The sequence below is a fragment of the Numenius arquata genome, chromosome 6 (assembly GCF_964106895.1).
Source record: "Numenius arquata chromosome 6, bNumArq3.hap1.1, whole genome shotgun sequence".
Classification (NCBI taxonomy): domain Eukaryota; kingdom Metazoa; phylum Chordata; class Aves; order Charadriiformes; family Scolopacidae; genus Numenius; species Numenius arquata.
In genome coordinates this window covers 66,204,934-66,347,040 of record NC_133581.1, presented here as the reverse complement: position 1 = coordinate 66,347,040, position 142,107 = coordinate 66,204,934, and the positions used below count along the sequence as shown (strand labels likewise).

Genomic DNA, 142,107 nt, shown 5'->3' with positions numbered 1-142,107 from the left:
GGGTGTAGAACTTAACGCTGGGTCATTGTGCACCCCCAGGAGACTCCAGGGAAGTCCCCCATCCTCTTTCAGATGTCGGTTTGGGATTGGTGTTTGGGGTCCGAAGGGAGGCAGAGGGTTTGCCAGCGTGACCCCTTGTGTAACGTGGGGCTGGAGATCTCCGCTCGGCATTTCCCGAGCCGTGTCCCCTGCTTGTTTGAACTGGGCCATCTGCACCTAATTAGGGCAGAGTTTTCTTCCAAGAAGCTCGTTCTTGAATGAACGCTGTTGAAAGGTGTGTTCGTTCTATAAGTGCTTGTCGTAGGTCCTCCCAGGCTGTCCGCGGGAGGACCCTCGAATAAGAGATGCCCCATCGCCCATCCAATTATTTAATTTTTATTCAGTTGCTTATCCGGTGGGCCACACCTGCTTTCCCAGACCCCTTCGTTAAACGCCAAAAGAATTAAAATGTCAGATATGCCTCCCCCCCCCCTCCCTTCCCTTTACCCCCAGCCCGATTTCCGTTGCCGTGCGTTATAACTGGATAGCGGTGATGCACCCTCGAAGGAATGCCGGGAACCGCTGCCGTTCGGGATCTTCTCCCGGCCCACGGAAACTCCGCATTCTTCGGCCAGCTTGCGGCACGCCAGCGCATTCCTGCTCCATGAGGTGGAAGCAATACTGGTAGTGTGAGCTGTGATTTCAGCGGCCGGGGTGGGGAAGAGCCGCTTTAAAAAGCCTCTTAATTATATTCTTTCTCGGCAACGCATCAGCGCTGTTTTTAGCCCATTACGAACGCTGCGATTTTTCTCTTAAATCATGTCTATTAGCTGATTGACCTAGTTCTTTTTATATATATATATTTTTTTTTTTTTTTTTCCCATCACAAAATGTTCTATTTTCAGGCACTTTACAGCCCTTGAAGAAGAAGGGAGGGGGAGAAAAGAAGGAGCCCAGCTCTGTTTCTCACCCGGCTCCTCGCTCGCCTGCCGATGGCGGCGGTCGGTTCTTCACCTGGAAGCGCAGATACAGCAAAAGTCCTTGCGCAGCCTGGTCGTGGCTGCTGCTTTGGACTTTTCCCTAATCCCATCATTTCCTCAGGAGGTGATGCTGCCGGCAGGACTTGTCCCTAACTGTTCCGTTGCTGCATCCATCCCTTACTGGTGCCTGGCCCCGTGGTTGTGCTACAAACCAGCCTCGTCACTCACTCCCAGCTGGGAGTCAAAGGGTGCAGCTCCCATCACCCACCGTGAAGGAAAAAGGATGGGGAGGAGATCTGGGGATGCTCATAGGGGTTGCGAGGGGCGACGCAAAACCCTCCACTGATGGAGAAGAGTGTAATTCAATTTGCCATGTAAGTGTGGAGGTGGGAGCGAGGTTCTCAGCTCTCTTTGGCGAGATCCTTCGCAAGCAAAGGTGAGGCTCCTCCACCCCATTCCACCCCGTGGTGCTGCTGTGGGTCCAATCTCCCATGGGATGACAAGTGCTAGGGTTGCACTGGGGTTGTGTGCCTCGAAGAGGGAAGGATGGGAGAGCTCTTCCCTCCCAGTCTCCTAATAAATTCCCTTGCAGCAAAACCAGGCTTTGGGAAGGTGTGCTGGCTGCCGGCTAGGAGAAAACCAGCTGCTGGAGACACTAATCTGGCATCAGACACTATTGGGGTGATGGACCCGATGGGTTTGTGATCAATACAAGGACAAGAGGACAAGAGGAAGTGGGCACCAACTTGAATATAAGAAGTTCCACCTAAACATGAGGAGGAACTTCTTGACTTTGAGGGTGGCAGAGCCCTGGAAGAGGCTGCCCAGAGAGGTGGTGGAGTCTCCATCTCTGGAGACATTCAAAACCCACCTGGACATGTTCCTGTGCAACCTGCTCTGGGTGGACCTGCTTTGGCAGGGGGTTGGACTAGATGATCTCCAGAGGTCCCTTCCAACCCCATAGCATTCTGTGATTCTGTAATACGAGGGGTGTATTTATTGTAATTCCTCCCCTTGTCCTTAGACCTGGTGAGTCGGAGCCTCGCTCCACGCCAGCAGCGACCTGCCCTCGTTTAAACACTGATGAACTTGAAGGGAAAGTTGATTTGTTCGATTTGCATATTAAGCAGCGGTTCCTTCGAGGAAGGTGTTGAATGCGATCGTTACCGGCGATGCGGGAGGTCGGGGCCTCTTCGGCCAGGGATAAAGGGATGAATAAAAGATGGGCTGCCTGGGGGATAAATCTCTGCGTTAGTCCCATGTCAGCAGATAGTGCACCTGGGAGAAGTATTTGTGGCAGCCAGCGTTCCGGGGAACGATTAAGGAAAATCAGTCTATTTAGTTTATCCAGGAGGACACAAAGAATTGATCCATCCGTGTATAAATACGGACACGGGTGGTTTCAGCGGTGGTTGGTAACTGGTTTTGAAAACATGAAGGGTTGCAAGTGGATGCTGGAGACATTCAGGCTGGAGATAGGGTTTGGGTTTTTAGCTCGTCGTCTAATTAAGCTTTGCACCAGCTTACCTGGGGCTCGGCTGGATTCTGCACGGGGTTTGAGTCGGGGGTGTCAGCTTCCCGCGGGGTACCTGGTGTAGGTGCTGCAGATCAGAGCGCGGGGCTCCCCGGGTCTGCAATTCTCTTTACTCTCTTAATTAAGCAAATTGGAGTAAATGACCACGGTACAGCCCTTCCTGACCCCCACATCGACCAGCTCGTGAATCTGTGAATAGTCTCATCGTGTGGGTTTTTTGGTGGGTTTGTTTTGTTTTGCCGGTGTGGGAGGCGTCTTTCCCCAGACCTGCTGCGTTTCTTGCCTGGGCTCCAGCCCTGTCTCAAAATGCATGTTCTGAAAATGTTGACGTCTTTTTGGGGAGAAAATGGGATGTTACAGCCTCGTGGCAGGCCCTTAGGTTACCCAGCGGTGACTGTGATCTCTCTTTACCTCTTCCCTATGAAGTTGCCTTTATGCAGCGCCTGGCAGGACCTTTCTTCACGCTCTGCGTTCAGATGTGCGTGTTCTAGACAAGTTGTACCTTTTTTCCCTCCCCTTGCTGGGACGAGCAGATCAATAACTCTTTGTTTTCAGTAGGGTTTTTGATCCCTTCAGCTGGTGAAGATGCTGGCTCGTGCTCTTACAAGCGAGCTCCTCTCCCCGTGGGGAGCCCGGTGTCACAAGAAGCCTTCCAGCTACAGCCACCGCGCTCGTTTTTCTTACAAAAGATGTCAAAATGAGTCCAAGGCAGTGATGCCTGTCCTCCTGCTGGCTTCCCAGGTACTGGTGCAACTGGGGGAAGAGGCAAAGCTTGCTGCTGGCATCACCTAGCCATTCCCTAGGGGTGGATGTTGCGGGGAGCCAAGCACGTAGATTCACCTCGCAGGGCTGGTCTTTCGCAGTTGCAGCCTTCGGAAGGTGTCAAAAGATAAAACAAAGAAAATCCTGTTGCAACAGCTTCACCCATCGCCTCCCACTGGGTCTATTCTCGGCCTGCCGTGATACTGCAAGCGTATTTTTAGATCTGTGGTCATGTGTTTGCTGTATCTCATGTGCTGCCCTGCCTCCTGCCCGGCCGGTCACAGGGATGCCGGCATCCCTGAGAGGTTGCCACTCCTGGGGGACCTTTCCCTGATCACGGATGGCTGGTTAAATTAAAAAAAAAAAATCAAAAAATAAAGCCTTAAAAAGGCTCCTAGTAACCTGTTGGGTTTTTTTAATTGACCTGTGAAGACAAAAAAATCCTATTTGTAATAATGCATCCTATACTAATGCATTGTAAGAACACATTGCAATACAAATGGGCTCTGTCTTTAGATGTTCGGAATGATTTTTTCTTGGGAAACCTGCCTAATTGTCCAAATACATACTTAGATTATATATATAGTAGTTGGGACTGGCACATATCAAACCTTTTTGGTTAACATCCTTTAATTGTGGTGGTCTTGCATATTTATCCTAGCTATTCGCAGATAACTGCCTGCCTGAAAACTGTTTATCTGATAGAAATGAAATTTTCAAGTTATTGGTTTCCTTTTCCTCCTTGTGCCCTGGAAACAGGTGGTTTCTTTTGAAGGATGCTAATGATGGGAGCTCTGATTCCTTTCCTGTTGAATACATGGAATCCACTCGGATGGACATCCTTTTCCCCATGTAGAGACTTTTCTGTGAGCCGCTGTCTTACCTGTGCAGACATGAAGATCTTAAGGGAAAGGGCAGCATGATACAAAGAGCACGTCAATAAGATAGCTATAAACCAGAATATGTCCACTCGGAGTGATGGAAAATCATTCATAAATCACTGGGGGATCACACATACTCCAGAGGAGCCGCTCTAGACGGGCTTCGTACATGCCAGACAGATAGATGGGAGTATCACGTTTGCTCAGGAATAAGAAATGGAAAAACCTCACCCCAACCTTTTCATACAAACTCTTCTAAATCACATTTTTATTGACTTGTTTAAAATACGATGCAGGCAAAAATCTGTTTCTCAAGAGTGACTTATGCTGGAGTTAAAAAACAGAAAGCCAATCTTGTCTGCCAGCCAAGTAAAACTTGGACTGGCTATTAAAACCGGGATTTTGTTGGCTAGCGTTGTATCTGATTACATGAAAGTGTGGGAGCTAATGCTTTCTAAAGCTATTTTTCCAGCCTCTCAGATGTTCAGTCGTATCACCTACCGTAGCTGATCAGCAAGACTTCCCTCCTCACCAGCCCTACGCCTTCTAATCAAACCCGCGTGCCTCAGGAAGCTCAGGAAAAGCACTTTTTGTTCTCCATTTTTATTTTTAAGTAAACATAGCTGTCATTCTAGACAAAGGATCTTAAAAACAATTTTGCTGAACTGCAAAGGAGGTGGAGACACTTGTTGATTGTGAGTGTCCGACTGGCTGCGTGGTTTCAACTGCCGGAGATGAGAAACTGTCTCACAGCGGGTGTAAATCACCCCGTTTACTGTTGAATGATCCGGAGCCGACAGTCCGGCTCAGCCGAGGAGGATCTCTGCACCCCCTGTGTGGAGCGGAGTTTGACTTCACCTCTGCAGAAGGTGCGTGGGAAGATGTCGAGTCCTCCCTTGCTTTGTGGAGGGAGCGTCAGCTGACGTGCGCGGGATCCTCGAGAAGAACAAGCAGAGCAGCCGCCCCTTGAGCTGCTTAACTTTCAATCTTCTGAATGAATCTTTTTATCTTTAGATTGTATATGAAGTTACTGAAGGTAACTCCTATATAGACTATTGGAAAGAGCATCGTGATGACTTACCTGTCCTTCTGCACTGGTAGCGTTGGGCCATTTTGGATACACTTGTCTTCTTTGCCCTTAAAACTCTTCCTATGAAGAAGATTGTCCGAGCTCCTTGGTCTGGTGCTTTGGTGCCCTTGTTGCAAACAAATTTTGCCTGATGCTTAAACTAGTGCTCCTTCCAGCACATTGCACCGAGTCCTCTCTGCTACTTGGAAGCTCATCTTTCATTACATGATGAGGATGAATCTCTGGGAGCTGTGGTTTCTGCAGGACGCCTGGGGCTGTGGGTGGGAGACTGAGGGAGTTGGACTTCTCTGTCTTAACTGGAAATAATTCTGTGGAATCTCTGAATTTTGCTATTATAGGTGCTGGTCAATAGAGATGGTGTTTCCCAGTGCTGCTCCTCAGGGTTATGAAGAGCTCTTCTGTGAAGTGTATGTCTTTGGGGCTGGAGTTTTCTTTCTATCCTGTGTGATAACACCCTTAAGCAAGGGGGGCTCTTGGCTGAAGCAAAGGTTTTGGGTTGCTACAGTAATGCAGTGAGGATGACAAAGATGGCATGACACACTTTGCTGGAGGAGACCAGCACTCAAATGGCTGAGATGATGATAGCTGGGGAGGATGAGCAAAGTTTGGGTTGATACTGTGAACATGCTGTTTATTTTGGGAAATTCAATAGGAAGCAGAAATGTTTGATTACCCTCTTTGTCCCCTGGGCTAGATTTTGTTTATGAAAGACAAGTTTCATCAAAGAGATGCTACAGGCATAACCTGAGATCAAAAGCAAGTTTCCGAGTGCTGGTCGCTGAGGGTTTATGTGATTTCATACAGCAATGGGGGTGTTTGCTGCCTTCTTCACTGCCTGTTCCTCTGCTGGCGCCGAGGGTTTTCTTCAGCTCTGCATGTGTGGGAGATGCAATTCTCTGAGATGGAGCGAGGTTGGTGGCAGGTTTCTCTTGGTGTGACCTGTGTGGCCAATATTGCACCTGAGTCTGGTTTTGGGCAATGCAAGACAGCATTGCCCAGGTCCAGATCTCCAGTGCTCTGCAGGGTTGTGACCAAGGTTGGGGACCACGTGTTCTGCCCTAAAAGGGGAACACTGACTACCTGGTGGGCTTGGCTTGGACATTCCTAAACTAGTGGTCTCTCAGATGGGTCCTGTCTTCCCACGTTGGCTCATTGGGCACAGCACCATCACAAGAGGAATGTTTCTCAGGAGTATACAGCATCAGGGCTCTGCTTCAAGTGTGCAGCAAGGTTGACTTTCCTGTTGTTGGCTCTTGGGTGAGGTCTTCTTGCCTGTTGGTATTGAAGTTTCAAGGGAGTTGGTGCCCACAGCTTTGATCTCTGTACCTGGCTGCAATCACGTTGCCAGAGAGCTTTTTATTTTTTTCCCTTTAAGGCCTCACCCCACGTGCTGTGAAGGTGCCCGGGGCATGACAGTAGCCACAAAGCTTGTGAAATAGGCTGGGAAGAAATGACAAACATGTCCTTACTCAAAGTCATGCATTGCCTGATCAGATGCTACTTCTTACGTGGGCAGCTTTAGCTTCTCGTAGAAGTTTGGGGGAACTTGCCTGGCAAGATACCCGGAGAGTCCCCAGCTTCAGACTGTAGCAAAGAAGGTACCACAGGAGTGAGAGCTCCTGAGGACAGCCCAGCACCCATGTCACTTGGATCTCAAGAGGTCTTCACTGTGTGAGGTGGAGAGGTGTTTTGCCCTGGAAGGTCCAAATCATTCAGGGTTTTCTGGGTCACATCGATCCATGGTCAGAAGAGGACCAGGAGCCAGCCTGCGGTGTTGCAACCCAGTGGACGGCCAGTTGCAAAGCTGAATTGCATCCATCAGACATATTTGTCATCACCAGCATCAGCTTGACCTCCTTCATGGTTTTGCCCAGAAAATTCCTTCAGGGGGAGGCTGGAAGATAAACCTCCATTGCAAAAAGCTAGGAGACCTCTGGGGTGAAATGGTGTAGAGAAGTCCTAGTCCTATTCAGCTGCAGAATCCCAGAGGACTTAAACTGTCCTGTTTGGGAGAAGAAGGTGGGTCTGGGTCTCCTCGTCCAACCAAGAGCAGCCCACTGTGGAGGGCACTGCTAAGGGAAAGCTGTTACCAGAGTGCCCTGATGTTACAGATGAATAATGCAGAAACGCTGAACAAGCAATACGTCTATAGGAGGTATTTGGAAAGATGTTTTATCTTTAGAAGCAAAGATGCTTCATTAATCTCCCTGAGTAATGCCAAGCCATAAATTATATTCATAATAGACGTATTTACATAATGAAAAGTAACTTCGCTTGGTATTTACATGGGTAGAGATTAGAAGCAACTGTATTTTCAAGCAACTCCATCAGTCTGTTAGAAATGGTGTGCTGAGGGGTCGGACGATGGAAGGACCCAGCCGTGCCCCAGAGCCATCTTTGTCTCCTCCCACACCACGGCTGCATCTCTTCCGCAGCTTCATGGAAGGTTAAAGGGTTAAAGAAAATCGCTGGGACTTGCAGTGAGCTTTGCCTTGCTTTCAGCATCCGAAAATATTAAAACCAGCAGCCGGTGCAGTCCAGACCACAACAGAATTTGGGGGCCGTCGTGCAAGTCTCCAGGAAACTGGTTTCGTATCTGTAACCCAGTAATCCCCGGCGCTGGGAGAGCTGGAAGTGCGTTGCGTTTCAGTGCAGTGAAGTTGTTTTGCCAGCCTGGAGAAACCGACTGGCGAGGGGGAAGAAAAAGCTCATTTAATGCCAGCGTTGCACAGCATCTGAGGGGGTTCGGGTACCTCTGGTTTCATGGGTTTACCCAGAAAATGCCTCAGAAAAAAGAAAATGGTAGAAGTGTTCTCAGGGGTTGGGTTGTTTTTTATTCCCCCCACCATTTTAATGTTATTTTCCTCTCTCGAAGCCCAAACCTCCCACATCCCCTTGCCACATTTGGGGTTCCTCTCCTCCAGTGGGCGGGGGGGTGGTTTTAGGTCCCCGGCTGGAGGGGGGTGATTTGCCACAGGAGCAGTTTTGGCTGATGGGCACCCTTGTTAACCCAGCAGGGAGCCTGGGTCCCGGTCCCATCAGCCACGCAGAGCCCTGTGAAACAGCAGCCGTGGGTCACATCATGACCAGCGATGTGCGGGTCCCCCTGGACATGACCCACCCAGAGGCAGGTTTGAGTCACAGGGAGATGATTGTGTCCCTGCCCATGGCAGGGGGATTGGAACTCGATGATCTTTAAGGTCCCTTCCGACTCTAACCATTCTGTGATTCTCTACCACCTCGTCAGGCTGTTGTTGCACCAGAAAATGAGGTGGTTGAGGATGGGGGAGTGGTTTTTAAGCCAATTCTGCATTCGTTTGGCGTAGTGGGAAATCATTGTGATACGGAGCAGTCGGAAATGACAACCCGGATGTCGAGGAGGACAGCAGGGGTTGAAGAGCTCTGACTTTGCCACTCGTCTTCCATTGACAGGGTGTCCTGCCACATCTCCTGTGCCACCACTCAAAGGAGCAGGAACCTTTAAACCCCTGTCAAAGGACTTGAAAGAGAGGAGAGGCCGGGTTTAAGATGAAGGACATGCTGGGGAGCTCCATCTTTGCAGCTCTGCCACTTTTGCAGGTAGTTTGCTGAGTGCTAACGAAGCCGCGAGATCAGTCTGTCCATGTCAACCCCTGCGAGCCGGAGAGCTCGCTGCTTGTGCTGGGATCTCAGCATGGCAGAGCGGAAAGGACATTAGGAAGACATGCAGGGGGTGAAATCCCTCTGAGATCCTGGGAGAATCTTGATGATCCGATGGCTGGAGCCCCTCTGCTGTGAGGACAGGCTGAGAGAGTTGGGGGTGTTCAGCCTGGAGAAGAGAAGGCTCCAGGGAGACCTTATAGGAGCCGCCTTGTATCTGAAGGGGCTACAGGAAAGATGGGGAGGGAACTTTTTACAGGGGCATGTAGAGATAGGACGAGGAGCAATGGCTTCCAACTGGAAGAAGGTAGATTGAGATGAGATCTCAGGAAGAAATTGTTGACTGTGAGGGTGGTGAGACACTGGCCCAGGTTGCCCAGAGAAGCTGTAGCTGCCCCATCCCTGGAGGGGTTCAAGGCCAGGTTGGAGGGGGCTTTGAGCAACCTGGTCTGATGGGAGGTGTCCCTGCTCATGGCAGGGGGTTGGAACGAGATGATCTTTAAGGTCCTTTCCAACCCAAACCATTCTGTGATTCTATGATAAGATAAATAATATTCTATTCTATTCTATTCTATTCTATTCTATTCTATTCTATTCTATTCTATTCTATTCTATTCTATTCTATGCTATGCTATGCTATGCTATGCTATTCTATCTTGTGTTCAGCAGCCTGTTCCTGTCCAGGTTGTCATCAGCGACATGGGGGGTGTAAGAGAGGGGTGACTGTCCCAGGTCAGGTTGTGGTGACGCTGGGATTCGGGCAGGTCCCTGGCAGCTGTGTCCCAGGGAGAGCAGCGAGGGACTTCTCCCAGCCTTTGTGCCGGCTGCCCCGAGAGCTGATCACATTTCACCCCGAAATAACTTTTCTTCTGCAAACAGTGGTGGCCGTTATAAGGTCTGAAACCTGAGCGTGGCCTCGCATTGGTCGCTTTATCAAGCCAGGAATTGAGTGCGTCTATCATCTCTCCCCCAAAACTGGTTTCCAGCAGTTCTCCCAGTGGTATTTGGTGGGACTGGGAGACCAGGGCTTCTCACCACCTTCCCCAGCTCCTCCCGGAGCTGCTGTGGGCTGGTCCTGCTGGTCCTGCTGCGCTTTCATGCTCTGAACCGATCGCCAGCATCTGATGGAGCAGCATCTCTGGGAATAACATTGCCCCCTGCTGCGTTTCTATATAAAACTTCTTGCTGTTTATTTTGCAGCTTCTCTTGTCACGCTGCTTCACGTGGAGAATTGCAATTTGTTGTCCGGTGACCGTATGTGCGTCTTGCACGGCAGCAAAGGGACTGTGGGAAGTGGCAGCTCAGGGGATTTGCTCCCGGTGTCTAGTTTTCTGCCTTTAACAAGTCTCTTGCTGTGTTGCTGTTTGTGAAGAAGCCCGGAAGAGGAGCGGGGGGGCTTTGCAAGCGTTATTCGTGTGAGTGCTCTTCTCTATGGGATTGCCAGCGTGCGGGAGGAGAGCTGCAGCCTCCAGTTCCCCTCCACTTAAGGCATTTCTCCTCAAGGACTGAACCTGGAGTAGCTGGTGGAAGAGTGTTGTCCGCAGGCTTTAGTGAAAGGCTGCTGACTGCAAAAGCAACCCTCTGCGTGAAAAACTGTGCGGGGTTTACATTAGCTAAGAAATAAGAAATAACGTCTCTTCCTAACACCAGGAGGAGACACGGTGGAAAGGCAGAGAAGGGAGATGATAACTCAGAGTTGTATAAATCCCTTCCCGAAGTTTCCCTTCACACCACACAATGACAGTTGGAGACCTGGAGGACCTGAGCAGTTGTAGGAATCCCTTTGAGCTGGGAGGTGCTGGAGCTTTGCTCTCCCCATGGAGAAATGGGATGTAGAACCAGATCTCCCGCTGAGCTGGAGGCTGCAGACATAGCGCTGAGCGGGACGATGCTATTGCTGTATCGCGACGCAGCAAAGCCTTTCTCTGGTTCTTCCACGCAAGAGTTCGAATGGCTGGAGGTATTGGGCAATGAGGTCCTTCTGCAGGGTGGACTTGCCTGCAGCAGAGCCCAACTGCATGGGATAGCATGGGAATAGAAGAATAGAATAGAATAGAATAGAATAGAATAGAATAGAATAGAATAGAATAGAATAGAATAGAATAGAATAGAATAGAATAGAATCATAGAATCATCCAGGTTGGAAGAGACCCTTGGGATCATCAAGTCCAACCATCTACCCTACACTACAAAGTTCTTCCCTATATCATATCCCCCAACACCACATCTAAACGCCTCTTAAACACATCCAGGGATGGTGACTCAACCCGCTCCCTGGGCAGCCTGTTCCAATGCCCGGCCACTCTTTCTGTGAAAATAGAATAGAATAGAATAGAATAGAATAGAATAGAATAGAATAGAATAGAATAGAATAGAATAGAATCATTTCAGTTGGAACGGACCTACAATGATCATCTAATCCAACTGCCTGACCAATTCAGGGGTGACCAAGTGTTAAAGCATGTTATTAAGGGCATTGCCCAAATGCCTCTTAAACGCTGATGGGTTTGGGGCATTGGCCACCTCTCTAGGAAGCCTGTTCCAGTGTTTGACCACCATCTCAGTAGAGAAGTGCTTCCTGATGTCTAAACCTCCCCGGCGCGGCTTTGAACCAGGTTGTAGCACCTTGACCTTCCCCATGGTCCCTTTTCCAACTTTGCTTCTAGCCAAGAAAAGCTTCCAGCCCCGTTTCTGAGGATCCAGCTCGATCCTACACGTTGTTTGTGGGGACGCAATTAGGGCTTGAGGCATCACGGGGACAACTTAGAGTGACAGCCAGGAGTGGTGAGGTGGGATTTACCCGGTGCAGAATCCCAGAGAGCGTTGCGTAGCTCTCCTAATTTACTAGATTTCTGCATGTTTACCACGGTGTCGCTGTCAATCAGCTCGGAGCCGCTTGAGGAGCGCGGTTGCTGATCGGCTGTAATCAATAGCCCTCAGGGCAAGAGAGGGGCCAGCGGCTTCCAGGAACCCTGTCGCTTCTCCTGGGCATCACTTCTGACTAGTGTAGGTTGAATCTTTCCGTGTGGTTTATTGCAACGTGTTGTGGCTCTTCAGAGGGAAAAAACCAGGATGCACAGGAGGGGATTTTTTCCTCTGCAGGAAAATCCATTCTTCCCTCCACAAAAATACCTGGTTTCCATTTTGCTGAAAATTTATATCCAAAATATTACGGAATTTGGCCAAGAAAATTAAATCTCAAATCCTTCTTGTGTTTTTTGGCAGTTGGAAATGGACATTTTAGGGATGGAGGAGGAAGGATTTTGGTTTGACCTGAAAATTTGCAGTAACTGGTGATGGCTTTTCAGGTTTCAGGCTCTAAGAAGCTGGGAAGTCGTCATTGCTAGGATCTGGGAGAGCGGTTGGTTTTCTCCATCAGTCTTAAGGCTCAAACACGTCGTGTTACATGGAGATTTTACAATCGAACAGAAAACGTTGTCCCACTTAAGCCATGCGATATTTCACCAGGTGTTTAAGGAGGATCTTTGCTTTCGCTCCACTTCTGCCGTCTGCCCTAACGCTGGTGGTCAGGGTCGATAACACCAGCCCTTGGACCACCGGTAGCTGTTGGAGCTACGTCAGCCGCTGCCAAACGTCCCCAACACCCGTTAGTATATAAACTGTGGCAGAACGGGGCCGTAGGATTTTTCTGGGCTCCTCAACGTAATTTTGGGGACTTCTATGGGCAGCAGTGCAGTGGGAACATGTAATTCCAAGGATTCACTTTTCTTCTTCGTTCTTTACGTTAAATGTCCACGTTGACCCGTGTCATGTTGTGTCCATGGTGGAAACCGCATCATGGAGACCTTCCCAGTGGAATAGTTGTGACTGTGGCACTGTCAGATAGTTTTAGCCCCATCTGCAACCGAAGCCTTGCAGCTCCTGGGATGTTTTCATGAAATATAAAGAAAAATTGGGCGAACAGCAGTTTTATTCTGAAGGAACAATGTCGCTCTTTGTTTTGAGCTCCTGCAGCATTTTTGCGGGTATAGGAGAAGCAAACTGGGAGGCTGGTTATAAAGGAAAGACAAGCCGGTTGCCTTTACGTGCCAGCCGCGGGCAGCGCTGAGACGCGGTGAATTCCCTGGTGAAAGGTGCTTTTTAATCCGGTGTTTTCTGCCTCGTGAGCGCTTGTTACAGCTGGCAAAGATACAGGGAGTCAGCCCAGCGCTGGTACCGCCGCTCCGGTACAAGCTGTTAACTGGTGGGAGTCAGCTCTTCCAGCCCACTTGGGGTTTTGGTTTTCTGGGGGTTTTTTTGGGGGGGGGGTTTCTTTTTTGGTTTGTAGAAAAAAAAAAAAAAAAAGGAGAAAAAAAAAAAGAGGAGTTTCACTTTGCTTTGAATGTCTCTGTTAGAGATGCACAGATTTTTCCCGTCCTCCTTGACTCAGCCCCCAGCTCTCCCCTCCCTCCTCTTTGACGTTGACGCTTCAGAGCGGGATCAAAGCGGGTGAAATTAGAAAGTCTCCTCCTCAGGGTGACTCATCGCTGGCTTTGGTCAAGTGCTTTGCACCGGGTGATGTGAATAGCAGGAAGGGGAAGGAAGGGATGGATGTCTTCATCGCCCAGCTCCTCCCGGGGCCTCTGCACCCAGAGCGTGCAGCGTTGGGGTGGGGTGGGGGGTGTCTGCTTACTTTGCACCCAAACCATCATAGATATCTCTTCGTTGTACTTTAAAGCCAAACCAAAATATGTCAGTTTTTACCCAGGGAGGAAATCTTGTCAAATCTGGGATCTGATCAGATCTATTAAATTGTCGTTGGTTTTTTTTCTTTTATTCGCTGCAGAGGGTTTGAAGCGATGAGCAGCCAGGTGTTTCCCCGGGCTCCCTCGGGGCAGAGAGCTGTGGCCAGCCAAAGCCAGGGCTTGGTTTTCACACCTCAAGTATTGCACAGAAATTTTCTTTTTTTAAGTCCTGGGTACATTTTCCCCGTGAGGAGCTTGGCAGCATAACAGGCTCTTGCTCTTCAGTGTGTAGGGCGCATGCAGCAAGAGGGGCTCCCCCATACAGATGTTCTCTGTTGTCCAACGCTGATTTCCAGCAGTAGACTCCTTGCCCCTGTAGCTCCAGAGGTTCCCAAGAGAGCTGAGAACCGGGCCAAAGTCCAGACCGAACCACAACCTTTCTCATCTTTTAAAAAATAAAAAGCCTTGGGAGAGCCGCACAAGCTTTGTGCAACCTGGATTTGGGCAAGAAGCCAATTTGTCATGGAAGGGATTACCTGGGGGGCAAGGGCGTGCTTCCCACACGCCCCAAACGCTTGTGAAAATCTTAACAAAGAAGGGAGAATAATCATTTTGTGGCTGGCGGATGCACAGATTCAGCCCGTTAGCCCACGCTGCCTCCTGAGTCCTCCTTGAGTGGTCCAGGGCGCCCTTGGCTGGGACATGGAGGAGGATCTGATGTTCATCCTGAGGGGTGGTCTGAGCCCCCAGCACGGTGGGGGTCCCCATGTCGTGTCTGTGATCTCAGGGCTTGTCCCTGTGCAGCTACATCTGGAGGGGTCCATACAGTGACCCCAACCAGGAGCGTGTAGTGGCACGCTCAGATCCACCTGAAGAAGCCAACCCGGGGCCACTGAGGAAGTTCTCCCCTCCTGGCTCATTTTTGCTCCAGGGTAGAAGCTTTGTTGAGCGGTGGAGGCATCTGCTCCAGGTTCACGATGCAGAGATTTGAAAGCCCAGTGCCAGCAGCCAGGGACATGACATTGCACACAACCTTCTCCCTCCAGCTCCTGGCCTCCTCTTTCTGTAGGGCTCGGTGGTGCCCGGCAGGACACCAGAGGCAGCTCGGGCACGAGGGGGTTTTTGCAGCATTTTTCTGCAGCATTTTGCTAAGAGCAGCAGCAGATGATGACAGTGACTTTCATTCATAGCAAAACTTTCCTTAAAACTCCTCTCCTTTTTCTCCAGGCTTTGCGTTTCCTCTCAATACGTGGAAATTGTATTCTTGGCCAGTGCGGTTCCAGCTTTTATTTTTATTTTTAACATTTCCACGTCTGCTCGTGGGACAGGAAGCAAGGGTAGCGGTCCCCAACATCCAAAGATAGGAACCAGTTTGTTTTATCTTTATTTTGGACGTGTTGAATTTTGCTGAGCGCGTCCTGGCCGAGCTCCAGGATGCTGGACCAAGCCCACCGCATTCAGAGAGAAGTGAATAATTACTACTTTGGGGTGGTAGCACGGGGAGGAACGAAAAAGTGTTTGCAAAACGCTTTGAAGATAATGACACACACACACACACACACACACCAATTTTATGAGCGGCTGCGTTACAGAGCACGCTGTACATGGCTCGTTAATGCTCGGTGATTAGAGGACCAGACAAGAAACACCATTTCAACGATGCCCGATTTGGACTTCCTTTAAGAAGGGAGTGGTGAAAGGGAGGGCTTAGCCAAAAATAAACGAGCATCTCAAAGGCAGATGGTCCTATTCACAGACCTAAAATTACAGCAGCGAGGGCCAGGCAGGATGAAAGGAATTAGCATCTGGTGGCTCGGGGAGGGCAGTGGCACCGTGCAGGGTGGGTGACCAGATGGCCTGGGCTCTGTCGGATGTCCTTCTGCAGGCGGTTTCAACCTTTCCCCGCTTGCAGACCTCTATATATTTAATTTCCTTTTTTTTTTTTTTTTCTTTTTCTTCCCCCCCCCCACCTCCGCCCCGGGGAGGTGCAGATTCCTCTGGAGCAAATGTAGGCTCGCTGGCAGGAGGCTCGCGTCTCCCAGTTCCCTTTTATGGACCTGTTAACACCCAGCTTCTGCAGCCGGAGCGAGCGGGCGCCCAGGAGCCCTCGGCTCCGGCTGGGACCGTTCGCTTAATCCCCAGGGATAGGCACCCCAACCCCGGCAGGGGGAAAGCCCCCCTAAAGGCTCAAGCACCCGGTTTCTCAATAAATGTGCAGCCGGTCACCTCGTTTCTGTGGACTCTTTGCATTATCCCAGCTGAAATTAGGTGCAATGAGCCGCTGGCTGCAGATGCTTGGGACACTGTCCTCCTGCATCCCGGAGGGATGCTCGCCTGGCTGTTCCCCGGAGCAGTGTTTTAGGGTGCAGAGGGGCCAACGCTTGCTTAAAGGATTGCTTTCCCTTCTCAGCAGCAAAAGCCTGTCTCGGACCTGTGCTGTGAATCCCATCAGCAGCCCGATCTAGGTTAAAATGACCTTTTTTAGTTTATTCCCCCACTCCTGGGGTTATTTTTAGCCTGGAGGAGGCCGGTGACCTGGTTCATGGTGCAAACCCCACGAATGTTGGAGGGGTAAGGACGTGGAGCCCGGTGCAGGTGCTGGCGTACCCCGTGCACCCCATTGCCTGGGAACCCCTTGCACCCCAGTGCCTGGGAACCCCTTGCACCCCATTCCTGCCTCAACCTGTGGGTCGCTGCAAGTGCATTTCTATGGTGTGGCTTCAGACGGTGTTTGAAAACTCCTAAGGTTTAAACGCAAGAGAAAAACCTAAGAACTAAGATTTAAATCCCTCTCCCCTTCCTTGCGTATATGGGGGATTTGGGGAGGGGCTGGATTTGGTCCAGGGTTTGTAAATGTTAATTATACAATATATCATACCATTCTGCAAAGGGCAGGGCAGAAATCTCTGGAAGAAGTGGCTGCCTGGTGGGGGGGAGGTTGGGGGGGAGTTTGCCTTCCTACGTAGCCGCATTTATTTTTATTTTAACTTTTGAGCCTAGTATTCCAGGAAAGCCCATTAAAAGCTGGCAGCCGCCTGCTAGCGAGCAGCTTGCCGGAGCCGAGCGCCGACGTGTGATGCCGGAGGAGCCGCGCCGACGGTTGGGGATGACTGATGGCACGAGGTGTCGGTGGAAAGGAGGGGAAAAGGGGGATGTTCTCACTCCGCTGAACTTCCTTCCTTTGTGTTTCCTATTAAGCGGAGGGAACCGCGCTGATGCGGCTGCTTTTGCAAGCCTTCCAAGCTCCGATTTAATTGTGGATGATTTCATCCTGGCCTTTTTATGCCGAAGCCAGTGGCCTGCGTCATGCAGCAGTGAATTTAGGCAGATTTTATTTGCATGTGAGTCATTGAGCTTTTCCAGCTGAATGTCACCAACTTGGAATTTTTGTCTGATTTTGTTGTTGTTTTTGTCTCTTGGTGTTTTTCCACCGGGCTTTTTCCCTACCCCTCGCTGCCTCCACCCTCTCAATCCCTCCACAAGTCCCCCTCCCGCCCCCCCCCCCCCCCCAAAAAAAAAATAGGAAAAGGCTAAATATGCGTTTGAGTTGGCAGTGCGAAAGGACGGGATTATGAATGTTCAGGGAGCCGGGATTGACGGGCGGGGGGGAAAGGATGCTTTATGTCGCTGGGAGGGAAGGACCGGAGCCAAGTCAAATTGAGGGCTCTAATTTGGGAGCGGTGTTATTACAGGTCAGAGGGAGTCAGTTACTGGCTAAATTGGGAGAGCTGTCACATGCAGGAGCTGTAAATGCTGCTCACATGGCTGGGGCACACGGGCTCTTGGACAACTCCGTTTGGTTGTGTTGACAACGCTTAAAAAAAAAAAATATATATTTTTTAAAAAAAAAAAAAAATCTGTTTATTTTCCCTCAAAATATAGGCTCCGTAGCAGTGGCTCGTCCCGGCCCTCGCCTGCCCTTTGCACAGAGAAGTTTATAAATAGAGCAACTCCTCCATTATGTGCAGCTTCAGTCTCTTTTATTTTTATACTGGAATCTGTTCAATGATTAACAGTTTAAACCATGTGCTGTATATCAATACCTTACATACCCTTCATAACTTATTTTTAGTATTATTTTTCCCCCCTTCTAAATCCTTTATCCATGTTAGGCAACATAGTTACGACATTCAGATAATTTTCTTTCTTTTTTAGCCTTTGAAGAAACTTATCTGCATTTCAATTGAGCTTTTGCTAAAAGGCTTTTTGCAATTACAATTAAGAAGTCAGAGGAGTATTTCCTCCGTGCCTGTGGTTGTGCCTGTAGTCTCCTCGCTGAAAGCAAGGAAGATTTGGGCTTTTTTATGGATTAGGCTCAAAGAAGAGATACATAAATCGCATATTTTATTTCTTTGGCTTCCTGCGTCCTAGGAAATTCCACTGAAAATGTGGATTTGAGGGCGTGCGGCAGCATATGAGCAATATAACCCCAGCATAAGTGAAAGCAGGCAGTGAACTCATTTCCCACCTGGACGCCCGTGTCCCAGCAGCAGCAAAACCAGCAGCGTTTTGCCGTTGCTGAGCTCACGAGCTCCAAGAAGTGATGGGACTTCTGGAAGCAATCTGCAGCCCCCTGTTTAATTAGGTTTTTAATCCTGGCTGACCCGTCCCGTTGCCGTGGGGCGGGCTGCCTCTGCAGGCCGGCTAAGCTCAGCTAACTTTGCATGGCAGCCAACAAAAACCACTTGACCCAGGACCTCGTTGGGATATCTTTGTCCATCAGACCTGGCACGGCTGCTCTGATATTTCTGTCTCCTCGTTGCGTGCACAAGGGCTGATGGATTCCCCTCTGCTCGGCTGTCCAAAAAGGACAGCATTTTGGTGTCATTTCTGCTGTGATAGCTTTCTTCTGCATGTACGGATGGTGCTCTTGCCTTCTGCTGCTCTCCTGCACCAGTGGGTAGAGGTGGAGAAACACCTCACCTCATGGCGTCCACGCTGTTGATGGTGCTTTTGCAGTTTTGCACGCTCTCTGTTGTCAGGCGCTATTTTCCTGCACTTTCAAAAGACCATCTTCCACCTCTGAGGTTTGGGAGCATGATGCCCCTGATGCCCAAGAGCTTGTGTGCTCCAGTGAGTAAAGAGAAACTGGGACTGTGAGTCCTTGTCCGTTGTCAGACTGGCTTCACTCTTCAGGACACCTTTTGTAGGAGGTTGGTTGGTTTGTCCACCAAGCATCTATCCTCCTTCTGGCCTTTGGGTGAGAAGTGAGGAGGTGGTACCTTATCCTTGCTGATGCCCCATCTGGCTCTGAGCTCTTATATCTGACACCGAACCATTTCCCATGTTTTTGTGTCCAAGCGCTGACCACTTGGAGAGAACTTCTGGGATTTTCACTCTTGTTTCTTACCCGTTGGCACCACTGTCATCAATGTAGCCGTCACTACAAGACCAGGCTGGACGGGGCTTTGAGCAACCTGGTGTAGTGGGAGGTGTCCCTGCCCACGGCAGGGGGGTTGGAACTGGAGGATCTTTAAGATCCCTTCCAACTCAAACCATTCTGTGGTTCTATGATCACTCCATGAGATGGAAGGGAATTCATCTTTCCCAAGGTGTTCTTCACACCAGTGGCAGCCACGTCGCGTTGAGGAGCTCAAACGCCGTTGTACATGCGGTGTAGGTTCTCTTGACACCTGTGGGGCTTTCGATAAGGTTTCCCAGCGTGTCGTCTTTGCTCTGAGTCGGTGAGATGCTCTCAACGTCGCAAAGCTCTGCACTAAATTAAAAGTCACGTTGCTAGGGAGTGTTGTGATAATACATGGTATTAAGCCCCATGTAATAGCAAAAGTGTGCAACAGATACAGCCTAGGAAACAAATCCATAAAACCTCCCGTCGGATGCACGGCATGAAAATGGAGTGTACTTCAGCTTGGTATTAAGTGTGTCATGGAAAAAGACTCCCGCTCCTTCTGAATTTCCTGAAAGTCTGCTTTGGGCTGAAAAACCGTAGTGGCTGCAGCCAATTTAGAGGAGGAAAAAAATCCCTGCTCTTGTTGCTGTCTGCAGAAGCACGCTTAATGATCGTGCCGTGCGATTCTCCGGTGCTAAAAATATATTGCTTCTGGGTTTGTACAAACAGCCTCCTAATAACTGGAGCTCTGGCAGGCTCGCGAGGTAGAGGGGAAAAAGAGTGGCAAAAATGTGAACGTCTTTTTTTCTTCTCACTCTGCAGCGCGGTAGAGCAGAGCTCGTCTGTCCTTGTGGCTCTCGGCATGAATTAAGGGGTGTTTTGTTGAGGGATCTCCCAGTTTGTTCTATGTCTGACCAAAATAATGGGTGCTCTGCTCCCTTCTGAGTTTACAACTTGGACGGAGAGCGCTGAGCTCCCTGTCCTCCTGCTGGAGCTGCTGGGGTGGATTCATCAGCCAGTTTGGGATGGTGGGACGAGAAGGTCTGAAGCGAGGGTTGTCTTTGAGGCTGGCGTCAGTGCCGAAATTCCTGACTCTTGCTAACGCTGTCCCTGCTGTCAGATCAAGAAAGGCAGTCCGAGGTTGAGATGCTCAGGCTGGGGGCAGCACTGGTTGCAGCAGTGAAATTTGCACCGTTACATTTAACAAGTCAAAGGGATATTGCGTAATTAATTTACACGGAGCTTCATAAGCTCCGTCATTAAAGATGGAGATAGGTGCTCCTTCCTGAAGTCCTCCGTGCTCCTGTCAGTGCTGAATCCTGCAGTATAACCAGAAGTGCTTTGCTTTTGATGGCTGTATGGCTCTTGCCCTTGTTTTTCCAAGGAAGCGGTATTGTCTGCAGCGGGGATGGCATCCCTTCCCTTCATCCACACTGGTCTGTTCACCTCCCCTCCTGCTCGGAGCTTCTCTGCAGCAGCCGCTCGGGTGGAAAAGAAACATCAGGAAAGTGCTTAATGTATTTTTAGCCTCTTAGAATGTGATGTAGCTGCTGGAAACACGGAGGAGAGCCAGCACCATGTGAACCGGTAGGTTGCAGCCCATCACCGGCAAATTTTCCATCGAGCTGCCGGTGTTCCTTGGCACCCATGGGGAGCTGGGGTGCAAGGTGTGTTGTGGGTGATGGGGAAGGGAAGGTTATGCACGTGCCTGGCATGATACGAGGCTCAGGTTGCTGTCTGTCTGTCCCTTCCCTATGGGTGTTGATGAACAAAAGGTCTTTCTGTCCTTCAAAGAGGACTTAAATCTGCACAGAATCTGCACTTAAATCTGCACTTAAATCTGCACAGAAGTCGACTAGGGAAAGAGGGAATTGAGTGATTGCCTTTTTATATCTCTTTATAGACCGAAGATGCTGGGGTAGGTCTGAGCTGTGCAGCCACCTCGGACCCAGAGGTTCATATCTGTCGGGGTGGTTGCTCTGGGAGGGAAAGCACAGAGCCCCAATTGCCACGAGTAGCAGTCCCCAAGCCCTCCTGGTGTCCCGGGCTGGTTTGCAGACCTTCTGGCTTTTCCCTGCTCTATCCAAGGCTTGTTACAAGGAAAGAGCTTGGCCACTACCCCCCAAATTTCTCCCCAGGTTGGGCTGACCTGCACGGGAGGGAGCGAAAGCAAAAAGCCAGATGAGAGGTTTTCTTGGATTTTTCATCTATGAAATCCTGCGTTATCCACCGGGATGAACGGTTTCAGGTCCCTGGGAGGAAGCGGTCCCTGGGATGCAGAGCTGGCCTCTCCGGCCGCTGCAGCACGGAGACGCAGGAGGTGCCAGGAGGCCACGGGTGCCGGATCCAGCAGGCGCTGATGCCGTTTGGCACGGCTCCCGTTGCCTCCAGACGTATAGGATTAGGTCCTCCCGCTCCACGCTGAGGTCAGCTCTAGCACAGGCATAAATTCAAGCCCGTTTGAACGTAACAGGGGGAGGCTGATGAGGTTTACACACCGTGCTGCAGCCTCCCGGGCCGTAGACGTGCTTAGAGACGTCACCGGTGTCTTCTTGGCTGTGTCAGCCGCGGTTTTGCATCGATTTGGGTGAGACGAGGAGCAGGATTCAGGTTCTCCCACGTTTCAGTATCAGCTTGCGTCTCCGTCCTGTGCGATTGGCAGGTCTGCAATAACCTTTTATCGTCGAGATTTCTTTCTATTAATTAGCCTCGGTTGCAATAACGAAAAGGCACGCGCTGAAATCCCTATTACTTGGCCCCTCGTGGAGAGAGAAGGCTGCCAGGTTTAACTGCGCGGGTATTGATGTGCTCTGGATGGGGTACAGAGAGGGTTTCCAACGGGGTTCTCGCTTTGTTTTCTTTAGTGTTGGTCTTTTGAGTGAGGATGATGGAGGAAGAGAATGATGTAAATTCGCCCAAACAAAGTGCTGTGAATAGGTCGGCGTGCAGGTGCTAATTACTGCAAATAATAATTGAAATCCCTTCATCTGGAAACGCACTGCAATTCACCTTCAGTGGAGCTGCTGTGGCAGGAGCCAGGGTAGAGGTTCGCGTCCGTAGCAGCGGAGAGGAGGTTTGTGTGATGGGTGGTGGGGAGCTGGACCATCTCACAGACCAGTAAATCCAGTTGCAGGAAGGCTGGGATTGGTAGCAGCCTGCCCTTGGTTGATAAGCTCGATGCAAATTCAGACTTGAGGTTGAAATATCTTCTTTTTTTGCTCTTCTGCTTTAACTTTGCTGCAAACCACCCTGTGTGAGGTGGGGTATGGTCTCTCCACCCCACTCATGCTTTTCACCAAGCCAAATAAGACCTGATTCGCATGGATGCTGGAAACCGTAAGGCCAGCAGAAGTCTTACTGTGGGCTCAGGATTAGTGAGCATAGAGCCACAACCTGCTAGAGACAGGACATTTAGCTTCTAAACTTAGCAGAAACGAGAGTAGAAGGTGACTCGAGTGCAGAGTCCCGAGTACCTTCACTTGAGAAAATGCAGGTCATCAGGGAGCTCTTTAATTCAGACCAGAATTTATCCCGAAGCCACATAAATTCAAGCTTAAACCAGATAAATTCAACTGGAAATGAAGACAAACTGAAGTGTTTGGGAGACATTGGAACAAATAGCCAGTAGATGTAGGATTGGGGTTGGTGCATCCTTAGGATGACTTGGTTGCCGGCCAGGAGCACTCGGTTCTTCCTTCTAGTCCCTAATGCTGCATCATGTCACTCTGCAAGATGAGGGATCCCAACCTAAATTTTTGGTACAAACTCTTGTTTTTTTCTCCCCGTAGACAGCTGAGAGTGCCAGTCTATTCAGCCCTGCTGCGAAGGTGCTCTGTTTGGTAGGTGCCCTTCAGATGCGTGCATCTAACTCTCAGTCATTTCTGGCTTGGACAGATTATTTGAATGGACTTTTGAGAACTTTTTATGGAAAATGTTGTTAAACTGAAAACGAGGGTATAATAAAACAGTAGTTTAAGAGCAATTTGCTGACAACTGGAGCCCTTAAATGCACTGACTTACGATTGTGGAGTGATGACACCAAGCCTACTATTTGAACGTACTCTTTGTCACTCGGAAAATCCTCGGGCAGTTTTTAAAGCATTTCCAGTCTCTAATTGTTATCCTGTTTGCTCATGATAAGCTGTTGTTTAGCTCATAAATCACACCTCATTCATCTTCCCCACTTCATCAAAGCCCCAGTCAACATATTTGTCATCCTCATTTGTGAAATGTGATAAGTCGTACATGACAACAGGAGGATAATCCAATTTCTGCTTTCAAAATGAAAAGTTTAACTTGGTTGGGGTTGGTTGTTTCGGGGTTTGTTTTAAGCACTTGAGAGGTACCACGCTTTGCCGTGGTTCCTTGGAGGCATCTCACCTGGTGAGACACTCTCATTCATGTGCCTGTTCAGGCTGCCTTGGGCCATCCCTCTGGGCAGGGCCTGTGTTTTCGAGGTGGAGACCAGAGTTCGATTTGCAAAAAATCAAAAATAAGAGAAAACCCCAAGCAGTTAGGTCCTTCAAGGTCTCTAAATGCAGGCACCAGCGTGCCGCCTGCATGGGTTTCTGCAGGTGTCCACAGGGACTGTATGTATCCCTGCCTTTGTCCATCCAGGCTGGCTTTACCTTCGGACAACTGTGACTGTTCCCAGCCCGTCATTAACAGCTTCAGGAGCTCCATGTGCCGCGCTGGTGGTTGAGATAACCCAGCCATCTATCAAGAGGCAGGTTCAAAGTTAAAGCCAGAAGGTCCTTCAGGCAGTGCAGCGTTAGAGGTGGGTCCGTCTCCACTGGGCATGAAGGCAATCAACAGTTCGCAAGGATCCAGAAGCGATTAAGCAGATTTGCGACAGAGAAATCCGATGGGCGCTTATTAAATTGACAAACATCACCTCTTTCTCAAGCCAGAAAGCCCCGGTTTCGGGGACAGCGTTGGACCTATTCATAGCACAGGTTTCAGCCTTGGAAGCAGGACCTGGCTATATTTGGTGCTATATTGATAGGCGGGGACTCGGCACATCCATCAGCTGTGCTGTCTACAGCAAAATCGTACTGGTTGAATGATCCTATGTTAGAAAGTAGTTTCACATCCCACCTTCATTCAGCTGCTCACCTGAGAAGAGGAGTCCCATAATGAAAATTGGGGTTTTCTGCTCTGGGGGCACCGGCAGATCCCATCCCTTCCCAGTACGGGGGTCACAGAGCTGGGGTGGGAGCTGGCTCCTTGGAGTGCTCATGGTCAGTTGTTATTTCATCTCATCTCCAAAAGGAGATGTTGGTGCATTGACAGCAATGGGCAGGACAGGGAATTTGGGGAGTTTTGGAGCAGCGAGGTGGAGTTTCTAACTTTCTAACTTTCTCTGTGCTCAGATTTGCCTGCTGCATAGTCTCGCCATCCCTTAGACCAGCGAAAGCCTTGTGATGGAAAGCATCGGGCACCCTTGAAGCAGCACCCAGGGGAACTAACGAGGCTGTAATGTCGTTAGTGGCTGTGACCCCGTACACCACCGCAGGAGAGGGTGGAGAGGGGCTTCGGGAGGGGTCACTGGTCCCTCTGCCCCTGCCCAGAGGCAGCTCTGCTTTCCTCCTCCCACGCCGCCCTCTCCAGATCCCTCTGCTTTCTGGCAGATGGGATTAAGCCTGACCTTCCACCCCATCTCGGAGAGAGCTAAACCTCTTTCGGATCTAATTATTTTCCATTTCTGTTTAATTGTGCACATCCTGGTGTTGGCTGAGAAGGAAAGTGGCTCCTGCCCGGGCCGGGGCAGGGATGCTCCATTCAGATCAATGATCCATCTCTTTGGGGGCTGTGATTTCAATCCCTCAAATCTCTTGGAGGTCTGACGCAAGTTTCCCAAGAAGCAGCTGTGGCACCATCCTGTGTTTCTCCAGTGGTGACCTTCACGCTTGGGATCCCACCGTGTGAGGAAGAGGAGCCCGGCCACGGCCACCTGCCTCCCCCATCCTCCTCCTCCTTCCCTGCACCCAGTTTGCACCGGGCTCCGCTTTTTCTGCATGTATTTTGCAACATAATTCCTACGTGCAAGCGGCACCAACTTCTTTTAGCAGTGCATTACATGCACTTTTTTTAAGCATCTTTTGATTTCTCAGTTTATCTGAGCTGCTCCAAAATCCCTCTCCCCACAGACGGTGCCGGGCTGGGATTTGGCTGTGCTGGGTCGAAAGCGATGCCGAATCGCCCCAGTCGTGACGATAAAACACAGGGGTGATGAGGGAAGGGGTGAAATCCCTCTGCGGGAGGAGGGGAGAAAATAAGAGGGGTTTTTACCTCCCAGGCAACCGGCCGAGAAGCAGGGGAGAGAGGGGACAGATAAATCAGATGAAGCATGACAGAAAGCTTTGCCTGCAGCAGAATGACGTCTGCGTATGGAAAATGGGGAGATGCTCTGGTGGGCAAACGCTCAGGCTTCACTTGGTGCCAGGGAGAGGTCTGGAAAGTGTCCCCCGGGTGCAGGAGGTGTTGTGTGCAACCAGCAGCCTTTCAAAATCAGGCAACCCGGCCAAGCAGTTTGTCCACAGTAGGTGCTAAACGGCATCGTGCTGCATCCGTGTCTGGCATCCTGGAGCTGGTGGTCCCCACGTCGAGGCTCGGAGGAGAGGTCGCAGGAGAGGTGGTGGACAGTGATTTGTGTGGAGCCTCAGCTGGTGCCGTTCACAGTCACACAATCTGCCTCTGTCACCTTTACAAAGGAATGATCCGGACTCACGTTGACTTCTAAACTCTCTGGACTTAGAGAAAAAATAGTGAAAGCAATGAGAAATAGTAACGAGACGGGTCTGTGGCCAAGACCACGTGTTTCAGGGGAAGGCAAAGCTGTATAGGCTGTTCTCACAGAGAAGGCGTTACCCCTAATTCCCACTGGCAAGGGAGGATGGGGAAAGCAGGGATGGGAACCCACCCACTGCAGAGAAAAATGAAGGATTTGGGGCTTATTTCTCCCTGCCTGCAGCTTTGTCTCTGTGCCAGGTTCCTCCCACCCGGTGGGGTACGTAGTGAAAGGCAGGTGCCATACGGACAGCCCAGTGATGAAAACCATCCACAGGATTCAGATGCAATGTCCCACCTAAAAGCAAAGAACCTTTTAAGACTTCCCTCCTGCTTTCTCGGCCAGTACCTATGTTTAATTATTCTGTGCAAAGCAGCAGAGCTGCTCCAAAGTGTTTTGAGGTTGCTGCTGCCCTGAATTACCCTACACTCAGTGGGCAGAGCCTGGCTCAGGGTGGAGATGTTGTGTTTGGAACCCCCAAAGAGTGGCTTCAGTCCCGCTGTGCTTTTGGCAAAAAAACGTTGGCGAGCTGGAAGGGCTCAGGATGGTGAATTCTGGCGCAAGATAAAAGTTGGTGTGCACTGCATCAGAAGGTGTGTGTCACATACCTGCTGTGGAGCAGACCTTGCATGCTGCTACACTCGTGTATTTCTTGCAACTTCGCGTCGGTTGAGCGCTGCTTTTCCAAATCCCATTCTTTAGCACCCAAACAACCTCACAGCATCTCTGCGGGAACGGAAGGACACCCAGAGTGCTGAAACTCCCTTCTGCTGCAGATGAAGTGGTTCCTTCTCTACCAAACCTGTCCCACACCGTGTCCCTTGTGCCTCTCGGTGCAGCGGCACGAGACGCCTCAGACACTCCAGTGGTCGGGTCCGGAAGCAGCTCTGGAGGAGGGATGGGTCTGCCGAGAAGTAAATACAGCTGCAGAAGGTTCCAGCGAGAGCCGTCGGCGTTTCCAGCAAGCCATCTAGTGGCTTCCTATTAAAACGGTTGCACGTCTTCAAGCTGGGAAGGCGAAGCTGGAGGGGTGAGTGCTACTCACCACTGCAGTTGTGTCGAGGAACCAACGTGCAGGGTTTGGCCCGAATTAGGAAATAGCACTACTGTAAGAGCCTTCTTCTGGGTCACAGGGTGGTGGAAAGGTTGGGTTAGAGGCTGGACGGCAGCGTGGGTCTTCCGAGACCAAACCTGGTGGGTGATCCTACGGATGGACAGACATCCAGATCTTCATTTCACTGGTGTGGGTTTGGTTACCCTAGCTCAAAAATACATGAAGGATATAGGGATAATCAGTGACTTAGAGCAGCTTCCTCTCCAGTGTGGAGACAGCAGACAGAGAGGGAGAACATGAAGTTTTAGGGTTTTTTAATAACATGAGAACTCAGGGCATTTCAATTGGTGAAGTTTTGGACAGCGGGTTGAAAGCAAAGAGAAGAAAGTACTTTTTCACCGGCCAGTTCAGTTGTGACACCTTTGGGCACAACCTGCTGCGGGAACTGGAAGTTTGAAGGCTTCATAGAAGCGTTTGGTAAACGCTGGAGGAGAAGCTGATGGGCTGGGAAGCGTCAGTCGGGTTGTCTAGGTAGATCCTGAGTTATCCTTGACTGGTATTTGTATGAGCTGTTCCAAAAAATCTCTGGTGATGGAGATGTTACAATGTCTGTAGGCAATCTCTCCCTGCGCATCACTGTCCCTACCTGTAGGACGTAGTTTCTTCATGTCTGACCTCATTCGCCTCTGCTGCAATTCAAACCTATTACTACAACCCCCGGGAGACACGGAGAACAGCTTGTCCGCGTCCGTCTTCCACCTCTCAGGCAGATGACAGGCTGGCTGGTGCAGTTTTTCTGTGCAACATGACATTCTGAGTGATATTCAACCTGCGATGCTTCCCAACCCCAGGCTCTTCCCCTCCTGGTGCTGCACAGCGGTTTGTTCCCACCTGCATCCAGATGTTTGCACCTCCTTAATGCAGCTGTATTTTTCTGACTCTTCTAACACGGGCACAAGCTGGAACATAGGAAGTTCCATTTAAATATGAGGAGAAACTTCTTTCCGGTGAGGGTGACAGAGCACTGGAACAGGCTGCCCAGGGAGGTCGTGGAGTCCCCATCTCTGGAGACTTTCAAGACCCACCTTGATGCAGTCCCGAGTAATGTGCTATAGGAAATCCTGCTTTAGCAGGGGAGTTGGACTAGATGATCTCTAGAGGTCCCTTCCAACTCTGAGAATTCCGTGATTCCGTGATTCTCCAGGTCTCAGCATTGTTTGAATCGTAGAATGGTTAGAGTTGGAAGGGACCTTAAAGATCATCAAGTTCCAACCACCCTGCCCTGGGCAGGGACACCTCCCACTAGACCAGGTTGACTTCTAACCCAGTTTTCTGGAGCATTTTCGCTTCTCCTAGGGCGATACCTGCACCCTGAATAGGTTTATCACATCACCCCTATCGCCCATGACGCGCTGGGTAGTGTCACGGCCGGGACAAGTCCTCCTGGCTCAGCACATCCTCCCAGTCTGGCGGTGAATCACCAGTAACGACTCTCTCCATATGGTTCTCTGATGAGTTGTGTGCCCACATTAGAGTAGTTTCGCCTGAGCGTGTTTCTCTGGTGTGCTGCTGAGGAAGCCGTCTGCGGCAGCACCTAATGAATATCAAGATATACAGCTCTGACTGCTGCTCCAGCTATTCACAGGCCAGTTACTCTGTCGCAGAAGAAAATTAAATTGTTCTTGACAAATCGGTGTCGGCAGTCACTTATCATCTTGTTATCTTCTAAGTGCTTCCAAATAGGTTGTTTCATTATTTGTTCCATCAGTTTTCCAGGAGCTGGAGTTAAGTGACCAGTCTGTAATTCCCTGGCTTTTCCTTTTGCATATTTTTAAAGCTAAACCCTGTGTTTGCCTTTTTCCTGGTCTTCTAAAAGCTCTCCTATCTGCCGTGAGCTAACAGAGGAACAATAGCTCCGTGGCTGCTTCGGCTGAGCCCTTGCCTCCATCCCTTTGGGGCAGGTTATCACGCCGGGCTGGCGGATGGACCAACACCCTGGTTTGGTTGACTGTCCTCCTGCTGGGATGCTTCTTCCCTTTGCCCTCCGTGGCTCTTGCCTGTGTCAGTTCATTTGAATCTTGACCTTTTCCCTTTTCCAACCAGTGCTTTTAAAAGGTTAGGTTTATCCGCGAAGGGCTTCTGTGTCGTATTTTGCGTGATCTGCAACGACACGGAAAATTTGGGCCAAACCGTGACTTTGATTAACATTAGGACAACAGCAGTGGAGATACGTGGCCGTAGAGGTGGGTGTAATTCGGCCTTTTGAGTGATTATCAGGGGTGTCTGGTAATTCTCGGTGTCTAATTCAGCGCACCTGGCTGTGACTGGGGTTTTCAGAGCGCGGTGATCCTGGAGATGCTCACACATGCAGGCATTCCTCCGGCTTGTCATATTTACCCTCCCAGGGTCTCTTTATTTCTTTATTAGCTCTGTTTGCCGATTTCTCAATTCTCTTCTTATTTTTTTTTTTTTCTCCCTATTCCTTCAACAGGAATCATTAACCAATGGCAACAGGAATCCAAGGATAAAGTGATTTCCCTATTGTTAACCCACCTGCCTTTACTGAAGCCCGGAAACATCGAGGCAAAAGTCGAATACATGAAACTCTTGCCGAAAATCTTGGCCCACTCGATCGAACACAACCAACACATCGAGGAGAGCAGGCAGCTGCTGTCCTACGCCTTGATACACCCTGCCACCTCCTTAGAGGACAGGAGCGCCCTGGCCATGTGGCTCAACCACCTGGAGGACCGCACGTCGGGTGGCTTCGGCAGCCAGGGCAGAGGTCGGTCGGATTCGGTGGACTACGGGCAGACGCACTACTATCACCAAAGACAAAACTCCGACGACAAACTCAACGGATGGCAAAACTCTCGAGACTCGGGCATAAGCGTCAGCGCTTCCAGCTGGCAGGACAAAAACCTGGCCTGCGAGAACGGCCATCTGCCCCTCTACTCCTCCTCCTCCGTCCCCACAACCATCAACACCATCGGCACTAGCACAAGCACCAGTAAGTACCCACAGGAGGTGCTGGGGACGGCCACCCTTCACAGCATGGTCCCCCTCCATCCCGCTAGAAAACGTTGCTTTGCCGTGGTTAGCAGAAGGGCTAGGGTTCATCTGGGCCATAGAAAACTCTTTTTTTTTCCTTTTTTTTTTTTTTTTTTCTTTTCCCTACCTGCTTTTTTATTTCCTGCCTGCCTTTTTTTCATTTTTTTCTCTAGTCCTGTGGGATTTTAAAGACCTGACGGCTGGAGAGGAGGGAAAAACAGCCAGGCTGTAAGAGCAAAAAATGTGCGTTATTGAAGGGAGCCCCTTTTATTTCGTGTAGCTCCATCATAGATTTGCAGTTCGCGTTTCAAGAGTTTCTAAAGCAAGTGGGGAGCTGATGCTTCACGTCCAAAAGTGAGCTGGGAGGCTTGAGGCAAGTCCAGAAACGACCTGGGGACTTACTGGGAGGAAATGGGATTGGGGCCCCGAAGCGCAGGCGTCGTTTTTGGAAGCAGGGCTGGGATCCACCATCTTTAGGGTGTATCTGGAAAGGTTACCTTTTATCTCCAGTGCATAGAGGTGTGAAGCTGGTGGTGGTCAGGGGGGTTAGATGCAAAGTTCTCAGTGTTTTCCAGGAGAGTTAGGTAGCTCTTCCCCCATGGAGGCCCTGCCAGGCTTTGATGGGAGCGGTGGATGGTGCAGAGCCCAGCCCAAGCCTTGGACACTTGGAAATGCTGCAGAGCACCGTGGCTGGAGGTTTATCACTGGTTTTGTGTGGAAATGTAGTGCGGCTAGAACTGCTTTTTAAGCAGCCACTGATGCCTGCGAGCCCTCCTTGGGAGAGGAGGAACAAACCATGTTCTCGGTGGGGTTCAGGAGCTCCTCTGCCCACCCATTCCCTCTGCGGAGGGCTGTCACGCCTGCCTTGCTCTCACCTTGGGTGACAGCCACCATCTCACCTGCAAGGCTGGACATCTTCCTTTGCTTTGGGGCATTCAGAAGGTCTCTCTCCAAGACGCTTGGCATCTCCCTAGATGTAAGGGATGCAGAGAGCACTTCAGGAAGGAGAGGCTTCTTGCGGTGAGGGCGCTGTCTTCTCTATCAGCATGTGGAAAGCCACAATTAAATAGCTGAAAGCTTTAAAATGGTCACTTAAGGATTCTGGGTTTTTCCCTCTCCTGTAATAAGCGCTTTTTTTAGGTGGTGTTTCAAACTGACAACGATATGAAACGCGGTTTATTGCTGTAGCACCCCGGTCCCTGCCTCTCCAGTGTCCACCCCTGCAGGCAGCACTGCTGATTCTGCCACACGGGGATTCAGCAGAAGGGTCTCAGCTTAGAATTACAGAATCATAGAATGGTTTAGGTTGGAAGGGACCTTTAAAGCCCATCTAGTCCAACCTTCCCTGCGAAGAGCAGGGACATCTTCAACTAGATCAGGTTGCTCAGAGCCTCATCCAATCTCACCTTCAACGTTTCCAGGGATGGGGCATCTCCCACCTCTCTGGGCAACCTGGCCACCACCCTCAGCATAAAAAATTTCTCCCTTATATCTAGTCTGAATCTTCCTTTTTTTTTTGTTTAAAACCATTACCCCTTGTTGTATCGCTCCACTCTCTGCTAAAAAGTCTGTCCCCGTCTTTCCTGTAGCCCCTTCAGGGACTGGAAGGGGCTCTAAGGTCTCCCCAGAGCCAGACAACAGCCAAAATACTCAGCAGTGCCCAGGCAGCTGCACTGATGAGGCTTTTTCCTCAGTTCTCTGGAATTTAGCAGCACTGGGACAGGAGCAGTTGTGGGTCTGCCAGCAGCCCTACACTTCACCCTGGTCTTTTGCTGGAAGACCACGTCCCTTCTCCATCCCTGCCACTCACTTTGCTGGGGCATCCCCTGCCGTAAGTCCCAGCACGACACCCCTTGCGGGTTGAGCTGGAAACGACCCGACCACGCTTGATGTGTTAGTTCATGAGCTTCCTTAACGCAATATTTGCTCAGACACAAACACAGTAAGTCCACAGAGAGATGCTAAAAAATAAACACGGCTGTCAGCCTTTGTCCCAGCCCCTTGAGTCAATCAATATGTCCGTTAATCTTTTATTCCAAAGCAAAGCCCTCAAACTGTTACTGTTTGTTTAAGTTTTAGTGTTATTATTTTTAAATTCTCCCTCGTACTTGGAGGTGTTTATCCAGGCAGGGGCTTAATCCAGCAGCACCCTGCAGGGCACAGCATTCCCCAACCCGTCCCCACAAAGGTGCTTTGTTCCTGATGCCAAAATGGGGCAAAGTCTTTCCTGGAGGAGTAACGTGGTGATCTTGTCCAAGGCACTTTCATCTGGTGTTGTGGCATAATTAAGTGTAGCGGTATTACGGTGTACAGTTTAAATATGGGTGGCTGAAGCTCATGTGACAGTTTGCTTTGTGCTGCCCTTGCCTTTGATTTGACCTAGACCCAGTCTTTGAGACTTGGTTCAGGCTTGGTTCCTCTCCAGCTCCCTCTTAACGGTGCTGGGTAGCATTAGCCAAGGTTTGAGGAGATGTTGCTGGAGTTCTCCAGCCTTTGCAAGGCATGTCTGGAGTGCTCTGAAGGAGTTGCTCTGGATTTACACCAGTGATAGTGATCCAGGAGTGGGACCAGCCTCATAAGTGATGGGTTTGGGTCTGGAGCGATCTGAGGGAATGGACTCTCCTGAAGTCCATTGGAAGTTCATGTGCTCCTTCCCATCTGCCTCATCACCATAACTGCTTCCTCAGCCTGTCTCACAGAGCTTGACCTGCAACTTTAAATCAAGTTTTAGTGTGCTGGGAGTAAAGGAAGACTCGGAGTGTGCTTGGGAGTGCAGGAGGCCAGAGCCGCTCCAGGCATGGTGGGACAGGGTGAACCTCAGAGCCATGACTCCATGGCCGAGTCAGGCAGCTGTTGCAAAACACCCAGGTTGCACAACGCCTTTGCAGTGGAGACGGGGCCTGGAAACTCTGAAAGGACAGAAAACAGCATCTGGCTTTCAAAGCTGCAGACCAAGAACTCCTTGGATGGAGGCTCCACCTCCTTCCTTTCCCCTGTGTAATTGGTTCCACCTGAGTAGCATCTGATGGGCAGGCCGGGTTTTGGTTGTCAGATGGAAGTACAGCGTGGCTTAACCCTGTGGTTTCTGCCTGCTCAGAAGGGAATACGTGCAGAGGAGAAGGAGGGTCTGCTGTTAGATATGCTTGTCCAGCGCTGAGAAGGTGGGGTGTAGGTCTGAATTGGACCTACAAGCAAGAAAAAAGGAAAGCACAAGGTTTGGAGGAAGCAATAGCAGCTCCAGCTGGCAATAGTGAGCCTGATGAACCACAGCTGGAGGTAGGGATTCAGTTCCTGGCTCTGACATGCATCTGCTGAATGAGCGTCTTGGTCCTCTGCTCCCAGTATAAAACCTGGGCATAAGAGTGTTACTTATTTTATCAATGGATGGTGAGATGTTCCTGTGCTCTCGTCTCTGGTGCAGTGCCAGGACACTTAAACTCCTCGTGGAGAGCAGGTTCCCAAGGGCAAATCAACCTCCTACCTCTGCACAGAGGCAGAAGGTCTTGGTTTTACTGCAGGAGCAACAGTAATTTGCCCCAACAATTTGAATTAAGAACAAGTTCTTTCTGGCAGAGGAGTGAGGAACCTCTTATGCCAGTACCTACGCAGAAGAAGGGGTGGCTCAGTGCCAATCGCAGGCAGCACTTCATCCAGGGTGAGTGTCTCCGGTTGTCACCCTGCCTGGGGGACAGGAGTTCTGCCGGCTTCTGTATGGGCTATAGTGCTGCCGTAAAGCAATGGCACGTTGAATTCCTTGGTGGGAGATGGCCATGGAGAAGGTAGGCAGCACTTGGACTTGCTGGAGCCTTGTGTGTCAAGGAGTCCACCTCTTGTCTGGCCTTCCAAAAAGAGGAGGAGGTCCCTGGACTGGTAATGGTGGTATCTGAGTGCGTGGCTGGTGCTGCCCCACAGTCCCGTCCTTGGGTGAGCACCAGGGACAAATGTCCCTGGTGTGTGCATCCTGGGTCCCTTGAAGTGGCGCCGGTGCCTGGAAGCATGGTGTGGGTGGCACCAGGGGACAGGGTGATGGTGTGCATCACAGGTCAGTGATGGATAGATACGGTCAGAGACCTCGCAGAGCAGAAATCCTTAGCATTGGGGCTGTGCTCATACAGGAGAGATGCTGCAAACTTTTTGGGATTTCAGCATCACCGTGCTGCCCGGGTTCCCCTGCCACTGAACAGAGAGGTCCTTGGACCAGCAAAGCTGTTTGCCAGTCTGCGGCCACCCTTCCGCTTCTGAAGAAATGGGAAAGATGCCGGGTACTCAGCCCTGCTACACCCTTCCCATGGGACTCTCTGCCAGAAAACTGAGATCATTTGCCCATGAGGAGAGAGAAGGAGAGAGAGCAGTGCAATGCAGGAGAAATACTCACCCGTATAACCTTGTCCTGAAAAGGACAAATCTCTTATCTTATCCTAAAGCTGAAGAGAAGGATGTGGTTGGCTTAATTTTGCCTACATTTGCCCCACTTATGGATTCCCTGGTAAAAGAGCAGGTACACAAGATGGTGGAGCTCTTCCCCAGGTCATCAGGGAACTGAGGTGGAAGAAGCAACACCAAGAAATCACTTGTCGTGAACGGAGAGTGAGTTTCCTGACTCTTCCTTCCCTACGCTGTTGTGCAATAGCTCAGTGCCCACCACTGGAGATGACCTGCTTGTACCCGGTGTCCAAACTGAGCTTGATAATGGGATAATTGCATGTTCTAACCTGCAGGACCACCCTGATTTGTGCTGGGTTGATGAGCAGCTTGTGAGTACAAGCTCTCCTCTTGTGTAGATTTGCAACAACACCTAAAGGGGATCGTGTGTCCTCGGCATATGTTTGACTTAGGCAGGGAGACACGTTGCCTCCCGTGCAAAGTTAGCCAAATGTGCTGTTTTACTGGCTCCAAAAGAAAAGAGTGCAAAAGTCTTTATAAGGTTACAACAGTGAAGCAAACAAATGTGGTGTTCTTGCTCAGGGGGGAAGCGGGGATGGATTAGTTCTGTACTTGGGAGTTGCCTTCAGAAACTTGTTCCTCAGTTGGCCGTGCTGTGTACTGAGGCTTGGCACCATGGCACTCAACAGCCAGGTGGAGACACCTCTAGTATTTGCTTTTTTTCTCTTTTACTGATGGACTTCGAAAAAGTTCGTTGGCCTTTATTACCCTCAAGCTTTTCAGTGGTAGTAGACACGGGCATCTGTTGTCTTGCTCATGCCCTCTAGTGTTGCATGTAACTGCGGGAGAACATTTCTAGGAGTCACCCGCTTTGCCAGGGTCTCATCACTAAAATATCTTGCTAATTCTGTAGCTTAAAAACAGAATCGTTGTACAAAAAGATAACGTGTGAGCAGAGTTGTTTTCTCAAATCCATGCAGAATATGCACAAATACAACAGCAAAACGGGACTGAGAGCAGAGACAGCATTTTCTACTCCACCTTTGAACAGCAGATACAGATTTCCTGGCCCCTCTATAAATTTAAAGCACTTAGTCCCTGGGAGATAATGGTCTGCAGACCATCACTCAGCAAGGAAGGAGATGAAGGGTCACCTGCCCTCAGCCTGGAAGCCATCAAATGTTGGAGATGGTAGCAGCGGTAGAGGACAAGAGCAATGGCCTTTTGGGGCATCAGCAGTGATGGGAGGAATCTGCTGCTGCTCTTGAAGGGTTACTGCAGAGCTGTGTTTTATAGCCAACATCCCTTCCTGCTGTTGAGGCCGCCCCATTTGCCGTGTCCCTCGCCCTCTGGTTAGCAGGGAGGTGTCCAAATCAAAATAGAGCAAGCTGTGCCCAGTCTCCATGAGCTGGTCTGCTGGCCAGGATGTTTTGAGTTGATGGGCCGGCTACGTGTGCTCATCCTGCCATCAGCCCAGCTCCCACGCTGCCCAGGCCTGGTCTCCAAGCAGGGCGGCCAGGTGAGCCGTCCCACCCTGGGACCACTGAAACTGCTCCCCCCGGGTCTGTGGGGTCTGAGCTGCAGCAGCAAGATATGGGCTGAGAAAACAGGTTTATCTAAATGGAATAGGGGGTAGCCCCATCATACAGTCCAAGTAACAAGTGATGAGAGGAAATGGCCTCAAGTTGCACCAGGCAAGGGTTAGCTTGAATGTTAGGAAAAATTTCTTCACCAATGGTTATCAAACATTGGAACAGACTGCCCAGGGAAGTGGTGGAATAACCATCCTTGGAGGTATTTAAAAGACATGTAAACATGGTGTTTAGGGACATGGTTTAGTGGTGGACTTGGCAGTGTTGGGATTATGGTTGGACTTTGTGATCTTAAAGGCCTTTTCCAACCTAAATAATTCTTATGATCTCTGCTGTACACTTGCCTGCAAGGGCTCAAGGTGAAGACGCTTGAAGACACTTTGGGCAGGGAACTGGTCTGGCCCTACCTTCTGGTCTGTCACCTTTCATTATCTATGTCGCTGTGTTCAGTGTTTCCAAACCCAGTGTATTGACGTGTCTTGATGGACTCTTGTACTTGAGCAACAGTTCAGAACCTGTTCTACTGTCTACCTGTTCTACCTTCACTTTAGTTGCCCCAGCGCTTTCTCCTCCTTTGGGCCTGTTTTGGCATGTTCCCTTCACCTATTTACTCCCAAAGGGTCTCTCTTTTCTCTGTGTCTATGGCCAAAAAGGAGGGTGGCTGACAAAGGGCACCATGGTGCTGAGGTCCCACCTTCAGTGCATCTCCATGGGGGTCTTAGACTGACATCAAAGCTAATCAGCCTACCTGTTATCTTCACAAACATCGTGCTCTGCACAGGAAGGAGAAAAAAAAAAGAGGGGATTCACATGGTGGCATGGAGTAACCTATTGACCCTTGCTGCACGCTTGGCTTTAGACATTGTCCCCAGGCCAGCATCTGGGAGGGTGGCTCTCCTGTTCCCGTTCATCTGGGACTTGCTGCTGACAGGTAGCATCACTCGTAGGGGATGCACAGCCTTTGGGGCAGAAGAGGAAGTTTCTTGCCAGCAGCAGTTGGCTTTGGGAAGTTGAGGTTAGTGAAGCAGCAGTGTGCCCATCCTAATGTCACTGAAAGGCAGAAGGATCCTCAAGGGGACCTCGAGGCCGGGCTCAGTGGTGACTTGCACCAGGTGACGCTGTGGGTGGCACGTAAGCATGGATGGATGTCACCGGTTGCTTTTGGCTGCTGGTAGGTACAGACCCATGTGGGTGTTCCTAAACCAGCCCTTTCACCCCAAACAATGTTTTTAGGCACTTAAATAATCCACGTGATCTGGTTTGCCACAGCCCCATCATTAGGGAAGCAGTGAAGGGGGTGGTGTTTGGTCTGGGTGACTGGTGAAGAGGATGGGGCACACTGGGCCATCCTTCCCTGAAGAGGACATGTCACACCTGCATCCTCTGGGACCACTCCATTGCTTCCTCCAAACCTGGTATAGGCAAAGTTTAGTCTCCTCACAAGGCACCGCTCCCAAATTCACGTTACCCTACACACAGAGTGATGGCTCCACAGCTTCCTGGCTGGAATGAGGCCACCTAATTTGGGAACCTCTGTTCCAGCAGCACCCGGGGATGCTCCCACTCTCTCGGCTTGTGACGTCTCGGTGCCATCACTGACCGTAGGTGCTCAGGGCAGGGACTGCATGCCCTGGTTTTGCATGGCCATTAGCGTGTTGCTTGTCCATTGGCGGTGGGGGGTAGGACACCGTCCTCGACCTGCAAGTCGGGGTGGGGGGAACCTGAAGTTTGTGGCTCCACTGCTGCCTCCTCTTTCCTTACAACAGCCTGGGTGTCTCAGGGAAGGGTATGAAGCAGCAGCAGTGATGGGTTTATGTGTTATCCTATGGTCCTTGGGATTCCTGTCGCCAATGAATCACGCTTCTGACCTGGAAGCGTCGCAGAAGCTGCCAGCGCAGCTGATTGATGCTCTCCGGGCTGTGGAGCAAAGTCAGACATCCCCAGTAATTCTCTCAGACCCCTCGGCAGTCTCCCGTGTCGGTTGACCGGGAGGTCTTGTTGATGGATGGACCCTCCTAGAGCCAGGTGTATTTTACCAGCTGCCCTGGTGCCTGTCGGATAGTGGCACAGACGACAGTATGCTGTGGTTGCTCATTGTGTAGGAGCTTGTTGCTCTCCCGAGGGAAGCTTTCCTTTTCCCATTGCCCCATGAGCGTCTGTGGGTCCCCGTCTGTGGTTTGCATCATGGCTGGAGCCACCATGGACATGGAGCCAGGGCTCTGGCTGGGAGCTGGGTATCGTGGGATGCTCCTCAGCTCCTCCACTATTCATCTATGTCCACGAAGTGCCTGATGAGCGATGCCTCCAGCTAGCCTGCAGGTAGGGATTGCTCTCACCAACTCACCCCTGGGCTCCTAGTTGCCACTTTTGGGTTGCCCAGCAGGCAGCCGCAGAAGGGGAGGAAGGCTCCATGCAGGCAGAGGCATGCAAACCCCTCCTAAATCCCTTTTTGGTCCTCCAGGACAGCCTCCCGACACCACCTTTCCCCAGCCTTCCCTCGCACCATGAGGAAAATCAGATTTGTGATGTTTTCCTGAGCATCTTCATGGGGCGAGAAACCCCTGGAGAGAATCGCCTCTCCATTGCTCATCCTTTGAAACTGTGGCGCTCCGGGCTTTGGCAAGTAAAGAAATGGAGACGGATGAGCTCTCCTTCCCCCCGCCATCAGCCGGCAGCTGCAGGGAAACGGCAGGAGGGCAGCGGGGAGAGAAGGGAAGGGAGTGCTGGGGTTTGGATCCACCCGAAGCAACTCCAGGCTCCTTCCCGACTGCACGGGGACTTGCTGTGCTCTCCCGACTCAGTAACATGCTGCTATTTAATTAACTTTTGACTTCTGGTTTAAAGGAGCAGTGCACAAAATAGTTATTTACTTCATTTGGAAATTCTTTCAATCGTTACCATAATTATAGCTTCCTCCGTTGTTTTTTTGTTGTGTTTTTTTTTTTTTTATATTTTTCTTAGCAGGGGGAAGGGAGGGAGGGAGGGGGAATATTTGCCGCTCTCCTTGTGGTTATCACATCCTTCAAATTACTAAAAGAGGCTGGGATAATAGGTCTGGTGATTATATATAGGCACCATCTGCTCTGTGGCTGCTTCCTATCAAAGTGCAGTTAGGAGAGTGCAAGAAGGATATTTTCTCTCCAGCTATATTAAGACTCTGTTTCCATCTCGGCTCCAAAGCAAAGCTCTCTGCATGCAAATGGATCTCAAATGTGCTGTAATCAATGGCTTGATTTTTGGCAGCCTTGAAGCCGGAATTTTTTTAATTTACTTTATTTTCCCCTCAAGTTTGCTGTTCCCGTTCCTTATGCGATTTTATTCCAGGCTGGTTGCTCTGCATTCGATGTTTTCTCGTAACCATAGCCCCCTCACCCCCCCCCACCCCGTTTGCTGAGCAACCTCGTCTCGTGTTAACCGGCGGCAGAGATCTGTGTCATAACTCGGATGCAAGGCAATACCCGAGCCATCGGGAATGTTTCGGAGGATGGTGAGGGCAGATTTTCAGGATGCGCATGCCGTCGGTATGTAGAGGAGGTGGAAAACTGAGCCGAGTTAATTTGGAGCAATAATGGGAAAGAATTAATACGTGTTGGAGGATGGCAGCCCTGGCTGTCCCGTTGCGGCTGGGGACTCTTGGGGACCATTGCAGAGCTAGGTGTCGGGGGCAATCTGGGGAGTCAGGGGGTGTCCCAGCATCTTCTCATGCCCCTTGACGGCCTCAGAAATCCAACGGACTTTTCTTCTCTCCTGGAGCTGGTAAGATTTTCTGCTCTTGGAAGAAGAGGACAGAGGAGAAGGAATAAGACATCCCCAGCCCAGAGGGAGGTTGCTCGGGACGAGGCTGGAGGCTGGAGGAAGCCGATAAGGCTGAAATGCAGAGGAATTTGTCTTGTGAAATCCACGCCATGGTGCCTACAAGAGGGAAGGGCTAAATGGCTTTTTTGAATGAGTGGAAGTGGGCAAAAAGGGACAAGGGAGGAGAAAATCCCAAATAAATCAGTGAGGATGGAAAAGGCTAGAAGTGCTGTAGCAAAGTCCTGTTTCCGGGTGAAATTTCCCTGATGATGGTGGGGTGATGACTGTGGGACGTACATCATGTAAGACATGCGTTGTCCTCCTGTATTTTGTCACACCTAAAGGCACGCTGTCTCCCTGGACTAACTCCACAGATTTTTAATGACTCTGGGGATTATCAGATCCCAATTTCTTGGGGCAATTCCAGAGGTTTTGCATTCACCGCTTCCACTAGACTGGTTTGAGACCCTTCTTCTCTCACTCCCAGTTTCCCACAGGTTGTATAGTGCTACGTAAAGGATGTTCACCTTCCAGCTTGGCCTCCTGAAATGCTTGTAAGTGGTAGAGGGGTTTCTCCATCTGAAACGTAACATCTAGTAGAAGCTGATACTGTCGGCGGTCTCAGCAGGCAGATGCTCCTCGGACCAGGGATCTTATCAGCAGCTGGTGGAGGCAGTGAGGAGCACTGGCTGCTGCTTGATGCTCCCGGACATCTCCTCTGGGTGGAAAAGGACTGTAGAAAGGAGAGTTTCTGCATCCCAGCGCCGTTTATCTGGCTTGATCTGTGAGCAGGGAAGGAATTTCCCCTGGGAGCCCCTAGCAAAAAATCAACAAATTCTGGGATAATTGCGGAGTCTTGGTTCAGCATAGCAGCGTTGTTATCAGCAGACCGGGATTCCCCAGGGGTGAACCCTGTTTTTTCTGTGGTTTCTGTATAAATGTTTGGAAGAAACCACATTTATTAGCCTGGAGATCAGGGGGTTGCATTTACCCAGGGAGCAGCGTGGTTTAGGGCAGGGCCTTCTTGCGACGTGCCTCTAACTCTCCATCCCCGCCACTGATTCCCACCTCCCGACGTGGATGCCGGTTTGTGGGTCCTCTTGTCTGTGAGTTAAATCATGATCGGGATCCACACCTGGTCTGTCTTGCTCCCACGTTGCCGGATGCTCTGGTGGGGAGCTCCATGCAAGGACCTTGGAAGGAGCTCCCGATCCCTTGCTCCTCGGCCAGGTGAGCCGAGCATCCTTCCAGAAATGCATCCCATGGGATTGCTGAGGCCACCAAGAGCTGTGTTTACCCGTCTTTAGATGCAGCCCCGCTCCTGCTGCCACACAAAGGAGTAAATAACAATAACAGCAATTCCTGCCGGAGCCAAACAGTGAGTCCACGTGTGCGGGTGCCACACAGGGGCTCTGCAGTCACCAGAGATGTCCCCTTCCCCGGCTGAACCTGGATGGGGCCTCACGTGCCCTGCTTGGAGAGAGCGGCAACAAACGGGTTATTGTTTCTCTTTCCAGTTTCTTGAACAGGAAACTGTGTTTAAAAACGTCTTTTTTTTTTTTTTTTTTTAAAAAAAAAAAAAGTTTGTTTAACAGGCTTTTCTGCAGTCTGTGCTTCTTCCTTGAGGCAGCACTCTGCATAGATCTTTAATTTTTTTTCTCCTAATACACACACCCACCTGGTGGCTGCTTGCATTTAGCACCCTTGTTTTCACCCCCCCCATGGCTTATTCCAGCCCCTGATTCAGAGGCAAGGACATGGTTTATCCGGCACCGTACGAACACAGTTAAAGTCACAGCCACAAAAAAAAAAAAAAAGGAGGAAAAAACAAAAACAAACCCCAACCAGAGAAAAAGGCACAAAGAAAAGGCTCCAAGGGTTAGGGGATGTTGAGCCGAAAAATGTTCCATCAGGGTCTGCTTCGGCCATGCTGGAGCTGCCTGCGGCGGCGTGGGCAGCGGGTGAATGAGGTGCCCAGGAAGGAGGCAGGGTGCCAGCCAGGCAGCGTGACCCACCGCCGGCTGTTTCCAAGGGTCCCCGGCACAGAAACGCTGGAAAAGCCGGGAGCGGGGGTCTGCCAGTGCGGGGGAGCCTTCCTGGAGGGGACGGTGCTTCGTGAGCTGGGTAGCAAGGAGCGGAGGAGAGGATGGAGTTGAACTTGGCGGATGCTTTGCGAGGGGGGATCGCGGGAGCTGCTCGGTGTTCCCTCTCTGGGCTGTGCCCTGGCCTCGGTGGATTAAAAACGTCCCTGTTCCATATAGCAAATTGGGGTCAAGCTGTTGCTCCAGGTACCTACAGACCAGAAAAGGGGTTGTACGTGATGGGACACTGCCCGAGGATGCACCACAACCAGCTTTGCAGCGAAGAGGTGCCATTTTTAGACTAAAAACAACAAAAAAACTGCAAAAGAGTTCAACACACGCCTTGCAGAGCTTTTACCTCTCTCCAGCCATGGGGAGGACATTATTGGCCATAGAATAGTTTGAGTGGGAAGGGACCTTTAAAGAGTATCTAGTCCAACCTCCCCTGCCATAAGGAGGAACATCTTCAACCAGATCAGGTTGCTCAGAGACCCGTCCAACCTGGCCTGGAATGTTTCCAGGAACAGGGCATCTTCCCAGCTCTCTGGGCAACCTGGGCCAGTGTCTCGCCACCGTCATAAAAAATTTCTTCCTTCTATCTAGTCTAAATCTATCCTGTTTTAGTTTATTCTGATTTTCAGTTTATTCCGAATTGTAATCTGCTGTACGGACCGTGTGCTGGTATAAAGGGTTGTGAGGTTGTTGTAAAGGTCCTCTGGGTGTCAGGGACCCAGTGGGGACCATGAGGTGGCAGAGGGCACTCCGGGACAGCAGACGGTGTGAACACTCCTCTGTACCCAGCAGTGGGTCTGGTGGAAACACTCACATCAGCCCACACGCCGCTTGGAGGAAGGTCTGCCTGCAGAGCCCAATTCCTCGGCTCTAATTACAGGAATGGGTGGCTTTTCCCTTCACAGGCTGAAAAATTGGCCCGAAACCCTGAGAAACCACAACACAAACGTCTGACGCTGTTCCACATGGGCTTCAGCGAACAAAAACCCTCTTGAAATTAGCCCTTGCCTACCAAAATAGGCAACACCACTTCAAAAGGGAAGAGAGAGGAGGAGAAAAAAAAAAAAAAAGCACCGAAACCCAGGGCTTCGCGGGGAAAGCACTTGCAGCCTCCGAGTTTCTCCGAGCATGTTGCTGTTCCTGCCAGCCCAGCCAGTGTCTGATCCTTGATAAAGCTGGTTTTGCCCGTGGAGGTGGTGGCCCCATAGGGATGCTCCTTGCTGCTCCATCCCTGCAGCAGTGTGGTCTGCAGCCATCTTCTGTGATGCGAGCCAGGACAGTTGCATCGTCACCATCGCTCCTTCTCCATCCTCTTAATGTTGGTTTATTTTTTTTTTCCCCTTGGAAATATTAAGCCAAGCTTTGTTTGAAGCCTGAGAGCTCTTCAGCAACACCTCATCCATCTTGGTGCTGTTGGCTCTGGGTTATGCATCCCATTTTTCCCTAGGAAAACACCCCAAGCTCATCTCAAAGGCATTGGATTTAGCAGCATCTGCTGGGTTGCAGCTGACCCTGATCTGGAGGCCCCGAGGAGCTTTCTTGCAAGGGAACATGGTCTGATGTGGGCTGAACGCAACCCCTGTGACCATTCAGAGCCGCAGTGATGGAGCAAAGAGGTGATACCAGCCTGCTCATCGTGGGGAGAACCCTGATCTGCTCCGGTCTCCATCCCATGGGATGCCCAGGTGGAAGGAGCTGGACCAAGCAGCGCCTTTGCAGGGCGACTGGTGGGTCCCTGGGCAGCAGATGGCTCTTCCCCGCCTAAATGAGCCTGCAGCGAGCAGGAAAACACTTCTAAACCAGAAGTGGGACACGCTTACAAGTGGTAGGGGATCCGTGTGCCAGCGTGGCTTGCACTTCAGAGCGGTGGCTTCCTCTCTTTGTTCGCCCGGCTCGCACCGCCGCAGTGCTCAGAAAGGCAGGCGTGCCTCTGGCCGCCTTCAGAAGGTTTATCTTACCCCAGAAGAATATATTAGACTTCCTTTTTAAATTAAAGGTTAGTATTTTTGTAATAAAAAGAAGAAAAAAAAGTAGAGGCTGGAGTGTAAGGTTATTTAAGTAAGCAAGCAAACCACTCACGCTTGGCTTTCTTCTGCTGAAGTTCAAGCGCACGTGGACCATTTATTTTAGCAAGAGACTGAATAAGTGACTTATCCTGACGGGAAGTCCCAGCTCGGCAGCCCCAGATTCACCTCGGACCATCCAAAACCCAGACAGGATTGTCAAAAGCAGGGAAGGACCTACCCAAAACTGATAAGTTGAAAATCCTCTACATCCTCTGTTCCAGGAAACTGAGGGCAGGCACACAAGCAGCAGCATTAATAAATATGCACATTTATTAATGCCCTTTCTCAGGATTACAGATTAAAAGAGGGAGAGGTGTGTGCACGTCAGGCAGGTCCAGCTCGGTGGTAAAAGCTCTTAAATAATCCACGGCTGGTACCAAGAGCAGCGGGGGTTGGTTTCAAAGACCTGGGGACTTTTTCTGCTTGTAGCATCCTCGGCAGAGGAATTATCCCCACCGCATCTCGTGAAGTTGTGTAGAGTCGACTCGTGGTTTAGTAAAGCATGGTCTGTTGGCCTCCAGCGTTGCGTTATCTCAGGGAAAGAAGTGGAACTAATTTTTATAGGTTGCCCTGGATGATTTCTAATTGTTCCTGGCCATCCTGCGGAGTTCATTATTTCTCCTCCAGCCGACACCGGCTTCTAATTAGGGGACGTAAAATTAAGATGGAAGAGCTGCAGCAGTTTGCAAGGGTGTTGCTGCTCGGGAAGGAATTTGGGCTGGATTTAAGCTAAAAATCTCCTCTTGTTTGCAAGATTTTGGTGGGGAAAGGATGGCTTTAAACGCTGCAGGGCACCAGCTGCTGCGTACACCCTGCGGGAGGGAGCACTAACGGAGCAGCCCTTCACCTCCTAAAGGGGGACAATTAGCTCCTCTCCTCTTTAGCTGTTCCCCTGCATCTCTCCTTCATCTGAAGGGCACAAATATTCCCTAAACCAGAGTTTTTCCAAACTCGGGGTGGCTTCTATCCAGCCCGTTGTGCGACCGCAGCCAGAGACAGCGGGCACAGAGGGGGCTCTAGGCAGTGCCGCTGCAATGCTCAACTGATTTAGCAGGGTTTTTTCCCATATTTCTCCCCATATTTTATTCTTTTTTAATGCTAAGTACTTATTTCTTCTGGGAGGGTGATGTGACATCTACAGACCCCCATTAGGGTGCTGCTTTTGGGGTACAACTGCAAAGCCAAGGGCTGAAATAGCTTGGCCAAGACCTTCTTAAACCCATCCATTTCCCCATCGGGATGCATCACAACTTGAGGAAACATAACACTGCCCTGAAAACAGTCCCGGGTCCTCATTGGCATCTTCTTCTGCCAGGAGACTTCTGGAAGATGTTTCTATGGGTATTTAATGGGAAGGGAACAAATTCTTCACCATAAGCCATCCCCTTGCTTCCCAGCGCAGCGTGGTCCTAGTGTTACATGCTGGTAGGAGAAAACACTTTGAGGAATAGGAACAATTTAGATGTTGCAGAAATCCGCAGGTTTTTGGCCTCATCCATCAGCTGCGTGTGGCACCGGCTGGTTTTTACAGGTGCTTAATAAATGCAAACGAGCTCTGGTGTTTTCCCTCTCCCCTCCTTTTATAACCCTGCTACTTGCTCATTTTCATTGCACTTCTGGTCAGCAGGCATGGCTTTGATGGCAGGTTTTCCCCTAGCCTTTAGCTGGGAATTAAACCCGGCTTAACTTTTCCAGCACAGCACACTGGGCTGGGGGTTTTCCGCCAAGACTCGTTTATATTGGGAAATAACACGTGGAGGAGCCATGAGTGGTTTTGATGAAGTCCTAACGATGGGAGAAAAAAAAAGGGGGTTGGGGAGCTTCAGGGCTTTGGTGCTTTAGGAGGAAAAGCAAAGAGAACGATGAATTTCCCCCAGGTTTTGTCCAGGGTTAAGAAATTTGATTTTGAAAGAAAAATTGAAAAGTTTTGATTTCTGTTTCATATGGGCTGAAAGGTCATTTTAACCCCTTTGGCCTCAAGTTTCCCTGCAGCAGAAAATCTGCTTTTCATTTCATCTCCCCCACAATGAAGCTTAACGGCTGCTAATTTTGAGAAGTTGGTGTATTTTTGCAGAATTTGCTCTTGTCTCTAGAAATGAGTCCTGGTTAACAGAGCCGTGCAGATGTTTCGTCAGCCATCACGATGTGCACCCCACATCTGTACCCAGGGCCACATCATTGAAAACAAGCAACTTTGGCTTGGGATTGATGCAAACCAGAAAGGACCTTCCCGTAGCGCTGGATCCAGCACTTGTCCCGGTTATCCCAGTGGGAGATGAGACACAGCTCGGCTGAGCGACGGCTAAATCCAGAGATTTTTTTTCCTTTGGTCTCACTTATCAGGAAACAGCCCCCGTGAAGTTGAGCTAATTTCATTGAGAGTGACTGCAATAAAACATTAAACAAGTGTTTTACATCCTAAGCCTGTACATTAAAATACGTTAACCGCATTTATGGTTTAACCAGCAGTTTAGTGACTTTGGAATTTGAATGGATGGTGATGGAATTTGAATTTTGTTAAGCCAGCAGACCGATCTTTTCATAGTTTTCGTTACAGGAAACAAAGGTAGTTCATCCATAGCTGTCTTTTTCTCTAAATATCACATGTTACCCCTGCTAACCAACAGACCTGAGGAAAAGATATCTAAATCTTTAAGGAGATAAGTAAAAATGAATGAGACAGTATGGAAGAAGAACAGCGAAAACGAGAGACCGTTTAGTAAAGACTATATTTAAAAATCTATTCAAGTTACAACACTTCTACCAGAAAGTGTCAGAAAATCTATTATTTGGGGTTTTTTAAGACTTTAGCCTACGTAAGGCATATTTCTGTACTTGACTGAAAGGCAGTTAAATACCTGCCCGTTGTAGAGCCTTTCTCGAGGAATAACTCCAGATCACAGGAGCTGGCGCATCGCTCTTTCCCGAGCGGTGTTAAAAGTGATTTGTTAAAAACAAATTGATCTTGGTGGTAGCAGAGTTTCAGCCAGGAAATACGAACCCCTGTACAACTGGGAAGGAAAAACAAATCCAAAGGTTTCCAAAGGTCTTTTTTTTTTTTTGGGGGGGGGGGGGGGGGGGAGGGATTCAGCCTCACCTCTTTCTCATGGGTGTATTTTCACCGATGCTTTGGGTGTTTGCTTTTGCGGAGAGTTAAAAGGGATGTGCGTGGGAGCTCACCTGATGGGTGGCTGAGCTGGGATGCTCTCGTCACTGGTGATAGCTCGATTAAATGCAAGATCTTAGTAGGACACAACAAGGCTTAGACATTTCCATGGATGATAAGTACCCCCGCGATGGCATTAGGCAGATGTGTAAATGCTCGTGCTTTGGGGTGTAAGCCAAGTCCTAACCCAAAGGGAGAGACACAGGAGCTTTCCCTGGGTCTGCGTGAGGACATTCCCATCTTGGGGATTTTTATGCCTTTCCCGGAAAGATACAGGTCCGGGTGATTTTAGCAGGGTGAGTTTCATGGCCTCAGTGTCGTCGCTTGAAAATTCCCATTACGCCTGCAATAGCAGCGATGCCTTCCCTGCAAGGCCTCCAGGGCTGGCGAGAGGCAGCATCCAAGCACCCAGCATGGTCCTGTTCCTCAGGTTTGCTGTCGATACATGAAAACCTCCGGAGCTGCTCCATCATTTTTTTTTCCTAAAGATGCAATCCACACAACACCTTTCCTTAAGCAACCCGGCGTAGCTCGTGTAACCCCGTCTCCCTGCAGGTGCTCCCGTCCCCTTTGCTTCCCGGGAGACAAAGCGGAGAGCTCAGGGTAGGGTTCAGGTAGCTGTGGGCACCATGAAGCCATCAGCGAGGCACCGTGGCCAACCACCACCCATTTTATGATTTCATTGAATTTTTAATTTTTTTTTTTTCGGGGGACTCTGCTGCATCCCGGGCCGCGAGGGGGGAATAACCTCTTTGATTTTATTTTTTTTTCAGTTCTCTCAGGCCAGACACACCACAGCCCTTTGAAACGCTCTGTGTCCCTTACCCCACCCATGAATGTGCCAAACCAACCTCTAGGACATGGATGGATGTCTCATGAGGACTTACGAGCTAGAGGACCCCAGTGCATCCCTTCCGATCATGCCCCCCTGTCTCCACAAAGCAGTGTAGCCTCTTCGGGAAGTGGTGGGAGTGAACATTTAGAAGATCAGCCTTCCGCTCGTAACACATTCCAGGAGGAAGGGAGTGGGATGAAAGGTGAGTGAAAAACCAGACGCCTTCCCCCCGCCCCTCCCCGGTCCCCATCCCCGTCCCAGCACCCAGAGGCAGGAGGGGAAAAGCCATTTTCCCGGCAGCGTGGAGCTCGGTTGGTGGTTTTGGGCGAGAATCCTCGTAACCAAACGGGGCCTTGCGGCGTTTCTTCCCGGCTCAAGGAATTTAGCTTTAGGGGAATAAGTTAGATTTTCTTTCAAGCAGCGGTCGGTACGGATCTGATGTCTTACAGTTGGGTGCCGGTGGGATGGTTTTGCCCCAGAATCCTGCAAGCTGCCAGCTTTCCAAAAAAACTGGCTTTTTTCCGTAGCCTGTGGCTTTTGGCTGTGAGTGGTGCTCTTTTATCTTTTTTTGTTTTTTTCTAATTACAGTGAAAAATAGCTTAGCATAGGTGTAGCAAGCCACGTGCGATTTACCGTTGCGGTGTTTGATACCCACCATGTGTTTGGGGAAGTTTTGGCTTGGGATGCTTCTTCACGGTAAATTTATCCCGAGTCCTTCGGCTGTTTTTCCCATTACATGTGCATTTCGCAGAGATTTTAGCAATAAAGACAGGTGATCCTGTTGGTAAACAAGGCAGAAACGAAACCCTGTTGCTGCAGTCAAAGATGGAGAGCAAAACTCAGGCTGTAGAGGAATAAATAGATAAAACCTGGGCGAACACGTAGGCTGTGTATCCCTGTGAACAAACAAAATGACTGAAAACGAACCCGCAGAAATCAGAGACTGATTTAAACAACGGCAGTTTTCATTAATGCAGAGCAACTCTGTTGTGTAAAGACCGATGATGTACGAACATAAGGAAATAATCGTATTTTTTTAAATAGTCAGAGGGTCTGATTTTATTCTACTTACAGACTTACATACCTTCTACTTAGGTATGTATAAATCTCTGTAATGTGGGACGGCGTTTGACTTGGCTCTGTTTGATGAAATAAATGCATGAAAAAAACCCCTCACGGTTCCCCCCTGAGACGGATGCTGGGGGCTCAGCCCTCTCCCTGGCTGGACTCTGCACCGTGGCATTGCTCTGGGGTGGGGACCATGGGCTCCAGATGTGGCTTGACAGCTTCTCAGGGCCAGGCATTGCTTCTCAGCACCTCCGCTTGCTAACGAGCACCCAATGAGGTAGTTCAGGGAGCGTTTCATCTCTGGCAGTGCTGTAGGCTCCGTGCCTACCTGTGGCTCTGGCTGCCTGCGTGACCTGATGGTGGACCTGCAGGCTGGCTTGGAAGGGTCACCATGAGCATGGTGAAGACTAGACTGTGATCAGCATGATGGATCCCCAAGGCTTTCCATGCCTGGGGCTGGATCCTGCAGTCTGTCAGATCAAGGAGACCATTCTTAGGAGCTGGTGGAGTCTTTTTAATGTTACCTTTCTCTGGGTTTCTGCTGGTGGAGCTGGGGAGGAGATGCAGGGAGCTCGGCTCCCTGTCATCCACAGCTGCAGCTCCAGGACCTGTGTGGGTAGAAACTTTCCCAGAGTCAACCTGTACGGCCAAATCTGCAAAACCCAAGGGTGCTCTTGCCCAGGCAGTCTACCAGCAATAATCAATTAAATAAACTCCACAGATGAAGACAGCCTGTTGGCTGCGGCATCTCCCCCGGGGGAGATGGCTGTCCTTCCTCAAGCCATCCCTTCCTGAGCATCCTCCGTCTCTGGGGGAAGGTCTGGAAACATCTAAACCTGATTCCCCCCATTGCTGAGTCAGCCAAATTGCTTTTGTCCCGCTGTCCAGGGACGTGCGAAACAGATGTCTACAGCCTTTGGTGGCTATGACTGTCTTGTCCTCCCCCCTCCGCGATATTTTCTTCAGGCTGAACCAATCCAGCTTCTTCCCAGAGGGTGTTTTCTAAACTTGGGGTTGTTCTTGCTTCTGTCCGCTGGGGTTTTTTTCCAGAAAATCCATATTTTATTGAAGGTGTGTTGCCCAAAACCGGACTCGGGAGCAGAGCAGAGTCTTGGTTGCCGTACAGACGGCGTTCCTGTGGCTGTATCGTCCTCAAATAACACACGGCCGCGGGCTGCGTGTGACCCGTTGTATCCCCACAGCTTTCCTGCAAAGGAAAAAAAAAAAAAAAAAAGGACTGCCCGTTCCCTGCCCTCGGTTCGTGCCGTTTCTTGTTCCTCCAGAAACACACAACTTTGTGCATTTTTATTGGGTTGCCTCTTATTTCATCCAGGCCGGTTGCTCAGTTTGCCAAGTCCCTTCTCTGAATTGCAGCCACGTCTCCCCGAGCGCCTGCGGGCTCTTGTGGCTTAGTGTCACCCGTGTCTTCGGTCACCTTGCTTCTTCTTTAACACCCTCCTGGGCATGCAGGAGGGTAGTGGGGAAACCAGACCCACCACAGACCCCCATCCGACATGGCTTAACAGCTCCTCTTCCCTGATGTCACCTATTTCTGTCCTTTCCATCTATCTTCATGCTGAAGGAAAAGCACCCTTTGGCTTTTTCCCAGCCCCTGGTTTCTCCAGGGGAAGATACAGACACTTTGCTCCCTGCAGAGCCTGTCCGTCTGTCCATCCATCCCTTCCCAGGGCACATCTTGGGGTGCAACGGGAGGAGGGTTGCCAGAAGGGCACTTCTGAAGATGTCCTGTCTATACGTTGGCCTGTGTGTGTATTTATATATATCTATATGGCAGGGTGGATTGTTTTCCTTCTAAATTTCCATATCAGCACCCAGATCTACACGTGCCGGCTGAACTCCGGTGCTTAATGCCTGCAGGGGACAGTGCAGGTGAGCAGCTTGGGAAGTCCTCCCTTTGCTGCTCACATCAGTCGCAGCGTTTTCTGACAGCCGTGCCATGACTTCGCAATTAGCTCCTGGTAATTGGTGATTAAAGAGTCGCTCCGCGGGTGGACGGCTCGCTGCTCCATGGAGATCATTAGGAAGTTTGACTTTCCAAGGACTATGAAAATGTCCTTAGATGACCTTAGATGAGCGGAGAATGGCTGGAGAGCAGCCCTGAGGAGAAGGACTTGGGGGTGTTGGTGAATGAGAAGCTCAACATGAGCCGGCACCGTGCACTGGCAGCCCAGAAAGCCAACCGGATTCTGGGCTGCATCAAGAGAAGCGTGGCCAGCAGGTTGCAGGAGGTGATTCTACCCCTCTACTCTGCACTCATGAGACTCCACCTGGAATACTGTGTCCAGCTTTGGAGTCCTCAACACAGGAAGGACATGGACCTATTGGAACGGGTCCAGTGGAGGGCCACGAAGATGATCAGAGGGATGGAGCACCTCCCCTGTGAAGACAGGCTGAGAGAGCTGGGGTTGTTCAGCCTGGAGAAGAGAAGGCTCCGGGGAGACCTCACAGCAGCCTTCCAATATCTGAAGGGAGCCGACAGGAGAGCCGGAGAGGGACTCTTTGTCAGGAGATGTAGTGACAGGACAAGGGGTAATGGTTTTAAATTGGAAGAGGGGAGATTTAGATTAGATATTAGGAGGAAATTCTTTCCTGTGAGGGTGGTGAGACACTGGAACAGGTTGCCCAGGGACGTTGTGGATGCCCCATCCCTGGCAGTGCTTAAGGCCAGGCTGGCTGGGGCTTTGAGCAACCTGCTCTAGTGGAGGTGTCCCTGCCCATGGCAGGGGGGTTGGAACTCGATGATCTTTAAGGTCCCTTCCAACTCTAACCATTCTATGATTCTGTGATTCTATGACCTCGCACCTCCTGGTTGCCTCTTCCCTAAGGGAAGGGGGAAAGCCCCACCACCGTCTCTCTGTGCTGGGGTGGCTCCTTCTCCCCAGTCTGCTCCTGGGATTGCCATCCCCTCTGGCAAGGGTGCCCCAGGACCATCATAGCTCCCCAAAATTAGGAGGTGGTCCAGAGAGGTTGATGTAAAGGGAGAGAAGAGCTACTTCTGCTCTCTGACCCTCTGCAAAGGTTGGCGATGATCTCGATTTACCCAGAGAAGCTGTGAATGCCCCATCTCTGGAGGGGTTCAAGGCCAGGCTGGACAGGGCTTTGAGGAACCTGGTCTGGTGGGAGGTGTCCCTGCCCATGGGAGGGGGGGTTGGAACTAGATGAACTTTAAGGTCCCTTCTAACCCAAACCATTCTATGATTCTACGAAATGGGTTTTCTACAAGATTTAATGTCTGTGTGAAGTGGCACCTTTCTTCTGAAAGTATCCCCATGGGCTTTGCCATCGGCATGGACGTGCAACAAAGGCAGATGTCCTCAGGGGACACAAAATCAGGCAGATTTAAACATGTCATCGCTGAAACGGGGTGGGTTTGTGTTAAATTGAAGTTTAGTTCAAGGCTGTTGGTCCCTGCACTTCTCACCTGCGCTGGAGACAGAGGGCTTTCTGCTAACAGCTCTTAATTGGCTTTCTGCTAATAGCTTTTAATTTTTTTGACCAGATCGATTTAAGAGGCCTCTGATAGTGGGTTTTAGGACTGTTTAGGACTGTCGCGTGTCGGGACTTTCAGAAAACAGCAAAGTTCAGCCTGTCCGTGCTCGGTAACGACTTTGCCCCCGTGTTTGGTGTGAGGTTGATCTTTCTGTGCAGCGTTTCAGGAACTTCACTGAAACGCAAATCCTGACCTGTGTCAGAGGGTGGAGAGTGTGAGCAAAAAGAACCATTTGGGGGTCACTTTCATCACCTCTGCTTGGATGCAAGTGTGGTTTGGGGTCAGCCCGGGCAGCAGGCAGCAGGAGACTTCTGGCAGATGTAAGAATTGCCATGGGGGACCAGACCAATGGTCTATCTTGCCCTGTCCCTTCCAGTGATGAGGTGCTGGTTTGGGAAAAGGTCTGCAGTGATCCTTGACTTGCATCTGGCGCTCAGCAGTGTGGGGCTTTCTGGACTGATACCACCCATGCTGCAGGATGTCCCAGCACTGGGTCTGTCCTCCTTGTGTCATCTTATCCCTTTCTGAAGCAATTCTGGAAAACCTTTGAGGTTGGCCACATTAGCGAAGGTTATTGGAGGTGTCCATGAAGGTTGTCCTCACGCTAGTGGTGAGCAGAGCACCAACACCCACAGCAGCCCCAGCCAGGCAGCAGAAGCACATAGTGGGTAGAAAGCCCTCCCAAAACCAGTGCAAGCCCCCACTTCTTCCCCCTTGGTGGGCACATTGGGCAGAGGAACCCCATTGGGGCAGCCTCACCCAGCCATCACTCCTTCCCCTTGGGCTCTCCGGCACCATCAGGAGGTGGGGAGTCCATCACCTGCTCGACACATACCCCTTACATCAACTCAGGAATGGTCAAAGAGAGGGGAAGTGTTGCTGTTAATTTGTATTTAGCCCCAAAAGAGATATTTCCTGAGCCTCCAGCTGCTCTCTCCATTCAAGGTGTGGGGTTTGGTGCTGTTTGGTGCTGAAACACTGGTTTTTCATTGTTACTGCACCCATTGTTGGTTGAGACGGGGCTCCTGGGCGTCTTGCTGGTGGGGAAGAGGACAAGGACTAATGGACAAGGGTATTGCCGGGACCGGAGCGCGTGAGCTCGGGAGGCTACAGCAGAGCTATTGTTGGGTTGTAGGTGCTAAATAAAGCAGGTCCCGATTTGGCACAGCATTTGACGCCTTTAGGATGCAAAGCAAAAGCATCATCATGGGCACGGTGTTGTGCTGCAGCACAGATATCCGCAGGGACCCTCTCCTCCCTTGCGGGGTGTCACCACGGGCCCCCCAAACCTGTGAAACCCCGAGTAGCTGCTGAGCAGGCTGGAGCTGGGGAGGCTCATATCGCATTGCCTTCTCTGTGGAGGACACCCCATCATGGTGTCTGGTGGGGTTTTGCATGTTGCAGAGGAAGGATTCCCCTCCCAGGTACCTCCCTGTGAAACCACGTTGATATCAGGAGGGTAAAAGTATTTTTGGGTACCCATCCAGCCAGGCACAGTGGTGCTACGCTGCAGATAATCACTGGGAAGGAAGAGGTCATTTCAATTGGTGCATTTTGAGGCTCCAAGTCACCCTTCTGAAACAGATTGTGGGACCATCTTTGATGGCACACATCATTTTCCCATGCTCAAAAAAAAAAAAAAAATCCCTTTATTCCTCTTAAGGAGCCATTTAAATTAAACAACATACCATCTTCCCTCATGCCATAAATCAGTGTCTGCCATCTGCAAAACAGCCATTTGCTCGTCCTAAGCTCAACCACGCCGTTAGCTTCGGCAGTTCCCATGTTCCTGGGAAAAGGCCAGCATAGAGCTTGGCGTGCAGTGGCGTGACGCCACCTCCCCGTGGGCTAATTCCCAGTGGTTTAACCACAGAAACTTCTGAGGACGTGTCCTCATCTTGGGGCTGGTTCCTCTTACCATCAGCATGCATAGCACTATGTCCTCGTCCACGGGCTGGTTCCTCCTACCATCCATATCCATAGCACTATGTCCTCCAGAAGGTTCTATGAAGTTCAGTGTCTGAAGCACCACGGGGATGGTGGATGGCACCTAATCAACTCCTCGTGTTGCTGTTGATGCTATTGGGCATGATTAAGTGTTGTCATGGACTCAACGGGAGCTCTCTTCTCCTTACCTTTGTGCTGCAGATGTCCCAGCCTGGCTGAAGAGCCTCCGGCTGCACAAGTACGCCGCCCTCTTCTCGCAGATGACGTACGAGGAGATGATGGCCCTCACCGAATGCCAGCTCGAGGCACAAGTATGTCCCACGTTGGTCGTGAAGGGGATCAGCCGTGGTCCCAACTCTTGTGCAGTCGGTAGATGAGACATCTCCAATGCCTCTTTTTGTCTCTTCACATGGAAGGCGTTTTGGCTGCAGGTGGTTGGGAAGCAAGCAGAAAAAGGGAAATTGAGTCTTAGCAAGTGAAAAAAACCCACATTGTACCTGAAAAAGGCCATGTCCTAGATTTCTTACTGGAGTCCCAGCATAAAAGTCCCATCAATGGGAGACGTGCTTGGGTTTTTTTCCAATTGGGATTAAGTTGACGAGTTTCAGGGGCACAGACCGCAGTACCCAACTCCTTTAAAGTCAGTGGGGCTTTGGTGGCCGATTGCCTTGTGAACCTTTTAAAATGTCCCCACTTTCAGATTTACCTCTGCATTATCCTAGGGATGAAGAGAGCCAGTCCACACCTTGCCTTCCCTGTGTGAGATGTACTGGGGAGGGACAGACTAGCTGGAAATCTCTTTCTTCAGCAAGTCTCTAAGTGATTTTTCTATGTCCCCTGCTAATCTCTGCACTCAGAAGCTTGATTAATTTATAGCAGCCCTTTTTGTTTAGGGGAGGAAGGATTTGGGCTCACCCAGGCTGTCCTGCGGAAAAGTTAACGCCAAGTTTTTGTGCTGTTTTTTGCAGAACGTTACCAAAGGCGCAAGACACAAAATAGTCATCAGTATCCAAAAGCTAAAAGAAAGACAAAACCTGCTCAAATCTTTAGAAAGGGTAAGTAATCACAACCATTTTGGTATTTCCTCCTTTTCAAGAAGCCAGGAATTAATTCTGGAGTGAAACACTCTTTGGTTACACATGTTGGGATCTGTTGCAGAGAAATCTGTTGCTGGCTTTGCAGCATCTGAGTGGTGTCTCAAACACTTCAGTACCAGATGCAGATTTTATCTGGGGCTGTATTTTGGGTCCTAACCCATCTCTGGCACTCATGCTGGAGTGATATACCCTGGGATGGATATACCCTGCAGCCCTGGTACAAGTCCCGCCCAGCTCCAGGGTGCCCATAAACACCTGAGCTCCGGGTGATGGAGGGCACCATCCCAGCGATGCTGATGGGAAGGTGGTCACCCATCCGCTGAACCGGGCTACAGGACCACCACTAGCCATCGTGGTCCTCTTTCTCCACTGGAGAACCAGCTGGGCTGAGCCTTTAACCCCTAATTATCCCTTGGCCACTCGGTTAACTCTCCCATCTCGATGCCACTGTCCTTCTCAAGAGACCCCTCCATGCAGAGCAGTCCTCACGGGGACCCCCGAGTCCTGCCCCTATCTCCATCCCCCAAAAACAGATGTGATTTCCCAGTGTCCATCAGGTCCACTGCGCTTTTCTGGAGCATCATATAGGCAGTCTGTCCCCAAATAAAAAGCCAGACACAAAGGTCAGTGCCTGAACAACAGCGTGGATTTCCAAGGAGAAGAAACAGAAACTTCTTTGTCCCTTCAACAAAAGCTCAAACTCCGCAGAAATGGCTTTTAGGGAAGGACTAGCACCACAGACTGGCTGGGAGCAGCTCACCCGACCTCTCACTATTTAGTGTCGCAATATTATATTATATTTAATTGCACTGTCTTCAAACAGCAGCCTGCAGAGCCTCCCGCTAGGGGCTTTTAAATACTTATGTGGTGTATTGCTATTTATTGGTGTTTTCGTTAGCTCACTGCTCCACTATTTATTCATAATATGGGATTGTACTCGGAGTGTGGCAGGAGCTAATAAAGCCGTATTTACCTCCGTATATTAATAATAACTACTAAATCCAAGAGACAGCCCGCTGGATGGAGCTTGCTTGGGCGATGTGTTTTCCAGGCGATTGCCCAGCCTCTTCCCCCGCTTCTCCACCCGGGTTTTGAAATATGGTATTGATTGACTGTGGCAGTGCGGGGGGGCGAGCCCAGTTCAGCTGACACAACCAGCCACGCACGCCGTAAAATAAGGGAGAAAAGTGTCAGGGGCTGCTCTTGAGCCCTCCTGGGGTGGGTTTGGGCTGTGGGGCTGCGACCGGGTCCCGCTTTGCTGGGGCTCAGAGCTGCCTGTGAGCTGCTTGACTTGGGAGGGGATGTCTCTGGTTTTCCAGGCTTCCCATCCAATTTTTTTTTTATTTTTTTAACTAAACAAGAGCATGTGTGGGACTTGATTTGTTTTTTGGGCAGCGTCTCGCTGCTAAAGATTGCTGCTTTCTTGGGAAGAGCAGCTCCATCCCCCTCCGCCGGTTAGCAGAGTAGGATTTTTTTTTCCCCAAAAAAGTACTGCCCAGCAGACTGACGCCAGGTTTTCGAGAAAAGTGGAGCTAAGACATCTAAGAGCGAGCTGGGGGTGCAGCAGGAATGAGGGTGAACAACCATTTCAGGGCTTCAGCTGACTCGCTCGCAGCCTCTGCACCCACTTTGTGTTTCTTCCCTAGAACTCACCCCAAAAACTGCCTCTTTCCAAGCAGCGTCCCAGGAGCCAGACCCTGCAGGAGCCTGCGATGAGCTGTTCTGGTCCAGGCTACATTAAAACCAAAAATACAATTATTTCCCATCAGTGGGAGGAGAATATGGCCCTAGAAAGGGAGTTGTTGATCCACGCTATAACCAAGAGCAAGGCTGGAGATGTACCCAAATCCTCTCCCCACAGGATCTCCAAGCTGAATATTTTTGCTATGGGGATATGTTTACCTGCAGCCTCGTGGTGTCTTCTTCTGTGTCCGACCACAGCCCACCCTGCTCCCCTTGAAACCCTCCCTTCCCCTCTGCATCCGCTCCCGCAGCCCATCCCAGTGTGGATGGGGACATCTCAGCTTCGCTCCTGCATCTCAGCGTGATCCTGGGCTCTGCGGTGGTCCCAGGGCATAAGGATGCTATGGTGAGCTCTTTGGGGCAGAGCAGTTAATGGAGAGCCAGGCTGGAAGGCAGTGCTGGAAGCTTAGAGGCAAGCTCACATTAAAAAATATAATTCCAATTAAATAGGGCTGAAATGTCACAATTATTGCTGGGGAAGGAGCAAGATACCCGCTGGTCTGGGCATTGAAATCTCACGGGATGAGTCGCTCTCGTGGGGTTTGCATCTTCCTGGTGGAAATTTGGAAAGGCTGAAGCTGGATTGTTGCTGGTTTTGGGTCCCAGTGGTTGACGGGGCACGTTCATCTCTGGGGATTCAGGTCTGAGCACATCCATGGATGTGGCACAGTCCCTGCAGCAGCTCCACAGTCCCCGGCTCTAAGCAAAGACCTCCTGGAGCAGGAGGGAGGCCGTCGGCTTTGCTGGGGATTTTCTGGGGCGTAATGGTAGGGGTTTGGTTCGTAGCCGATGTCTCCTGTTGTCCCTGCAGAGACAAACCCTCTTCTCTCCACTTGAATCCGCAGGACATCCTGGAAGGTGGCAACTTGCGTGTCCCGCTGCAGGAGCTACACCAAATGATCCTCACCCCCATCAAAGCCTACTCTTCCCAAAACTCGAGCACGGAGGAGCACAGCCGGGACACGGACTCGCATCACCCCTCCTCCCTGCTGGGCTCGGACAGCCAAGGCTCCGACTGCAAGGACTCTGCCGCAGGGGGGATACAGCAGCACCACTTACCGGGATGCGAGGGCGAGTCGGGGGGGGGCCCTTTGCCCGAAGGTGACCTGCCCGGACAGTTCACCAGAGTGATGGGGAAAGGTGAGCGGCTGTCACTTGTTTTTGGTGTCCTCGCTAGGGAGAGCTGCTCCAGGGCAGGGTGTGTGCGGTGGCAGGGCTGGCAGCAGCCTTTCCCCGCACCCCTGCAAGCAGCAATCCTAGGGGTGATGATTTTTTTGAGGCCCCATCATGCTGTGGGAAGAGGCAAGAGCGTGGGTGGGAAGGTGAGCAGTGATTTTTGGGAAGGGCAGTGATAGGATGGGCTGCCTGCCCCGGGTCAGGGGTGGATAACATCCTCTCCCTGCTCCTCTTTGGGGATGGATAGCATCTTCTCCCTGCCCCAGGTGAGGGCAGATAGTATCCTCTCCTTGTCCCAGCTCGGGGATGGATAGCATCCTCTCCCTGCTCCAGGTCAGGATGGATAGCATCCTCTCCCTGCTCCAGGTCAGGGGCAGATAGCATCCTCTTCCTGCCCCAGCTCAGGGATGGATAGCATTCCCTCCTTGCCCCAGCTCAGGGATGGATAGCATCCTCTCCTTGCCTCAGGTCAGGGACGGATAGCATCCTCTCCCTGCCCCAGGTCGGGGACAGAGCATCCTCTCCCTTCCCATTCAGAGCCCCGGGAGCATCCCACCGGTCCAGAGGTGTTTTTAGCAGCAGCCCTTGGACCTGCTCTTCTTGTGTGTGGGGTAGCACTGGTGTGTGGACTTAGTGTGAGCTGTCCTGAGTGCAAATCAGCTGGGTCCAAGCTTCTCTTTAAGCCCTAATTTAGATGCAGGACACCCAAAATACTCAGGTGCCATTCCATAGCTGGTGTGGGGCGCGGGGCTTTGCAGCAGGATAAACACACTGGGAGGTGCCCAGGAGCCATGTGAGGTATGAACCGACCTCCGGTGCCGTAGACGGGGCTCTTTGAGCAAATTTCTATGAGCTTGGGCATCTCCTGACTCCCCTCAGTGACGTTTGAGTTGTCAGTGCCGGCTGCGTGGAGGGAGATCTCCCTGGGGAAGAGGGGAGGGGAATCTCCTCGCAGGCTCACACGGACCAGGAAGAGAAAGAAAGTCATTGGGATCCCACGAAGAAGTATCAGCCCTGTCCCTATCTCAGACTTTTTTTGCAAAAAATAGATAACCTCTTCTATACAAAAACTTGGTGCAAAATTTCTGCCCAGCTCGCTGGCTGCAGGGACAGACAGAACTGGGTTTCTGGCCCCATTTTAAACCCGCTGATGAATTCAGTCCGTGACAAACGCCTCCGTCACGCGCGAAGCTGTACGTATGGCACAAGCCTTGCCAGGACGAGGTGTCCTGGACCCCGAGGCATCCCTGCCCAGGGGTTACAACAGCAGAGACTCATTTCTTTGTGAACTCATTTCCATTTGCTTTTACGGCGTTCATTCCAAAAGAGGTTAAATCTCATCGGGAAAGGCGGGAATCCGTTCACAGCGGGGGTAGATTTTGGCTGTAGGAGCAGGAGCTCGAGCCAGCGGTGCCTCTGGTGTGTTGTAATTAGGAAAAGGGAATAATCTTGCGCCCCTGATTTGCTCCGGTCTAATTTTAGTGACTCCAGTGGGGTTCTCTGGATTTACACCAGCGTAACGGAGAACAGAATCTGGCCCTAAATATAGGACAGCAAAGCAGGAATTGGGGAAAGGTGTTTTTTTCTCCCTGATGAGAAGACTCACCCATGGGACAGGGGAAACGGGACATCCAAGGCGTTTGTTGGACCCCTCAGACCCCAGTTCAGTGTCCCCATGCCCATTTCTCTTCTCTTCTCTATTTTTTTTTCCAGTATGCACACAACTTTTAGTTTCCCGACCCGACGAAGAGAATATAAGTTCCTATTTACAGCTCATAGACAAATGTCTAATCCACGAGGTGAGTCGTGACGGATCATCTACAACTGTTGTTCTCATCACTTAGAAGCTGTTTCCAAAGTATCTGTTTATGTAAACGTTTTGGTTCCTAACACAAATATTTTTTGGGGAGGGTATTAATAGTTATTCCGACAGAACAGGGCTGGAGCGGGCGGTAGCTCCAACGGGGTGCATGGGAATGTTGCTCCCCCCTCTCCACGCTCGCTTAATTGCCGAGACCTGGAGCTGGGAGATTGATCTGCCTTGTGATGGTCTGATCAGCTGCTGGATGAGAGGAGGTGCCCAGTGACAGGATAAGAGGGAATGGGCACAAACTTGAACATAAGAAGTTATGAACGTGAGGAGGAACTTCTTTCCTGTGAGGGTGGCAGAGCCCTGGAAGAGGCTGCCCAGAGAGGTGGTGGAGTCTTCTTCTCTGGAGACATTCAAAACCCACCTGGACACGTTCCTGTGCAACCTGCTCTGGGTGGACCTGCTCTGGCAGTGGGTTGGACTAGATGACCTCCAGAGGTCCCTTCCAACCCCATAGCATTCTGGAATTCTGTGAAAAATCCCGGGATGAACATGCAGGTGATTTCTGTCAGACAGACCAGCCATCCCTTGGCGTTGCCACCTCCTGTCTGGCAGCACGCGGTCTTGGCATTTTTGCACCGGGGGCATTTATTTCTGCTCCTGGTGGATCTGCTTTTACCGGGTGATGGCTGCACGCCCGCTTGTAGGAGTTTTAAGTGTTTCTCAGTTATTTGTTTATAAAAAAAAAAACATGCTCTCAAAGCACAGAAGGGTCTCCTCTGGAGAGGGATGGTGGCTGCAGACCCCAAAATGTGCTAGACACCGTATGGAAGAGGAGAGAGGTGGCTCGTAGCCACTTGCCTTGTGCCGGTGGCCAAGTCGCCCTTATGCAAAGGTTTGATCCACACATCTCTGCAGGGCGAAGCACAGGAGATCCTGAATCTGGGTGAAATAATTGGATACTGGGCAAAAATGCAAGTGCTTCATCATATTTTTTGAACTCCTGCGGTGTCAGCCAACATTTGGCTCCCAAAATACGGGGTGGTGGCACCTGCTGTTTGGGTTTTGCCGCAAGACAGGTTTAGAGCCATGGGTATGGTCTCCTCGGTGCTTTGCACAGGCACAGGCAGTGGGAAATAGCTGTGGGAAGGGGCAGCGTGTTGTGGTCCCACTTGCTCCCCTCTCGGAGAGCATTGGAGCCTGGAGAAGGTGTCGGGACAACCGAGCAAGGCATCACCGAGGGAGCAGAGGTACCACGAAAAGGACAAGGATGGTGGGAGCAGATTCCCAGGGCTGGAGAGCAAAGCCAGGAAGACACAGAGCTGCAGAGGAGCTCATTTTCCAGGAGCGCCCCGGACAGACGTGGTGACGCGGTGTCACCCCACCGGTGCCAGCCTGTGTCCCAGGATCACCGTCTGCGTCGGCTCTGGCGTAATCAGCGCTGGGAGAAAGCATCTCCTCCAGTGGGTGGCTCGGAGCAATCAAGTCAGGCACTAATTAGCCTCCAGGTTGTCCTCTGGAGACCTCTGCTCCTCTCTACTGACGGTGTGGAGACGTTGGGTGTCTAAAGTTAGTGGTGACAGGCACGTGGGTGTCCCCGTAACCCACACCGCCCGCCTGCAGGTCTGGGGCATTTCAGGAGATCTGTCCTCTGCCCAGCTGACCTGTCCCCTGCCCGGGAGGGTGATGGGGCTCACCCTGGGTGACCCCCCGTGAAGGATGTCAGTGCCAGGAACAGAGCTGAGCTCTGCCTGGTCCCAGGATGGAGGATGGGATGCGGGATGCTGCAGAGCAGCTCTGCTTTCCAAATCCCAGCATTTTCCAACCCCAGCAGCATTTTCTAGAGCTACATCCAGGTGACAAGTGTCACTACCAGTGGGGACCAGCCCTCAAACCTCAGCAGCAAGCAGGGAGCCGGGAGCACGAGCAGTGGGTCTGGGGGCGAGGAGGGGTGGCGGGGAAGCTTTGGGGGAGCCCTGATCTGCCCAGGGGGGTTGGCAGCCTCGGGGGCAGAGCCTGGGGTGCATGGGACGCTGACGGAGTGTTTTCTCCACCTGAGATAAGTAAATCCTTGAGAGACCCGGGTTTCCCTCTGGACTTGACGATGGGGCTCAGTTCATGCCACCGCCTGCTCCGGCTGATTTTCTTCACTCGCACACCCATATACGCATCCCCGCTGGCTTTGTCCAGAAAAATACTCATCTGTTTCCTATTTTTCTCTCTTTTCTTTCGGGCAGGCGTTTACAGAGATCCAGAAGAAGCGGCTGCTGTCATGGAAACAGCAGGTGCAGAAACTCTTTCGGTCTTTCCCTCGGAAATCCCTGCTGGAGCTGTCAGGCTATCGGCAGCAGAGGAGGTAAGCGGGATTCCGGGAGGGCAGGGACGGACACAGCAGCCTGGGGTCCAGCAAGAGCATCTCAAGAGGGGACCCACGTCTCCCAGCAGGGAGGGACGGATCCTGCCGGGTTCAGAGCCACCTTTCAGGAGGGAGGAGGGTTGGAAAAGCTTCGGCAATAAAACCCCAGGCGTTGGCTGGGAAGGGAAGGCAGCAGTAAGTTTGCTCGTGCGTGTGGTTGGTGCCGACCCCACCGATTCCCACCGCGTCTCCCCGGCTCCAAATCCGGCACTTCTCAGCCATGCAGCATATCCCTGGCACTGGGAAGCCAGGTCTGCCCCTTCTGCTGCCCTTTGCTAAGTCCATCAGCGCTGGAGTTTCACCAAAAAGCCATCAACTGGCGCAAAAAAAAAAAAGGCTTAAAGGGTGCAGAGCTGGGGTCTGTGGCCAGAAAGCCTGGGTGGGGATTTGTTGCAAACACCGTGTTTCCTCACTTCCACAGTGATGCTGGATTTCGGGTGATCCTGGAAAGCATTGGGGCTACGGCAAGAACAGATATTTTTAGATGAGTTTTAACAACAGCATCAGCCTGTGGTTTCGTTCTGCTAAGTCTGTTTTATTGCGGTCTTGTGCAAGTTCTTCTTTTTTTCTGAGAAAGAAAGGGGTTTGGAGATAACTGGGAGCGTTGGGGCAGCCAGGATGTGAGTTCAGAAGGAACGAGCGCGGAACCGGAGTGTTCCCCAGTGGAATTAAATGGAAAATTTTGGAATGGAAAAACAAGGGATTTCAGCGTTCGTGGCAGGATCAGAGGCAGAATAGACCAGAGCAAAGGTTTTTGATGGGCCCGTTTGCTCTGGGCCATCACCGGTGCAGCAGTTTAGCTGCACATCCAGGCTGATCCCAAACACAAGGTAGAGCTGTTGGCTTGAAATGATCCCAGTCCCTTTCCCGGGGCCGCCCAGGACTCTCTCCAGTTTCCTTCCTGCTTTTGGGTGGTTTCCATTTTGCGTTTCTTCTCCTCCTGGGAAGCTGCGGGCGAGGAAGGAGCACGTGGCCGGTCCTGCTTTTCTCATGGGGATTTAATGCCAGGAGCGTTTTTTGGACGAGGTTTAAAGAAACCCCACCGTACTTCTGCCTAGTAAATTTATCCAGTTTTGGGATCCCAGCGTGCTCGTGTCGGCTGAAGTATGTTTGCAGCCGCCCGCACAAGCGGGAGGGATGAGGGCTGGGGGGGAAGGTGAGCTGAAACATCTGCGAGGGTGATGCAGTGCTGGAGAAGGGCAGGGGGAACGGGGAGCATAAGAGGAACCGTGGCTGTGGGTTTGCAGAGCGCTCCTGTCCTTGCCTGTGCCTAAACCTGATAACAGCGTTGCCGTCCTGCTGCCCAACTAATCGGGCAGAGACACCAAGCCGACGTTGCAAGGTCAGGAGAACCACGCTGTTTGTGTTTCCATAGAATCATAGAATCATAGAATGGTTAGAGTTGGAAGGGACCTTAAAGGTCATCGAGTTCCAACCCCCCTGCCCTGGGCAGGGACACCTCGCACCAGACCAGGTTTCTCAAAGCCCCATCCATCCTGGCCTTGAACCCCTCCAGGGATGGGGCAGCCACAGCTTCCCTGGGCAACCTGTTCCAGTGCCTCACCACCCTCACAGCAAAGAATTTCCTCCTAATATCTAATGTAAATCTTCCCTCTTCCAATTTAAAACCATTACCCCTTGTCCTGTCACTACATCTCCTGACAAAGAGTCCCTCTCCGGCTCTCCTGTAGGCTCCCTTCAGATGTTGGTAGGCTGAATTCCAAGGATTATCTGATTATTTTTGTGGTGTTCCCCTGGTTTTAAGTGGAAGAATCTACATGGGGAGGGATGCCAGCGTGTCCAACCGAGGAGGAGGAAAGATGGTTTTGTGTCCTGAGATTGGTGTCTCAAGACATTTGGGCTGCGTGGTCTTGGTTCCAGATGGCTTTGCTCTGACCGCAGGGAGCTGGATGCGGGTTTGCAGTGCGGAGACAGGAGCAGATGCAGATCCTGTCCCCCGTCTGCATGAACGTGCCTTTCACCCAGTCCCTCCCTGGGAAATCTTGGGACTCGTTAGGTCGTTTTAACCAAGTTTTACAGAACTTGAGAAGTCTCAGAGAGGACCGTTTGTAAAAATGAGCCTCCTGGAAGGGGAGGAGTTCCAGCCTTTCACGCATTCCCAATAAAGAAAAGCCAACAGCATGAGATAAACCTTTATTAGGCAGTAGAGAATCCACACGTGAGAGATCTCTTTTGTACACCTCAAAGGCATGAAGAGTTTAAGTCAAAACCCAAGAAATTTGGGTGCCGCTCGCTGCAGTGCCGTGCTGGAGCACTGCGTTATTTTAGCTTGCATTTAAGAACAGGCCCGTTTTGGAGTAAAATAAAGTTTAAAAGAAAATAATATGACTCTGAGAAAGCGCAGAAGGGAAGGAAGGTGACCAGCAGACGGGAAGAATGGACGGGAGGATGCTGTGGGATGCCCAGACCTCCTCCTTCCCGCTTGCGTGTTCAGGATGGAGGACCACCCTCAGCGGGACGGGAGGGCTGGGGCAGGAGCAGAGCTCGCGGTGGACCCACGGCCGTGGGGCGTTCATGGGGTGGTGACCATCAGTCCGGTGCTCTGCAGCGAGGCAGGGGCACCTTGGGGACATTCGGCTGTTGGTGTGGGCCCACCAACCCAGCCGCTCGCCCCCGCAGCACCCTCCCCTTTTCAGGCACCCATTTCTCACCCTCCGGCGCTTTCTCTCTCCGCAGCCGAGGCTTTGGCCAGTCGAACTCCTTACCGACAGCCGGATCTGCAGGGGCAGGACTGGGCCGGCGAAACCCCCGCCAGTTCCAGATCCCCTCCCGCAACCTCCCCACCGCCCGCCTGGGGCTGCTGGGCCCCAGTGGGCTGCTGGGCACCCCCCAGCGCAGCCCCGCCGCCAGCCCCGCCATCCTCAAGCAAGGCAGACAGGTTGGTCGGCTTTCGTTGGCGTCTCCAGCTTTTCCGTCCCCTTCCCCACAAGCTTCCTTTGCTTTTTCTCCTCTAACTTGGCTGGGTCCCTCTCTTCTCCCCCACTTTTCAAGCCAGAAAGCGCAGTTTGGGTGGCACGCTCCTCCGTGCGGTGGGGCGCAGAAGAGGGACTGGTGGGGAGGGGGCAAACTTGAGAGGCGGAGGGGGGAGAGCGGAGCCCAAGGGGGTTATAAATCCACGGCACAGAGACCTGTGTTTTACATCCCGCACCCCTTTTTGCTTCGCTTCCCGCAGAACCTCTGGTTTGCCAACCCCGGGGGCAGCAACAGCATGCCCAGCCGGAGCCACAGCTCGGTGCAAAGGACGCGCTCGCTGCCGGTCCACACCTCCCCGCAGACCATGCTGATGTTTCAGCAGCCAGGTAGGAAGCAGAGATTTGGGGTTTTATTTTGGCTTACCCGCGGCGAACCGAGGGGAGGCTGCGTGAAAAGGAGCATCGCCCGTGCTGGCACGGTGCGCTCCTGGCACGCTGGCAGCGCCGGCTGTGCCAGCCCGGGCCGGGTATCTTTGACACCGGTCGGATTTACTGGGTCAGTTGAACCAGAAACAGGGATTTTGACCCTATATATATAACATCTTGGCACTATATAGAAGGCTGGTGCGTTACCTAGCTTCCTTCTGAGGGGTTTCATGTCAGGTGCAGAAGGTGATAGCTCTTCCGTCAGCTTTTTAGCTCATACATGGACGCGGAGACGTGGTGCAGAGGGACTGCCTTCGTGCACTCGAGGGACGCTTTTTCACAACCCCCATGTTGGTGCTTCCTTCCCAAACACCGCAAAAATGCTCCCGTATATAGGAGCATCTTCTGATTTCAGGGGGGTTCCTGCTGAACCTGGACCCTGAACCTGGAGCATCCTTCCCGTGGGGACGCTCATCCCTTTTTCTCTGTGTATCCCTTCATTAGCCTTTAATTACCAACAAACCATAACAATTTAGACCGCAGGACAGGGAGATACACTCCTTCCCCCCCCCGCCCAGTAAAATAAACCTCATCCATAAGCTTCTGCCATGGTTTCAGCTTGGCAGCTCCCCTCGCATCACACGCCTGCGGTGTTTTAACTGCATAATTTAGGCAGCAAACGTCGTGTACAGCAAAAGCAGCGTCTGTTCTCGGGTATTGATTAAACACCAGGACAAGGGCACATTTCTGCAGGCGCTGAAGAAGAATAAATAGGTTTCTCTTTGCGTGTCAGCCTGCGGTGAATGAGGGCGTAGGAGGATTAGAGAGCCAAAGATGCAGACCGAGTCGCAAGGAAAATAAGCAATAATGCAGGGCTGGGCTCCTGAAATACTTTTCATCGGGCTGCGGGGACCTCAGCCCTCCTGGACCTCGTCCCGTGTTCCTGCAAGCTGGTGGCAAGCGGGAGGTGCCGGCCATCGGTAGCAAGAGCTGTGTTTGCAAAGGTTTTTGCTGCAGACAGGAGGGCATTTCGGTGCTGTATGGCTCCGGCAGGGGCGTTGCAGCACGCCAGACTTCATCCTCCCCACGGGTTTTTTTGGGTTCACCCCCCTGGGGACGTGGCAGCGGGGCTGTGGGTGACCGAGCGGCGGCCACGGAGAAGCTGGATGGCGGCTCTGCCGGTCTGTGCTGCCATCCCACGTCCGAGCAGTAACCCTGCCTGCACGCTGCCTGCACAGGCAGCTTGAAGGTTTTGCACCTATTGAGGATTTTTGTGGGGCCTGAGCAAGGAGAGGGCCTGGGGCTGCCTCCTCCCAGGGCGGGGGTCCCGCTCTCATCCTGTCTCCCCCCCCAGCATCTCTAACCATCACCCCAAACCCCTCATTTCCATCCGCCTTCTGCTGCAATGCCATTGAGCTGTGTCCCCCCCAGATTTACCCCCTATCAATAAAAAGCAGGGAAACTTGGTTTCCTACCCCATGTGCACCCACTCTGGGGGCAGCAGAGCGGGCAGGGGGCGTGGGGCAGGCAGGCTGGGGTCCCTGCCAGGTCCCCTGACCAAGGTCTCCTGTCCCTTTCTCCCTGCAGAGTTCCAGGTGCCGGTGACTGAACCTGACATCAACAACAGGCTGGAGTCCCTGTGCCTGAGCATGACGGAGCACGCGCTCAGCGGTGAGCACTCCCTCCTCCTCGGGCTCTTCCAGCACGTCCACGCCACCTCCGCCGAGCCCCCCAGCACCTGCCCCTGCCCCGCACCCCCCAAAAGCTGGGACAGGCTGTGGCTGTGAGCAAACGGGGCGGCGGCAGGGCTGGATGCAGTGATGCTCCCAGCGATGCTCCTGGGAGTGCTCCTGGGGATGCTCCCAGAGATGCTCCTGAGGTTGCTCCCAGGGATGCTCCTAGGGATGCTCCCAGAGATGCTCCTGAGGTTGCTCCCAGGGATGCTCCTGGGGAAGATCCCAGAGATGCTCCCGGGGATGCTCCCAGGGGAGATCGGATGGGGACATTGGCTTCTCTCGGCGAGGCAGCCGGGGCAGAGGGGTAAAACCGAATGCAGGGATCGCACCCAGCACTAGTGGAGTCCGTGCTTATTAGCCACTAGTTAGCTTGCTAATAATAATTAGTATTAGCTCGCTAGTCTGTTATTAGTTCTCGATAAAGCCCTTGGCACCGGAGTGCTCGAATGGTTCACAGGCTTTGGAGTATTTTACCCTTCTGCCACCGGTGTCCCTCAATTGGCCGGGGGGTGCAGGAGCCCCGAGGCACGGGGGTAATAACCCTGCCGCGGGCTGCCGGGCGCTGTGCCGGTGGCACTGGTTATCTGCCGGTGGTTTTGCCGGTGGTTATCAGCCCGGGCGGGTGGATAACGGGCACGGGGAGGGAGGAGGACCAGGTGGAAAAACAAGCAGGAAAGATGGAAAAAGCAGCGGCAGCGTGATGGAGAACCCAGCGCAGCAAGACGCACCAGCACCAGAAGCGCCCGGTGCCCCTCGCCGATGCACTGGACCCCCAAGCACGAAGGATGACCCCCCCCCCAACCCCCGGCAATGGGACGAGCACGGCCACCGGCATCATCAGACCATCCGGAATAACCAGCTCGGGTCTCGCCCCCGGCAGTCCCCGGACTGCATCGAGCGGTTGAGGACGGGAGCCTTCGGGGAGGATGGGTGCCACCGGGCTCCCTGCAGCGACGCGACAGCCCGTCCCGGGGAGAGGGACGCGAGAGCAAGGACTGTAAGAGGCAGCGGGGCCCTGGCAGCGCCGCGGCGGCATCCCCGGCCGGGAAAACAAGGACACTTCTGTCACCCGAAGCCTTTCTCCGGCGTGTGCCCAGGCGAGGCTTAGCTGTCTTGTTCCTCTGCAGGGTACTGTTCCTCCGAGTTATTTTTTCCAGGTCGCATACCCCGAGCCTCTCCAAACCGGTCGTGCTATAAATAGCGCTTAAAAAAAATAAACCTTCGGGGGAGAAAAAAAAAAAAAAAACAAAACAACAAAGGTGTAACAAACCTGTTTGTTTTTAGTTTTAAGGAGGGAGGTGGCCGTGGTGCCCCGGGGAGTGTAGCGGGGAGTGCTCTGTTCGGGGGCTGCCCCGCGAGCTGCCCCCCCCCCGGCCGCTCTCCATCCCGGGGATGGGGATTTGGGATGAGGGACGGGGGGTGGTTGGGGCCAGAGGGTTGGAAACGCTGTTGGGTGTTGATTTCTGGAGCCGTAAGAGCTGCTGGCACCAGGGGGCGGAGGAGAGGGGGCTGCTGGCACAGGGGTTGTTTGTGTGGTTTTGGGATGGGTCGTGGACCCTCACTCCTGGGCTTGGGGCTCGGGCTGGATGTGTCCCTGCCGTCAAGGGACACTGGGGACAGGAGCTTGGGGGAGACAGAAAGGACCCCTGTGGGTTTTTTTTTTTCCTGCCATGGTCCTCAGATGGAGGAAAATTTTGCATCCTCTGTGGTGCGGGCGCTGCAGGGCTGGGTTAGCTGAGGGGGGGCAAGGGAACCCCCCCTGCGGCTCCGTCCCCATCCTCCTGCTCCTGGGTGGTGGGTCATGAACTTGTCCCGCTGTAGGGGGGGCGGGTCTGAGACTTACACCCACCTCGTGGTGAATCCCAGCTGCCCGGAAACCCCCTTTGCTCCTGGGAGAGGCGCCGTGGGGACGTGGCAGAGGGTCTGGACTTGTGTTGGGACAGCAGCTCGGGAGGGCTAGGGAGCTGCCACGGTTTTGGGGGGGGAGGACACATTGAATGGAACCACCGGCAGAGTGCTGACACCCCAAAACCCTTCTGCACCCCCTTGGGGAGATGGGGAGGGTGGAGGTGGCCCCGTAGTGCCACCTCGCGCAGGGGCAGTGGGATGGGGATGCTTTGGGGGTCCGTCCCCAAGGAGGGGAGGGGGTACCAGTGCAAGGCGAGGGTGGGGGGGGGCTTGCTCCTAACTTCTCCCTTCCCGCTTGCAGATGGCGTCGACCGAACCTCCACGATCTAGAAGGCGTCGCGACGGGGACGCTGGCCGGGAGAACAACTGCTGCGGGTCCAGCGGCGAGGTCGGGGCTTGCAGGGAGCCTCAGCGATAGCTTGCATCCTTTCTCCTCTCTCCTCCTCCTCTCCTCTCCTCTCTCTCTCTCTCTCCTGTTTTAATTTTGTGAATGTGTAGAGTGTCCTTGTGAACATATCATTAGACTTGGAATTTGTGTTGTCATTTATTACATCCATGCTAGGGGGGAAAAAAGAAAAAAAAAAAAAAAACAACAACAAAAAAAAAAAGGCAAAAAAATTCAACGACGTTGGTGAAAAAGCATGGGGAGGGGAGGGGGGGAAACGCGGCAGGAGAGTGCTGACAACGGAGGGTTCAAAAAAGGGCAAACCCTGCTTCTGGACGAGGATACGAATGAATAGGGAATATCACGCAGGGGGTGTGTGACCAAAAACCCTTTTGGGGAGGATTTGCCCGTCCCGCCGGGGGCTTTAGGGCCGGTGGTCCCATCCTTTTGAGTTTCGCTGCGTTCAGGCCCGGACTGGCCCGGCGAGCCCAGAGTTTTAAAAACAAAAACTAACCCCAAAATTTCCTTTCAGTTTAGCCCAGAGCACCCGCGGTTTCGAGGCAGCGTTGCGCACAGGGCGGCGGAGGCGGAGGGTCAGTGGGGGTGTGTGTGTGTGTCCTGTTCCCCCCCCCCCATCCCTGTAACCCCGGCGTGGGTCGGGGTGCAGGGACGGGGGCGGGGGGGGGGGGGGCGGCATCTCACCCGGCGGAGGGTCCCGGGGGATGTCGGCGAAGGCTGGGGGGGGGGACACTGGGTGAGTGTCCGTGTCTCTTGCCTGTGGGGGTACCGGGGAGATGCTGCATCCTGGCTTCACACATCTCCCCCAGTTGCCAACACCCAGCGATGAGGGGCTTTTCCAGCCCCCACCCAGCGATGAGGGGCTTTTCCAGCCCCCGGGGGGGTGGGGGGGGGTGCAGCGCAGCAAGGGATGAAGGAGGCTCGGGAGCGAGCGTGCAGTTTGAGTTTCCTTTAGCCAAATAAAACCCAAGCCCCAAAGGGCACCAAAATGCAGCTCCACAGCCCCGTTTTTCTTGGCGTTAAACGTGTGCCAGGGAGGGGACGTGGACGGCGGTGGCTCGGCCGCCCCTTCTCGTGCTGCTTTTTAGAACGGGGAGCTAAATTTGGTCCGAGGGCATTAAATGGGTAAAACGCGACACGATGCCGCTCAAGCCTTTGCTTAAAGCAAGATCGGGGCCAGAAAAGCCGTCCATCACCCATAGTGATGCGCGGCATAGTGACGGCTTCACTGCTCTGAGTCCGCTGATGATGGATACAGAGAAGGAATAATAATAATAATAATAATAACGTTTAAAGTATTCCCCAAATGGGCTCGGCCGTGAGCACCGATGGGCAGCAGCGTGTGCCGGGACCGGCCGGAGCGGGGCTAAAGGGGGAACCGGAGCATCGGCTGGGGTGGGAGATGTGTCAATCCATTTGCCATGCAGCATTTTAAAGTTGTTTTAAAGTGTTGTTTTGTTTTCGTTTTTGTTTTTTGGAAAAAAAAAAAAAAAAAACAACTACCAAAAAAAAAACCCCAAACAAGTGCCAAATGCAAAGTTTGATGTTTGCTGTTCCTTAGTGTCCTGCTTCCCCGCAGGCATGAGATGGGGGGGGTGGTCCACAGAGGGGGAGCGGAGAAGGGAGAACCTGAAAGCGAGGGAGGTCGGGAGGTGGTGCGAGGAGGTGAAGGCAAAGCAGGGGTCGGGACGGGGGAGGAAGGGGGTCTGGGGACCTGGGTCACCCCCCCCTTGTCCCCCGAGCACCCCCAAGTTGTACAAAACTGAGGTGGGAACGCAACCGCCGGAGCAGGAGCCTTCCCCAGGGAAGGCTGAAATATATTTACGGAGCTGAAATTCTATTTATTCCTTCGCTGACTATAGAAACGGAGGTGATCTGAGTGCTAAGAGAGATTATTTTGGATATATTACCTATTAACTTGCTATGGCTGGTAACCATGATAATGTCTTTTATTAACAACCACCAATAATTCAATTGTTTGTTTTTTTTTTCCTTTTGTTAAAAAAAAAAAAAGCAGCTTATTTTCCATTGACAGTGTATAGGTTAATAACGACTTAGTTGTGTTTTGCTGTTTCTTGGGTTTGTTTTTTTTTTTTTTTTAAACTAAAAAAAAAAAAAACACAAAAAAAAAAAACCCACAGAAAAAAAAAAGCAAAGTGGCTTCAGTCGCGTTCGGGAAGTCCTGCCTGGCTCTGGGCTGCCTGTGCTGAGTGCAGGCACCAGAGCTCCAGGGAAAGAAGTATTAAAATAAAAATAAAATGAAAAAAAAAAAAAAAATCTCCAATCCTAAAAAGAAAATAAAAAATATTTATAAAAAGAAAAAAAAAAGAAAAGAAAAAAAAACAAACGCCCAAAGCACCGAAGAACCCAAGAGTTGCACGAGCGAGGCTGTGAAGTCAGATCTTTAGTAATAAAGCGGCAGTGCCTTTCTTTTTTTTTTTGTATTCACCCATTCCCCCCCCACGTGCAACTGTTCCGTACCGGGCCAGGGAGGTGTCTCCGCCGCGGGGGCCCTCGGCCTGGGGTGGGCATCTCCCCCCCTGCCCTCCCACAGGCAGCCCTTGCCCCCCCAAACCTCCCGCCGGGGACCTTTTACTGGTGCTGTTCCCCTGAGCCGTCCCCGGCTGCAGCTCAGCGCCCAAGTGTCCTTGGGGCCGGTGGATGCTCCCCGCGGCTGCGACACCCCGGGAAAAATAAAGTAATAATAATGGGAGAAAAAAACCACAAAAACCAACAACACAAAAAAAAACCACCAAAAAAAACCCAAAAACCAACCCCCGATTGTTTCTTTTTTTCGAGGTGTCTTTCCCCTCCCCTGGGGACAAGCCCCGAGCTCGACTGGGTTTGAGCTGGGCTTTGCCTTTGCTTGCTCAGCTCATGACAGAGTCTTGGGGAGGAGGAGGAGGGCAGGGGAGGGGGGTGAGGAATCAAAGCCCGGCCAGCATCCAACAGGGAAAAAAAAAAAAAAAAAAAAAAAGCAAAAATGCAAAACTGTGGTTTTGGTCAGTTTTTTTCGAGTTTGGTCAGCACTTAAGGCAAAAAAAAAAAAAACCCCAACAACAACAAAAAAAAAAAACCTCTTTCTGTTGTCACCTTTCTCCATGTCACGGGGTGCGGCCGTGCCCCAGGGTTGGCTTTCTGAATGTGCCTGATGGGAAGTGGGTCCTGCAGACGTCTATAATTTGCACACAGCGACGCTAACGCTTAAAAAAAAAAAAAAAAAAAAAAAAAAGAAAAGAAAAGGAAAAAAAAAAAAAAGAAGTTGATTTTATACGAGTCATCAGAGTTTGCAAAGTGAGTTTTATTTTTTGTATTCCTTTATCTTTACTTAAAGGTGAATGTGTATTCCTCTGGGAGGAATAGGAAGAAAAAAAAAAAAAAAAACCACAAAAAACAAAAACAGGAATGTTAATAATGTTAAACAGAATACTTCCTCCCTTATTAATATATATATATATATATATATATAACCCTTATGTATTTATGCATATTGTAAGCTTACTTTAAAAAGCTTTGAACTCTCTTCTGTTGCATGCCGTTCCCGGGCAGCCTTTTATTGTACATGCATGCCTTTAGTCCTGGTTTTTCTGTACAAAGTTAGTGCACAAAGAACTATTTTTGCCTAGTTAATGTTGCCGAGCAATGCCTAATTTTTAAAATTCTTTCTTTTTCTTTTTTTTTTTTTTCCTTTTTTTTTTTTTTCCTTTTTTTTTTTTTTTTTTTTTTATTCTTGGTCATATATGGAATTACAGCATGTTTGTTACATGTAAAAGCTTCCCGATTATAAAGAAATACTAATGTTTGGAGATGCCACTCTTTGCAAGTGTACAGTTTTCAAATGTTGTTCCCAGTGAAACGCCCTCGTGATTTTTGTTTTTTAATTATTATTATTTTTTTTTTATTTTTTTTTTTTCCAACTTGCTCCGATGTATTTATTACTCATTTCCTCCCGTGTAACTAGGAATCATGGCTATATTTCATATCAACGTTATATTGAAAGTGAAGGGAGATGATTAATACAAGGTTTTGTAACACCGGGGTGTGGCGCCTCCTTATTTACGCTCTTGCTGGCAGATGGCCTCCCGTTTTTAAATAAAGAAAGAAAGAAAGAAAATAAAATGAAATAAATGGGCCGGCCAGCCCCGTGGGGCGCGAGATGGGAGGAGGAGTTGTGTGGTTCTGCCGGGGGGGGGGGGATTTCTTCTCTTTATCTAAAGCTTGTGGCAGGACTTTGGTGCTCACCATTCCCCGGCGCTCCCCACGCAGCCGCCTCTGGCTCCCTTTGGGATGCCCACGCCCCGGGAGCTGTTTAGATACAGGGTTGTTTTTTTTATTTTATTTTTTTTTATTTTATTTTATTTTTTCACTTGAAATGGGCAGGAATTGGGGCTGGAGCAGCTGGGAGGCTGCAGCTGATGCACACGGAGGAGCCGGCTTGGCCGAGAGCCTCAGCCTGTGTGCCTGGAGACCTTGGGGGTCGGGGTTTTTTTTAAGGCCGGGCTGGTTCTGGGTTAAAAACCTGCAGTTTTCAGAACCGCCTTGGGCCAGAGCGGGCAGGGAAGGATGCTCTGAGCTGGCACTGCCACTCGCCGTGGGCTCTTGGCCACAGGAGGTGCCGAGGGCAGGACCGTGACTTCTGACCCAGGTTTTTCTGTATTTTCTCAGCTTCGGTCTCTGCAGGGGCTGGTCGCAGCGTCACCACCTCGCTGAGGGTGGCAGGGAACAACCCCCCACACCCACACCCCGAGATTACCCCATCCCACCCCCCCCCTCCCAGCTCAGCAGAGGGGCAGCCAGAGCAGGATGCCCGGGGAGGGGGTTGGTTACCTCCAGGGGTGGTGGCTGCACCTCCCTGAGCAGCCTGGTGCAGGGTGACACCACGCTTATGGTTAAAAAAAGGGCTTTTTCTGTCATTTAAATGGCATTTCCTGTCTTTCAGTTGGTGGCCCTATCCTGTTGTAGCTCTTTTTATCCCCCCACCCAGTCAGACACATGACACCCCCACCCCCCCCCACCTTCCACTTCTCCAGGCTGACCAAGCCCAGCTCCTGTGGGCTTTTCTTAACCACGTTCTGAATCATTAGCTTGGTCATCCGCTGGACTTCTGTGTCATTGTCCCTCCTGTACTGGGGAGCCCAGCACACCAGGTGTGTCTCACCAGTGCTGAGCAGAGGGGCAGGAGCAACCCCCCCCACCCTCAACCAGCTGGAGATGGTTTTCTTAATGCAGCCCAGGGTGCTGGTAGCCACCTTCACTGTGAGGGTTTATTACTGCCTCAGGGGCAGTTTGGTGTCCACCAGGACTCCCAAGTCCTCTGCAAAGCTGCTTTCCACCCAGTTGGCCCTCACTGTGCACTGGTGCATGGGGTTATCCCTTCCCAGCAGCAGGACTTGGCCCCTTGCTGAACTTCATGAGGTTCGTCTCAGCCCATTTCTCCAGCCTGTCCAGGTCCCGCTGAACAGCAGCACAACCCTCTGGTGCATCAGCCACTCCTCCCAGTTTTGTATTAGCTGCAGACGTATTGTGACAGCATCGAGGTCATTAATGATGAGGTTAAAGAGTAATTGGCTCCATTATTGACCCGTGGGGTACACCACTAGTGACTGGTCTCCAGCTGGATTTTGTGCCAGTGAATCCTCTTAGCCCAGCTGGTCAGCCAGTTTTCAACCAACATCAGTGTCAACTTGTCCAGCCTGTGCTTCATCAGCTTGTCCATGAAGGTGTTGTGGGAGACCAAGCCAAAAGCCTCACTGAAGTCAAGAGAAAGGACCCACTGCTCTGTGGATGGGCACACGCTCCCCCTGTGAAGCCATGCTGACTGCTCCCCATCACCTTATTGGCCTTCAGGTGCCTGGAAATGGCATCCAGGCTTAGTTGTTCCACCACCTTCAAGGGGGTGGAGGTGAAGCTGACTGGCCTGAGGCTCCCCAGAGCCTCCTTCTTGTCCTTCTTGAGGGAAGAAGTGGTTTTTGCTCTCTTCCAGTCCTCAGAACCAGCCTTGATCACCATGCCCTTTCCAAGATCACTAACAGTGGCCTTGCAGTGGCTCCTGCAGCACCGGTGGGTGCAGCCCATCAGGCCCCATGGACTTGTGCATGTCCACATCTCTCACCAGAGCCAACTCCAGGTGAGTCTAGCTTCTCAAGCCCCATCCCTGAACACCCACATGGCTTCTCCCAGGGTCTCTTCTTCCATCTTTTGTATGCTTCCTTTTAATGTCTGAGTTGTGTCAGGAGCTCCTTGGGCATCCAACACTGCCCCTAACCTTCATGTCCCCCCACCAGTCCTTCCTGGGTTGCAAGCATGAGCATCTCCCTTTGCTTGCCTGTGTCAGGACACCACCATGGTTGCCCTCCAGAGACCTCCTTGGTGGCCTGGGCCCTGCTGGAGGGTGGCATCAGGATGGCTAATGTCCCCCATGATGCGCACAACCTGCAAACATGGGGCTTCTTTAGGTTGCTTGAAAGCCTCATCCACTGCTTCTCCTTGGAAGAGGCTCCTCACAAGATCCCCAAATGCCCATGAGGACAAGCACCCCAAAAGCACGTCCTCAAGCTCCTTCTATTAAAAGATTCTCCTGAGCATCGTGGGCAGGGCCACTCCCAGGAGGGAAAGATCCATCGTGGCATTTGGTCCCACTCAAATTACCCTGCCCAGGAGAGCACCCACATCCACAGCCCATGGGCAACGGCTCCTACACCTACGGGGCAATCAGCCCTCCCAATACGGCTAATAAAGCATTACCTAAGCCCCAGCGAAATGCCATTTCCTTCCACAAACAGTTTGCCTTCCACATCCGTGTGTCTGCGTCTGGGTCTCAAAGCACGGGTTTGTTGCACTAATAGAGAATGAAAAGGGAAAGGAAAAAAAAAAGAAAAAAGCCCCGGGATGGAAAACTGGAGCTGAAAAAGTCTGTGGAAGCGGCGCGGTTAAGGCGAGTCTGTGCATCCCACCGATGAGTGAACTGGAAAAAAGCTGAAAAAAGGAAAAGCAAGAGAAAAAAACCCCACATTTGTGTGCTGTCAGGAGCCGTTGGGTGAGTCAGTACCAGTGACTAAGGGCTTTACCAACAGTCCAGGTCCCGGACTGCTGGAGAGAGCCCAGGGGAGGCTACGAAGATGATGAGGGACTGGAGCATCTCTCTGATGAGAGCCCTGGGTCTGTTCAGCTGGAGAAGAGCAGACTGAGAGGGGATCTCATCGATGCTGAGCAATATCTAAAGGGCAGGTGGCGAGAGGCTGGGGCCAGACTCTTCTCAGTGGTGCCCAGTGACAGGACAAGGGGCAATGGGCACACACTGGAACATGGGAAATTCCATGTGAACATGAGGAAAAACTTCTTTCCTGTGAGGGTGGCAGAGCCCTGGAACAGGCTGCCCAGAGAGGTGGTGGAGTCTCCTTCTCTGGAGACATTCAAACCCCACCTGGATGAGTTCCTGTCCAACCTGCTCTGGGTGACCCTCCTTTGGCAGAGGGTCGGAGGAGATGATCTCCAGAGGTCCCTTCCAACCCCTGCCAGTCTGTGATTCTGTGATTACACCATGCCTGAGCCCCATCCGGCCCGGGGATGTTGGGCTGCCACTCTCCTGCCCTGTAAGGAGAGCCCTTGCTCTAACCAACATCCAGCCCAGCTCTTTAGGGACAAAGACAGGAGCTGGTGACCACTGTTTTAGCAGCTGCTGGGCTCTCTCAGCTTCCACAGCATCCCTGGCAGGTGTGGGATAACCCCTGGCTAGTTTGTTAACAGGGTCTTTTCTACACCTGCCCTGAAGGGTGATGGAGAAGGAGCCCTGGGAGCCAGCACAGCCACCTGGGTGCTCCCAACCAGGGGATGCTCTTGTCCCTTTGCCCCTCGTCCCAGGCTCCCGGTGCGGCTACAAACGTCTCATATTTAACAGCCAGGGGAATAGCCAGGGGAACCATTTATCAGCGGCAGTAGGCAGGGATTTCCCGTTAGAAGAAAGTTTTTAATCAAGATGGAGAGGGCTGTACCAGAAGAGCTCCTGGAGTTCGAGGAATAATTAATTCCCCAAGTCTGTTGGCTGAGGCTGCGCGGGAGGGGCTGGATGATAACGATGGGCTCCCTGCCAGCCAGGCACACACTCCTGGAATATCCCAAATCCCCAGCACCGCACTGCTCCGTGGACCCAGCCCACGCCAGCAGCACAGGGCTCATCACCAGCAGCGTGACACAGCCTTTGTCACCCCCTCGTGAGCAGCAAGTGATGCCACACAGCCCCCACCCCACCCCGAGGAGGAAAATAGTCCTAGAGCTGGTGTATCTGAACCCGGGGCTGCGAGGGGAAGGTGGTTCCTCTACATGACCTGACCCCGTTCAGAGGCAGATATTTGACATCACTTTTAGAGAGTGACCTCACCACGGGGCTCAGCAGCGTCGCTGAGCACTCCAGAGAGCTATTTTTCAATTAAAAATAGCAAATAACTCGGCAACACACGCCTGGCATGGGCAGCGTGGGGTCACGGCATCGCTCGCTCAGGGTGGTGAAAACGGTGGGGCCGAGTGGTCCCTACATCCACCCTGTGAGTCACGGCTCCCGGCATGGGATCAGAACGGATACCCTATATCACTATATATGTCCACATGAGCTGAGTTTGCAGCCTTATGAAGGTGAGGCCACCTCTCTGCATCTCCCAGCATGGTGGCTGGCGATGGATGCTTAAATTGGTCTAGAAACAGGGCTTGTCCCTCTGCAATTAGGGGGAGAGGGTCCCGGAGCTGCCATGGAGCCGTCAGCATCAACGAAGGGAGCAGGGACCACGGCTTCTCCCAAAGCCCAGCACGGGCAGAGCCAGGGCCAGCAGCAGAGCGGTGCTTACAGCCTGCTGGTACCTGGAAGAGGAAAGCAGCTTTTTCCCTTTCTTTTTCTCTAAGAAAACACCCCACTGACCGAGCCTGGTCAGAGGAGAAATTGCCCAGCTCAGCCAGAATTCCCACTTTTCTGCAGAAAATAGATTTTTGGCCAATTTTAAATAATGATGATATAAAAAAATAAATCACCCTGGCTGGTAGCCCCTGCTTTTTGATAAACCAGCTCCATCTCCGTCCCTGCGATGAGGAGGAGCAGTCAGATATTCTCTCTCCAGGGCAGCATCACCTGGCAGCGGATTGCAGCCAAGGGGCTGGGTGCCCCTCTCCCACCCCCCACCCCCCCCCCCCCAGCCTGGCAGCGGAGTGACGCCCAGGCCTCCCCAAAAAGCATTTCCAGTCCCTGTAAAAGCTCTTGCTCCTCTCCCGCAGTGAGCAGAGCTCAGGGCCAGGCTCAGCAGAGGGAGCCACAGACTGTGCGTCCCCGGGAAGGTGGCTGTGGAGGCCAGAGCCCAGCCCGGCCCTCTGCCCCCTCTCCCCGCATCACCCACCTTGAGCATCACTCAGCCGGAGCCAGGACCTCTGCAAACCCCCTGCCGGCTCTCCCTCCTGCTGCTGCTTCCCTGCAAAATCCTTTCCCATCCTTCTCTTTCCTCCAGCTCTCATATGTCCCTTACAATAATATCCTTTTCCCTCCCAGTTTATCTCCCCAGGCAATGAGGACATGGACCTGTTGGAGCGGGTCCAGAGGAGGCCACGGAGACAACCCGAGGGCTGGAGCCCCTCTGCTGTGAGGACAGGCTGAGAGAGTTGGGGGGGTTCAGCCTGGAGAAGAGAAGGCTCCGGGGAGACCTTAAAGCCCCTTCCAGTCCTTAAAGGGGCTCCAGGAAAGCTGGGGAGGGACTCTTGATCAGGGAGGGGAGCCACAGGACGAGGAGGAACGGTTTTAAACTGAAAGAGGGGAGATTGAGATGAGATCTCAGGAAGAAATTCTTGACTGTGAGGGTGGTGAGACCCTGGCCCAGGTTGCCCAGAGAAGCTGTGGCTGCCCCATCCCTGGAGGGGTTCAAGGCCAGGCTGGATGGGGCTTTGAGCAACCTGGTCTGGTGGGAGGTGTCCCTGCCCAGGGCAGGGGGTTGGAACGAGATGATCTTTAAGGTCCCCTCCCACCCAAACCATTTTATGATTCTAGAAGCAATGGAGAAGATACTGGAGAAGGTGGGTCCAGACCAGAACAGCACAGACGTGAGGTGCCGCCTGCCTGTGGCCCCAGGCTGGCACCCCCTGGCTGCTGGGATTTGGATCCCCGCATGAGGAATTTACATGGCGCTAAGGGCTCTCACCCTACACCAGCTTACAAACAAACAGAGATCCAAAATTTATCCCACAGCTGCGTTACGAAGATGACACCACCAAGGCAGTTGTCCAGAGCCAATTTTTTGTTTTGCAATAATTAACGTATCTACGGGCCACACGACTCGCGATATCTCTGACTAGAGCAGAGCACACACGCAAAGGACAATCCCTTCCTCCCTGCAGTAGGTAAAAACAACGGGTAAAAACAAATTTACTGTTTGTTTTACCATAGAGATACCCCCCAGCCACACGCCAGTCACTCGTTGGCTCACCTGCTTGTGACAATGTCACTAATGCCGGGCGCTGATAACGTTACTTGTACAGGAAACCAGAAATTTTGCCTTTTTTCTATGCATCCACATGCGCTGCAGCGCGTCCCGGCTGGAGCCATGGAAGTCACCTCCTCCACCCGCTCCCGGGTGGGCACTGCAGGACAAGGGACCTAAAGAAAAGCCAGTTGTATGGTGAGATACGGCTTCTCTAGGGTGGGATGCTGAGGCATGAACCCCCCTCCTGTAGCACCCAGTAAAAGGCTCCCCCAGGTCAGACGTGAAGGTTGGGTGGTGGGCACCCACCCAGGAATTGCTCCCGTGGTGGCATTCGCGGACACCCCGGGCAAAAGAAGCACCATCATGGTTTCTCTTAGCACTTTTAAAGTAGTTGACAGGCCTGAGTGGCTCCGTTGGCCACACTCGGGGTGGATTTTTAACCTTTACTTTCCTGTTGCAATGTGGGTACGGAGCAGCAGAGCAAACACAACGGTGACACGGCACGGTTCACTCTGCCAGAACCACCCCTGAAAAGCCCCAAGTCCAAAAACACGATGCAAAGTTCTTAAAAAAAAAAAAAAATATATATATATATATATATTCCTCTTGATTATATTCTTTGGGTATTTTAGCAAAATTTTTTTGAATACTGTCATTTTTTTTTTGCTGTCCCTCTTAACAGCCCAACGCAAGACTTATTGAAAAAAAGCTTTGACGTTTTATATCCTCCTGACGCATGACCACAACTTCAAACACAACTGGAAGGCAGTGGTTTTCATCCAGGTTATTTCCAGGAGCTGGGGACAAGGGCTCAGCCAGAGCTCAAAGGGCACGGCTGGTCGGGGGCTCTTTCCCAACACCGACACCTCCCTCAAGAGAGCACGGGCAGAAACCAGGGGCTGGGTAATGAGCAATTTGAGCTCATTAAGCAACCAGGAGCTGCTAGAAGGTTGCGATGGCTGCATGAAGCCCCCAGGATGATCAGAGACCTTGGCAGCAACCACTCAATCACTTGAAAGGCAGGATTTTGGCTAGCAAGAGCCTGTTTGGGGATCCCTTGAGCTCTTCTGATGCTCTCCCACAAGTGCTGATGGATATTCAGCCTGGGTGAGACATGGACAACAGCCACCCGTTCAGGAACCCATACGCCACCGATGGACATATCAGTCCTACTGTAGCTTAGAATCATAGAATGGTTTGAGTTGAAAGGGACCTTAAAGATCATCTCGTTCCAACCCCCTGCCATGGGCAGGGACACCTCCCACTAGACCAGGGAGGTATTGCTCAAAACCCCATCCAACCTGGCCTTGAACACCTCCAGGGATGGGGCCTCCACAATTTCCCTGGGCAACCTGTTCCAGTGTCTCACCACTCTCACAGGGAAGAATTTCTTCCTGAATGTGCCAAGCTGCAGGCTAACCATCTACCAGGGGTTTCCCATCTAGCTGGTACGGCCCAGGTTCCTCATTCCTCCCTCTCAAAGGCCTAACCACAAAGCTGGCCACCTTTCCATGAGCTCTCCTGGAGACAGGCTGGGTTGAGCTGGCAGCTCTCATATCACTGGGCGGCGGCAGCCATGATCCACCACCTACCTGACCAACCTTGATGACCACCAGCAGGATCTCAGAAGCAAGAGGGTGCTTTGAGAGAGAAGTTTTGGGACTTGTGCTTTTTAGCAGAGAAGAAAAAATCTACCATGGTCTTGGGAGCATGAAGATGGCACGAGGTGCAGTCACAAGCAATACCGCTGGGCAGGAGATATCTGCCCAGGGTTTCCAGGAGAGGCATCCCCATCTCCAGCAAGCTCTCACATCTGGGACACCTGGGACATGCTTCTTTGCACCATGAGACAAGCAGGACTCAGCACCTCTTGGGGGTCCTACTGTGAAAAGTTGATGGAACCAAAGTATAAACCTGCACCTGGAAGTGGAACACAAGGAGAGAGGACCAAAGAGCCTGTGCCAAGGACCTGGGTGGGCACGGCATGGGGACTCACTGGTGGGTCACTTCACAGCACGTGTGCAGATGATGGGAGACACCCAAAAAGTAAACCACAGTGACAGAAAAAGACACAAACCAGCTGATTATAGGGGGACTCTTGAGAAAAAAAAAAAACACCTGAGAAGAACCATGTACCACTGGAGGGTATCAAAAAACAGAGAACATGCCGAAGCAGGTGGGCCCTGGGGGGATGTGGTAGGTGAGGGATGGGGGGACATCACCCCAATAACAGCTTTTGGTTCTTGGACAGATTTGATTCACCCTTCTGGGTTTTTGAGCTGAAAACACATTCAAGCTGAATATTTTTTTACCCCAATGAAAACAGATTTTCCCTGATCACAAAACCAGGGAGGCTCCTTCCCAATCCCACACCTAAAAGAAAAAATAGAGCCATGGAATAGAAAATTTCTTGCAGAAGTGTCTGTTTTGACAAACAGGCCATTTACCACCACAATCACCAGCTTTAATATACAGCCCTGGGAAACACAGAAGTAACCCAGCTTCACGACAAAGACAATTCTTGACAATGCTCCCGGAGCTTCCCGGGAGGGATATTTCCACACAGGACAGACCATTTGGGGAAAAAAAACAAACCACACACAAACCACAGAGGGCTGGAGGGGGCTTTCATTCATGATTCCTTCTCCGTTTCTGACTGCTAGAGTGTTTGCCTACAAAGCCATGCTGACTCCCTACCCCTGCCTGCAGCCCAAGAACTTCTCCGGTTGCCTTCTCCCCGCCCTGGCCTGGTCAGCACAGAAAAGGAGGTAAGATTCCTCAGGAGTCTGGAATCTGTAAATATATCTTTTTTTTTTTTTTCCCCTGAATCTCAGCAATATCTGCTCCCTGGGAGGACAGCAAGGAGGCTGGAGGACAGCAGGAGTGTCCCTAAGGCAGCATCCCCACCCCGAAGGACCAAGCTGAGCTCATTGCTATGCATGGTCCATGGTGGGGTGACCCAACCAAGACTTCAGCTCCAAGGTCCCTCGTCACACCTGCACAGCATCTGCTGTTAGTTTATATTTGTTCAGGTAATTTGAACATTTGGCCATTTCCTCAGTAAAGCGCGATGAGGCATCCAGAATGGCTTAAGAAGCGCACAAGAGGACCATTAGCCCACATGAGCCTCAACGTGCGCAACAGCAGAGCAGCTTCCCACCTTCCCTGGTTCCATGTACTTGCTGCCCATTCCCCTGGCACCGAGGAGCAGCAAGATGAAGGTGACATCAAATCTCAAGATTGTTTTTACTGCTCACTCAACCAACGGGGACAACAGTCCCAGAAGAGCAACCCAACATCTCCTCACAGGCTTGGAGCACCTACTAGCGCAGAAACAACCCCCACCCAAGGAGATGGAGCTTGTGCCGCCTCCTTGGGCGATGCCATCACCTCTAAGTCACCAAGGATGCTACCACTCCAAAGGATAATACTGTGCTTTAATGTTTTGGAGAGGACGGGCTTTGATATGGTACAACAGCAGGCTGTACGTACTATACATATATACACACCGGTTGTAGTTAAAGCTTGTGTATTTGAACAATACTAATGTTCCAAAAAAAAATGCATCAAGTCTTACAACAACAACAAAAATGTGAACAAAATCCAAGGCCACAGGTATAGAGAGGTATGTTTTAAGGACTACAGGTCACGTGGAAATAAAAAACAGCAGTGGTGCAATGCGAACTTTATCCTGAATTAGAGATAAGTGGTTAAAACGCAACTTTTCATTACCTCCGGAGCAAGACAGCAATTTTACAGAGACTTAATTTCCAAACTAAAGCAAGCAAAGAGGAACAAATGTCCTAAGTGTGTGCCCCTTTGGTCCTCAAATTCCCCTGCCAGTCGCTGAGCTAAAAAGAGAAAGAGTTTTACTCGGAACTTCAGGCAAGAAAGATTTTAAGGCTTTTCAGCTGGATACACAGACCGAGCTGAGAAGTGGCAATATCTGCTCTCAATCATTTAAGGAAAACAAATGCCATAGAGTTAGTGTAGTTTATAAATGTGCAACACACAGCTTGTTTAGACCAGCAGACACTTTTATAGCACCTAACTCTACGGGATGTGGGACAGAGGATATTTTTCCAGTAATGAAGGTCATCAAGGTAAAATTAGTGTAATTAAACGCATGAGATTGTTGGTCTTGAAAGCTCTTTAGGCCCACTGGAAATTTGACCGGACATGATTTTCATTTCATTCCCAACACAGGTTGAAGGAAGAGACAGGAGAATGTTGGTGAGGTGGAGTTTGCCAGATCAGGAATTGCCTTTTAGCTTGGCGTAAGGAACATCTTGGATTCGGCAAAGCCGATAGGGCCGTGGGAACCTGCGTCGTGGGCATCCGACACCCTGGCTGACATTTCATTTTTTAAGTGTTGGCTCCCGCGCTTGAGTTTGAGAGGGGTGGTTTTCATTTGCGCTTCATGTTGTCCCAATTAAGAGTTACAAAACACCCATTAAAATTGTAACAAAGTATAAGAAGTTCAGCCAAATCCAGCCGACTGAAACTGTTTGTACCAATACTGCCACATACAGAGGTTGCCACATAGACAGAAAAATGCGTTTTAATTCGTTTTGATGGCCCTGGAAATGCTTTCCTCAATTGAAATTACAAAATAAGTTGTTGTCATTTCAGGTTACTTTGCCCTAAAATGCCCTGCCGTCAGGCAGGAGAGGTACAACGTGCTGCCTTCAGGATTTCAGTGCTCACCTTTGGTCCAACATTTATGAGATGCAAATCTTGAAATATTTGAATTGAAGCAAAATCTTGATTTTCCGATTAACAGACTAGATTTAGCTTCTCATTCTAACCCATGGAAACCCAAGAAGGAAAGCTCAAAATATAAATATCATTAAAAACATCTTTGGATATCTTAGCACTTTGCAGACAGACTCCGGGGTTTTTTTCCTCCCCCCTCATTAAAGTTTCCTTAAAAATAGTAAGAAGTTGACAGTTAAAGTGGTCAGATGTTCTGAGGCACAGAGAAAAAGGTGCATAAAACCCTTTATACTGAGATGAGACTGTGCCCCAAATAATTTAGAAGTTAATTCCCTGCATATTAAGAGGCTAGGAAAAATGTGGTTTGAATTTCTCAAACAAAAAAACCCCTCCACGTACACAAAAAAAGAGTAGGGTTAATACTAGCAAGAATATAAAACACCACCAGAGGTAACATCTCCAAGAGGTATAACACACATATCCAGATATTGAAACAGCCACTGCAGGACTTGTAATAAAATAGAGTCGGGAGATAATTCAGGACCATCCTTTTCAGCAGAGGTGCAGTATTTGCAGCAGAAGTGGTCCCATGAGGATCCATGGCCTTTCATTTCTTTCCTGTGCTGCTCCACGTTTATTCTAATAAACGTAACTGTTTCATAAATAGCCATTTCACTCCCACTTCTCTCCTAAGAGCAGTATATTCTGCATTGTAGAAACATTTCCAAACCCCTATTCGTCGCTTGTAATTCTGTGACATGCGCATCATTGGGGGGGTCCAGGAGAAACCTACCTCATTGTGACTTCTTTTTCCATTTGCCATCAGAAGTCTTTTACTGCACAAAGACTACGACAACAATTCACAACGATTTAGTTTAAAAGTGAGATGTAGGAACAAGTAAGAACAGACAGTGACACTGGACAGAACAATCTCCAGAGTGCATTTAGGGAATAAACACAGTTTCAGCTCCTGATGAGTGTCAAGAATTCTTCACGGGTCTTTGGATCTTCCCGGAATACCCCCAACATTGTGCTGGTTACTGTTTTACTGTTCATTTTCTGTACCCCACGCATTACCATACACATATGCCTAGAAGAAATGAGAGGGGAGTCAATAAATCAGCCATACCCAAAAGAAAGCAGTAACTAATCCCCCAAACAGAGATGTTTCTTACAGCATCATGTTAAATCCTGGGGAAGTGACAAAACCTCCGTATCCAGAATGGACAACTGTCAGCAGTACCTCAGCTGTCCTCTATGGAAAAGAAAATCAAATTCCCAGCCCCTAAGCGCTGCCTTCTCTGCTCAAATCCTAGGAAAATCCCACCTTTCCAAGGTGAATTCCAATCCCAGGGACATGCTTGTTGCTAGACCCAAGCTTTGCCCTACTTGGGGAAGTAGAAGGTGTGCTGAGGCAGAGCATGGACGCAGTGCAACTGGGAGAGCTGGCCATACTGTCAGTTGCCACATCCCTGCAGTGGATAAGGGGGGCCCCGCAGCCAAAGAGGCCCCACACAATGGGAATCGCACGCAGCCGGAATCCCACGCAGCCCGTACACCCCCAGGGAACAGCTCAGAGTAACTCACGTAGCTTCAATAACCACTCCGACTCCAGCGGGCTGTAAGGCTTCTGTGATGGCTATTGCAATTTGTTTGGTAAGGCGTTCCTGGACTGAAAGAACAACAGGGAGTTCAGAGGCAGCGTTAAATCTGACCAGCATCAACGTGCCGCCGCTATCTGCATGTAACACCACATCCTCACCTCCAAGCGTGCCTGTTCCCTACCACCGCCCCCCATACGCAAGCTCTGCTCTTCCTAAATAAATTTTATTAGTACCAAATCTTATGTTTCGTATCCTGGAACAGACCTTTTATTTGCCTGTTTATATTGGGAGTCATTTTGCATTACACCTTTGCAGGAACTGCATTACCGTGGTTTGTTATAACAGCTCTTGCATTTCCTATTATGCAGTTAGAAAAAAGAGAAGCAAGAAAATCTTTCTGTTTTTATTGCTGCGCTATTCGTTCCCTACACGCAATTTCTCTTTTTAAGGAAAGGAAACAGAGATAAGAAATGAGCAAATTCAGAGAGTCTATTGTCCTGCAAAGCTTTACTTCCTGCAGCTCTAACCATGAGGTGTCAGACTGGTCACTAAGAGTTCTGTCGCCAAGAACAGGCCAAATTTAACTGCAGGATGACGAGCCCAACCAAAGGCCTCAGATCCTGCAGCTTCCTCCCTTTCTCGGGGGCAGCAGGCAGGCAGGCCATAACGTGGCAGCTCTTGCTTCATCTCTTCGGACAAGAACTCCTGAACATCTCTCTTAAATTATCCCTAGGAGAGTCCTCCTCTGGCAGCATCCAACTCGTTTAGTTATTCCTGGCAGCTGTATCTTGTAGCTCATTTATTCTCTCAATCAGTTACTGCCTACATCTATTTTCACAGGCACATTTCACACACAGGGGCTAAGATGACAGATGAGAAACACCGGTTTGAGAACATAGTGGTTTTCTTCACACTAAAATTTGCACAGCTATAGCCTACCTACAATTCCCAGAACCCTGCCCTAGGTAGCAAAGGAGCACAAACAACAACATCAAAAAATAATCAGTTCTTTACCTTGTAATCTTCTACTGTATATTTCCACGATCCTAAAGGAGAAAGGAAAAAGACAATGTTATTCCTACCTGACCATTGTCTAACCTTCGCAATTAACTTGAGGCTATCAAACAAGACGACTGGCCTGATCCATGCCCTTCCTAGGAATCCATTGCTCAAGGACTTCCCTTAGCACATCACTGTGTTTAGTGACAGGTTCCCGCCCCCCCCCCGCCATCTACCACCCCAGAGACTATTTTAGGGGCAAATCTGCCACTTCTCCTTAGAGCTTCTTCGTTGGCTGTTACTTTTGAGTTACTTGTACCACCACCCACCTCTGTCACACAGTTGCAAGAGAATCCATGCCCAAAGGCTCCCTGAGAGCTAATCCTTGAGTTGAGGTCAGATTACCTCCTTTTGCTTCAATATAAACCTTGTTTTAAGAACAATTCCGACATTGGGATTCCCAGAAGGTTACTGAAATTCAGCAAGAGACGTTTCGGATTCTTGCATTCAACCACAAATTTAACTAAGAACAATGAGACAGAATTGTTTTTATTTAAAACAGATAATCTCCACCCACATATCACACCATCCCTTACATTTCAGGGCAGGGATCACCTTAGTGCCCCTCTTGAACATGACTTCAAATTTGAGCCATTTTTGGGGCAATGCAAGTGATACTACTGTCATTTATAACCACAGTACTAAACCCCACACATTTAAGAGAAGTGTTATAACTGCTCTGTAACTCATTTGGTTATTCACGGCAACCTCCAATGCTTAATTACACGTCAAGTGGCCACGTAAGGAAGTTGCTATAGAAAGCTCCAGTACTCATCTGGTCAGAGTAGACAAAAACCAGACGCCGTCTGGCAGCCTGAGGCATTAGTTACAAGAAACATTTCTGACAATGAGACTTGCCTGCTGTTCTGGAGAGAGAATTATGTGAAGAAACTCCCCTCCAGAAATGAAATGGTTGTGTTGTAGCTATTCTAAAGAAAGCCATGTAACATTTAGATCAAATATATGGACAGGAAACAAGCTGTTGCTTAGATATTTTCACATTGGTACTGCATATAAGAAGTCCTATAAGCATATTTATGTAAAAAACAGTTATTTGCATTAGCATTTTCAAGCCTAAGCTTAAAGTCCAAAGAAAGATGTTTGTTTACTGAATACAGGTCATCCACAACAACAGAAACTCACCACATTAGACTAATCCTATTACGAAAGATTAGGCCTAGAGTGCCAACGGCCTCACAAATCTTTGTTTGAACACTGGTTGCATTATATAGGGCACGAAAGGGAAGCACTATTTGGCCCACCAATCTCTTCGTGGTAAGCACTCAAAAGCAAGTGAGGACTGAGAACATTTTGTTACACAAGAATCTAATCTTTTCATTATTGCAGAATACGGGAATTTTACCCGAACTTGAAAAAAAGGCAAGATTTAAACTTTCAAGCCCAGCAGAGGATGCCTCACGCATGTTCACGTGTGTTTCCATGCTGAGAATAAATAGTAGGAAAATTGCACACTTCTAGCACTGTGTTGCCACTTGCATCGAAGACAGTTTTGAGCTCTTTTTTACATCTGCAATTCAGAGGTAACTGGAGACCAGAGCAAGCACAAACCAAGTGATGCACAATATTTCAAATGTGATCCTTAATCCTGCATTCAAGTCCTGCAGAAATGAAACCAAAGTGCTAAAGTCGGTCTCTTCAGGAAGGATGTGCGCCTTCAGAAATCCAACTCAAAAAAAAAAACAAACAACCCACCCTCACCACTTAAAAAGGTCCAGCCACAGGAGTGCCAGCCAACACACAACACAACTGCCACACAGACATCCCCAAGCGTCAGCAGCTACAGAAGGCAAAGTCTTTCGCCCAGCAACTGCGGTGCTGTCAGCTCTGAACCTCATCCTACAATTTCTGCAGTTGGGTACGGTCACAGAAAAACATGTAGGAAAAAAATTTAAATCTTGAATCCCCCTTTCCAGCCTTTTAGTCAGAGCAAAGTCCACTCCTATAAGCACTGCTAGGAGACAGGAAGATGCTCTCCCTGTAACACGAGGTTATGTTAACAAAGGTGTGACCTCCGAGGGCCCTTCCCACTCCAAACCGAATTCACTGTTGGGTAAGCAGAGCACAGAGCCCAGCTGACTGACTTTAAACCATTTCAGTGTCATATCCTACCCATTTCTTACCCGCTAAGAAAACCCAGCGAGCATAGAGATTTACAAGGCTAATTCTCATTAGTCTTACTGGAACTACAGCAAGATTAACAGACATACCAGGCAAAGCACAAGCAAAACCTATGTGGTCTTTTTGAATTACAGCCAATTTTTCAGATAGGTTTGTCAAAAGAGACCCTTCCACTCCAGCCCCCAATAATCTGCTTATTGAAAGGATCTACCAGCCCTGTTCTCACCAGAACTAGAAAGTGTCACTTTCGGTGCAACAACTAATCCAAGGGCACTTGCTGAGGAAAAAGCTATTTTACATAAACAAATGGATTCCTCAAGTGTATCATAATTGCTTTGTTTCTTAGGCTGAACCTTATCTATAAAAATCCACCCCACAGCTCTCTCAGCAGGTCTCGAGTGAAAGAAAGAAATGCCAAATTCATCTGAAGAGTCAGCTGACAGATTAAAGCTTTAGATTCGATTTCTCTCCAGAGAATGTGTTCATTTATGGTTTGGAAATTTGGGATTTTTGTTCTTATCGATCAATATACACACAAGTAGTAAATAGCTAGAGATCCCCCCTGGTTTTGGTGGCCTGCCTTAGAACATGACCAAATTCTCTACTCGTCTTGCTTCTGTGCTCCCTGCAGGCACCAGTGTTTTGGATGAACGTACAGAAACATTATGGCTCCATTACACTCGACCACGGTGTGAATTAAACACAGAGCTCTAAGACTCATCTGTCCTCTCCACAAAAAACATAATGCCGCGGATTGGTCTAAATCCAAATCCAGGACACGAAGCGGGCTGAGCTTTAGAGGGGGGCCAGATTAGAAAGATTAGCACAGTTAGCACAGCTTGGAATCCCTTTTACAAATTAGCATCACTTTCATTACGTTAACACTTACCTAGCAAGCTTGCTGAGGCCAAGTACTTGCTTGTTAGGAAGATAGCCAATATGTACCTAGGCAGAGGAGAACAAAGCATTAACAGAATCAAACCCACGCTTCCAAACGCACGTGAAACTCATGCAGAGAGAATGAGATGTGCGCTTGCCCCAGAACTAACTCTGGAACAGTCCAGAAGTCTTAGCATGTGGGAGGAACATGCCACCATGCAAGCCTGAAAAAATGTGGAGCTAACAGAGACTGTAAATGCCTGGTGAGGTCAGTGTCCTGGTGAAGAATAGGTAAGTTTTCTGAGGGGGAGAAAAATCACAGCTCCTCAAGAGTCAAGGCTTATGTTCCAAGTCTCAGGAATGCTACAGAGTTCTACTACACTTGGGTACAAAAAGCAGTCTATTGCTCAGCACAGCACTGTTCATCTAAAATAAACATGTTTTTCTTTCAAGACTTAAAATGGATTTAGGGAGAGAGAGAGACTGTGCTTCCAGTGGATGTTCTGATGGCAAGAATTACTTAGCCACCAAAATCAGGCTGCGCTTTCTGATTTATTAATTTTTTTCCTGCTTTGGTAATACCATGGATCACTCTATGATTAAGTCAACTTCCATCCTGCTTGAATATGGATGTGCTGAACATTCACACTGAACATGTAGTTGCAGTAAGGTGGAATAAGTTCTTGAGAAGTAAAAATACTGAGATACAAAGGCAGGGGGAAAGCCGTTTAGCTTCTTGTTCTCATAAAGCAAGAGAGGCTACTGAATTGAAGTGGGTTTACAGTTGTAAAGGATTATAAACCAGCACGTATGTCACTGTACCAGAGACTTGAAAAATTAGCCAAGATACAGTTAGGGAGTGTCAGTGTAGGATTCTGTCTCAGCGCTTTGCCTGGAGGCCCCATCTCAGAATCCTGTATCGCTGTACCTGCCATTAGAGGGACCACAGCGCACCTAATTACCTGGCTAACTCGCTCATTCCTATCACTTCTGTTGGGTAATCAACCCACTGACACCTGAAAAGACATGAGACATTTCAGACAGAGACATAACTTAGAAATAAGCATTGAATCCTGTTCCCCATAGAGTATTTTTTTGGCAAATTTCTTCATTTCATTTAAGATAGAACTGCAAATCCAAGACCTACTGGTCAGCATTTGCAGCCTGTTTGATGTACCCAACAGGAGAATGGTTAGTCTGAGAATATTTAGAGGCATACCAAGTCATTTAGTAGACCATTATACGAGCAGGACCAACTCGGTGTTTGCGAGATTTCTCCAAACCACACAGGCTAAACAGCTGGATGTAAAAAGAACGCATATATTGCCACAGAAGTAACGAAGAGAACACACAGAGTAAGTGTAACCAAGAATAACAGGCGAAATAGAAAGCTTGCACAGAAAAAAAGAAGTTACCTTTTTTTCCAGTACTAAATACTAACAGTAAGAAAAGAAAGCAGATGAAATTGAGTTGACCCAACTAAATAAACAACCAGTTTCTGTTTGGGTATTTTATTTTTGGGAGACAGTTTACTGTCTATATGTGGTACTGATTGAATTTTACAGAGAACAAAAGCACTTGCTACTCTCTGGCCTGTGAGCACTTTATGGTAAAGCATATGGATCAGAATAAGCTCCATCCTTCTCTGCTGATACGGGAGTGAAGGGGCTGAGATGTGCAGAAGGGGACCACCCGCTCCAAACTCTTCATCACCTTTACAGCGGTTAACTTGAGAACTGTTATTTTCCTTTTAAAGTTGCTGGCAAAATCACAATTTTAACACCCTCTGAAACACCAGCCCCTTTCATGGGAGTCCCAACCTAAGCTAGCCAATTTTGACCACCCCCTCCCTGCCTGAGCTTGCTTATTTAAGAAAGGGCTGCTAATTAGAAGTTTGTTTCGCTCACAGAGGGGTTCTTGAGATGAATGTACACCAGAGAGCTCTGAGCCAGAAGCTAAATCCATGACAGAGCCAGCGCACAGGGTGAGCTGGTTTAATATCAAGATGTCTGCCCTCAAGGCTTGCTGCTGCTTCACGAAGAAGAGCTTTGATATGAAATGTCAGAAACCATTAGATTATTTAGACTAGGAAAGGTTGAGCACTGTATTTGAGGAGCTTAAATCCAAATAAAACTCACATTAAGGAGGTCTTCCTTATTTGTATTCTAAAGATTAACTTCTAGAATCGTAGCCATAAGCAGTAAATACTTATAGCTTTATAAGCTTTGTGGTTACAGCTACAAAGTCTTTTACATGTACTTTAGGTCTTATATCTATATTTCCACATTTGTTTCGTGAGGAAGAGTTACCTTTCCAACAAATGGAACGAGGTGATGCTCACACAATGAGAACATGTCTATGTCCTTCACAATTACCATCTCATCGTGGTCTTCGTCAAAGATGGCGTCATTCAGAACATCTGAAATCAAACATTTGTATTAAAAAAATAAATAAATGCACAAGCATGGAAAGTTCTTCTGGCCAGTACCTGAGAAAGAGCTATGCTCTTGCTACGGCCTATCAGAACTACAGATTTTAGGGTTAAGATATGGGAGAAAATAAGGAGTAACACCACAATTACGCTTTGGTTTGCATATCATCACACAACTGCCACAGTGTCTATGTCAGTCTGCCTACGTGCTACACCAGATGTCAGTCTACAGCGTTTTATTTAAATAATAGTTTGAGCCCAGGTTAGAAGGACCCCAGTCTTTGCAGAATTACCGGCTTCTTAGGAGCAATTAAGACTACAGCTGATAAAGCCAGCGCTGAGGAGGAGAACCTCTCAGAGTGGGCTTCCATCAGTGCTTCCACACACCACAAGCAAAGCTGAGCCTGAGGTCTGAGAGAAGCTAAGCCGTCACAGTGGTTGCTTCAAACACTTCAACACCGGCATCACTATCTTTAAGGTGACTTTTCACTCAAATCCTTTCATCCTTGAAGCACACCAGCTGCTCAGGCATACACAAAAAGTCAAAAAGGCAGATCTGTACCCATAAACTGGGGGGAGATTTGCTGTCCTGAACTGAAAGCAGGCACACATGTCCATATGCACACTCCGGCCTCATTCTGCACCTCAGAGTTAACCAAGAATTAAGGTGGAGAAAACCATAAAGATAAAAGGAAGAAGAGATAGCTCCGTAGGAAAAGGAACATACAACGTGACACTTTGCCGGTCTCAGAGCTCAGGAGAATAGATCCCCAGTCGATTTTCCAGATTTAGCAGTCCCCTGACAAGTCCTCAGGCCATCCTGACACAGGTTACAGCTGATCACAGAGATTGCAGGCAGCTGGACCATGCTGGGAGAGGTTAAAAGTAGACCACTCTCAAATTAAGAGACAGAGCCTTTTGATGGACAAGAGAGAAAAGCTGTATGAAAGCGAGAGATTACATATATAGAGAGAAGAGCGAGACAGAACTAGCTGTACAGAAGGGCTGATAATCAGAACAAGAAACTCTGCAAACAAGTCAGCCTGAAGCCACGCTGACGACTTGGAGTTACTTCCAGGAAGCAGAGTCACATACACCATGGCCAGAAGGAGAAGCAGGGTGCTCAGGGACTGCCCTGCTTCACCCACGCTGGAGCTTAGCACCTGGGGTGGCGATTACACAAATCTAATAGTTGTGTCTGCTCTACTTGCCTTTATGCCTTCCCCTGACACGCACGTACACCTTAATGGCCACCATCTGTTGCCGATAGCGTATCATCATCATGGAGCATTTTAATTTCCTGCTTGCTATCAGCACTACACAGGTAACCCTGGAAACTGGGCGCAGGATGTTCTGCCTGCGACGCACGTTCTTTTGCTGAGGAGGGCTAGCAACCTGCAAGACAGCGAGGCTGAACCCCAGAAGGCTTTTGATCGGGTCAGAAAGTGGGAGTAGGGGGCACAAAAGGGGTCAGGAAACAACCTCATAAAAGGTACATAATTTTGTTCTTCAAATTCTGGAGTCTAGTTTACTCCAAACACTGCTGGGGAGGATTTTGGTTACAGGGGGAGCCCCATGCAGTTGTATAACTATGAATTCAGCTGGGAATAGCCAGAATCTGGAATGGAGCAGGATGAGAGGAGAGGGAAGGGGAGACAGAGGAGCCGCCGGGGTTCTTGGCTCCCTCCCGCAGCACTGGGCAGACGTGCCATTTCTACAGCAGAAAGGCAAACAGCGGTTTCACAAAACCTGCTGCTACGCCCGGCATTATTAAAACCAAAATCCAAACAGACCCACGAAGCATCTCCAGAGTGACTGCTGCTGTTATTAGACCACCAGCTTGGCTCACACCAGCCTCGCCAGGAGCGTGTCGGAGCCCGATGTTAGATAGGGATTTACGTCACTGTACTTGCGAAGCAGACTGTCGAGAACAATCAAAACCAGCCACGTTCTCATTAAGGCACGGTAACGTGTGACGTAGCGTAAAGGCCAAAGCCTCAAAAGAAGGTACTTCAACTGTGAAGTCTCATATATGTCTATGTACATGCATCTACACACTTATTGATGTATAAAATATATATGAATAGATCCTTCCAAGCTTCATCTAAGGAACCTAAGTCTATTACTGGAATGTTATATCAGGGAGACAGCTGTTAGCTTTAAAATAAAGCTGGGGCGGGGGGGCAGAAAAAAAGGTTAAGTGACTTGTGAAGTACCACACAGGCAACTTGAGGAACAAAATGCATCCCTCCCACGGCTAAAGCAATCAAAGGGGAACACAAAGGTCATCCATCCTTCCTGCATATCCCCTCTTAGGCTACAGCCCAGAGCCACAGCCGTTTCAGTGATGTGATGAGTGATGCCCCCTCTCAGCCAAGGGAGTTCGAGAGGTGTGTGAGCAAACAGATCTGTGCATCAAGAATACAACCCCAGAGCTCTGGGATGCTTCGCACTTCTCTTTTATACAGGGTCTTGCCAATTTTGCACCTCAGACTTATTTAATCATAGAATCATTCGGGTTGAAAGGGACCTTAAAGATCATCTGGTTCCAAGCCCCCTGTCACGGGCAGGGACACCTCTCACTACACCAGGTTGCTCAAAGCCCCGTCCAACCTGGTCTGCAGTTGTGAGGCTCTCCTGAAAATAAGCATAGCTTGAAGCGTCCTATCCCCCCCTCTCTGAAATCCAAGCCTTGTGTTGACAAGAGTTAGGTAAGAGTAGCTGCATCAAGATGCTGTGCTGTCCCACCGCAGCACTTGTTTTCAGTAATTACACTGGAGAGACTCATTTGGCAGAGACTCAAACGCTTTGTGTGGGGAGGCAATACCATTTTATTTAACTTTCTATGCCTTTTTTTTTTTTTTTTTAATAGTCATTCAATTTGCTACAGCATCAAACAGGGTCCTGACAAGCTCAGCCTGCAGCACGTGTTCAGGAGAACTTATCAGAGCTGAAAAAAACAGAAAGTGAAACAAGGCCTCAGATTAATGAGGCCAGAAGCAAAACTGGGGAAAAAAAAAAATTATACCTCTCTCCCTGTTCTTTCTGCCTGCTAAGGCACACTGTCTCCTTCACTAGCTTGATTTTTGGTTTCCTCATTTGGAGGTCCCAAAACATTTACTCTTGCCACTCTGGCCAAGATCTAGAAGCTGTGTTGTCCTTCTCCAGATGGCATATCTCCCAGCTCTGAAATACCCACCCACCCTCCTTCCAGTGCAGCCGCATCTTTCCCATCCCTTCCCTCCTGTAGCACCGGGATCTTCAAAAGGAAAAGCGTAGAACTCCACCGGGCTTTCAGAGAGAACTAGGGCTAGAAGTAAACATTGCCAGCTTGGTTTCCTGACAAAGCAAGGCACCTGCAGCTCAGGTGGGCCCCTCAACAGGCTACTTTTCCTTAATACAAAAATAAAATTCTTCCTCTCAAATGAATTAACACTTTTATGCCCTCCGAGTACCACCTACATAATCATGCACATCAGTAGGACAGGACGAGCATCTCCTCTGATAGCAAGAAGATAGACATGTTCATACATCATCCCTTGGCCTCCCAGAATCCTACCTCCCCTCGCTCTGCTTTTATAAGTCACAGCTGTGCTCAGGTGCTGCCACCAAGGTCTGTCTATAAGCCAAAGGAGACTGCAAATAACACCATTTTCATTCTCCACCAGCCCAGAAAAGCTAAGGGAATTTACTGCTTAAATCCTTAAGCCTATACACACCATGTTAACGAAAAAAAAAAAGTGAAGATTTGAATTAAAACATACAGGGAACAGGAACAAACATTTTATGTACAGCTGGGGCACTCTATAGATTATTCCAGCTGATTTTCCCTTCGGCCCAGAGTTCAAGTCCTGCTGTAGAAACTTCAGTGGACTGTTAAAACTGAACGGTCACTTTTGGTGCAAGTTAACTCCTGAAACAGAGCAGAATTAATTTTCCCCTTTATCTTCAAAAGGGGTTGATAAAAGCAAAAAAAAAAAAAAAAAATCAGAATTGGATGAAGACAGAATGAGAAAGACCTTTCAGGATTTTGCGTCAGAGCTAAGCAAAAAGACCTGTTGCTATAGAAACTATTTGCATGGCTTTAATGTGACACAGGAAAGCAAAAGCACCTCTGGCAAGTAAAGAAGCGAGAGCCCACCCAGCAGCTGGCTCGGTAGGTGAAGGGAATGAAGGATGGCAGCACTGCATCAGCTCCACGGTGCTTCAGGTGTCCCATGTTTTTACTGTGCCTGGGAGACAGAAGGCTGAAGTGATATAAGTTGTTCTCCTTGTGAAATAAAGTACTTCCCTGTGGTGCTAAGTTGCCTCACAGCTCCTCTTTGGAGAGAGTCAGAGAGGATTGTTCAGCATCAAGAGGATGAAGGCAGCCTCAGAGATTCCCTGACACTGTTCCCTGAGCTCATCCGTCATGGCAGAGACATGAGGTTCACGGTTCTCCTGATACCCATCACACAGCTCCAGGCTGTCCTCACTGACAGCCCCTATGCTCCCCATGGTGACCCCTAAGTCCCACAAGTTGCAGCAAGCAGCCGAGGCCATCATAGGAACAGGGAGAGAGATGTTCTATGAGGGTGGTGGGGCAAGTCACACCATACCAATGCTCATTCGCTTGAACAAACTAAAGGACAGGCTGAGGTCAGGTACCTTCTGCCCTCCTGGGAACACAGACTGAGTTACACCGAGACCAATGGCAGGAGACCTTGCATGTAAGACCAGGTTGTGGTTTGGAGGATACTCCAGAACAGCAGTGCCGTGACCCAGAGACCAAAGACTTCGTTAAGACCTTTGACTGTCTTTTTCAGGAAGAAGTTCCTCTTCATCTGAGGACAGATGTAAGTGACAGAGCAGAAGCCATGAGCTAACATAGAGAAACCAACTGACTACACTGTCAATTAAACCTGGAAGGAAACTGCTTTAAAAACCTTTCAGTTTCTTACTGGGTAAGCAGTAAGATGCAGAGTCAAAGATGAAATTTTGTATTTGTTCATGCAATGACACTACAGGATAACTGTACTTAGAGAAAGTATTCCAGACAAGAAACAAGAAAATTATTGCAGCCTTTCAGTATTAAAAAGGTACCAGGAATTTATTATGCATACGGAGAAGAGAATCAGGCTACAAAAAACACTCATTCATATAAAAAGAGTCTGTAATACTGCAGAAACTTAATGACTTCAGGTTGCTAAGAAAGGGGCGGGGGGGGGTGTCTGGGTATGCCACTTGCTTCAAGAAGTCCTGAAGAGCTATAGAAGAGACACAGCCTGAGATGCCACATTACTATCTAAAAAGGCAACAGAGTTCAAAAGCTGCAGAGAAAATTAAGTGAGCCCTATGTGGCTCCCTTGCCTTAACATACCTTCCTAACAGGAACCGAGAGAAACCTCAAGGCACAAAAGAATTTATAAGTTTATGACTAATATTTCAGATTTCAACACTGCCACACCAAAGGACTAGAAACAGACATTCAGCTTCAGAGAGGAACATTTACTTCAGAAGCAAAGCTTAATTCCTCAGTTACCAGAAGAGAGGTGAACCAGATGTGTAATTTGAGGCACATTTCATAGAAGCAAAGATGGAGGACAAGCATTACTGCGACTTGACTAATTCTGGCCATACTCTGTACAGATTTGTTTATTTTCCAATACAACACTTTCCACGTTGCAGCGAGAGACTCAAGTCTATTCATAAGAGATCGGTTATTGCAGACTCTCAGATGAAGCTAAGATTAGGTTCCAGAAGTTGTCCTCTGCCAGGAGGTTTATTAATATGAAGGAAAGCAGGGTTATGGAGATGCTCATTAAAATGTATCAGGATTTCAATAACCATTTCAATGTCTCATGTCATAGAAGGTGCCAAAAGTCACCCATTCGCACTTCTTTCTGAAATTGAAACAAAGGAAAATCAGAGAAGATGAAGCAACACTTTGGAAAAGCAACACGAAGAGACCAGAAGCTTTTAATAGTTAAGATCCACGAGGTTAAAATTCCCAACAAAACCCCAAACAAGTTTAGCAAATCTGGTATTACTTGAGCATTAATGGGCAGGGGAGCCCATCCTGGGAATTCCTAGTTCCCAGCAGAAGTTTCACCGCATTGAAACCAGTTTCAGCATGGAAGACTTCACTCATATAGGGGGGAGGGTTGAGGAAAGAAACCCCCAAGAACCTTCCTCTGAACAGCCCTGTCTCTCCCACCCTCCGGTTTACAAGAAACAAGCCATGACATACCACAATAATGCTGATGTTTAAGTTATTGACATCTATGAGTTACTGCATCTGTGAGAAGCGAGAGAACTAGCAGTACCTTGTTTCCAGGAAAGGATGAAGTAACTCACCAGCTCCTAGCAAAGGGCAAAGCTGCTGATCAAACAGCCTTGTTTGTTTAAGGCACTGCCTGTCTATTTTTACGCAGCGATGCTTTGCACCTCTCATCCACAGCAAGCCGAGTAGGCTTGGAAAAAAATTTATGAGCTTACACCATTGTTGTCATCTGTCAAAATACCAAATCCACACAGACAAGATGATGAAGAAAGAGAGTATTAAGGTTGCGTTTTTTCACCCTTCACCACAGGAAAAGCACATAAACTAATGAGAGAAGAAAAGCAACATACACACAGTTCAGCAGGTGTTAATCTATTATGAGACCTAACTAGTTATTTGCTTTAAAATAAAAGCTGCACAATAGAGTCACTCAGCTCCCAGGCAAATAAAGTATACCTGCAGCTTTTCAAACCACAGAGGTTCAGAAAGCAAAGTTATCCTCTCCCAGGATTTCTGATTTTCATTTCCCTATTAAACATGCTGAAAGGACAGCTGAACCTGCCAACACGCTTGAAAGCAAAGGTGCCTACCAGAGACGTCTTCCAGCTTTTATTCATGTAACAACTATCACCATTAGCAGCAACTCCACTGTCTAACGAGCTGCTATTTTGCTTAGGGTGCTTACATCCGACAAGTTAACTTCCTACCACAGATGCAGGCGGCTTGTTCGACCCTGTGCCTAATGTTTCCTACAGGATTACACAATCAGAACCAACTCCCTTACGATTTGTCTTTTGAAACTAGCATCACTGACACTCACCGTGTCTGTAACTTACCAGTTAGCTCTGCTTAGCAAGATCGATTCTGAAGTCCTCAGCTTGAGTTACAAGTCAGTACTGTCTGCAGTCTTGTATTTTCCATGTATTCACTCATTTACTGCACTTGGACATGTTTGTGCTTTGTGGTATTTATACAGTCTCACAGCCAGCACCTCCGAGTGTGACATTAAGCCTTTACTAAAGGAGGGGTAGATCTCTCAAGGTTTAGTCATTTTGTGTGGCTGGCAACTGAACCAACTATAAGAAAACTAAAGGCAGTCAGCTATCAACAGTCCAGTTCGCCTTTACTAACCAGGAGAACAGGTTACTGTTTTGTAATATAATTTACTCTCAGAAGTATGAAGCTGATAGATCTGACCCTGGAAAAGAAAACAGTTCTTGGGTGGTCATGCAGAAGAACTGCACAATACCGAGGAGTAAAACTTTGGGTATCATGTTTGCTCTGCCATCCTTACCAATACATCAAGAGATTAGTCTTGTGTACTTAGTCTCCACAGATGCCCAAGTGTGAACCACTAGCATATTTTAATCTGGTCCCCAGGTGGATTTTATTTGAAATCACTGGAGGCGCTCTTGCTCCTCCAATGAAAGTTTGATGACTACTACTATAGAGATGAGATCAACACACTTGAATATGTTTTGTCAAAGAAAGAGTGAAGCCTTTTCTAAAGCCAGGATTAATAGAGAAAAGACACAATCTAGAAAAAACAGCAAGAGCCAGATTTAGACATTTGGTGAATAAACTCTACTAATGGCTCTGAAATACAATAGTGACCAGCTGCAGAACACAGATAGCAAAGATGAATAAGAGGCAAAGCAGGAACACTCTTTCTCTGCGCTGTTGAAAACAAGCTGGGAAATACACACCCAGTGGAAGCTGGAAAGCAGAATCAGCTTCTCTGTTACTCCCATAAATCTGAATGGAGAGAAGGGACAGAATTTAGATGTAATCTTCCCTATACACTACAAATTTAAGCCATGGGAAGTATGAAAATACAAATACAACCAGGTGTCATGGAAGCAAAGTGACAACACCCAGAAAGGAGATCAAGTGTCAGCATATTTAACCGTGTCCCAAGTGTATTATGTTCTCAGACACATTGTAACCAAAAAGATCAAGGAAATAGTTTGTTTTTAAGGGTCAATTACCAATCAAGGCTCAAAAAGAAAAACAATATCCATTTGCTGATTGTTGAAACCACACATCAGCTCCGCAGCTTCCAAAAGCATTCCTTAGAACCAAAGGAACCGGGGTTCCTTAAACCAAATTCACGCCAGTTAGTTGTCTTCTCCTCCAACACCACCACAGAGGACAGACTGCTGCAGGTCAGGTGTGGCCACCATCCCTCACCGTACCAAAAAGCTCCCAGCAGCCCGACTGCACTTGAAGACGTTCGGTGACAATTAAGAGCAAGGCATCGCTCAAATCACTAACCTCTGGGAGCAGCGGGCAGCACTGAAGGCAGTCAGACAGCTCAGTTTTGTGACCACCCCCACGTTCTCACTTAGAGGAAGCAAGGCTCGAGTCAAGCACATTAAACACCGAAGATCTCCCGCGGTGTGCTTGCAACTTCACACTCTCCAGCCTTGACTATACTTCATAATTTGAGAATATATCTATTACATATTTTTTTGTGTTCCTGTATGGAAAATACAAATGCCATCAGAAATGACATGTTTTTTCTCCTGCCTACCCAAGGCAGATTCTCAAGCAGCCAAACTCATAAGGCTGACTTTAAAGCCTGTAGCTGTACTAGCATTTACTACTGTGGTTTGTCTTTGTCACTCTCTGCACAGTCTGGCAACATTTCCACACACTGGCAGGGGCTGTGAGCTCAGCTGGGGCCAGCTGCAGACAGCTGCCTGTTGCAACACACCTTGCTTCCACCCCTGTGTTTGTACAATCACCACCACAGAGCTTTTTACTTGACAAACCTTTTTATGAGGAGGTGGGACTTAGAGCTATTATAAAGGTCTCTCATCTTCTGCCTATTGGGGGGGTAAATTTGAACACACTCCTCAACACACATCACACAAATCACTGCTTTAACCTCTGCCTATCCAGAGTTCCACTTAAGGAGCTGAATAAGCTGCAAAATAAACCTGAAAAAAAAAAAAAAAACCCCACAATCAAGAAGTCAGGGCTGCTTTTTGTTGGAATTTGAGGTTTTGAGGGTAGCTTTTTTTGTTTGGGTTTTTTTGTGTTTGTTTGTTTTGTTTTTTGTTTTTTATTTTATTTTACAAGCCAGTTCCTGGTGGTGTTCACAGTCTGGCTATTGTATTAGTACAACCAAGTGAACAGCCCATCAGGATGCTGCAGCAGAGACAAATAGCTGGAGCTGCAGTCCCACAGCCAGCCTTGTTCCCAAAGGTTTTTTAGTTGTTGGCTTTAAGTTTCATGATGCATTTAAAATTCTCCCAAGCGGAAGTTACTTCCGTATCAACTCTCCCAGCCAACTCATCCACTAGTCATTTTGCTACCTGCTGTGGACTTGTCCTTCAGCTACAGCTCTTTCTTCTGTTTGGCTAGTAAGAGTGGGAAGACTGAAAGCCGGGCATTGTGTAAGAAGAGGTGAGTAGGTGGAAAGCAAAAGTATTCCCCACCTGACACAGGAAGGGATGTTAAGATCAAAGCTTCATTTTATTTCCTAGAAAGAAAAGAAAAAAAGCAGTCCAAGAGTACAACACCTAGCAGTGACACTTTCTGCTCTTGGATATAACACAGCTCTCTCCCAGGTACAGATATTCAGGGGAGGGGACTATCCAGAACCACTCTGCTTAATGAAATTTATGTGAGAGGCTGGGACAGACTATTTGGGTTAAGAGAGGACTTAAGATGGGCAGCAACCTCATCCAGGTTCAGTACAGAAATTCATGCTCAGAAACTGTCACTAAAAAATCCTTCTGCGGGAGACTGGCAGGGTGACTGAGAGACCTCCCGTGTTTTACAGCAGTAAAGAGGCACAGGCAATCCCTAAATAAGGAAAGTTATTCCCAGTAGGTAAAGGATTATTCTGCGAGACCATACAAAACCTTATCTCAAACGCACTGTACAGCAGGACTAAAGGAAGAGGGGAAAGAGGATGGCCACTGCAGCCCAGAGCCTATTTCCAGATATGAACCTGAAAACCTGGTTTGGTCAGAAAGGCAAACCAAAGATCAAGGCAGAAATGCTGTTCCTGGGGGAAGCCTGGACAAGACATTGGCATGCGAGTATAAACTGGCCATGAGTAAGTTAATGCTGGAAGTCATACGCAATCTGATTTCAGAAGAGCCAACAGCTGAGAAGTGAAAAAGAAACTAAACACAGAAGCCAACCTTTAAGTAGAAGCACAGAGCACTTACAAAAAGCACTCTGACATGTTAGAAGCAGCTCCCCGACGCCACCCATCAGCACGGTTCAGCCTTTTCATTCAGCTGCCAACACCCTGGTGCAGTTCTAGGGCACTCAATACACCAGAGAGCAGAACACCATCAGCTCCTTCCTGATTCGCATTCAACGGTCCTTGCTGACAGCATTCACATCCCTTACGTGCTAACAGGAACTCGCCTTTTACTGTAAGAGGTAGCAGAAGGGGGAATTCCCAAGCCCTTTTTTACTGTTTGTATCGGATACAGTCCTTAGTGGAAAGGCTGAGGAGAGGAAAACTGATGTAAAAATTAAGTTTTCAAGAAGGATTTACCCTGCACTGGAACCAAGACACAACTTTAGAGTGTGTCTGGTGATGAGGAGAACAAATCCCACCCAGTTCCTCTCCACCTGCCCTCAGGGAGGGCCCACAGCCATCCCCTTCCCATCCAGGGAAGGGATGTGAACCCAGGGTAACCCTCTACACCCGCATTTGCTGCTGGGACCCTGAGACAGGGCAGAGATCTCCCCAACCTCCTCTTTTTTCCTTACCTCACTTGCTTGAATTTCATTCTCACCTTTCAAAAACCTTATAAAAGCATCAGCAGAATGGGACCTTTTCTGATAAAATTCAAGCCGCTTATGTCTGCTAATAGAAACAGATGTTCCCACCCTTTCTGAACACAGCCTAGCTCGGCTGGGGATGGAGGAAGGTACGATCAACAAGTCTCTACGGCAGAGCTTTGAAAAGTTTACAGCAGAAGAAGGAAAGGAAAAGCACTTGCTCTGTTCGCAGAAGTTTATGACAGAATGTGAACTCTAACAGTTTAAAAAAAAAATAAACTGGGGGAAGGAGGGAAGAGAGACACCCTAAGGTCCAGGTGTTTCTGGCATGTAGTGCCGGTGACTCGCTGGCAAGGGGCATCGGAGGGAGGGTATGGTGGCAGGGCAGCGGCAAAGCCCATTTTAGGTTTGGTGGTGGAGTCTCCGTCTCTGGAGACATTCAAAACCCGCCTGGACACGTTCCTGGGACCTGCTCTGGCAGGGGGGTTGGACTAGATGATCTCCAGAGGTCCCTTCCAACCCCAGACCGTTCTGTGATTCTGTGATTTTAAGAAATAAAGCGAGAACCGCGGCTGGTGTCAAAGGCTCCAGCTCCAGCACCCCCGTCCCGCCCCTCTCCCCGGGGTGACGGCCGCCCTGCCGGCCCGGGGGGAGCGCTCCCTACCCGAGATGGTCTCCTGGTAGCCCTTGGTGAAGAACTGCATGGCGGTGGCCGCCCTCCAGGGCGTCTTCAGCAGCCCCTGCCGCTCGGGGTCCTCGCCCAGCGAGCGCAGGATGGTGGTGTAAGCCGCGGCCAGGCTGGGCAGGCTCAGCTCGTTGTCCTCCTCGCTGCGGGGCCGCTCGCCCCGCCAGCCCTCCCCGCTGCCGCCGCCGCCGCCGCCGGGGGAAACGCGGGGCTTCTCGGTGCCCGCTGACTGGGAGGCGGAGGGAGGCGGCCTCTCCTGCCGCGCGTACCCGTTACAGCTCCGAGCCGCCTCCATGGGCCCCGGTAGGGCCCGGCCGGCCCGACGCCGAGCGGGCAGCGCGGTGCGGCGGGGTCCGCCGCCGCCTCAGCCCGTCGCCCTCAGCGCCCCCGCCCGCCCTCAGCCCGCCGCCGCCTCAGCGCTGCCACCCGCCGCCTCAGCCGCCCGCTTTATACCGCCCGCGCCGCCGCCATTGGCCGCCGCCGCCGCTACGTCACCCGCGGGGTCGCGAGCCGGCCGGTCTCAGTCCGCCTGGGCCATGGCGGGTCCCTTCCGTCCCCGTCTTCCCTTCGTCCGCTCGGACCGACCCAGCTGGGGCCCTTCCCGGGGAGTGAGGCCGGAGCATCCCACTGGGGAGCTTCCCGGTGCTGCTGGAACATCAACATGACCCTGCTGGGGCGCTTTGGGTCACCGGCGGCGGGATGGAAAGGTCCCACGCATGGATTTATCCTTCGTGATGATCCCTGGCACTTCATAGAATCATGGAATGGTTTGGGTTGGAAGGGATCTGAAAGATCATCTCGTTCCAGCCCCCCTGCCCTGGGCAGGGACACCTCCCACCAGACCAGGTTGCTCAAATCCCCGTCCAACCTGGCCTCGAACTCCTCCAGGGATGGGGCAGCCACAGCTTCTCTGGGCAACCTGGGCCAGGGTCTCACCACCCTCACAGTCAAGAATTTCTTCCTAATATCTCACCTAAATCTCCCCTCTTTCAGTTTAAGACTGCTACCCCTCGTCCCATCACTTCACAGAATCCCACAGTGGCAGGGGTTGGAAGGGACCTCTGGAGATCATCTAGTCCAACCCCACTGCCAAAGCAGGTCCACCCAGAGCAGGTTGCACAGAAACGTGTCCAGGTGGGTTTTGAATGCCTCCAGAGAAGGAGACTCCACCACCTCTCTGGGCAGCCTGTTCCAGGGCTCTGCCACCCTCAAAGTCAAGAAGTTCCTCCTCATGTTTAGATGGAACTTTTTATGTTCAAGTTTGTGCCCATTTCCTCTTGTCCTGTCACTGGCCACCACCGAGAAGAGCCTGGCCTCATCATCTTGCCACCCAGCCTTTAGATATTGATAAGCATTGATGAGATCAACTGGACCAAAATTGGTCCCTTCAAACCTACGTGCTCTCCAGACAATTTCCTGCTGTGGGAGTCATGTGCCCTGATGTTTTCATGTTCCCACCTGTGGCTGTGGAAACGTACCCCAGACCAAATATCTTGGAGGTTCCGTAGGGACCTGGCTGGGATGTCGCCCCTGCCGGTGGTCTGAGCATCCTCCACTTTTTGGGGCAAACGTGGGAGACGGAGCACAGCTCATCGTTGCCAACAGCCCTTTCTGAGTAGGGTTCAGATGCTGGTGAACAAATAAACGCAGGAGCAGGTGGTTTGGAAGGGAGGTTCCCTCCGGCCGAAGCTATTCTGGGATTTTATGAGTTAGGAACCGAGTCTCAAGGTTCAGCTGAGCGTAGGGTGTATGCTCCGTCACCCGTCACCCCAACCCTGAGAGAGGCAACTAATATTTTCTGGATTGCCACCAAAATGAGCGGCCGAGATGCTCAGGGACGCAGCAAAACCCTCTCTCTTTTCACACCCGATCTGTCCTTAAGGCAGCAGGGACAAATTCTGCCCCCCCCAGTTTGTGCTGAGGAAATGGTAAATTGCTGGGGGGGTGGTGGAGATAAGGACGGGAAGGAGCTGTGGGAGGGACAGGGTGCGGAGAATGACTCACTGGCTTTCCTCCCTCTCCTCCTGGCACAAGAGCTGCATTTAACCAAGAAAAGTGAAAAAAAAAAGGAAAAAAAAAAACAAACCACCAAGGAAAAAAAAAAAACCCCAAAACCCAACCCCCGAACAAACCAACCCGGCAGCAGCAACGCGCTCCACCTTCATCATGCGGTTTCCCAGCACAGGTTTTACCAGGAGAGAGCCGGGATGACTCAGGTGAAACGGAGGGGACGGCGCTGGCCTCCGGCCAGGCTTTACTGCGCTTTTATCGCCCCGGGGCTCCCACCGGGAACAGAAACCGCTGCACGGAGAGGATTGGAAACCCTGAACTTCATCCCCTCTCCTCCCCAGCTGGCTACCTCCCCCATCATTTCCCCACCCTCCGAGGATGCCCAAAATCCTCCCCGTGAGCCAGACGGGTTCCCTTACTTGAAACGTGCAAAAAAAATGTTGACGGCACTCGGCTTTCTCTTGGATCCGGCCTGAGCTGACACGGTCCAAAGGGTTGGGCAGCATTTCTGAGGAGCTACAAACTACTGAGAGCCAACCATCCGTGTGAAAAACGGGGTTAGTAAAGGGCATCTGAGTATCTTGGCACTCCCTGGTCTTTGCTACCTGGATTTTCTGGGAAGAGAGGAAGATAAGCTCCCTCCGGAGTCACCCTGGACTTTATAGCAGTCTGAACTCCGCGGCTGGGGGAGGCGGCTGCAATTTTTCTTCTATTTAGAGGGGGAGAAGGGCGCTCCCCAACTTATTTGCTCCGTGAGCACCGCGGGGATGCAGAGAAAAACCTCTTTCTCTGGGTGTGGTTGAGCAGAGGTTGTGCAGGCGGGAGCCGATGCCGGCGGCTTCGCTAAGAGCATTTGCAAACGCGGAATTTATTAGGTTTAGGTAATTTAGGGATGTGTTAGGACACAGCCCGGTTTCCAGCCGTGGAGAAGTCCTCTCCCTCTGGAACACAAACCCACAGGGGCTGGGTAAGCGGCAGCACTGATGCCTGGCCTTTTTTTTCTTTTTAAAGTATCTTACGATAAGATTTTGTTACCAATTACCTACTAATTACACCTCGCGTTCTCATGTAGCCTTCCCAAAGAAATTTCTCTCTGCTATTTCTGAATACATCCCCCAAAAAGCGAAACACAGGCTATAAAACAGAATAGTGTGGACAGTACTACGCAAAGTTATTAAAAGATATTCTGAATTTCCTAGAGGGAAGGTGCCCTGTTTCTCTTCCCTGCGCTCGCTCAGAGCTTGGGGGTTATTTTTGCTGGTCAAAAGTTGAAGAGAGATTCTTACAAAGCAACGAAACAGGGAGCGCGAAAACCCCTGCGGCTGTAACTTGAACTATCTGCAAATCCAGAATAAGGTTTAGAGCAGGTACCCTCCGCTGGAGTATACCTGGGGGGACCTCCGAGAGTCAGGGGACACAAGGTGGGGACACAGGGGCAGTGAAGTCCACGGTGAAGCCCATCAGAGGCCTCTCCCACCTTTGAAAGTAGGGAAAAATCCAAAATAGGGACAGGATGGAGCGGGTTTGTGTTCAGGCTCCAGCTCCTGGACCCGTTTTAGTTGGTTGAACTTCCTTGCTGTTTCGGTGGCGTTGAGTGGGACCCAGCCCGAGGTGCTCCTCAAGGTTTGAAGAGCAGGCTCTCAAAAGAAACCTCTCTAAGGATGGAGAGACCCTGGGCACTCTTCACTGGGTCAGATGAAGCCATCTAAAAGGTACTTCATGGGCAATTTCTGCGCTGACAGCTGCCAAAAGGCTGAGATAAATCACACACAAAAGACACCTATTTTTCCTCCGTTGACTATAAAGCAGGACCTTCAGGGATTGGGCTTAGAGATGATGAATTCCACCTTCTCAGACCATCTGTGTCAACCCAGTGTATCATTAACAGCTCACGCAGGAAAAGAGCGACGCAGATCGATCCTGCTATTAACATCAAGCCAGAAACGTGACCCAAACGTGATCCTCAAATAATAGCTGTGCCCATGCCGGCGATGGACAGCAAACGTGGCAGCCTCCTGCCATCCTTCCCCTGCCCTGGAAACACAGCTTGGGATTTATCAGCCCCTGGAATCACAGTGCGTCAGTTTAAAGAGTGAATCACAAGCAATTTAATTCTATTACCCAGAATAACCAGCAAAATTGATTACAGGCTCCGAAAATACTAACCTCTTACGGGGGGGTTATTGCTCTGTGAAGACAGAGGGTCCCCAAGGTCTGAGGGGGCTTCTGCAGATGCCATCTGGGTTTTAACTTCCCTGGTGAGGTCTCACGTTTTAGAGCTGAAACTGGGAATGAAAAAGGCAGGTTTGCCCTGTCCCACCTTTCCCTTCGTGCCCTTACAGGGCAGGGACACAAGATCTCACTCCAATGGGCTCCTCCAGCCTTTGCTCCCCAAAATTTGGAAAACTTCAGAGGGATGGCCCAAACAGGGTATGGGAGGTAAATTCATATCTATGTTTTTAAGAATGTAAAAACAGACATATAACACAAGTCTCCGGGCTCCTGTGGACCTGTGCCCTGTTCCCGATGGGAGCTATCTGACATCGGCCAGGGTGATCTCTAGGTCCCTCCAGCCCGTTCCTGAACCAAGGGTGGCTTTGGATTCCCGCAGACGGGAAGAGCAGCCATGTCCCCGCATCGCCTCCCTCGGTTCCTTCTCACTGTTATTTACCCCGAGATCGATAACGCGATTTGTGGACTGGACCGTTCCCTGGCAACACGCGGCTCGAAACTATTCCTGCAAATTTCCTCTGCCATTCACATCCAATTGAGTCCGGCATCAAGTGGCTCTTGTCGCGGCCCAGGCAGGTATTCGTGTTTTGCCTGCCTCTAAGTAAATTAATGACTATTGCATTTATAGGGCAGCACATCAGCTGGGAGGAGAGAGAAGAAGCCAGGTTTGCTGTTCTCCATCATAAAACTCTACAGCATGAGACATCCAACCTTCTCACAGACAGTTCCCACCGCTGTTGTCTTCTCCTTGGACTACCCAGCCAGGGCCACCAAGTGGAGCCACTCCATGACCATGCTCTTTGGAAAGAAGTTGAGGTGCGCTTCACAGCCAGAAGATGTTTTCTCCTTAACACCGTTTCCAGGTTGGCTTTTCTGAAATACCTGGTTTTCCAGCAGAAAGATGGCAAATTCAGGACAAACAAGCATTTCTGAAGACTTCAGGGAAATTCTGTTGAATTCTTTAGGCAGCACCTTTAAAAAAACAAAGCAAAACAGAAACAAACAAACAAACAAACAAAAAAGCTAGTAGAGATTTAACTGTTTTTACTTGAAAATCCATTCCACATTTTCTGTTAGTTTTTGGTTTGGGCATTTCATTTCCACCCGAGTTGGTGGGTTATACTCAGCGCTGTACTTTCGCTGCCGGTGCTTTTGCTGGCTGAGCGTGTCCCGTTCCTGGCTGGCTCCGGCACAGCTTCCCGGGAGGCTCCAGGTGACAGAGGGTGTATTTACAGCTCTGCCTGGAGCTGTGTAATAGAGCAAACCCCATCTCTGATCAAAGAAAGGTAACAGCAGTCTGGTGGGAGATGCTCCTCCCAGCATAAATGCAGCTGGGGACTCGCTTCCATGATCCAAACAGCCCCCCATGGCTCTTTATTTTATAGCTGTGGGCAGCAGCGACTGTTTCATAATTAAAAATCACTGCTGTAATCACTATCACAGCTACACAGCTCCGGTGCAAAACTTCCAGGCACAAATCCAGGCTGGGTGGAGAATGGATGGAGAGCAGCCCTGAGGAGAAGGGCTTGGGAGTGTTGGTGGATGAGAAGCTGGACACAAGCCAGCAACGTGCACTGGCAGCCCAGAAAGCCCCCCACATCCTGGGCCCCAGCAGCGTGGCCAGCAGGGTGAGGTGAGGGAGGGCATTCTGCCCCTCTGCTCCGCTCTGGGGAGACCCCACCTGGAGTACTGTGTCCAGCTCTGGAGTCCTCAGCACAAGAAGAACATGGACCTGCTGAAACAGAGCCACAGAGGCCACAAAGATGCTCTGAGGGCTGGAGCCCCTCTGCTGTGAGGACAGGCTGAGAGAGTTGGGGTTGTTCAGCCTGGAGAAGAGAAGGCTCCGGGGAGACCTTAGAGCCCCTTCCAGTCCCTAAAGGGGCTCCAGGAGAGATGGGGATGGACTCTTGATCAGGGAGGGGAGCCATAGGATGAGGGGCAATGGTTTTAAACTGAAAGAGGGGAGATTGAGATGAGAGATTAGGAAGAAATTCTTTGCTGTGAGGGTGGTGAGACCCTGGCCCAGGTTGCCCAGAGAAGCTGTGGCTGCCCCATCCCTGGAGGGGTTCAAGGCCAGGTTGGACGGGGCTTTGAGCAACCTGGTCTGGTGGGAGGTGTCCCTGCCCATGGCAGTGGAGTGGAACCGAATGATCTTTAAGGTTCCTTCCAACCCAAACCATTCTATGATTCAAATCTGATGTTGGGAACTGTTTTGCCGCCTCTAAACCAGCTCGGGGGGTGGCGGGGGGGGAGCAGCGAGACCCAGACTGTGACCCACAAAGCTGTGGTCACTGGGTCTGATGCAACCCAGAAGCATCAGACGGCAAAAACCAAGACAGGAGAAAAGCAAACAGGAACCGGGGACATGCAGGACGGAGCCTGACATCCCCAGTGACTTCCACGAAACCACCTGCTAAACCCAGCAGCCTCCCTTTAAACAGACCTTTGGCGTGTTTGCTCAGAAGAGTGACATGATTGCAAACACCCAGCTCTCGGAAAACTCTTATGGAAGTTTACTTTGGATAAAATTCCAGTCTCCAATACAATAATTTCTTTCCAAAGAATGTAGAAAATCATTATAATATGCCCCTACTCTCCTGGTTTTATTGCATTATGTCAATACAGAAAATGAATTATTTCTTATGTTAATTATTACTTGCTGTCTACTGTCAGCATTAAACAAATAAAAACTTTAACAATATAAGAGAACTGTGGATTAAAAAAAAAAGCATTTAAATGGACAGGTCTTCAGGTCTTTCCCTATTTCTATTTACCATCCCTAGTTGGTATCATGAGATCCATTCCCTACACACAGCGAAAAGAGAAGCTCTTTTCCTCCAAAATGGAATGTAACAATTGCTAAAAAAGTCTAACAAAACACCTCCCACATGAAGATTTAGTGGCTTTTGCAGAAATCTCACCGAATCTTCAATCTATAGATTTCAATGTTAAAAACGTATTCTAAACAGAGAGCCTTTTCAGTAATAATGGGAAGAGAAATGAAGAGTTAAAAAAGAAAGTGATGAAAGGATGTGCAAACCCAGGTAAAATGCCCTAAATTAGACCTCTTCAGTCCCAGTTGTAATGCTAAAGAGTTAAATTATTTTACCTTATCTCAAAAATGTTTCAAAATTCAAGTTTGCTTCAAATTAGCCACACTACCTTTTCTCCACAGAAGGTATATACTCTGCCTTACGACTCGCAAGTAGAAGTCTGTTTAACTATAAAAATTGCAAAGGAGACCACCACCTAAAAACAAAGAACTGTTCACATTTTATTTAAAAAAACAAACATTACAGAAAACAATACAGAGATTTTTCAAGTTCTGAGCACTTTCTGGACCTGGCTGGGGGACCGTTGGGGAGAGTACATTTGCCCAGTCTGGAATGGCTCGTTTTGGCACACCCGACCTTCCTAATTCAGCTTCTGCCCTGGTTTTCTCTCCCTGCCCCTGTCACAGCGCAGATGTTGAAAACGCAACACCACGCTAAGCTATTTCCCCCTCACTCCCCTTTCCTTGAGCATTTTTCTCTCACCAGTGTTTGCAGCAGGCGGAAGGATGGTAGAGAAGCCCATTATTTTGCCTCTCTAAAACCACAGGACAGTTTTTCTACCAATTCTATCCTCCCCAGAATGACTAATCTGTATTTCGCATCAAATATTACAAGTACCGAGGCACACAGCTGTGTGGAACTCTGCTTCTGGGTAACGGGTCCATCAGTATTAATTTCGCTATCGAGCTTTATACCAGTAACTTGCAAAAGATGGGGAGAGCGGATTTGGCATTTCCGAATTACCAATTGATAATTCAATAAAGAGAACTGATAATAAAATACTTTCTAAAAGACTATTTGGAGGAAGGCACTCTTTTTGCCGCTGCTCTTTGAGCAGGGCAGCAAATTTCTCAATACGAAGCTACCTCATGTCTTCAGAAAAACCGATGCTGAGAAGGTACCACATCACTCAGCTTTGTTTGAACGCAAAAGCCGACAATCGGGCGTTTGTAGATTGATCTAAAGGCTTTGCTTTCTTGGATAAATTTGAGTCCTCCGATTTCTGCTCCTGATTCTTTTTCGCTTCATCTTCATCAGCGGTGGGACGCTTTCGCTTTTTATCTTCCGTTGAATCATTAACTGTTCCTCCTTTTGCTCTCTCAGTCCACACCTTTGAAGAAAGTACATCATTAAACAGGAAACGACAAATTAGGCCACAAAACTCACCCCTTTATTTTATACACCTTCTTTCTCTGATTATAAGGAAGCACCAAAATAATTCCTGTTAAGAACTAATAAGGATCAAGTTAGGAAAAATTCCCTCACTTTCCTTTTTTGTAACAACATTGTCCTTCAAAACTATACTTCGTTTGAACCTGTGTACGAAATTGAAGCTCTTAATTGACTTTCTGGACAAATAAGAAACCCCAAAGGCCTTAGAACAAATTTGAGCCCAAATGAATTAAGCCTGGCTGTGTTGCTTTTAACTCTTTCCCTTCTGTTATTTCTTCATTAATTACATTTCTCTCATATGCCCCACTTTGGATAAACTGCTTTCTGCTATTACTTATTATTCAGATAGTTTATATTATTATAAAGTATATGTCATAGATCATGGCCCAATTCAAAATTGAACTCCATGAAGATCAAGAACAATGGGATTCAAAGAAAAAAATTCCTAACCAAAAATACCCAAGGGATTCCATGAGGGGAAAAACACTCAAAACCCCCAGAATTAGAGAATGCTTTCTCACCATTCTCTCCTCTGACGCCAGCATTCGAAACCGACCCATGCCTTCTTTTATGACTTCTGCTTCGTTCAGATCCGGATTATCCGCCAAAATGTTTGCTCTGTTCTCTTCTAGCCACATCTGGAATCCTGTCCTTGGTCTAAAGCAAGCACATAAAAAATTGCCCTGTTAAGATGGTTATGGGAAAACCATAGCCCACAAGACAACATCTCTAACCACCACCTAATTTGACTTTTTTGTTCTTGAAAGAAGAGACATGAATACAGTCAGCAGTTTGCTTTCTCCTGTTGCAGCGTGCTTAAAGAACGTGCTGACAAGGCAAGGCTAAGTCAAGCATTTTTAATAAAACTGTGATACATATGGAGATTAACATTTCAATTTTAGAATGACAAAGCATAATGGTTCTCTTCCTTTCTGACAGGGTCCCATCAACCTAAAAATAGCGCATATATATTAGCATGTTTCAGCTAATCCTTCTCACAATTCTCCTTGCCACTTGTTTCAGAACATTATCTGTAAAGGTTAATTATTATTCATTTGGACTAGCATTCTTTTCATTACCTTCATCTTCCTCAATTAAATGAAGTCTAAATGAAAGACAATTATAATAATGCAAGTTTCATGAGGACTGGGACTGTTAGAAAATACATCTGCTCCAAAGAAAGAAGACAGATTAGAGTATTAGCTAGGAAGAGACCTGTTCCTTAGGTAATATAAGTCCTTTTTTTGTTTTCCTTTTTAAAAAACACGCTAAATTAGAGCTTTTGCACTTTCACATAAACCCCTTAGCTTTTAGGCCTCCTTTGAGATTTGCTAGAGACGTTTAAAGTTTAAGTATTTCCTATCCTTGGAACTGGCACAGCCGCGTGGTCTTGTTTATCATTCAAATGTCGTTTCCAGATGCATAAGCGGCATCAAGGCAAAAATCGTTGCTTAGAGCCCCAAAATGACATTTTGCATGGTTCATTTATTATTCACTCACACATGTATTTGTCTGAGTCCGATGTGAAACTTTTACTTTGAATAACGCTGCCACGCGCACTGGGAGAGATTTAATGCACAGAATGATTTTCTCTGTGATTGTAACATGGCAATTTGGAAATCCAACCCATGTTTGTAGGCGAGTTTGTTTGACGACAATATGCACAGCATAAGCAGCAGTTTACTACATTTCTGAAGTGAGTTCAACAAATATGACAACTTGAAGTTATGCTACTTCAGCCAGTCCAAAATCTTCGGAAACAAAATAGTTTTCATAGTTTTTTTTATTCTATCAAAATTGGAATATGGCATTGAGATGCCAGTGTCCACTCACCTTCTGTTTTCAGCGTTCTCCTGTGCAGTGACTTTGACTTCATGGGACTCGTTTCCTGCTTTTTCTTCTCTTTCTTCCACTGTTTTTTCACTCGAGTTAGGTGTACGAGCCTGGAAGAAGGAGGCTGCTAAAGCCTATAGAAATTAATTTAAAAAAAAAAAAAAAAAAAAAAAAAAAAAGGTAAGAACACCTCAGTCTCAGACAACACGTACCATGAAGACAACACAAAACCCAAGCCTTTCCTAAAGGCATAATAATCACTTTCATCAAAACAGCATCTAAACCGTCCAATTTCAGCATTAGTAAACACTATTTAAAATAAAAGCACAAGATTCGGTGCAGAATGTAATTTCTACAACTGAAAATTAATTTTGCTGGTTTATGTGCTTTTATTGTTTCTGCAGTACGCTTAAATGAACTTTGCCATCTAAGATGCTTTTCTCAATCAACAGGGTTTCATGCTTGATAACAGCTGGTAAAATTAAATTCATTATTCTTTGCTCACTGAAACAAGGTAAAAAGACTAGAAATGTCACCTGCTTGGACTTGGGCTTGGGAATCAGGGGCTTTATAACCGGAGGGTTCTGCTTGTTTGCAGCTCGACTGCCAGACAAAGAAGTTTTCTTTGAGTATTTGCTCATAGTGTCTAGAACATTCATTGAGGGAACTACTGGGTCCTTTTTGTTAGATGAGACCTAGAAAAACAAATAAATTAGACATTTTACTTACTTTCTCTCATATTCCCCTCCTTTGTCCCTCCGAGATATGTGTCCTAGTTATATTGTAATCTTCAGATATAATAATCTCTTGTGATTTTCAGAATGCTGCAATCAAACCAGCTGCAAAATTCTTACCTTAAAGGGATTCACTCGTCCTTGGCTGCTTGATGTGATTATAACTATTTAATAGGAAAGAAAAATAATGTAAAAATGTGTGCACACTCATATACATAAAAATCTATAAAGCAACATGCACATTTTAGATGAGCAGATGAAACAACATTAGCCTCATCTCCAAAGAACAAGGCTAACCCTCACGTTGTGTGTTTCAGCCTCTGTTCATTGAAAATTGAAGAGAAGAACTAAATCAAAGGCATCAACTATTTCACACCAAGGAGAAAAAGTTCCCACCAGCCTTGAAAGCGGTTGAATAAAAACACTTTAATAACCACACAAAGGTTATGCTACACATGCTCAGCTATTATTAGTCATCAGAAACACCACACAGGACCAACAGCTTTAAATACAAATCCACAGGAAGACCCAGTACTTCCTCCACTCCCAAATCCGTTTCCACTCCTATTATTCTTGCTGTGGGGCTGGCAGCAGGGAAGAAGCAAGAAGCAGCAAGAGGTTGCATTCCGCCCCTGCCTGCTCCAACTCACAGCTCTACGGAAGGGTTACTAACTCTGCCTTGGAAGCACAACGGATAAAAGTGTCTGTGATTAGTAAAACAAATCAATTAATCATTGTTCTAATTCTTCCCATCCCAAAGAATCCCTTCATGGTGTAGCCAGGCAGACAATGGATTCGGCATTTGGCACAGCTCAGGTAATCAGCATAGGGCTATGGAACATCGTTAGGTAATGAAGACATCAACAGGCACAGGGAACCTCTTAAAAATGTGAGAGCAACAATCAGTGCAAGTTAACACTTGCATAACACTGTTATGCACAAAATTTTTGTAGTAATGGAGGATATTCCATATAAATTCCATATAAGTGGAATTTTAGTAGTAGGAGGATAAAAACAGGAGCAGGTTCTGTGAAATATGACAAACTTCTCATCCTGGAATAAATGGAGATCTACTCACCAGACTTTGGAGTAGTCACCTCTGCTGAAGTGACACCTTTGGAGAAAGGATTTGGCCCTTCAGAACAAAAAAAGAGGTACGCATTTAAGTCCAATAAAAATAAACCCCCAGAACAGACAAGCTAGTAAAGCCATCTATATTTTAAAGCATGATTCTCATTTTCAAATTGTACATACACTTTTACAAAACCACCTGTTATCCTTACCTAGATTTAACTTAAAGGGTTGTATGCTTATTCCCTAAACCTTAAACTTACTCCTTAAAATGTGCCCAGCCAACTGCTTGTCTGTATCAGCTCAGCTCCTGCAAGATCTGAGCTGAAACCAAAGTAACCATTTCACAAGACCATCCAGTCCATTAGAAATAGTATCAGACAACAGAAAAGCCTCCCCAAGGGTCCCTCAAATGGTTACCAAGTACAAGGCACAAGCGAGTTGTGACACAGCAGATGAGGAGCACCAGGCACAGGCTGGGATTCGCACTCGCTCGCTCAAGTAGGCGCCACCACTCATCTCCTACAGGGAATCCCAGGAGTTCCCGCCTGACAGCCCACTGCGTAGTTCTTCAGGTTTCAACACCAAAATAAGACAGATGAGAAACCACCAGACCTGTCCTAACCAGGGAGCAGAAAACCTAGTCCCTGCTACAGTTGCAGAGTTTCAAAACTCAGTGTAACAAATTGGATTATTTCCTATTTACATAAAGGGCTTCTAAATCAAACCTCCTGGTGCCCCCTGCCACCTGGTGTGCCTGTCTTTCCTAATTTTCCTAAATTTTATGTCAAAAGAACAAAACAAAACAAAAACCAGAAAACTTCATCATTTGCATAGTCCTATAGACGACCGAGTTATCCAAACTAAAATTATTTTCCAGAATTCCTTATTAAGTCTGTGAAAGATACATCTAGAAAACCTCCAGCCTACTGAGAGAATATGTTTTTCTTACTCTGTTTATGCACTTCTCGTGTTTCTTCTGCTTCCTCACAGGCATCAGCTTCCTCCTCATCTTCCATCTCTTGGTCCCGCTGAACATTTCTGACTGGGGGCCGAGTCCACTCCGTGGCAGAGTTGCTGTAACTAATAAATGGAAGGAATTCAGCAGAAAGGAAGCGCTCACCCCATTCAGAAGGAAAACAGCAACAAAGGAAGGCTGACGTACTTATCTATAATTTAGGAAATGACAGCAACAGTCAGCATTTATTCGCATTACACCTCTGATTAAACTGTAATACTTACTAAAAATAAAATTCAGATTCATTAACTGCTCCAGTTCACCCCGAAACACCCAGTGCAGTTGCCTGAAGTGGTACTCGGGTAGTTTTAAGACTGTACACACGGCTGTGAAACTGCCCAAAGTTCACACTTGGCTAAAAGTACCCACGCCGGCCTTCCAACAGCTCCACGCACCAGAGCGAGCGCCCGAACAGAAACAGAGGCTTTGGCCGCCTTCAGAGCGCGTCGCTATTGCTGCCAGAACGCTTTACAGCAAATATAAATGCAGACACAAAGCATCTTCTCTAATCTCTATTTAAACACATATACCTCCAATATCTTAAATAATACCAGATTACTCTTCTGCACACATGAATAAACACAGGTGGTAACACAGATGCATATTTTCAGTCTGAAGCTGAATAAGCAAGTTTTAATGTTTAATCCGAGTATTCTTTAAATTCCCAATATAGTAGTATCTACATTCCTTGCATTTCCCTCCTAATCTTTGCTGATTACTAAAATCTGTGTATACATCAACGAAAGGTTCATTTTTTTTCCAACCAGAATGTCGGTGTTAGTTTAATCTGGTGATATAACAACATAATGTTTGTGATGAATTTTAACCCTCAGAGTGGCTGAAGTCGCAGACGGGGGATTGCAGCTTCCACGCGTGATGCAGAAGAACAAGGCAAAGTATTGAGAAAGGAATTTTAAACATGCAGTTTCACACAGACGAATAAGGGAAAGGCTACAGATAAGTTCAGGGACTCACCACTTCCTCTGACTTAAATAAGTTCCAAACTTCATACATAAAATGGCTATAGGAAGACATTGCTTCATAGAATAAGCAAGGAGCAGAGACACTTCCCTTCCTGTTAGTCTCCTGGGACTAATGAGCCCTCACAAGATATGAAGAGGAATGTACCATTTTATATGCACGATTTATAGACAGAGCAACACAAACTGTTACTTCCTAACAAACACATTGCAAACTACGGTCCAGAAAAGCACATCAACTGGACCAAAATGTTAATAGATCAGTAAAAACGTTCCCAGGCTTTTAATCGTAGAAACGTGTGTTACCCAGCATTCAAGTGCTTTCGGAAATCCTCTTCCTCCTCTTCATCTTCCGCTGCTCTTGCCAACTCACTTGCTTTTTCTACAGCCATTTCACTAAGTCGCTGAGCTAAATTTAGCCTTCGAGAGCGAGAAGCGTACTTGATAGCTAAATTCACAACGTTCTGTGTCATGAGGTCAGCAAGTTCCATACAACGGAATTCGCGCTCCAGTTTACAGGAAAGCTGAAAGAAAAGAAGCCTTGAGAGCGACACACTTCACCGTTACAGAGCTCTCTCAAGACTCTAGGATCAGAATATTATGGTCTTGGTGGAGTGAATGAATAAAGACAAACCATCAACAATTATAAGCTGCACAACAAAGAGAGAGCTCTTTTTTTTTCCTTCTTCCTCCCACCCTCTTCACTCTGTGAACTTCTAATAAGAGAAATCACATCAAAATTTACATCAAAGGCCACCGACTCAAAAGAAAGCCCCAGGGATTCCTTCTAATCTTTATTTATTTGTACTTACGGCAAAAAGCTTCATTAGAAGTTCTTGCTGCTCTTTCACCGACTGATTTTTAGCATTTTCATCAAGCTCATAGCCATTTTTTGATAAGTAATCCACGTGGTTGTGAAACACAACGGAACGCCAGTACTGCTCCTGAAAAAGGGTGACAGACACGTGCTGGAGGTCAGAGGGGAAAAAACAGCCCACAACTTAATTCCTAACAACTTACAACTTACAACGTATTTTATTAACTTATTCTTAAATGTTCCTTTCATCTTATAACAAAGATGAGGGGTAGACAATTCCCTCTAAAAGCTAATGCCTGCTAAGGATAAAATAGAGCAAACCAACAACAATACGTATAAAAACTGATGCAAACAGTCGCCATATATGTCAAATTCCACTTATATTACAGGCTTTCAGCAGGATGAGACCTACATGTTCACCAGTATGGTACCAGGACAGACAATTCTAGAATAAATTGATTATTTTATTGTGTAACTTCTGTCCTGCAGCAAATTGGAACCTCAGTAATCATCTGTGAGACAGGTAACCAGAAAATGTAACTCTTGCTCAGGGAAATACTAGTATGGCTATTAGACCAGGCTGGCTCTGTTTGAAAATAATTATAAACTTACTCAAAACCAGTATGTTTTCATCAGATGTATTGGAATAGTCCATTTCTGTTTGTTATTGAAACATTTTATCCACACTTCTATCCAAGAGAATAAATTTCAAATAGCGTTAAACTCTTTAAGGTGGAGATTAGAATTTTATGTTCATTTCTATTTTGTGCACTACTGCTGAACTGCACAAGATTGAAATATTTAAACCTATAAAAAAATTGAAGAAATACAGATATTCTTCTAGATGTTCTCCACAGGCACATCTTGTTTTAACCAGCCTCTATCTTAAGAAAATAAGTGAAGCCTGAAGGCCTATGTTTTCAGAATGATTGTATGAATTGGAGCACTTTGTACATCTTTCCGAAAAAGAATTTCCAGAAATTTTGTGACGCCTAAAATATTAAAAACCAGGTACTTTCAAAGAGGGTCTTGATTTGATCCCAAAATGTGGTGCTTCCTAGAACATTAATCACTACCCACTAAAAAATGAAAAAAGAGAGGGACAGAAAGCCTCCATTGGCCAGAAATAGATTATGTGTAAATATAATCTTGCATCAGCTCTAACAGCTTTATTTTGTATTCTTTTAGGAAGAGCTGTGAACCAAAGCAAACTGGAAAAGCTACACAAAACACTGAACCCAAATAACCTCCTTAGCCACGTCTTACTCCGAGTTTGTACTACCCTCCTTCATCGGAGAGATGATTAATAGGAATCTCGTATAATCCCTACTATGGGGACACCCGAGACTCTCAGCTGTGGACTCAACCCCATTCCATACCTCCATCTGTCCCTTCTCTGTTGTAACTTGACAGTAAGGAAGTTTAAAAGATAATATCGCCACAGCAGGTCGGGGTAGCGTAGGAGGGAATCGGGCTCCTTTACAAGGAATACACCTGTGCAAGGGAAACAAAAAGAACATGTACAAGCCCATCACCTACAGTCACCAGTTGTTCTACATCTAAATCATGTCTCCTAAGAAGCAAGATACCTTAAGAGGATTTGTTCTTTGAAAAGTAGTAATTAAATTACTGACTTAAATATAGCAATATGTTAGATTGCATTATAAAGGGTTATTTTTACATCGCAAGCAATGAAAGATTTTAAAACCGGCAAAGCACATGCTGCTCCTGTTCACACCAGAAACTCCAAATGTGGCACGGAACAGACGCAGATCTCTCTCTCACACCACACACGATTTAACAGCTACTACAAAATGCAAATGCAATTTATTAAGATCAGAAACTACTGAATAACTGAAGGCCACTGGAAAAGAGCAGGCGCGTCTGCCATTTATTTTGATGAGGGGTTTTGTACGTCACGAGGAGAGCGTTGTGTTCAGACACACACAGGAAAGAAAAAAGGGGGAGGGAAAAAAGAGGGGTGAAACAGATAAACATACACTAAAAGCGCAGGCTTACTGTCTCATTATATTTAAATTAGTACTTTCTGGTAACAATCACTTAAGGAAAACATTGACTGGGGAAGAGCTGTACTTCCAGCAGCACCAATGCAGAATTGACAGAAGTCTCTGGTTTTATGAGCTACTGCTTCAGACACGAGAGAAAAAAAAAAGAACAGGAAGCATTAGTGTTCTGGGTATCTCTGCTAATTAAGGCATATGGTGTTTCTACAACAACCCTTCCCGCTTCTTATCTTTAATAAGCTCGTGGCTTTGAGTAAAATGTTCTTTGCACTCTGAGTAAAGGAGAAACCTCGTGATGACAGACTCACAGTTGACCATCCCATCAATGGGATGTGCCCTGCACACCTTTGGTGAATTTTCTGGAGGTTAACATTAATTAATGACTTGAAGGAAGAAACAGACAGTGAATTGACATTTCCCAGTGATAGCAAATTATCTCCCTTATTACAAAAAACAGAGGATTACAAAGAATGTCACGTAAACCAAAATAAAATGCAGTCCCCCACCAACATCTACAATTGTGCGTGACTAGCAAAGTAAAAAAAACCTAAATTTCAGTAAAATATGTGAGCAGATGGATTCTGCCCTGGTAGGAAAAGGACACAGATCTCCAAATAAAGGGGACTACAAATAAAGCTTAGCAACTAAAGGTCTAGGCTGCTTGTTACAATAGAGAGAAATAATTATTTAGACATGACTGCTATCACATTTTATAAAGGAATGGCTAACTCTCAGCTAAACATTTGAGCAATTTTACACACAAAATTGTTCTTCATGGCCACAGTTCAAATATTAATATCATAACAGACAGTTCTGATTTATCTATGCCTAATGAATGTAGGTTAGTTACAGGATTGGATTCTTCTCAAAGGGACAGAAGGGGAAAACATAGCTAAGCAAAAAAAAAAAACAAACCGAAAACCCCAAATGAAAAAAACACCACACAAACAACCAAACAAAAAAAAAACCACAACCCCAAAAAACCCCAGACAAACCCAAAGCCTCAAAACCCATCAACAGCAGAAGACTCCCAACAGCAAATGTAACTCGTTAGAAGGTTTCTCCAGCAAAATTCAGTCTAACGAATGTGTGGGCATCAGAGATGTGATTTCATAGCAACGTGCACACGACTGTTGGCCAAGGCAAAAAGCCAATTAGTCAGTTACACATTACAAAACTCTAATGAGTTTGTTCAAAACCAATTTAGTAACAAAAGACCCACGCAGAATTCAATTTATTACCTAGATCATTTACTATGCATATTTACTAGCCACCTGGTTTAGTATAAGTTGTTTCCGGTGTCTCATAGTAAGAAGCGCTCGATAAATTAAAACCAAGACAGATAAGGCATTTCCTTGTGCAATATCTGACCTGAGCTGCTGGGGATTTTCATGGATTCCAACCACCCAATAATGATCAGATTTGCCTTTGCAATGCTCTCTCATGTTACACACTGGAATCCAAGTATTCCCAAGTCCTCGGTTCAACATCCGCACAATTCCCTCGGAATCCACATAACACGGGGTACCTGTTTGTTATAAATGAAAACAATTATTCCAACAGGCAACTAATTACGAGGCGAGTAAGTTTGAACTGGTGGATGCTGCTGGGAAACAATGGTTTGTTACATCCTCTCACCCAAACGGTACAGTCCAGCTGGGAAAAACTCATTTCCTTGGAAAGATGCGCCACCTTCTGACAGTCAACATTACTGCTACTTAACTGACAAGTTCAAATATGAAATGTTTTATAAAAAAAATAAAATTGATACTACTTGGGTAGATTCCGAAAGAAAATTAGCTATTTTACAATGACTTTTTCTCGCTATCGTAGCGAGATAGCGAGATGACTTTTTCTAGCTATTGTTGGTAGCTCCCAAGCTACCAACTTTTTCGAGGGGGCTTTGCTGAAGTCATAGAATCATAGAACCACAGAATGGTTTGGGTTGGAAGGGACCTTAAAGATCATTCGGTTCCACTCCACTGCCATGGGCAGGGACACCTCCCACCAGACCAGGTTGCTCAAAGCCCCATCCAACCTGGCCTTGAACACCTCCAGGGATGGGGCAGCCACAGCTTCTCTGGGCAACCTGGGCCAGGGTTTCACCACCTTCACAGAAAAGAATTTCCTCCTAATATCTAATGTAAATCTCCCCTCTTCCAATTTAAAACCATTACCCCTCATCCTATGGCTCCACTCCATGACAAAGTGTCCCTCCCCAACAGGGAAACATGTCTATTATGGGGTACTAATGCAGTTTATTTCTTTTTGCTGAGCAGGACAACCAATGGGGAAAAGAAATAATGATAACATTCAAGTGCATTTTATTCACACAGGAAACGTATTAAAGATTTCTGATAAATATATTGAAAAATATATCAAAACGGAATTTTATTTAGCATTGAGGAGATTGGAAAAAAAAGTCTAACTTCCAAGATCACCGTTACTGAAACGGCATTAATTAGCCAAACTCTCCTCCAAAATTCCCCCAATATTTCAAGATTCTTCAGTGTCGCTCATGCAGGTATTTCCTACCTTCTGCGGAGAATCCAACCCACACCAAATAGGATTTCTTTGTAAGAGAAAGAGGGTCTCCATGCAAAATTTGTTTTTTCTTTTTTCCTAGCTCCATCAGCTGTACTCCGAGGCACTGGTCCCCATCAAACCCAGTACCTAGGAAGAAGTTGTTCAATGACTATGTTAGAAGGCAAAAGAATTACAGAATCATAGAACTGTCTCATCTCTTGGATAAATTTATGTTTTGGATCAAAAACTAATTCTAATGCAGGGTTATCCATGAATACCATTGTCAGACAAGCAACTATTTGTCATTTTGAACATACAAAGCATGCATAACAACTACCTCCTTAATTTCCTATAGTAATTCATTCTGGCATATCTGAAATCCAAGTTTAATCTATTAATATCACTGTTATAAAATCCTCCCCTTCCCCACAGCTTAATCTAGGCATCCCAATATAAAATGTAGGCTTTGCTGTCAGAAGTCAAAGATCCATGGGCTGTGACAGTAAAAGCATCACGAAGAAGAGAAGAAAACACTTTTGGTGATGATGTACAAATTAACCAGTGTTTGAAGCCAGTAACAGATGAGAATTGGAAACACAACCCCAGTTCAAAAAAGGGAGAAAAGGAAGAAAAGTACCTCGGTGATAAATAATCATCAACTGCTCTCCATGTCCTGCCATAGACACCACGGGACCTGGGAGGCTGAAGATCTCCTTCTGAACTCCTCCAACTGTGAAGACACGAACCAGCAAGGCGCTGGTGGCACAAGCGGCCCAGCCTTGACCCAGACAGATGGCCTCAATGTCTTCATCCTTTGGCATGTCTACCGTCCACTCCTTGTTTGCATCCCAGGAGCCAAAATGAATGCAGTGGAGCTTGCTAAAGCAGAGGCAAAGAACAACAGTCAAATATCTCAACATGGAGAAAAATACAATATCGGAAAATACACCAATATATTAGGTTTTTGTCAGAGACCTGGAATCTGTGATGGTCATAGAAAGGAACTAGAAATTACAAGTGGTCATTTGCAAAGGTGTTATTTATATTATTCAAGAACTGAAGAGCCAGCTCGACCTCCAGCACTGCAGATTTAGAGCCTCTAAAGCCTGAAGCAGAGACAGTTTAGAGGTCAGAGGGGTGATGCTTTTAGATGGAAACAGGTAAGTGTCTTGCTTAATTAACATTAATAACAACTAAAGGTGCTCAGTACCCCTGAATATCAGCCCTCATTACAAGTCTGTCATGTTATGCCATCTTTCAAAGGGAAAAAAAAAATTAGGAACTTCACTTCTGCCATCTTAATAATTGAAAAAGGCACGTAACCAATTCACAGACACTGCGGCTTTTGATAGATTACTCACTTCCATTGAGAAAAAAGTTGAAATTTTCAGAGTCAGACAACCAATACATACAAATAATACTTTTAAAAGGTAAAGGAAGCTCTTCCACTTATCACAACGCTGTATGTGTGAAAATAAGTTCTTTCTTCAAGATATTTCCACAGAAACTGGCAATAAAATATTGTTGTTATTGTTCTTAAATGCAAGAACAGAGTCTAGCTGGCCAAGCTGCTTAAATCTTTTTATGGTTTTCATAAACTTATGTTCTTGACACTTATAATTCTTTGGGTATCTCCAAACATGTCTCCTTAGCAACAGTGTGAAAAGGAAATAGCATAGCCCTTATGATTTATCTTTGATCTGAGCAGATTGAAAAACTATTGTTCATGTTTACAATTTCCTTTGAGCTAGCAATGCATGAAGCTTCCAGTATATATATATTTGAAAAAGGGATTAAAAAAAAAAATCCTTGGGGAACAAAACACATCTATCAATATTCTTGAAGTCTTCAAGTGGGTGGGTGTGAAAATCCTCCTCAAAAGTGGTCCCATAAATAAAAAGCATGATCAAGAGCCAAAAATCTCAAAAAGTGAGAGAAGCTGAAATTAAAAGCTGAAATATTGTAAACAAGACAAGTGTAAACCCTTAGTATGGGTTTTGCAGAGCAAAGCCGTGACTTACCTTGCAAGTTCCTCGGTGCTCTCACAGGCCAGTAAAACGGCTTCAGCGGAGAGGTCAGCCATGGTGTGGTTCAGAGAGTTTGGCAGGTGCGTTGCATGGTGTATGGAAGTATCATGAAATTCTATATCTATAGCGTTGTCTTGCTCATCATTGTAACAGCGAATGATACCAACGGAATTCCATACCTATTAAAAAGAAACATCCCCCCAAAAAACAACAAATCAAGCATATTGCCCTAAACCAGCCTGTTAGAACTTCCTCATCTGAAACAACAGTAGGTGGGAGGCTGAAGAAAGACTAAACCCTCATGTAGTCAGGACTTGTAGTTTCTAAAACAGCCAAATTAGGCAGATACTAGTTTCACTCTCATTGTTTAGCCATCTTTCTCCTTACAAAATTCAGTGCGAAGAACTTGCAGTTAGAAAGAAATAGCAAGAGATTAATGTACAAGTCTTAACAGCACAAAACACATCCACAAGTTATGGCTAAAATAGAATTCAATAAAAAAAGACTTGCTAGAATTCAATAGCACAGGTACAAACCATATAGCTTGCTTTTGTCTTAAAGCCAAGCGTTTATTTCTACATCAAAAGCAACAGGAATATAAAGCATAACATTAGGCAGTCTTTGCATTAACACAAAGCTACTTTCCACCATTTAGCTTCACACTGTGAATTATTAAAAAATCAAAAACCTTGGAAAATATTAGATTAAAACACAGCAAGAACTGGACAGTATTAACAAAGATCTATAGAACCACACAGCAGCGAGATTTACCATGAAGCGATGCATGAGATGAGCAGGAGTGGATCCAGACTGGAACGGCTTTTGCTTGGGGGTTGGCATTGGCCCATCATAGAAAGGCTGTTGTGTAGAGGATGGTGGTAAAGCTGGAAAACCATCAGTCTGATCATCATCATCTTCCTTTTCAAGGAGATTGGAATTAGCTTTTATCAGCCCAATATCTAGAAATTAAAAAAAAATAATAATTACATCTTACACATATTATTATGACAGAATATAGATAAAAGATTTAAAACAGTCAAGATTTCTCTGCAAAAATAAGTCAGAATATATCTGAGTAGGATGCTAAGAGATCGTCCCAATAACAGTACTAAAGAGCTCCGGATAATTAGTTCATTCTGTACCTAGTGAGTTATCATCATCATCAATTATTGCCCGTCTCTGATGGCCTGAAGTTGGCATAAGGTCATCGTCATCACCATCGTCTTCATTAGCTCCAGCCTTTGGGGAAGACTCTGGCTCAATCATATCTCCATTTAAATAGTCGTCGTCTTCTCCGTCAAAAAGATCATTGTAGTCTTTCGTGACTGTACTGGCAACCTAAATCCAGGTTAACAATTGTCATAAAACTTCTTTTGGGCATGGAATTCAAAGAAGGAATTAAGACATAAGAGGGACACACAATACAGAATGTTCAGTATAATTTGTTAACCTAAACAATCATGTTCATTTAAGAAATAACCGGTACCGATCACCTTGTCATTTGGTTTCTTTCCATCACCGATATTTTCCAACAACCCCAGATTTCCTTCAGTATCTGTATAAGCGATTTGCCTATATTTGGGGTGCCACGCCAGTCCACAAACTGAGTAATTTTTCTCATGCTTCATCCTAAAAAGAATGTAAAAATAACGGATTTCTAGTAAGCTTCTCAGGGCAGAAACCACCCCAAGAGCTACTGTAAAAAGCAGTAATATTTACTAGTATTAGAAAGTGGTGTTACAGTGATGCTACACAAAATAAAATAATTAATAGGTTACCTTTAGCATAAACAGCTACTATAAAAAAAAAATACAGCAGGTCTTCTTTTTTTACAAAGCAAATCATTTAAGCTTTAAAAATCAAACAGAATCATATTCCTAAAAAAAAAAAAGCTTCCTGATGCATGTAGAAAAGACAAAGTAACTCCCCAGCAGTCATGCATTCCAGAACCATCCAGATATAAAAAGAACATTCAGTTGTTTCTAACTCATCAAATTGATGAGTAAATCCTCTATCTTTTCCACCCTTCTCACAAAAAATCCTCCCATTAATTATTTACATAATCTGTCTTTAAGTCTTAACAGAGGCGTTACAGTAACAATCATGTTTCTTACCCAAAATATTCAGACAGATAAATCATCCCTTCTCCTCTGCTCTCACTTAATCATACCTTTTTTTTTTTTTTTTTTTTTTTTTTTTTTTTAAGAGAGATGCTTTAACTAACCAAGATAAAGTGCAATTTGTCCTTTTTTCACCTACAGGTGAGTACAGCTGGCTGATCTATCTGTGTTTCCCTCTCCCTTTAGAAAATACATCTTACTGCCAATCATCTTGGGGTTTGGGATGTGAGGAAAATTTGTTTCCATCAAAACTATCCTTTAATCAACTGTTAGATTAAAAAGTAATAAAAGATATTTGCACGCAGAAAAATAGACTACGGAATTTGCACAAAATCCACATTAATGGCCCTTCCCTATTCTATTTCTAAGAATGTAATGTTTCCAGATCCTTCTAGCCATGCAGAAAGAAAAATGGTGTAAACGTGAATGAGAACACACGGTGGAACATCAGCAGAAAACTTACAGATTTGCCCTGTAAATATTAGGGCTTTTCAAGAGGCAGAGTTCTATGTTTGCACAAGTTTTACAGAAAAGATAACAAAACTCTATTTCAAGAAAAACCATGTACTTAGGGATTTATGGAACAACACTGGATACCTCTCTATGCACTCCTGGGTTTCCACATTCCACACCACTATGCTCCCATCCACACTTCCAGCCGCCAGATACTGCCCAGAAGGAGACCAGGCCACAACATTCAAGGGCTAAGGAAAACATAAAAAAATAGGGGAAAAAAAAAATATTACCAATGCACACACAGCATTAATATTCTGGAGCTTAAAACAGACAGATATTCTGGAATAAAAAATAATAATAATGATCTTAAGCAAATCATAGAATCATAGAATGATTCGGGTTGGAAGGGACCTTAAAGATCATTGAGTTCCAACCCCTCTGCCATGGGCAGGGACAAATCACATCCAACCTTCTCTACTATAGCTGGCTTTAGGCAGTTCCCTGCAAGAACCATTCTTTAAAGGGAGCACACTTATTTATTTTTTTCAAGAATATCCATCTTCTGTCATTAAACACTGCCAGGCAGTCAAACAAAACTGATTGTAGACGTGTAGATAGAAGCAGAGTACATTTTGCAAATTCAACACTAAATACAGCTGTATTTATTTAGAACTTCAATAATTCCATAAATTAAAATCCAAACCTGTGTGCTCTGTATCTTAATAACATATTATTTAACCCAAAGGTTTCCAAGTACATCAGGAGGTTAAAAGAAAGAAGGTAGCAGTTAGGGCTACTTTGTATCTAAATTTCAGCTTAATAAAATACAAAGTGAACAACTGATATCTCTGTTCTGTACAGAAATAATACTCTTGACATTTTCCCTAAAATGCTATGTATTTAGAGCAATTTGTGAAAAGAGACGTTCTTCAGCTGCAGTTGGTGGCTCATGGGTAGACCTTAGAGATCTGGTGGGTTACTATAAATGAAAGAGGGGAACCAAGGTCACATAAAGACGTTTGACACTTATCTAGTATCTCTTGCCTTGTTTTCCAACATAAAGTAACAGGATCAGAAATAAGCTAGAAAATTTACCGGTGACGGGGGGAGATACTGTCCAGAAGATAATTTCTAGCAGAATAACATTTAGCTTACGGAAGATTTAGCAAAAACCTGGTTTATGTACCAACCTGTGTGATGAATGTATCCGATAGGTCCAACTGACTATCCCAGGTTTCTCTTGTGTATAGTTTAACAGCTTTATCTACAGGAATTGCCAGCAACTGTTCAAAAGGAACAAGAATCAGCCAATTTAGAACAAGTTCTCTTTCAAACAGAACACTCAAATAGCTCCTTCATTCAGAAATATTACAGCTGTGACTGCCCCACTATTTAACGGTTCTCCAGCATCCTAGCAATAAGAAAGTGAAGAAAACTGAAGTACCTTGAATTACAAGGTTCTTCAATGCTTTCCACATGCAAAGCACGCCTGCTTTTATTTTAATAATTCATTTCTTTCCAGCAGAAAACTGAAGATAATGACAGTTGCACCATAAGGTTACAAGTTCTTATTTATGAAACAGCTAAACACACACATATAAATAGCTTTCAGTGCTCTGAGCACAAGGTTGATGTTCTGCTTTCCCCTCCCTCCCCAAACCTCTTTAGATAAGATTTATTTCTCAGTAAATCTTATTTGAATAGCGGATTCCTGAAACAGCTCATTTCACCTTTCACAAAACTACGTAAATGTTACTGCCGGTTTATTTTTTTAGGATTTGGGTTTTTTAAAGACTTCTAACAATTTGGTTTGTAAGAGAAGCAAGACAACTACTTACATTTCAAATATGGGTGTGTGTGTGAAGAATTAGCCTAAAAATTAAAAGTATTTGTTTTGATGCGATACGGATATCAAAACAACTTGTACTGCAGGTGACATCCTCTCTTCCACCGGGGAGTTATACATAATGCTATCAGAGCAGCCAGTAATTATAAGTGGACATGCTAAGTCAGGGAAACAAGATTATTCAGGTAAGAACTGTGAGAAAACACTGGAAAATACTCTTTAGACCCAGGATACTGGAATGGCTATAAAGGAGTAATAGGTTCTGTCACACTGTTATTACAGGCAAGAACAGAAAAATTGTTTTATGGCTTCTGAATGGCCAACTTTAGCTCAATTCCCTGTCCTTTACTTCAAGCACGGCGGGGAATGTCTCATTTCATACAGGTTCGCATTTATCTGCTCCTTCTTGCTCTCCCCTCTGCATTATCAGCTGCTGCAGAGATGTTCCAGGTTACGTGCTACAGAGACACCTGTAGAGCTATACAAACCCCCCAACCCATCTGGGTCAGTGATCCACACACAGAACTCTTGCAGCACCACCTTCAGTCACAAGAGAATCAATTTCAATGAAAAGAAAGGGGACAGTTTACTAAGGATATATTTCCAGAGCAAGATTAGTGATAGGGCAAAATTTAAAGTAGAGAAAGACCCATCTCCTCTGATGCTCTGTTGTGAGCAATTCGATTATTTCCCTGGCGTACAATGTTCCTTCCTGTTCAGTGCAACATGAGTGTTTAAAATTGTTTTGGGCTGACAGCTGGACTTCTGCCAAACAGAGCCTGGAGCTTCAACAAGTCACCATTTCCAGGTTTTTATTGTTCCTAAAAAGTGAACTTCACCCCGAATATTTTCCTTAGTCCCAGGAGCTGCAATTTGGGCTTGCCCAGATTGAATTCTACTCTTGGACTCCCAAAGCAAAAAAAAAAAGGATTAAGATGTGGCTAAAACAGTGTCACTCACCTGCCCGCTGCCAGGTTGCCAGCCAAGCCTGCATATTGATTTAGCATTTATCACATCATTACACTTCTGCAGCAGCGGCCAGCTTGTCGTGCACGTCTGAAAACAAAATATTAAAAAATGAGGGGTTTAGCTCTGTGAAAATCTACTGTACGCTACAAATTCTCAAGGGAAAAGTGTGGAAAAAACTTAAAGGAAAAAAGATACACCATTTTTGGAACCAAAATGATCTCTCTCATCCAAATACAATGATACATATTGCCTTAAAGAATAAAATAAATAAAAAAACAACAAAAAAAAAGAAAAAATACCTTGCCAATATAGACCTGAAGATATTTTAATGACAATACAACTACTTGTAACAGAAATCAGATCACAGAACAAGTGTTTTTAATCAAGTACGGAACAAATGAGCTCACATATTTTTAGGTTATAGAGAAATGTGGCCAAAACGCATTTGTGAAACGCAGATGAACTGCAGCGACGTGACACACCCCAGCCTGAATCTCGCCACAGCAGTATAAAGGATGAATGGCCATATTCTCAAATTACAGCACAGATAGATAAATTATACTGCCACAATCCCATCCCAGGACAGTGTTAAGTCTAACTGCCCCAAAAGGCACCCGCTGTCACTCTGGAGCACAAGATTTCACATTAAAAGTATGCTTTTGATTTTAAAAAGTAGCAATCCACATGCACGGGGCTGCATTTTCAACTGTATTTACAGGAAAAATTCCACATAAATTCTTATTCCAGTCAATGGCATTTAGCAAAAATAATCCCACATACATATGCAGAATTACCTTATTAAAATGTTCACTTGAAATCCTCTTTTCAAGTTCCAAAAGCAGAGACTAAATCCAATTCTCTCACTAGACCTGATTTCTTACAGGCCTGAACTATTTTGGCCAAATGTTGACAAGCTGAGCCCAAAGATTGTATTTCTAATAAATTATGCTCTTCAAACTGTGATTTACGTCCTCCTGAGAATTTGTTGTGACATTTGTAACAAGCAAAGTGCAATAGCAAGCCCTTGTTGATAGTCTTAAACTCATTCAAATCTAAAATGTTGAATCTAAAAGCTGAGCCTCGAGTCCTTAGAAAATTAAGTATTTGGGCCACGGGCACAAACAGGAGAGACTGAAGCAACATCGTGGCCAAAATCCCCCGTCAAATAAAATTGTTATCATCGTGGCCATCATCTCAGTGATCCTGGCACATGAAATCCATATCTCTTCCTAATCTCAGGTCAAAGTAATTGTGTTCCTAACGAGGCTAGCCAACCAGATCACTTATAAAAGAAGATACTGTGTAGCACCTCAGAGCATTATTCCACCTTCCCCAGTCAAGTCTACAATCCTGAAAATTATTCATTATTTCATAGGAAGCTCGATAAAAATAATTAAAACCAAAATATACCTACATAGCTGTTTATTAGAATACAAATCCTTCCTTAAACCCTTAATCATTCAGCAATGAGCTGAAATTTCGAAACAAGGAATCTGATGTCAATTGCTCTCTTCACACAGAAGTGTTATTTCGGAATGTGCCGAGGAGAAAACACACAATGTTGGCCAGTGAATAAAGATGAACAGAAGAAATCACGGATTCCACAGACAGGAAGAACAATCCACAGCTACTCAGGCAACATTTCATAATCAGGCTTTGGAATTTCTCCCAGAAGTAGATAAAAGTATTCTGTAAAGTGTAGTTAGATTTCTTCTACAAAGAGAAAACCCTGTTCCAGTTAAAAGTTATTTCAGGCCAGCTCTTCCTGCTGTCTGTGAAATCCTGGATTTCTTATGAAACACTTAACTTTGAAAGACAGGCCTTTTACCTGATCCGCAATTTTCCATACTCTGACAGAACCATCACAGCTCGCCGATGCCTACGTAAGAGATTTTTGTAAATAAATTAATAATTTAAGACATCGAGAAATCAATGCTTCAAAATTGAAAAAATCCCTATAACCAACACTACAGACATATAGTATATATGCAGTTTTAAAACGAAACCCTCCCCGTTTAAACCATTTTAAGACTTAATACTTTCTAATACTGTCATCTTGATAATTGTAGTCGACTCCAAACTACTGTAATTACAAAATCTCAGACTTCAAGTGAGCTGCTTATTCGCAAAAGAGGCTGAAAATCAGTATTAGATTTCTGTAGTGAGCCATCTTTTCCTCTCTAAAAATCAGATCAGCATCAGATTCCAGAAGAACACAGACAGTAATTGAGCAGTAAAGCAAATGCTGAGCTCTCCCGGGAGGCAACAAGTTGTCACACACTCCATCATCACTAAGGTCAGCTGAAATGAAGTAGTCTCATGTGCCCAGTCACTGGTATTTTTGTAAAAAGCATATATTTATTTTTTTTAGCCCAGGGAAAAGAAGATTAAAAGTAGAAAATAAACAAGAAGGTGTTTTTACCAGATAAACATCCCTAGGGTCAAAAGACAGGCTTAAAACAGGAGCATCGTGTCCTCGGAACGTTTTCTGCTTGCTGCTGTCAGTCACCTCCACAACTTTCACCATAAAGTCACTGTAGAACACAACAGCGCAGACATAAAAAGTATTAACAATCAAAAACTATGTGTTTATGGCAATAAAAATTGGGCACTAATTATCTTTTGGGGAAGCCAAGGCTCAAACACTGTATGATCTAAGGGACAATGACAACCTTGAGTCTTATTACAATAGGATCAAGGCCAGACTATATTTTAAATCAGAAGACAATTTCTGTTCATGTTAAAGTTCATAAAATAGGTTGCTCTTTGAATAGGATATTATGTGCATACAGACCATATATCGGTTTAATATAATATTCCATATGACCTAATGAAAACCTCTCCTTAGATACCAAAGAGTTGACTTAACAAGAACTGTCTGTTGAATTGGATCGGTATTCATTTGTGATATTTTTAAACAGGATTTTTAAGACCATTTAAGTTTATCGGACACATTAACATAGTTTTTACAACTTTATTCCCTCCTCCAAAATTACAGACATTACTGCAGTTTAACTCAAAATATAAATGCAAACTGCCAAGCCCAAGAGCTCCAGTGATCACCTTTCAGTACCTCCTACTTCATTGCAACACCCTCAGAGAGAAATTTAATTTTAGGACCTAATTCTATAGGGTTAAGCATTACTTTAACTATATCCAGAAACACAACCTCAGTTTTGTCAACTATCTAACACTTATCAGCGGTAAAAGGAAGACTATAAGCTATATTGCAAGACAACTAAAATTATATTAGCACTCTTAAACACCACAAGACAACTTTAAAGAAAAAACAAACTGGCAACAGGATATTTTCGGTTCATTTAAGAAGTCACACAACTATTTTTTAAATAGTTAATTTGAATTTTGGCAGCCAGTTGGATGTTAAACCTCCTGAAAGGAGGTTTTAGAGAGGCAGGTGTCGGTCTCTTCTCTCAAGTCACAGGCAATAGGACAAGAGGAAATGGCCTCAAGTTGCGCCAGGGGAGGTTCAGATTGGATATTAGGAAAAATTTTACACTGAAAGGGTCATTAAGCCTTGGAATGAGCTGCCCAGGGAAGTGGTTGAGGCACCATCCCTGGAGGTATTCAAAAGACGGGTTGACATAGAGCTTGGAGACACGGTTTAGTGGTGGTTTAACAGGGTTAGGTTGATGGTTGGACTAGATGATCTTGAAGGTCCCTTCCAACCTAGACAATTCTATAAAACAGATTTCATGAAAAAATGGACAACTAAAAGCAATTCTTCTTAGCTGCATTCCTTCATTCCATGGCTGTCATCTTCCCCTTCAGCATGTTACAGAAGAACTCATCAAGAGGTGGCCTCACAGTTTTAGGAGCATTTTTTCCTAAAGTGAGAGCCCTGCGGCCAGGCTGCAGAAATACTGGGGGTTTGTAAAAGTTTTAGAAACAGAAAAGAGTTCGCTGCCTGCCTAACCTCTCTAATCAAAGTCAGATTCCGGGGCAGAGCTGTTGCCTCAGAAACAAGCCCTGGAAAAGGGCCCAAACTCATGATCCCCGTCAGATTTAGAGATTAGACTGGTTACTACCCCCAGCTGTCCAGCCTCCCAGTTTTGGTGGAACTGGTGCATCTGCTCCGCAGCTGCCAGAGTTCAGTCCAGCTATATCCATCCAAATCGCTTTCTAGCTCAATTCACACTTAGAGGAGCCAGGGAGCAGATGCAACGCTCTGCCATCTCTACTGCAGAGGACAAATTCCAGCAGAGAGACGAGCAGACAGCCTGGGTTAGCTACAGTTGCCCAAAGAGTTCACCAAATCCAATTAAGAATCACCTAAACCTTAGATAAATTAAAAAAATAAAATATTGCCTACTTGCTATTTTGCCATCTCTGTTAAAGGTCTGGAGTATATTATGTAAAAGCAAACATGCAGCCCTAAGAAATCAACTAACCTACGCATTTAATTCCCCTCAGGCAAGTCCTGCCACTGTCGTCTGTTATCATTTGGCAGAACGGTGATGATTCTGATGCCAGGGAATGACTCAAAGCTCTCAGGCAAATCAGAACCCCCCTGACTTTTGCATGTGAATATACATCTGCAGCACCATGATCCTGAACAGTCAGGGCATTCTCCTTAGCACAGGGTACCAAAACGCTCGATGCTGCAGTGAGATCCGTACGGGCAAACAGGTACGTTTATGCATTACGGGACCAAAAGCTGAAAACACTCAAGTCTAAAGAAAAGGAATTATTTCACAACACCCCGATTCCATTTACAATTATTTGGTGGATGGAGTATCTCTCGGAGCGTTGTTGCCTAAAGTCCTTTCCATTCCTTTCTTCCCCTCCACCCCGCAGAAGGCGTTTTGCAATACTTGCAAACCCTCAGAAGGATGTGGATTAATGATCTCATGGGTAAAAATCAGCATGAGAGGAAGTCGCCAGATTTCGAGCGATAGCAAAGCTTTCCCGTATCACGCAGAGATTACCTAGATCCAGCAGCAATTTTGGAACCATCGCTATTAAAGATGACATGGTTTGCATTCATGGTGAAACGAGTAAGGATGCCATCCGGAGCTCCTTCAGGAAACGTGTGTATCTGAACGGTATTGTTCGATACTGCTGTGATCAGTCTCCCATTCTAAAACCAAAATCCATCATGCAATTTGTTAGTTAAAACACATTTATGCCCACAGAGCCAAAAAAACTTGCTCTGACATTGCCAATACTTGGGTGGATTAACTTTACTAGTTCCAAAAGAGGTCTGACAGTAAGAGTAATAGGGAAAATATTCTTTAAGTTTCATTTCTTTCCCTCAAAATACAGACCAGCACAGTAACTTTAATATTTTAATCAAACTATTAAAAACTAGAAAAATTATTATCTTACTTTCAGTCCTATAGAAACACACTGCTAGATTTAATACTAAAATATATAAAACTAATTATGGTAACTACATGGCAATTATTGCATCAAGGCCTTCCCAACCTTTATCTTTACTAAAATAATGACTACTCAAATTCACTAATGAATTTCAAAGAGAACCACCTGATATTCTCCCGGTGGATGGAAAATTTACTTCTTTTACAGGGGCAAGAAAGCTCTTAGACCGGGAAGAATCTTGCCCCCTATTTAGATTAATACACTGCAGTATCAGGAGAGGGCACCCTCGGACCGAATGTCTCAGTTAAATGCCACCAGGAAAGATGAGAAGTTCATGAACTATCCCTTAGTTCTTTGCAGAAAACAGAAGGCAGATGTTTACTAAAAATGAATCCAGATTAAAAAAAAAGCAAAACAAAAGAATAATTATCCTGTACTTGGAAAAGTAGTATCTCTACTTCAAGTGACAAAACTGTTCCTCAGTTGTACATAGCAGTAATTTTTTGAAACATATAAATAAAGAAATACCTTATTTCCTTAAGGGTCTTTTGTTTGCACTTGGGCGGGGGGGGGGAGGAGGGAATGCCTTATTTTTATTTTTTTTTAAAGTTGCCTAAAGTTATAGTAAAAATCCTGAAGAAAAACAAAACAGCAGCCAGTACTAAATAACCTAAGAGATGAGATTTATTACCTAGATTACATGAACATCTCAGATCAATTCCTTATAACATTTTCATTAATGAAGAACAATTTTTGAAATAAGATTTCCTGAAGTGTCACAAAGCATTCTTGATCTCACTGTTTAAAAATAAAAAAATCTTTCACAACTAAAAGCACTTTACAATAAACTGAAGAGCAGAGGATTATTCCTACGAGCGTCACAAATTAAAAACAGGACTTTCCCTCCTCTGTTCGTTAATAGTTTTAGCGATTTCTGGCTCTGCCACTGATTTGCTAAGAGGACTCATTCAAGTCACCTCACTTGGTTTGTGAAAAGATGAGTAATGTGATGAAAATCAACAGCAAAACACCCTAAAAACCAATGATGACAATAGATTTTACAGGTGTTGAGGAACAGATACACGAGGTATGTTAAAGGCAGTATAAGAAAGGGGTTTCAGTTAAGGCAGTAGTTCTGAATAAGCTTTCAAATGATTATTGTTAAAATATAATCCATTTATGTCAATTCTCATTTATTTCCTCTTTCATACTCCTCTCCAAAACCACAAATAGTTGAAAAACAATTTTAAAACTTCCTTTAGCACTGCTAAGTTAAATACAGACTATCTGGAGAACTGATGAAGACACTTGGAATTCCTCTCTTCTTCTGCAATTGCCATAAAGATAACATTTTAGACCTTCGATTCCTAATGTAATACAACAATAATTGCACATAAAGGAAATAATGTGAGAACTCTCAAGCTAAATATATGAACATGCATAATAAAAAGAATTATTTTCTATTATACAAATTCATATATAGGTAACTTATTTGCCTTGTTATTTACAAATAATGGCTCCTGCAAGATACAGAAAACGGAATTGCCTTAAAATAGAGCAGGTTATGTTTAAAATGCCATCAGACTACAGAACTGCCTGTAATCAGCGTTCTCACTAATTGTTACAATTCAAGCAAGCAAGAATCCCGTTCTTTTCTGACTTTGGGAAAGGTTCAGAGGCATCTTTGGGCTAAACAACAATTTTGAGAGCGAAATATCAACCAATTATAAAAAAAATATTACCAAAGCATTATCAGACACTGACTTTGTGAAAGTGATTGTTTTGATGAACATAGATTATAATTCCTTGGACATCAAAACAGGCCCACATAAAATAGCAACTCGACTCTTTTTCCTAATACTTGATGATCACATCTTACGCCGGGAAACTTCTTGCAGCTTTTCTCACGTTGTGAGAAAACACTGAAACAGCCTAATAAGCTAATTATGCAGTGAAAAGTTCACCGCATAATTAGCTTAATCTGCTGGGTTTGTTTCTCAGAAAGGAGATCAAAGTCAGAAATTAATGTAACTGAATGTGAAGGAAGAGGAGGGAAAAAAACTATTACAGCAGTTTAGCACAAGCAATAATTCCTCTACAATCCTTTATGGGGTAAAATGAATTGTTAGAACCATTCTTGGTTTATATAACATACTTAATTTAGTTAAAATATTCAAAAAGTCTATAGGCACAGCTAATCAATTAAATTTCTGTGTATTTCAGAAAATTATGTTTTCAATACTGCTTTAATATTTTCACTTAGACATAAAGGTAGAATATTTTCATCTGCTCAAATTTAAATACCTGCTGCTCATTCAACAGCATTCAATTTATTTTTACTATACATAATCTCAAGACAAAGATCTACATAATTAACATACATCAGGCCGAAATGCACTACATACAGTATTTTTCTTGGCTTTTCTTGTATATTATCCCAATATATACTTAATGTTATCCATACGAGCAGTATCCCTGAGCTTGAAAATCCAGTATCTTGTGACACACTTAGAGGAGTTCTGTTAACGACGATACCTTTAGAGCGCAGGAATAGGCCTTTTCTCCCACGTTAATGGACTTTGGATCATCATCATCCAGGTTTTCCCAAATCCTGACGTCTCCATCACTGCCACAAGTTACAATGCAGCTGTGGAAAGACATGGGATTTGTTAACATGGAGGAATGGAAAGGATGCCCACCCCTGACTTTAAACCCCAACATGAAAATGTTACTGAAGTGTTAAGTTTGTCTTTAAATTGAAACACAATACATACCGTGTGATACAGTGAATACCTACGTTTATTATGTTTAAGTAACCAATCAAACGTGGGGAAGGGGAAAAAAAAAAAAAAAAAATCACATCTGGCAGCATAAGACAGTACCTTGAGTCTCTGACAACCGCCTAGGCCTGGCACTCATCCAAACTGACCCTTAGATATTACCCGTCAACCCGTTTTTTTCCAGGACTCCGAGTAAATTTTTCAAAGGACTTAATTAGCACTTACTTCACTAAGCACTGGGCATTTAATTGCTTCGTAAGACTTTGAAAACTTCACTACAGCCGATTACAAAGTTGAGGGCAAAACTAAGAGTGTTAATGAACACGTGACTGAAGTTTAACAAACTTAACATGTTCCAGAACCTTTAAAAAACAGCTAATACAGAATTCAGTCTCGCTAGAGTTAACTTTCACAATTTTAATGCAGTAAACAATAACCTGAAGTCACAGAGCAAATCTAGGTAAGTTCACATGGGATTTTTAATTAAAGACATCGTGAATCTGTAATCGAGCCTTGCGTTCTTTTTTTCTAAAGTTGTTTGCCATCTCAAAAAATTCTAATTAAACAGCAAAACATTACAAAACCAGTGTTGAAGCTGTGATGTTGCTGCTCTTAGTTCTGTAAGGGCTGTACTTTACAGCAACACAACACGGTGTTGGTATTGAATATATTGATGCTGGAGAGTCCAGCAGCAGCGGAGCAGAGGTCTTCAGCAGAAATGTCTGCATCTTTTTTAAAGATTTGCATTGTAATGGCAAAGAAGGCTTTTTGTAGTTGCAAGGGATTGTTATTTGACTAATTCTTAACAGTCCCCTTTGCACCAAGGCTATCAAACTAAAGAAAGGAATAAGAAAATATGGACTTCAACCACAGTCATACGGTAAGTCAGACTTGCCCCTTGAGTTCCTTTTGAGAGGGCTTATTTTCTGGTTTACCATTTAATCAATAAAAACGTAACGGAAATTACTTACTGTAGGTCTTGAATGTATAAATATAAATTAAGAATAACATGAAAAGATAGTAAGCCCAATATCAGATTTCTTCAACTGTATTTTTAATTTCTGAGTGCATATATGAACATATTTTCTCCCACACCACACTGATTTTTTCTAGATGCTGTGAAATCACTCTTATAAAAAGCACATATAGAGGTTTTATATATATACACATATGCATATATATAGGCTCACATTGAAGTTATGTGTCAATCATTTCAAAATTCAGGGCATCAAACTATACGTCTTATAGCCAGTTCTCAACACACGCAAAAAAGCCAAAGGATTTGCCAGATCAAGCCTGGCCATAAATCACAGGATGGTTTGGGTGGGAAGGGACCTTTAAAGACCACCTACTCCAACCCCTCTGCCATGGGCAGGGACATCTTCAACTAGAACAGGTTGCTCAGAGCCCCATCCAGACATGGAGTATTTCCAGTGATGGGGCATCTCCCACCTCTCTGGGCAACCTGGGCCAGTGTTTCACTGCCCTCAGCATAAGAAATTTCTTCCTCATATCTAGTCTAAGTTTTCCCTCTTTTAGTTCAAAGCCATTACCCCTCGTGCTATTGCTGCCCTCCCTGATCAAGAGTCCCTCCCCAGCTTTCCTGGAGCCCCTTTAGGGACTGGAAGGGGCTCTAAGGTCTCCCCGGAGACTTCTCCAGGCTGAACTCCACCAACTGTCTCAGCCTGTCCTCACAGCAGAGGGGCTCCAGCCGTTGCAGCATCTCCGTGGCCTCCTCTGGTCCCGCTCCAACAGGTCCTTCTGATGTTGGGGATCTGGATGCAGTGTACCTCACCCAGCAGTGGCTGGCAGAGAAACTCCTGAGAAAGCCATGGAGAAGAACAAGACCATCCCTCCCCCAGGCCACACTTCACCCTGGTCTCTAGGAATCAGACAGTTACCTCCCAGTGTCATCGAAGCAGACGTCCGTGTGGCCCTCGGTGTGGCCGTACCGCATCGGCTTTTGTGCTGAAGGCATCTTCGCTCTCACCTGTTTATTTACGGAGAACAAAAGGGAGGGAAATAAAATAAATTTTAAAAGGAAAAAAAAAGCTTCACAAAGAGCCTCAGATGGCAGGGACCGAGCTGCTGGGTCACCCACCCAACCCACGGGGCTGGGGACCTGGGGGGTCAGGTTAGGCCAGCCCGGCCTAAGCGACGGGGGGGACACAGTGCCGGCACCTCCTCACCAGGGCCCGGCTGTGGAGGCGAACCGTGAGAG

General features: G+C 47.8%; 3 protein-coding genes across 4 annotated transcripts in view; 1 reads left to right on the top strand and 2 right to left on the bottom strand.

The window, feature by feature from the left end:
• The window catches only part of SAMD4A (sterile alpha motif domain containing 4A), a 110,520-nt gene extending 40,457 nt beyond the window's left edge, over positions 1–70,063 (top strand). The window contains exons 2-12 of one of the 2 annotated variants that reach the window (XM_074149354.1): positions 29,236–29,754; positions 47,664–47,927; positions 54,453–54,562; positions 55,220–55,306; positions 57,937–58,231; positions 59,981–60,066; positions 62,315–62,433; positions 65,191–65,392; positions 65,687–65,813; positions 67,440–67,523; positions 69,798–70,063. In XM_074149354.1, coding sequence (XP_074005455.1) covers positions 29,236–29,754; positions 47,664–47,927; positions 54,453–54,562; positions 55,220–55,306; positions 57,937–58,231; positions 59,981–60,066; positions 62,315–62,433; positions 65,191–65,392; positions 65,687–65,813; positions 67,440–67,523; positions 69,798–69,826 — 1,922 coding nt within the window. In that variant the 3' untranslated portion in view covers positions 69,827–70,063. The remainder of the gene's footprint in view (positions 1–29,235; positions 29,755–47,663; positions 47,928–54,452; positions 54,563–55,219; positions 55,307–57,936; positions 58,232–59,980; positions 60,067–62,314; positions 62,434–65,190; positions 65,393–65,686; positions 65,814–67,439; positions 67,524–69,797) is intronic. The other variant, XM_074149355.1, reaches the window with a different exon arrangement.
• Positions 70,064–83,864: 13,801 nt separating this feature from the next.
• Positions 83,865–105,172, bottom strand: GCH1 (GTP cyclohydrolase 1). Its single transcript, XM_074149653.1, has 6 exons — positions 104,857–105,172; positions 93,057–93,166; positions 90,758–90,813; positions 87,685–87,716; positions 86,654–86,738; positions 83,865–86,156 (listed from the first exon to the last, which is right to left on the bottom strand). Exons 1-6 carry the CDS (start codon positions 105,170–105,172, stop codon positions 86,030–86,032), a joined length of 726 nt encoding a protein of 241 aa, XP_074005754.1. The 3' UTR covers positions 83,865–86,029.
• A 7,198-nt stretch (positions 105,173–112,370) lies between these two features.
• On the bottom strand, positions 112,371–141,864 carry WDHD1 (WD repeat and HMG-box DNA binding protein 1). The gene is made up of 25 exons (XM_074149163.1): positions 141,788–141,864; positions 139,642–139,753; positions 136,713–136,864; positions 134,189–134,300; positions 133,595–133,645; positions 131,758–131,853; positions 130,142–130,234; positions 129,093–129,199; positions 127,869–128,004; positions 127,518–127,713; positions 127,147–127,334; positions 126,370–126,554; positions 124,986–125,227; positions 124,358–124,495; positions 123,194–123,350; positions 121,178–121,292; positions 119,794–119,925; positions 119,288–119,505; positions 117,936–118,066; positions 116,991–117,047; positions 116,033–116,076; positions 115,715–115,873; positions 115,179–115,312; positions 113,867–114,002; positions 112,371–113,283 (listed from the first exon to the last, which is right to left on the bottom strand). Exons 1-25 carry the CDS (start codon positions 141,862–141,864, stop codon positions 113,083–113,085), a joined length of 3,369 nt encoding a protein of 1,122 aa, XP_074005264.1. The 3' UTR covers positions 112,371–113,082.
• Between the last annotated feature and the right edge of the window lie 243 nt (positions 141,865–142,107).

Excerpts from the sequence above, each read along its gene's own strand:
- GCH1 (XM_074149653.1), bottom strand. The coding sequence starts at position 105,172 with ATGGAGGCGGCTCGGAGCTGTAACGGGTACGCGCGGCAGGAGAGGCCG. Across the intron at positions 90,814-93,056 it reads TCGTTCCATTTGTTGGAAAG|GTACATATTGGCTATCTTCC; the intron begins GTAACTCTTCCT and ends TCCTCTGCCTAG. Across the intron at positions 86,739-87,684 it reads ATACAGTAGAAGATTACAAG|TCCAGGAACGCCTTACCAAA; the intron begins GTAAAGAACTGA and ends TTGTTCTTTCAG.
- WDHD1 (XM_074149163.1), bottom strand. The coding sequence starts at position 141,864 with ATGCCTTCAGCACAAAAGCCGATGCGGTACGGCCACACCGAGGGCCAC. Across the intron at positions 130,235-131,757 it reads GGCAACCTGGCAGCGGGCAG|TTGCTGGCAATTCCTGTAGA; the intron begins GTGAGTGACACT and ends CCTTTTGAACAG. Across the intron at positions 121,293-123,193 it reads GAAAATCCCCAGCAGCTCAG|GTGTATTCCTTGTAAAGGAG; the intron begins GTCAGATATTGC and ends TCCCTTGCACAG.